We start from the raw sequence: 144,179 nt of genomic DNA, 5'->3' as shown, positions 1-144,179 counted from the left end.
CCAGAAAATCAAGCTGGTTCCCACAGTGGCTTGGCTTATGGGAGACCAGGCATTAGCCAGTAGGGACTCTCTCTTAACTTTGCTTCTCTGTGTTAAGTTAAGGTCTTCCCGGAGCTGTATTCCAATTGACTCAGAAATCCTGCTCTCATTTGAAGAAGCTGGCTGGTGTCACTGCAATTACTTGCTGAGGTGCACTGATCTCTGGAGAGGGTGAAAGCCTTCGAATACGAGTCAGTCTCAGTGGGACTTATCAGGAAGAGCTCATGGTGAGCAGCAGGAATGCTGGAGCTTAGGAGGCATTGAGATTGTGAAGGCTATCCTTGGGGACGAGTGGGATCCTTTGGTGGGTCTGGTGCATTGAAGGGGTACCTCCAAGGGACTGTTTAAAAGCTGGGGCATAGCACAGAGCCTCTGCGTCTGTGACCGTCCCTGCATGAGACACCTTCAACAGTGAAAACCTTGCTGATCTTAAACACAAAAAAGAAGCTTACAAGAAGTGGAAGATTGGACAAATGACCAGGGAGGAGTATAAAAATTTTGCTCAGGCATGCAGGAGTGAAATCAGGAAGGCCAAATCACACTTGGAGTTGCAGCTAGCAAGAGATGTTAAGAGTAACAAGAAGGATTTCTTCAGGTATGTTAGTGTCAAGAAGAAAGTCAAGGAAAGTGTGGGCCCCTTACTGAACGAGGGAGGCAACCTAGTGACAGAGGATGTGGAAAAAGCTAATGTACTCAATGCTTTTTTTGCCTCTGTCTTCATGAACAAGGTCAGCTCCCAGACTACTGCACTGGGCAGCACAGCATGGGGAGGAGGTGACCAGCCCTCTGTGGAGAAAGAAGTGGTTCAGGACTATTTAGAAAAGCTGGAGGGGCACAAGTCCATGGGGCCAGATGCGTTGCATCCGAGAGTGCTAAAGGAGTTGGTGGATGTGATTGCAGAGCCATTGGCCATTATCTTTGAAAACTCATGGCAATCCGGGGAAGTCCCGGACAACTGGAAAAAGGCTAATGTAGTGCCCATCTTTAAAAAAGGGAAGGAGGAGGATCCGGGGAACTTCAGGCCAGTCAGCCTCACCTCAGTCCCTGGAAAAATCATGGAGCAGGTCCTCAAGGAATCAGTTCTGAAGCACTTAGAGGAGAGGAAAGTGATCAGGAACAGTCAGCATGGATTCACCAAGGGCAAGTCATGCCTGACTAAGCTAATTGCCTTCTATGACAAGATAACTGGCTCTGTGGATGAGGGGAAAGCGGTGGACGTGTTATTCCTTGACTTTAGCAAAGCTTTTGACACTGTCTCCCACAGTATTCTTGCCAGCAAGTTAAAGAAGTACGGATTGAATGGAAGGACTGTAAGGTGGATAGAAAGCTGGCTAGATCATCAGGCTCAACGGGTAGTGATCAATGGCTCCATGTCTAGTTGGCAGCTGGTATCAAGCAGAGTGCCCCAAGGGTCAGTCCTGGGGCCGGTTTTGTTCAATATCTTCATTAATGATCTGGAGGATGGCGTGGATTGCACCCTCAGCAAGTTTGCAGATGACACTAAACTGAGAGGAGTGGTAGATACACTGGAGGGTAGAGATAGGATATAAAGCGACCTAGACAAATTGGAGGATTGGGCCAAAAGAAATCTGATGAGGTTCAACAAGGACAAGGGCAGAGTCCTGCAATTAGAACGGAAAAATCCCAAGCACCTCTACAGACTAGAGACCGAATGGCTCGGCAGCAGTTCTGCAGAAAAGGACCTAGGGGTTACAGTGGACGAGAAGCTGGATATGAGTCAACAGCATGCCCTTGTTGCCAAGAATGCTAAAGGCATTTTGGGCTGTATAAGTAGGGGCATTGCCAGCAGATCGAGGGACGTGATCGTTCCCCTCTATTCAACGACATTGGTGAGGCCTCATCTGGAGTACTGTGTCCAGTGTTGGGCCCCACGCTATAAGAAGGATGTGGGAAAATTGGAAAGCATCCAGGGGAGGGCAACAAAAATGATTAGGGGACTGTAACATGTGACTTATGAGGAGAGGCTGAGGGAACTGGGATGTTTAGTCTGCAGAAGAGAAGAATGAGGGGGGATTTGGTAGCTGCTTTCAACTACCTGAAAGGGGGTTCCAAAGAGGATGGATCTAGACTGTTCTCAGTGGTAGCGGATGACAGAAGAAGCAGCAATGGTCTCAAGTCTAGGTTGGATATTAGGAAACACTATTTCACTAGGAGGGTGGTGAAGCACTGGAATGGGTTACCTAGGGAGGCGGTGGAATCTCCATCTTTAGAGGTTTTTAAGGCCTGGCTTGACAAAGCCCTGGCTGGGATGATTTAGTCGGGATTGGTCCTGCTTTGAGCAGGGGGTTGGACTAGATGACCTCCTGAGGTCCCTTCCAACCCTGAGATTCTATGATTCAGGTGTCCTTCACTTGGGGTCTGTGTCACACACTGTGTCCCAAATCTGGGCCATGGCAAGTAGAGACATGTGCCTCTCAATATTTTCAACTGTGCTGTCGTAAAGTCATTCAGCTCCAAAAGGGAGCCCATTTCTTGCTTCAGTATTAAACATCTTGCTTGGTTGTGGTCTGAGCTCAGGATTGAAAGCCCAGTGCGTTGGTGGTTCCCACCCCTGTCCTGCTATTTGTGTTGTAAGAAAGTAGGCAAACAAAAGTATACTCAAAATGGGCATACAGATTGTGATAAATGAAGGGTGGGAAGTAGCTATGTTTTATGGATACCTAGCCAGCCAGCCAGCTATAAAGTCCCTGTTAGTAGCTGTTCTCTTCTTGCTCTACCTGTAAAGGGTTAAAAAGTCCATAGGTAAAAGGAAGGGAGTGGGCATCTGACCAAAAGAGCCAATGGGAAGGCTAGAACTTTTTAAAATTGAAACAAGACTCCCCTTTTGTCTGTCTGGGTTGTTTTCCTACAGAGCAGGGACAGGGCTGGAACTATGCTGTAAGAGCTTGCACCAGGTATGAAAAATCATCAAATCATACCTAGAAACTACTCCTTTGAAACCCCAGATATGTAAGTAGATTAGGAAATGTCTAGGAGACGCGATTAGGTTTATCTCTTATTTCTGTAAGGCTTGTGGACTCCTCTGTGCTAACCCCCAAATGCTTTTGTTTCACTTGTAACCATTAATCTGGACCTCAAGAAAACCATTCTTGATGCTTTATTGTATTTAGTCTTTTAAAATCTAGCAATAGACTATGTTTCAGATGTATTTTCTTTCTTTTTGTTTTTAATAAAATTTACCTTTAAGAACAGGATTGGATTTTTGTGTCCTAAGATGTTTGTGCAGATGTTGTTGAATTAGCTGGTGGCAACAGCTGATTTCTTTTGTTTTTCTTTCTCCGCTCTTCCCCAGAGGGGGGGTGAAAGGGCTTGAGGGTACCTCACAGGGTGGAATTCCCAAGTGCGCCTTCCTGGGTTCCAAAAGGGTTTTTTCACTTGGGTGGTGGCAGCATCTACCCATCCAAGGTCAAAGAGAAACTGTAACCTTGGGAGTTTAATACCAGTCTGGAGTGGCCAGTATTAATTTTTAGAATCCTTGTGGGCCCCCACCTTCTGCACTCGAAGTGCCAGAGTGGGGAATCAACCTTGACGCAGGTCAACCTGCATGGTCACAGAAAGATAAATGTTACCAGTGGGTAAATTCACTGTCTGGAGACTATTGTAGTCACATACCATTTGGTGTACAGAATTGGTGCATTGTTGTTATATCCAGGGAGACTCATGTGGCACAATTATAATTACAGTAGCACCTACAAGCCTCAACATAGATTGGGGTTCCACTCTGCTAGGCACAGATACAAAGCCCCTGCCTCAGACAGCTTACAAATTAAATAGACAAGACAGACAAAGGGTGGGAGGAGAAACAGAGGTGAAGTGATGTGCCTGAGGTCATGTTGCAAGTCTGTAGCAGAGCTGGGAACAGAAGCCTGCTCACCTGATCCCAGTCCAGTACCTTATTCTCTAGACTATGCTGACTTCCTAGAGCTAGAGAAATCAAGCAAAACATGCTCTATGAATATGCCTTTGCATTTATAAATGACTTTGCTTCAGCCATTACCCTTTTGTATTTGTTTTCCATGTACTTTGCAAGATTTTGATTCAGCATTTGGATCTAAAGTGGAGCCAAACTGCCTTCAGGGATCACTTACAAACCAGAATGCCTCATTTTTAAATGAGACAGGATCCATATTTGATTTGGCTCCAAATCCCTCCCCCTGGGTCCAGTTAGAGTGGGCAGCTGAGTCATAACGGATCTCAATATGGTATTTAATATACGGCAAAAACCAAGATCAGGTGTCTTGTAACACTTAGCTGAACTTGATAATTAGCATGTGTGAATGTGAAAAACTGCTCCATCATGAACTACTGCATACATTCATAGGAGCTTGGTCTCCAAGTATTATCATAATAAGGTAGGGGCTGACAGACCGTTATTTAACCAGCATGAGGTGGAAGATAATATGCATGCAGACACAAATGTGTGTGGGTGCATGGATATAAATAAACACAGAGAGACAACAAATGGTAAACACGGAGCAGTGCAAACTTGCTATCTTTGTCTCTATTCCATTATAATTCACATACTGATTAAGTAGTAGCATGTATAAATCACTGTGCACAGAATTTGAAATATATGTAAATAAACGGAATTGAAATATTAATTGCTCCAATCTTTCCAGTAATCACACCCCACTTTGGCTCTGACCCATGTTTGAATAGGGCCGCTTGAGGAGAGGAACCGTTAATTCAGTGGTTCTTAACCTAGTTACCATTGTGGGCCGCATCCAGTGCTACCTGTATGGCCCTGAGGATGTCACGTGGGCTGCGGCTCTGGGCTGATTGGGCTGCAGGTTGAAAACCACAGCATTACTTGTCTGCTTTACTACTGTGTTCTTTTTTGTTTGTTTGTTTTAATACATTGGGTCAAAATCCTGAGGTCCTCAGGGTGCGCTCATACATCCCCCCTCCCACTCCCAGGTCCACGCATGTTGGAAAACCCTCTCCAAGCTCCATGGCGGATCCAGGGGCCACGTGGGCAGAGGGGGCTTGAAGGGCCAATGGGAGGAAGGAGGATGCATCTTGTTCTCCTCTGTCTTCAGGGAGCTCAGGCCTGGGCCTTTATTATTTTTTCCACTGAGCTCACTTCTCCCAGCTCCTCCCGGGAGCTGCTGCTGCCAGGAGGAGATTGTGTTCCCCTAAGTCCGGGGCAGCCTAAGGGCAAAAGGCATGGGGCCTCCATCTAGCCTTGGCTTCCCAGGAATCTCTGGAAACACGTGGGGTTTGTGAGGGCAGAGCCCATGGCCTGTTCGTGAGGTCAGGGAACACATCACACCTTCTGGAGGAATGAACTCTGTGAGAAAATCCTCATGGATAATTCCTTCCCCAGAGCCCCAACCCACAGGACTTTGTGGGAGGAGTTTGTCCAGCCTCACTTCTCATCCAGGCCTTGCATTAACTTTTTAGCTGAGCTGGCCTGAAAACAAAACTAAAGGGAGTGGGGGCGGGGAAGAGATATCTGACATTTTCTGACAGAAGAATTTTCATTTAACTTCATAGCTCTGGTTAAATATTTCAACTTCTCTGCAGGAACCATGCCACAGTGTTGTATTTGCCAGAGTGCTTTTCTGTAGCCATTGTTCCCAAAATGTAGTCTTCTTATTTACTATTTATATTATCATAGCCATTAGAAGCCTCAACCAAGCTCAAGGTCCCATTGTGCTAGGTGCTGTACATACAAACATCAAGAGACAGTTCCTGCCCTGGACACTAAGGGTCAAATTCAAAAAAGCACTTTACATACATACATATATCATCCATATTCAGGCCAGCACTCAAGTACACGCTTAGAGCTTGTAGTTTACCGATAAAGCACCTCCTATTAAAAAAATGGTGTTTATCCAACAAATACTGGAAAAACACCTGAAATGATTACGTGTGTTTATGGGCTTGTCTACACAGCGCAGTGATGCGGGGGTGCGAGTTCTGATGTGCTGTGCGTTAATTGGTCTGTGTAACCCTGCTGGTGCACACAAAAGGTTCCCACTTTAACTAACATTGGTTGTGCCAGTACTACGTTAAAGGGCACATAACAAAGAGATTACACATTACTATATACACTACTGTAATGAATAATGTATGTAATATACGTTATTTATGACCATGTGTACAAAGCAAAAGCACCGAAAGAACCCCAGATTTTGGACTTCTACATAAAACTCAAAAACAAGACCCCCAAATTAATACACTCCCAAAACAGAAGCCCTACACAGACTTTACTTAGGTGCATGCTTAAGGTCAATGGATTTCAACGGAACTTACACACACCCCTAAGGCTCAGCACATCCTTAAGTGGTGTCCTGAGTAGGGATGCCTTTCTGAATTGGGACCTCAATAGATCAGACACAGAACTAGAAGGAGAAACAAAGTATGGTCAGCCCCATGTTACAGCTGGGGACTTGAGGCCCAGGGAGATTAAGGGAGCTGTTTAAAAGGCCTAACTCTGATCCAACAGAAGCCAATGGCTCCCGTGATTTCAGTGGCAAGTGCTTTAGAAAATCCAAAAAAAAGAAAAGGAGGACTTGTGGCACCTTAGACACGAAAATTTATTAGAGCATAAGCTTTCGTGAGCTACAGCTCACTTCATCGGATGTATACACTGTCTGTGACTTGCCCAAGGTCCAACAGAAAAACCTTTGGCCAGGCTGGCAATCACGCGCAGATCTCCTGTATCACAAGCTACTGGCTTAATCCTAAAACCACCACCCTGCTTCTCCTGCTAAGGACAAACTGTAACTGCAAGACATTCTTTCACTAGGGCCTGGAGAGTCCTCCATATGCTTCCTCCCAACTCTGGAAAGATGCTTTGATTTATTTAATGCACTGTGATGGGACTTCCCAAGAAAACACATCCCAAGTGCTCAGTGTGGAACGGGGAGGCCATTGCGGGGTGCATCACAGTGCAGAACAATGCTGAAGTGACAGCAGCTGCAGTCACGTCAATTAACAAAACCTAGCCTCCCCTTCCGTTTTTGAAACGAGACTGGAGGGATGCTCTAGTTGTCAAACTGCGGCTCCGTCACACCAGTTCATGGTGATGTTGCAGTGAAAGGACTTGATTCTCCATTCACACTAGTGCAAAAGAGGAATAATTCCATTGAATTCAGTGGAGTTATACTGGTGTAAAAACTGGTATAAGGGAGAAGAAAATCAGGCCAAGTGTGTCTGAATGAAGCTCCAAGATGTAGCCTCAAGTGCCACAATGGTCACTTAGGACAGAAGTATAAAGAGCTTCACATTCTTATTGGTTTGATGATAGGTTGTTTTACATAGCACCTTTCATAAACAACTAGCAAAGCATGTTATAAACATTAATTAATGTCCCAACACTCCTATCACGTGGGCACGTATTACTGTGACCAGTTTTACAGACGGGAGACACCAGCAAAGACTACGCTGCGGAAAAAGACTGAAGAATCATAGATCAGCCCAATGACCGACGTAGACCATTTTCTTGTCTCCCACAGTGGTTTGCATCTCACATGGGGAGTTATGAAATAACCTATTTATAGAAGCAGCTTCTGCCTAACCCCCATTAATCAGTCTGGCTTGTACTACAAAGCATGAAAGTTTACATTCCTGCCATATTTCCATGGGGCTTGGGGGTATTTTTTATAATCAAATGTAATGTAACTGTGGATGTCTTATCTATATGAATGGCCAGTGAATATATGAATCTTACTAAATTCTTGGCTTCAGGGATATCTTGTGGCAGTGAGTTCCACATGTTAATTATGCAGTGTGGGAGGGAGAGGGTGTATTTCCTTGCAGCAATTGTAAATTTGGTGCCTCCTAGCCCCCTAGTGTAACAACTCAATCACACTTACTCCCCTTAAAAGTTCTTTAAAGAGGATAAAATACAGGGTACTAAAGGGCTTTTCAATATAGCAGCAAAGCATAAGCACGCATGGCTGACAGCAAACGTCAGACACATTCAGATTAGAAACAAGGCACATATTTTTAATGTGGAGGGTGATTAAACATTGAAACAAACTACTAAGGGAAGTTATGGATTCTCCATCTCTTTATGTCTTCCAATCAAGACTAGATGCCTTTCTGGAACAGATGCTTTAGTCGAACACAAGTACTGGGAAATTTTTGTGATAGACAGAAAGTCAGAATAGAGGATCTAATGGTTCCTCTGGCCTTAAAAATCTAAGAAGCTATAAAAAAAAAAGCATTCAAGTTCAATGCACATAATCTCCCCCCACCCCTGAATGCTAAATCTATGGCCTAGCAGAGACTGTATACAGACACTACAGCTTTTATACCTACCTGGCACTGCTTATGCTGCATTTCCTTGTAGGACACAAGCCGGGAAAGCTGAATGCCCAGGTCCCAGGCCAGTTTGTGTTCTCGTGCGGGTCTCGGGTGTTGGAAATTGTTACACTTGGCGTACACAACGCACATAAAACTGCTGCAATCCAGTCGGAGGCAACAAACCCTATATGGAAAGGTAGGATGTGTTTTAAGTTACCCTTTGGCAGCTTTGTACTACAAAGCAAGCATGTAAAAACCTTACCAACCCCAGAAGAATTTATCTGGGGTGAACTCTCAGCAACAAAATGATGGAAAGAAAAAAAATGTTTAAGTAGAGCTGATGTCCCTGTGCCCCTCAAATTAAATCATAGAATACCAGGGTTGGAAGGGACCTCAGGAGGTCATCTAGTCCAACCCCCTGCTCAAAGCAGGACCCATCCCCAACTAAATCATCCAAGCCAGGGCTTTGTCAAGCTGGGCCTTAAAAAGCTCTAAGGATGGAGATTCCACCGCCTCCCTAGGTAACCCATTCCAGTGCTTCACCACCCTCCTAGTGAAATAGTGTTTCCTAATATCCAGCCTAGACCTCCCCCACTGCAACTTGAGACCATTGCTCCTTGTTCTGTCATCTGCCACCACTGAGAACAGCCGAGCTCCATCCTTTTTGGAACCCCCCTTCAGGTAGTTGAAAGCAGCTATCAAATCCCCCCTCATTCTTCTCTTCCGCAGACTAAACAATCCTAGTTCCCGCAGCCTCTCCTCATAAGTCATGAATTCCAGCCCCCTAATCATTTTTGTTGCCCTCCGCTGGATGCTTTCCAATTTTTCCACATCCTTCTTGTAGTGTGGGGCCCAAAACTGGACACAGTACTACAGATGAGGTCTCACCAATGCCGAATAGAGGGGAACGATCACGTCCCTCTATCTGCTGGCAATGCCCCTGCTTATACAGCCCAAAATGCCGTTAGCCTTCTTGGCAACAAGGGCACACTGCTGACTCATATCCAGCTTCTCGTCCACTGTAACCCGTAGGTCCTTTTCTGCAGAACTGCTGCCGAGCCATTCAGTCCCTAGTCTGTAGCGGTGCATGGGATTCTTCCGTCCTAAGTGCAGGACTCGGCACTTGTCCTTGTTGAACCTCATCAGATTTCTTTTGACCCAATCCTCTAATTTGTCTAGGTCCCTCTGTATCCTATCCCTACCCTCCAGCGTATCTACCTCTCTTCCCAGTTTAGTGTCATCTGCAAACTTGCTGAGGTTGCAATCCACACCATCCTCCAGATCATTTATGAAGATATTGGACAAAACCAGCCCCAGGACTGACCCTTGGGGGAACTCCACTTTATACCGGCTGCCAACTGGACATGGAGCCATTGATCACTACCCGTTGAGCCCGACAATCTAGCCAGCTTTCTATCCACATTATAGTCCATTCATCCAGCCCATACTTAGAATCATAGAATATCAGGGTTGGAAGGGACCCCAGAAGGTCATCTAGTCCAACTCCCTGCTCGAAGCAGGACCAATTCCCAGTTAAATCATCCCAGCCAGAGCTTTGTCAAGCCTGACCTTAAAAACCTCTAAGGAAGGGGATTCTACCACCTCCCTAGGTAACACATTCCAGTGTTTCACCACCCTCTTAGTGAAAAAGTTTTTCCTAATATCCAATCTAAACCTCCCCCATTGCAACTTGAGACCATTACTCCTCATTCTGTCATCTGCTACCATTGAGAACAGTCTAGAGCCATCCTCTTTGGAACCCCCTTTCAGGTAGTTGAAAGCAGCTAACAAATCCCCCCTCATTCTTCTCTTCTGCAGACTAAACAATCCCAGCTCCCTCAGCCTCTCCTCAGAAGTCGTGTGCTCTAGACCCCTAATCATTTTTGTTGCCCTTCGCTGGACTCTCTCCAATTTATCCACATCCTTCTTGTAGTGTGGGGCCCAAAACTGGACACAGTACTCCAGATGAGGCCTCACCAGTGTCGAATAGAGGGGAACGATCACGTCCCTCGATCTGCTCGCTATGCCCCTACTTATACATCCCAAAATGCCATTGGCCTTCTTGGCAACAAGGGCACACTGCTGACTCATATCCAGCTTCTCGTCCACTGTCACCCCTAGGTCCTTTTCCGCAGAACTGCTGCCTAGCCATTCGGTCCCTAGTCTGTAGCGGTGCATTGGATTCTTCCATCCTAAGTGCAGGACCCTGCACTTATCCTTATTGAACATCATCAGATTTCTTTTGGCCCAATCCTCCAATTTGTCTAGGTCCTTCTGTATCCTATCCCTCCCCTCCAGCGTATCTACCACTCCTCCCAGTTTAGTATCATCCGCAAATTTGCTGAGAGTGCAATCCACACCATCCTCCAGATCATTTATGAAGATATTGAACAAAACCGGCCCCAGGACCGACCCCTGGGGCACTCCACTTGACACCGGCTGCCAACTAGACATGGAGCCATTGATCACTACCCATTGAGCCCGACAATCTAGCCAGCTTTCTACCCACCTTATAGTGCATTCATCCAGCCCATACTTCCTTAACTTGCTGACAAGAATACTGTGGGAGACCGTGTCAAAAGCTTTGCTAAAGTCAAGAAACAATACATCCACTGCTTTCCCTTCATCCACAGAACCAGTAATCTCATCATAAAAGGCGATTAGATTCTTTAACTCAGACACAAGAAGATGGTTATTGAGTTTTCCAGATGTGGTCAGTGGCATGTGTTCTGACCTTTGGGGGCCAAATTATCTGATGGTGTAATTGTGCACAGCTCCACGAACATGAATGGAGTTTCATGTATTTGCACCAACAGGGAATTTGGCCTGTTGACATCGTTTTTGCTCTTCACTGTAACAGCATTTCTCATTTGCTTGCAATCTCCACACCATGAAATAAGCAGCTTTCCTTTCCCTGTAGCTGCTTCTCAGCAATCTCTAGTCCATCTTAACTTCAAACTGGCAGCTAGCCAACATGTCACCCAGCAAAGCAAGTTACCAAGCACATGCAGATCAGCAGATGACAGCTGCCAGGGGCTGCCTTTGTGCTATTGAAGAATGAAGATTTTTGGAGAGTCTGGAACCAACAACTTCCCTCCGAGACCGGAAAATGCCCGTAGTAGGGAGGGGGCATCAGGGAACATGAAGATCATATTACAAAACTTCCATAGAAACAGCACAATGACATGGATGCACCATGTATCTTGTTCTGTAGCTTTTGGCACAGAGGCTTAAGGAGTTCTCTCCCTTCATGACTGTCTATTGGAAACCATGTTGGGGTACTTGGGCATTAGAGGAATTGCAAAGCTAATATGTCAAGCAAATTAGCTGACTTGAATTGACGAGCAAGGGATTATAGGCCTCAGTTCAGCTGTGAGCTGAATAATCAGGCATCTTTCTCCAGCTCTGCCACTGTTCTTCTGTTTGCCCTGATGCAAGACATAACCTCTGTTGTCTCCTCAACCATGTCTGTCATCTCTACTTGGATTGCAAGCTCTTTGGGGCAGGCACTGTCTATGACTATGGGTATGAGCAGTCCTTGGGCCCTGATCGTGATGCGGTTCTCTAGCTGCACTGTAATACAAACAATAGATTTTGTTTTAAGGGATGACTTTTTATGGGCTTTGAGCTTATTCGGTGTTGAGCAATGTGGCTGCTCCGCACATTGTCTGGGTTATTAACAGCCACAGGGCTTGTGACCGAACATTTCCTGCTCAGCAGCATTTGTGATGGCCAGTAATAATGGCAACGTGCACAAGGTGGCTTTTTAGCCCAACGTGGAAAGCAGCTTATTAGAAGCAGACTAGCATTGCGTTCCTTCCTTACTCATTCGGTTTGCTACCACCGATCAAGGACAGATGGGTGTCCCAGCCAGAAGAAGCACACTGCTCAACTAAAATACTTGCCTTCTCTCACAGCTGGTGGAGGGTAGTTGCAATCAAAACAAAAGAGAAGCTTGTTTGCTGGGGTTCCTTAACCAAAGCCCATTCTGAAACATGCCTGAAAAGATATGCTAAATAAAATCAGCACGACATTTAAAAGGGGGTAAGAATGGTCATTTGGTTGAGCATTCAGGAGATGAGAGTTCATTACCTGACTTCGCCACAGGCTTCATGTGTGACCTTGGGCAAGTCACTTAATTTCTCTGGGCCTCAATTCCCCATCTGCATAATGGCAACCATACTTCCTTTCTCCCACCCTTTGTCTGCCTTGTGCGTTTACACTGTAAGCTCGTAGATGCTGAGGCTCTCTCTCTCTCACTGTGTGTTGTACAGCACCTAGCACAGTGCCCTAATCTTGGCTGAGCCCCTAGATGCTGCTATCAGAGAAATAACAATAGTAGCAATGTGCTAATTCTGGGCGCAGTGACTGCATCTAGCTGACCTGATTCTAATGTCTCTAAATAGAGAGACATAAGAACATTCAGATCAACAGTAATGCGTTTTATTTTGGGAACTGGGATAAGCTGGTGTTAGGTTTACAGACAGCATATGAAAGACGCAACATTTAGTTGCCTTCCAGCTTTTGGATCGTCACAGAAGCAAGATTCAAGCTACCATCCCTGAGACTAACCTGCCAGACGCTCTTCAGATAATGCCCCCAGTTTCTAGCATTAGCAAACATTTGCAGAACACAGTAGAAATGTCTCGTTATTGTTTCCAAAGCTGATTTGTTGCTTGAGTGTGCAAAATGGTGCTTTGAACATTGCAAAGTAATAGGTGCAGGTGTTGTACCAAAGCAATGGCATGATATTTTGAGTGTGAGAGAGCAAAGCGACAGAAGCAAATCTCAAGCTAATGTATCAGATAACAATACAGGGGCCATAATGGAGCCCTTATATACTGCATCATTAAGGCCAAGAGCTTAACAGGGTTTTAAAAAAGTCAGACTTTATATAGCTGGATGATGAGAACATCTGGAGTTATAATAGTAAGGATTCAAAAATATTATGAGTTTTGGAAGGGCTATAAACCCTTGTGCATCAAGGAATTAGACATTTTCCCTGGGAGCAGGTTATCCAATCACTGCCTACTACAGGAGTTCTTGTATCTTCCTCTGAAGCAACTGGTACTGCCCTCTGTTGGAGGCAGGATACGGGACAAGACAGACCCCTGCTCTGCCCTAGTCTGACAATTCCTCTCTGTACCAAGTCCCTGCGGCTACGGTCCGAGAGCTGCTAGGTGCCAGAGACTTGATGGAGATAGTCATATATTACCACCATTTCATAACTGTCATACATAAACAGGTTTCAGAGTAGCAGCCATGTTAGTCTGTATCCGCAAAAAGAAATTTGTTAATCTCTAAGGTGCCACAAGTCCTCCTTTTCCTTTTACTTCATAACCAGTTTCACACAGCAAGTTAGTAACAGGTTTGGGAACAGAAAGCACTCAGGTCGCCTAATTCCTCATCTCTTCCCTGACTATAGAAAATGTTGCTGACCTGTGGTTTTATGCACGAGAGCAGATCCCGACTTTCAGTCACACGAGTGTGTCCATACTTACAGTGGGTGCGACCGAGAAGAAACTAGCCTGCCCCTAGAGTAAGAATATTTCCATCATAACAGTCATCTTAAATGGTAAGCCATGGTATGGCATGGTAAGCTATCCCTTCTGATGTCTGCACATTACACCCCAGTCTCAGGTAAGTGAATGGGAGTTTGAACACGCAGCCTGGGCGGAATTCCAACACGGCTGTCACAGTGCGAGTAAAGGGGTGGCATGTACACCGAATAACTAACTTTCAGTGCAATCCTTGAACTCCAATGACACCAAACTGCGTCCCAGGACGGGAGAGCCACTGTATGCCGTAGTAGTAGTATTTATACTGAGGTAACACATAGAAGCCCCAGTCATGGACCCCATTGCGCTAGGTGCTGTACAAACAGAACAACATATGGTCCCTGCTCCAAAGGGCTTCCTTTATATATTTTTCTGAACAACAGAACTTGTTTCAATGAAGGTTGGAGACACTGCTTCAGGTTACTGTTTCACCTATTTCCGGGTCAATTGTGCATATTGAGAAGGGGCCCCACATATTTTAACCCACTTTCTGATATGTGAGAGGTTTAACATGTTGTTATGGTTTATCATAGGTATTTCTAAGGCACCAATTACTGTAAGCCAGTGTTTTCAAAGACGAGTGAGCCCCTGAATAAGGAGCCCGATTGTCAAAAGGGCTGGGCTCCTAGCAGTTCCTGTCCACGGCAGCAACTAATACGAATCAATGGATAATTTCTTCAGATTTGTGATTATACTCAAGATTTTGAAATGGCCAGGGGTTTAGCTGGATTTTAAGGGCAGGATCTGGCAAAGCACTCAGTGTTGGCCTAACTCTGCTCCCACTGAAGACAACGGTAAAGCGCCTATTGAGACTTCAATATGTGTGGAGCTGGGCCAGTAATGACCGCTTTTGAAAAATCCCACCTAAAAGTTATCTACACCAGAGAAAAGCAGAACAAAGACAATAACAGAAGGAGAAGCACACACAAGGTTGGAGCTTTAGGTCAGGGACTCATCCATGAACAGAACAGTCTCTTCTGACCTTGAATTGACCCATCTATGAATGATTCAACAGTTGAATGCTATATTGGGATCAGATCTGAGACACTGGTCCACGTTCTCCTTTCAGATACACTGATGTAACTCCATTGAAGTCAATGAGAGAGCACCAACAATAGTGAGAGAAGAGTTTGGTGCCGTGTGGTATAAAGCATCCTTAAACTAAAGGCTAGGTTCTGATCTCAGCTGAAGATTAGAAGTCATAGAAGTTTCTCCAGAATTATACCAGTATAACTGAATTGGGATCTAGGACTTGAACTTCTCCACCAACCTGTTCCCTTAAATAATATTATTTATTATTGTAGCACCTAGCAATCCCAGGCAGGGACTAGGCACTGTAGAACCACAAAACAAAGAGACAGCGCCTGCCCCAAACAGCTTCCAGACTAAGTGCTGAATTACTTGGGACTATGTGTCTGTTTCCTAATGTATCCTTGACTGCTGGAAATATTACTAGTAAGGAATTCTATATACAGTGTTAGCTTATATTATGCATAATCTTCCCTCTGTAGTCTGTCTTATTCTATGCATGGTACTTATATATATATATATAAGTGTGTGTGTGTGTGTGTGTGTGTGTGTGTATGTTAATAGTAGGGGATGAGTGACATTTAACTATTTTTATTCTATTCTAGAAGGAAAAAGTGAATACTAGTCTCTGAGAAGAAACAGAAAATAACTAATAGTAATCTACATTTTTGCCATAAGCATACAAAGTCTGTGTTTCCAATGCTGGTTTAAAACCTGGTGGCACCTGCAGTGTCTAGGCAGCAAAACTGTAACACAACGGTGAGAACCCCTGCGATTCTTCATAATTATGGGCTGACTCTTCAGCTGCACCCTAAAATTACCCACACGACCCTGCCAGCCATCCCCAGGACCCAGAGTGGAGCACTTCAGAGCTGTGGAATGTTTAAATGGTGATCCTAAAAAAGGAGGAACTCCCTTTCACAGAAGTGGAACCACCAAGAAACACACTTAAGGAACAGCTGATGGTGTATCTGAATGAATCCCCTTCGTTGGAATCTCCCGCTGTGCTGCTGGATTAACAGAGGGACTAGCTTTAGTAGTTGATTCGAGGACATTTGCAACATAAGGGATATCCTGGCATAAGAATATTTGGTGTTTGCAAGGCATTTACAAACATTTTCTAATCATGGCAGGATTTTCACACAGCCAGCATGTGAAGAAGTGCTGTGTCATTCGCTGTACATTTGAGATTCAGACTCCAATGCCCAAGTAACAGGTGCTGTCTCTCAGCGCCTGAAAGTTTCCACCACTTACAACTGTTCAGCATAATTAAGATCTTTGTAGCAGGGTCTGAGCTACTAGAAAATTCACAGCAGGCCTAGGGAAATAAAAAAATTAAAAAGCCCCCCTCCAACAAAAAAAACCTCAAATACCACATTTTCAGTGATTTTCTCTGTGTTTACTGAAATCAAAGCTTCAAAACAAAACCCAGAAATTACAGTCACAATGAGAATGACAAAAGGAAGCCATTCAAACCCTCCCACCTGAGACTCTATCCTGAAAACTAGAAGGCCAGTACAGTATCTTAGGCCCCCGTTCTGCCAAATTCATTCGTTTTTTCTCCACCATTGCCAGCAAGCAATAACTGCACAAATAGCATCTAATAGCAAATAGAGTTTCGGGTTTCTTGTTCTGTGCTGGAACCAGGCCAAGCAGGGGCTCTGCCATAGGTCGTATAAAACCACTGCGTTCACAACTGCCAAAGTCTCAAGAAATAATAAAAATAAATGGCAAATCTTTGTCCTTCCTTAGGGAGGCAGATGAGGAGTCCTCTGGTGCCTGCAAAAGTTCAAAAGCCAATTGTCCATAAGTCTCACCACATAACAGTAATGGGAGTAATACAAAGTGTTTCATAGTCTCCTCTGATTCAGAGCAGGGTTCCTGGGGACAGCCTTTATCTTCCTTTGCAGGTTACCTCTGACATACAGTTTACCATGAAATACTCACCACCGTATACCTCTGTACTTGAAGGAAACGCTGTGATTTCAATGGTACAGCAATGCCCCAATGAGACAATCTTCTGAGCAATTCAGTACTGCTAAATGGTGCTCTGAAAAATATTCCTTACGCACTCTCTGGTGTAGCACTCTCGTAAACTGTGAGCCACCATGCCAGAATGCTGTTGCTTGAATTTGCCAATGGGAAATGGTCCTTCTTCAGGGGGTTGGTCCTTCTTCAGGGGGTTGGACTAGATGACCTCCTGAGGTCTCTTCCAACCCTAATCTTCTATGATTCTATGAAAAACAATACAGCAATGGACTCCAGGGAAAACCTTGTCTTACCCCAGAATGCATCTGTACAGCCTCTCCCCTTCACTCATTTATTAGTGGAACGCATACTGAATGAACGTAGAAAAGGTGCAGCCAGCTAATAAACTGTGGAGAAATACCATACTGAGAAAGGACCAACCATAAGTAAGGCAGGTTCACTCTATCAAAATTTTGGCCTGATCCAATGCCACAACATAACCCTCCCGATTTGCCCAATTGCAAATATTTCCTGCAAACTACACAAATGAGTCTGTCTTTAAGTGCATTAGATTGACTAAGATGCAATCATTTCCCTGTTATTTTCCCCAGTCTCTTGGCTCAAATGGAAGCCAAAATTTGTAATCTGTGTTCCAAAGGGCAATTCACCTCCAACTCCTGATATCTTACAAATCTCCCGCTAGTCAAGGCATCATTGAAAGAACATGAGTGCCCCGCAGAGACAGGAACTACCAAGATCTAATGAAAGGCTGCGGTCAAGCCATCTGCCCCCAGGGAAGTTCCCTCCTTCAGTGATAAGATAGTTGCACTAACCTCCATCTCCTCGATTGACCTCTTCACAAGCAAATCCTGCCAGTGCTGGAAAACCTGCGTTACTACCCAAAAACTGCAGCTGGAGAAGAAGAATGTTTTGTCCCTTGAAACACTCATCATAATATTCCTGCACTATCCTCAACATACCAGCAAGACCCCTGTGGACCAGGCCTGTGCTAGGATCCCATAATCCCACTGTAGTGTCTTTTCCTTACATCTTGCAAATATATCAGAGGTGGCTGTCCCACCTTTTGTCCTAAAGTCCTTTGCAAAAGTAGCAGTTTCCAGCTTTCCCTTTTGGTGCTGAACCATTTGCTTCTTAACATCCTCTAAGACCCTTATTTCTCTCTGTCCCCCAGTTTGCAGTTGACTGTAAAGCTCTCTCAAACAGCTCTGCAATGCTGCAGAACACGTTTAATCAGATGTATACAGATGTCCTGAAAAGGTACAGGAAGCAGTCACCGAACTCCTTTTTCAGTTCCCTCCATTCCATCTGGGTTGCATAAAACTCCACAAGCGTTTCTCATGCCATAAACATGCCTTTAAACTTTCTAATCGCTACTGCATTATCAAGTGAATAAGTATTTAATTTCCAGTAACTGCGGCCAAAGGTCACTGTTCCATACTCCTCAAGCTAAACTTCGACCACGCAATGGTCAGAAACCTGCAGGCGGCACTCCATATCTCGGCCAATCACTGACGTAGCTCTCATATACACCTTGCCCAATCAACTATCCAATTCCCCCTCCCCCCCAAAACAAAACTGCAAACATCCCCTCTTTCCTTAAATCAGGATGGCCAAAAACATCTTTTAACCCAGCAGCATCACACGCTGCTTGTAAGTTTCATCAGCTCATAACCATTGAGGTTTCTTTGTTCTGTCATCCCTCAGCCACACAATTAAAATCCCCCATAAAAAAACAACTGCAATAAAAAGGAGCAACCTCCAGAAAAAAAATCTTTTCTTGGCTTCTTGAGGCTTTGAGCCACAGATGGTGACAAAACAATACCTCACAGCCAAACAACAGACATCAACCAACAAACCCCTTCCTGTCTGCAGTTCTGCTACCCTCCACACTGATGCCACACAAGTATAAAACTGCACCCCCATACCACCATAAACGTCAGGCCCTGTGGACCAAAAAGATTGGCCCCCTCTGCCAGTCCCTCAGTGTCACGCCTAGAACCTAGTCTTGCTTCCTGGATTCCTGCTAATCCAAATCCCGCCTTAAACGGAGAGGTCCTCTGCCTCCAGCACACGCTCAGGGTGGAATGCACGTTCCACCTTGCGATGTCTAGAACCTTCTAGACAAAGACTCACGCCTGCACAGGTACTAGCGAACAGCATCTAGTTAACTGCTTTGTCGCTGCTACTAAACTGCTTGATTTATCCTTCTCTCTAGCCACTTTTTCTTTGTTAACTGGTTCATTACTCACAACTGGGGGCCTCCTGAGTCCCCAGCTCCCAATCCCAACTCTCATAGGTCTTTCTGAAGTTGTTCCAGCCCACTAACCTCTGAGCCCCCCCTTTCCCCCAAAGAAGGTGCTTGTAACCATCCAAAGGGTCCTCCCTCTGCTCTCCCTTGTCCGCAACAGCCCCTAACACAGGATGCCTGTTATCCATTTGAACTGTGACAATGCTGTGTGGTTCGGAGAGTTACTCTATCTTCAGTTATCATCACCCCAGCAGGCTGCTTGGCTCCTCTCTTCCCCTGTCCAAGCTCTAGAAACTCTTCTCTTCCTGTAGTTAAGCACACCAAAACCTGCTCCCCAGTGATAGGGTCTGCCATATCCCTTGCCTGCCAATTCCACGCTGATGATTGGGATTCCTGCATGACTAAGTGTGTTTGCAGATGTTCCTTCCCCAGTTTCTCTTTTCCCTCCTCCCCATCTCCAATAGTCTCCCCCGCATTACCAGAGATCATGTCCCTATCTGCATCATCCTCACTCTCATTGGTTCCCACGCCCTCCCCCTGACACCTTCCCAATCCTGGATCAGTTACGGCCAAGGTCTGTCCTTCCCTCAGAAGGAGAGAGGCCCTAGAACTCAAAATGGACTTCCATCAATCCTTGCAGGGCTGCTTGGAATTACTGACCCACTGACTCTCAGCAGGAGAAAGGGTTCCGGTGAGGCTGGGAATCCCTGTTGCACCGCTACCTATAAACAGGTCCACTTTCCCCACCCAGGTTGTGCCGATGAAGTCCCTGCAGTCCTCAGGCTTGCGTGCATTGGAGCCGCAGCACGTGCCCTTCCTCACCCCACAGCGGACAGTCAAATGTTCTCGAGTCACACATAAAACAAGCGTGTGGCTGGCCAGGCTACCGACAACAACCCCGCTCAGAACCGAAGTAAAATACGGTGGGGAGACGTTACACTGGATATTTACCTGGAAGAGTTCACGGGCGCCTTGACAGGCACCGTTCCAAACCCCAAATCGATCACAGACTTTAACTGGAGGCGGTGACACTTTGGCGTAACGTGAAACCCAACGCACAACGTCCGCTTCGGGTACGTTTTCATTGCGGAAGGAAATAGCCGGTTGGAATAAAGAAATGGCTACCCCCAATCCCTAGTCCCCTCCCTAAACCCCCACCACTGCCAGAAAAATTCCACTTCACCATGAAAGCTGACGCTGAATTCCCTGCTGCCTGGCAGGTGCGTTACAGCTTCCAGCTGTGCAGGAGAGAATCCTAAAGATTTTAACAGAAGAGTCCCAACAACATAACCCCTAGTGCAGTGGGACACTTGTCCAGGTCCCCTGGGTCGTGCAGTCGAATCACACATCTCTGCTGAGGCACCCTACGGCAATGCTTCCATTGTGGGGAGACTGGCCCAGCAGCCTGATCCTGAGCCCCTGTCACTGCTGCTAGGATTTCTTCCTAGGCAGACCCTCAGGAGACCCAGGGCTGGAAACAGACACCTCAGGTCCTTCCTTATTGCCACTGTTCCTCAGCTGCTCACTCATGACAGCCCTTTGTGCTCCCTCCTCGGCTCCTGGGTCAGCCCTTTGTGCTGCTGGGATCCTCGGGGGCAAAAGAACCAAAAGACCCCACTTCAGAGTCTAAAAAATGCCTCTTTTGGCCATTTCTCCTTCTGGTCAAATCCTGCCCTGAGGGGAGTCCCGTAAAGTGACTGGAGCCCCTGCAACAGAGGAGAGCCCAGTACTATCACAGGGCCGGCTGCTAACCTGCCTTTTACCCCTACCTTATTGATACAGCCCAACTGTTACAAAGCACCACAGTGGTCCTGCCCCTCCTTGAGACCCCATGCTAAGCTTGAACTGGGGAACAGGCCCTCCAAAGCATTTCCCAGTGCGAGGGGGGCCTAGCCCCATGCCCTCCACCACAGGGGCTCCCTCTGGCAGCTGCAGGGGGAAAGTGAAACTCTTTTTCCTTTTGAACACGTACTCCTCTTGCCTGTCCCTTCCCCCCAGATCCTTCCCCCATCTCCAGTAGAGTTCTCAAGTCAGCTTCCCCACAAGTGCCTTTGTCCTAAGGGGCTCAACCCCCAACCCACCACAGGAACAAGGCTCAAACTCAGCGGACAGTGCCACAGGATCTACCAGCCCGTGCACCATTCACCGAACAAACAGACTCTTCCACCGTCACATCCAAAGAACTTACTGGAGGGAAAAGCTTCCCTCAGCCCTACCATCTGAGGCTGCAGCCAGCGTGGCAGAAAAAGGAAGTAAGAACAAAATAAGCCAGTTAAATTTGGGCTTTATGTGGAATAACTGTCAGTAACCCCTTCCTAAATCCCTAAACCAGCCCTGAGCATAGGTGTGTGACAATATTGAAAAGGAACTGGCTAGGAGGTGGGGAAAAAAATGATTTGCCAACTCATCCCAGATAGCTATGGCCAGCCCTAGTTGTATACATAAAGGTATCACATCATGGAGCAGTCAAGCAGTGGTCCTCCTGGAATGTTGCATTCAAGTCTGGAAACTGCACAACCAGAAAAAACATCCAGTTTAGAGAAGAACAAGAATGGCACAGGGGCTAGGGCACTGCCTTGGGATTTCAAAGATTTTTAAGGCCAGAAGGGACCAATGTGAATAACACAAGCCACAGAACTTCCCCAGAATAATTCCTGGATTTACTCAGTCAGGGCCAGATTTGTACTGGGATTTAGGTACCTAAAGATGCAGATAGGTGCCTAGATTCTTTTGAAAATTCCAATAGCATTAATTTCTAAGGACTTGTCTACACTGGCGGTGGCATGTAGGGTACAAGTAGCTACGCACTGCGATGAAAAGCAGGTTGCGTCCACACTGCCGAGTGTAGCTACACATAGCAGTGAGAAGCTCTGGCCGGGGGCAGGCAGTGAAAGGCTCCAGCAGGACACTACACTGTTAACAGGGGAGGCACTGCTGAGGAGAGTAGACACACCCCTAAGGGTTCATTCATGTCTTTACTCACCTATGTAGCACCTCACCATCTACACTGCTATTTATACCTGTGCTGGGGGGAGAGGGGTGCAGTGTACGTACACTACGTGCCACTGTAAGTGTAGGCAGAGCCTAAGATGCAAAAGGGGCTGATCCAACTTCCACTGAAGTCAATGGAAAGAGTCCCATTGACTTTAATGGGAGTTGGATCAAGCCAGGAGCTCAGATGTTTAATCTGGCTAAGCAACAAATGAGGCTGATGTAAATCCATGAACATATTGTCAGCACCGTGAATAAAGAGGGATTTATTAGGGTGGTAAATGTCTGTGTGTGGGTGGGGGGTGTATTAACTATAATAGGATGAATACGAACAATGGGAAATTATAGACTGAAGAAAAAAACATCCCTACAATTAAACGTATTAATTTGTGTCTGAGTCTCCCACGGGAAGTCACGGAACCCTCATCTATTTTGTGGCTTTCTACAGAGCCTATTGCTGTAGAATCTAAGAGCTGAAAACGTAAAAAACAGTAACTAACCTTTCACAACTGTTCTTCGAGATGTTGGTGTGGAAAAGATGGCCCGTCCAAGGTAGGAGAAAGGCGTCTGTGAGCGACCTCGGGCTATGACCCAGGAAGGAGCAGAACAGGAGACACTTCCCGTTGTGCTTCATTGTGAATGGATCTATCTGGGGAGTCCCCCGTTTCTGGAAAATGCCTTTCGTGATATCTGGATGGATGGACCACTTGTGGTGGGTGGAGAAGGATCTGCTGAGATGATCTGCTCTCTTGTTCTGTGACCCCAGAGATAGGAGGCTTTGAGGTGGATTGAGTAGGCGATGTAGAAGTCCCACAAGAGAAGTACTTCCTGGCACTCCAGGTAGAATCATAGAATATCAGGGTTGAAAGGACCTCAGGAGGTCATCTAGTGCAGGCCCCTGCTCAAAGCAGGACCAATCCCCAACTAAATCATCGCAGCCAGGGCTTTGTCAAGCCTGACCTTAAAAATATCTAAGGAACGAGATTCCACCACCTCCCTAGGTAACCCATTCCAGTGTTTCACCACCCTCCTAGTGAAAAGGTTTTTCCTAATATCCAACCTAAACCTCCCCCACTGCAACTTGAGACCATTACTCCTTGTTCTGTCATCTACTACCACTGAGAACAGTCTAGATCCATCCTCTTTGGAACCCCCTTTCAGGTAGTTGAAAGCAGCTATCAAATCCCCCCTCATTCTTCTCTTCCGCAGACTAAACAATCCCAGTTCCCTCAGCCTCTCCTCAGAAGTCATGTGTTCCAGTCCCCTAATAATTTTTGTTGCCCTCCGCTGGACGTTTTCCAATTTTTCCACATCCTTCTTGTAGTGTGGGGCCCAAAACTGGACACACTACTCCAGATGAGGCCTCACCAATGTCGAATAGAGGGGAACGATCACGTCCCTCAATCTGCTGGCAATGCCCCTACTTATACAGCCCAAAATGCCATTGGCCTTCTTGGCAACAAGGGCACACTGTTGACTCATATCCAGCTTCTCGTCCACTGTCACCCCTAGGTCCTTTCTGCAGAACTGCTGCCGAGCCATTCGGTCCCTCGTCTGTAGTAGTGCATGGGATTCTTCCATCCTAAGTACAGGACTCTGCACTTGTCCTTGTTGAACCTAATTGGATTTCTTTTGGCCCAATCCTCTAATTTGTCTAGGGCCCTCTGTATCCTATCCCTACCCTCCAGTGCATCTACCTCTCCTCCCAGTTTAGTGTCATTTGCAAACTTGCTGAGGGTGCAATCCACACCATCCTCCAGATCATTTATGAAGATATTGAACAAAACCAGCCCCAGGACCGACCCTTGGGGCATTCCACTTGATACCGCCTGCCAACTAGACATGGAGCCATTGATCACTATCCGTTGAGCCTGACAGTCTAGCCAACTTTCTATCCACCTTATAGTCCATTCATCCAACCCATACTTCTTTAACTTCCTGGCAAGAATACTGTGGGAGACCGTGTCAAAAGCTTTCCTAAGTCAAGGAACAACACGTCCACCACTTTCCCCTCATCCACAGAGCAGTTATCTCGTCATAGGTACCTCTAGCGCACTCCACCCTGCCCTGTTATAGAACATCGCTGTTGTATTGTCTGTGAGAACTGACATGCACTTGCCCGCCATGTGGGGTTGGAACAGCCAGGTGAACCGCCCTGACCTCCTTGATGTTGATGTGTAGCAAGAGCTCTTCCGGAGACCAAAGGCCCTGAGTTTGGAGGGACCCTAAGTGAGCTCCCCAGCCCATTGCGGAAGCGTCTGTGATGAGAGACACTGATGGTTGGGGTCTTGAAAAATGGGACCCCTGCACACACCAGCAGTGGGTCCAACCACCAAAGAAGGGAGGAGATGACTGACAGGGGAAATGTGATTACTGTATCTAAGTGGTGTTGGCCCAGTGCATATGCAAACTCCAGCTACACCTGTAGATGCATGATGCCAGGGGGCCGCGGAGCTTTAGGCAGTTTCTCGCTGTGGTGATGGGGTGATTTCTGAGGCTCTCTATAAGCATCCCTATTGCTTGGAACCAAGCTTCCCGGAGAAGGCTCTGGTCTGGACTGAGTCAAGGATTGCCCCGATGAATTCTATCCTTTAAATTGAGGAGAGGGCAGACTTCTGCGCATTTATTAGCAGACCTATGTCCTGGAAAGTTGACTATTAAATTTATATCAGGCTCCACTTGGGCCTTGGTCCGACTGCTGATCAGACAGTCATTGAGGTAAGGGTAGACCTAAACCCCTTGTTTCCTCAGGAAAGCTGCGACAACTGCCATGCATTTTGCAAACTCTCAAGGGGCCGCTGATGGGCCAGACTGGAGCACTGCGAATTGGTAGTGCACATGGCTCATGATGAATCTGATGAACCTTCTGCGTCCCTGAAAGATTGAAATGTGAAAGTAAGCATCCTTCAAATCGAGGGCAGTGTACCAGTCTCCTGGATCCAGGGAGAGGATGATGGAAACCAAAGAGACCAGGCAGAATTTCAGCTTCTTCATGAATCTGTTGTGGTTTCACAGGTCCAGAATCAGTCTGAGACCGCCATTGGCTTTTGGGATTAGGAAATAATGGGAGTAGAACCCCTGACCCCTTAACTCCTGTTAAGGAGGAGGAATGGGAAGGAGAGGACCTGAACTGAAGGGTGTATCCCAGTGCTATTGTGCACAGGACCCAGAGATCTGAGGTAATTTGTCCCCAAGTTTCCCATCAAAAGGCCTGCTCAGACCCTGCCAAGTGTCTGGGGGGCAGGCATGGACACAGATGAGGATTGGGATGGAGGACTTCTCCTGTAGCCCCTGCTCCTCCTTTTACTATAGTCTTGCCAGGCAGGTGCCGGGAAGAAACGAGTAGCTGATTGGGGCTTGAAGTGTTTCCTAGAGGGAGTCGGTGCCTGCAGACCTAGGGACTTCAGGGCAGCTCTCGAGTCCTTCAGGCTGTACAGTTCGGAGTCTGCTCTGACAGGAGCGCTGTACCCTCGACAGGGAGGTCCTGCAATGTCTGCTGCACCTCATGAGGTAGGCACGAGGATTGAAGCCAGGAGCTTCTCCACATTGCCACCATTGAGGCCATGGATTGTGCTGCAGAGTCCACCGCTTCCAAGGCTGCCAGCAGGGATGCCCTGACCACAGATTTTCGCTCCTCTATGGGGGCTGCAAATCCACATCTAGACTCCTGTGGTAATAATTCTTTACATTTTATCAGTGTCCCAGGAATTAAAATCATAGCAGCTCAGGAGTGCTTGCTGATCTGCACTCCTGAGCTAGAGGCTGCCAGTTGAATAGACATTTCTGCCAAAAAAAAAAAGTCTAGTTTTTTGGCATCCTTGGCTTTGGGGGTTGGACCATGCTGACCCTGTTGCTCCCACTCTTTGGCAGCTGATACTACCAATGAGCCCAGTGGTGGATGAGTGTACAGGAATTCAAACCCTTTAACTAAAACAAAGTACTTTTTCTCCATCCTTTTTGCTGTCGGCTGAAGGGATGCTGAGGTCTGCCATAAGACCCTGATGGGGTCCATAATAGAATCATAGAATCATAGAATATCAGGGTTGGAAGGGACCTCAGGAGGTATCTAGTCCAACCCCCTGCTCAAAGCAGGACCAATCCCCAATTAAATCATCCCAGCCAGGGCTTTGTCAAGCCTGACCTTAAAAACTTCTAAGGAAGGAGATTCTACCACCTCCCTAGGTAACGCATTCCAGTGTTTCACCACCCTCCTAGTGAAAAAGTTTTTCCTAATATCCAACCTAAACCTCCCCCACTGCAGCTTGAGACCATTACTCCTTGTCCTGTCATCTGCTACCACTGAGAACAGTCTAGAGCCATCCTCTTTGGAACCGCCTCTTAGGTAGTTGAAAGCAGCTATCAAATCCCCCCTCATTCTTCTCTTCTGCAGACTAAACAATCCCAGTTCCCTCAGCCTCTCCTCAGAAGTCATGTGTTCCAGACCCCTAATCATTTTTGTTGCCCTTCGCTGGACTCTCTCCAATTTATCCACATCCTTCTTGTAGTGTGGGGCCCAAAACTGGACACAGTACTCCAGATGAGGCCTCACCAATGTCGAATAGAGGGGAACGATCACGTCCCTCAATCTGCTCGCTATGCCCCTACTTATACATCCCAAAATGCCATTGGCCTTCTTGGCAACAAGGGCACACTGCTGACTTATATCCAGCTTCTCGTCCACTGTAACCCCTAGGTCCTTGTCCGCAGAACTGCTGCCTAGCCATTCGGTCCCTAGTCTGTAGCTGTGCATTGGGTTCTTCCGTCCTAAGTGCAGGACCCTGCACTTATCCTTATTGAACCTCATCAGGTTTCTTTTGGCCCAATCCTCCAATTTGTCTAGGTCCCTCTGTATCCTATCTCTGCCCTCCAACGTATCTACCACTCTTCCCAGTTTAGTATCATCCGCAAATTTGCTAAGAGTGCAATCCACACCATCCTCCAGATCATTTATGAAGATATTGAACAAAACCGGCCCCAGGACCGACCACTGGGGCACTCCACTTGACACCGGCTGCCAACTAGACATGGAGCCATTGATCACTACCCGTTGAGCCCGACAATCTAGCCAACTTTCTACCCACCTTATAGTGCATTCATCCAGCCCATACTTCTTTAACTTGCTGACAAGAATACTGTGGGAGACCGTGTCAAAAGCTTTGCTAAAGTCAAGAAACAATACATCCACTGCTTTCCCTTCATCCACAGAATCAGTAATCTCATCATAGAAGGCAATTAGATTAGTCAGGCATGACCTTCCCTTGGTGAATCCATGCTGACTGTTCCTGATCACTTTACTCTCGTGTAAGTGCTTCAGGATTGATTCCTTGAGGACCTGCTCCATGATTTTTCCGGGGACTGAGGTGAGGCTGACTGGCCTGTAGTTCCCAGGATCCTCCTTCTTCCCTTTTTTAAAGATTGGCACTACATTAGCCTTTTTCCAGTCATCTGGGACTTCCCCCGTTCGCCACGAGTTTTCAAAGATAATGGCCAATGGCTCTGCAATCACATCCGCCAATTCCTTTAGCACTCTCGGATGCAACTCGTCCGGCCCCATGGACTTGTGCACGTCCAGCTTTTCTAAATAGTCCCTAACCACCTCTTTCTCCACAGAGGGCTGGCCATCTACTCCCCATGTTGCGATGCCCAGCGCAGCAGTCTGGGAGCTGTCCTTGTTAGTGAAGACAGAGGCAAAAAAAGCATTGAGCACATTAGCTTTTTCCACATCCTCTGTCACTAGGTTGCCTCCCTCATTCAGTAAGGGGCCCACACTTCCCTTGGCTTTCTTCTTGTTGCCAACATACCTGAAGAAACCCTTCTTGTTACTCTTGACATCTCTTGCTAGCTGCAGCTCCAGGTGCGATTTGGCCCTCCTGATTTCATTCCTACATGCCCGAGCAATATTTTTATACTCTTCCCTGGTCATATGTCCAACCTTCCACTTCTTGTAAGCTTCTTTTTTATGTTTAAGATCCGCTAGGATTTCACCATTAAGCCAAGCTGGTCGCCTGCCATATTTACTATTCTTTCGACTCATCGGGATGGTTTGTCCCTGTAACCTCAACAGGGATTCCTTGAAATACAGCCAGCTCTCCTGGACTCCTTTCCCCTTCATGTTAGTCCCCCAGGGGATCCTACCCATCCGCTCCCTAAGGGAGTCGAAGTCTGCTTTCCTGAAGTCCAGGGTCTGTATCCTGCTGCTTACCTTTCTTCCCTGTGTCAGGATCCTGAACTCGACCATCTCATGGTCACTGCCTCCCAGATTCCCATCCACTTTTGCTTCCCCCACTAATTCTTCCCTGTTTGTGAGCAGGAGGTCAAGAAAAGCTCCCCCCCTAGTTGGCTCGTCTAGCACTTGCACCAGGAAATTGTCCCCTACGCTTTCCAAAAACTTCCTGGATTGTCTATGCACCGCTGTATTGCTCTCCCAGCAAAGATCAGGAAAGTTAAAGTCACCCATGAGAACCAGGGCGTGCGATCTAGTAGCTTCTGCGAGTTGCTGGAAGAAAGCCTCATCCACCTCATCCCCCTGATCCGGTGGTCTATAGCAGACTCCCACCACTACATCACTCTTGTTGCTCACACTTCTAAACTTAATCCAGAGACACTCAGGTTTTTCTGCAGTTTCGTACCGGAGCTCTGAGCAGTCATACTGCTCCCTTACATACAGTGCTACCCCCCCACCTTTTCTGCCCTGCCTGTCCTTCCTGAACAGTTTATAACCATCCATGACAGTACTCCAGTCATGTGAGTTATCCCACCAAGTCTCTGTTATTCCAATCACATCATAATTCCCTGACATCACCAGGACCTCCAGTTCTCCCTGCTTGTTTCCAAGGCTTTGTGCATTCGTACATAAGCACTTGAGAGAACCTGTGATCGCCCCTCATTCTCAGTATGAGGCAGGAGCCCTCCCATCACAGACGTTCCTGCCTGTGCTTCCTCCCGGTATCCCGCTTTCCCACTTACCTCAGGGCTTTGGTCTCCTTCCCCCGGTGAACCTAGTTTAAAGCCCTCCTTACTAGGTTAGCCAGCCTGCTCGCAAAGATGCTCTTCCCTCTCTTCGTAAGATGGAGCCCGTCTCTGCCCAGCACTCCTCCTTCATGGAACACCATCCCATGGTCAAAGAATCCAAAGCCTTCTCTCCGACACCACCTGCATAGCCATTCGTTGACTTCCACGATTCGACGGTCCCTGCCCTGGCCTTTTCCTTCCACGGGGACGATGGACGAGAACACCACTTGCGCCTCAAACTTCTTTATCTTTCTTCCCAGAGCCACGTAGTCCGCAGTGATCTGCTCAAGGTCATTCTTGGCAGTATCATTGGTGCCCACGTGGAGAAGCAGGAAGGGGTAGCGATCCGAGGGCTTGATGAGTCTCGGCAGTCTCTCCGTCACATCGCGAATCTTAGCCCCTGGCAAGCAGCAGACTTCTCGGTTTTCCCGGTCAGGGCAGCAGATAGATGACTCAGTCCCCCGGAGGAGAGAGTCCCCGACCACCACCACCCGCCTCCTTCTCTTGGGAGTGGTGGTCGTGGAACCCCCAACCTCAGGACATCGCATCTCATGCCTTCCAACCAGCGGAGTCTCCTTCTGCTTTCTCTCCCCAGACGTATCGTCTGGTCCACTCTCCGCAATGGTACCTGTGGAGAGAACATGAAAGCGGTTAGTTACCTGTGTCTGCGTTGCTGGAACCCGGACATTCCCCCTTCTTCTTCTGGAGGTCACATGTTGCCAAGCTTCTTCACTGGCCTCTTGGCTCCGCTGTGCAACCTGCTCTAAATCTTTAGAGCTTTGCGCCCGTAGAAGCATATCCTGACTTTTGTCCAGAAAATCCTCAGATTCTCGTATGCAACGCAGGGTCGTTATCTGTTGCTCCAGACCGTCAATCTTCTCTTCCAATATGGAGACCAGCTTGCACTTTGTACAGACAAAGTCGCTTCTGTCCTGTGGAAGAAAGACAATCATTGCACATCCAGTGCAGGTCACAACAGCTGAACCCCCCCCTTCCATATCACTTTCCTACTATGAGCTTCCTCAGAATAATAGCCTCATTTAAGGGCAAAGCCACTCTTGAAGGGCCCAATGCAGCAGAATATCCATCAGGACATGGGAGGACTCCTTTATCTGGATCCCCAGGATTTGAGATACTCTTTTGAAGTTCTCCTGATGTGCCCCATAATCGTCCTGGGAGGGTACTGTGTCCATTCCCATCACCACCTCATCTGGAGAGGAGGAAGAGGATGTTGCACAGGCAGGGGGCACTACTCTTCGCCCTCAGCACTGGGCTGATCTCAAGGTGCTGGGTCCTGCTCGGAGAGGAGCGGTGGAGGCATTCTAGACTCCTATACAATGGACTAAGACCTTCTGGACTGTGACCCCTGAGCTGGAGAAAAACCCCAGGGGTTCCATAATGGCCATTGGAGTGTCATCTACCACTGTGCTGGTGGCCAAACCGATGGTGGGATGCATCACCTCGGTCTGCCATCGGGTGATGTCAGCTGGAGTGTTGGTGCCAGCTCCTGCAGGAGACGTATGACTCTCTTCTGAGTCCATCCCCAAGGCTTCCCTTCCAGGCAACCAGGGTGGTGTGGTGCCGAAGGGTGCTGTCAAACAGTGCTGGGAGAGAGGAGACCGGGGCTGGGCCTTCATGGATGGTTTCCCTTTAGACATCTCCTGGGGCCTCAGTGCCATGGGAGCTCTTGCCACCGCTGACACCTCCCATACAGCGGGGGATGGTGGTACCGGGAGAGATAGTAAATCTCTCATGGCCTCAAGTGCCTTTGATATAGATGGTATTGCCAGGGTAGCAGAGCTCCAACGGCTGTAGTATGATGGAGGGTCCATTTGTGCCAGACTCAACAGTGGCCAGGGCCGGAGTCAATGGCACTAGACAAGTTGCAGGGGTCTGAGAGTGGCCCCGCTCTGCTAGCGTCTCTACTGCACACAGCCTTGGAGTTGGGGATTGCCCCCATCCATCGTCTTCTGCTTCTTTCTCGGCACCGGCGATGGAGAGCGGTGCCGAGAGTCCCTTGCTGGAGTGATCTTCTTTGGCAACAGGGATGACAGACGATGCCGGGAGTCCCGCGATGCAGAAGCAGCATCCTTTTTCATCGCCGGAGATATGGAACGGCACTGAGTCTCCCAAAGAGAAGCCGGGTCACTTCTTATCTAGGCTGAAGTACTTGGTGCCAAATCAGAGCGACTTGGCTGCAAGGGAGGGCGAAGAGCTGCCTCCATGAGAAGGAACCTAAGTCTGGTGTCCTTGTTTTTTTGGTCCAGGGCCTGAACTCTCGCAGATTTTGCAGCGCTCCTGCATGTGAGCTTCCCCCAGGCATTTAAAGGAGATGGAGCGGAGGTCACTGACAGGCATAGGCTTGTGGAACGAAGTGCCAGGCTTTAAGCCCAGAGACTGGGGCATGTCCCAGTGCCAGGAGAGACTAGCCCCGCGGAATGGGGTTCGCTAATCTAACTAAAACTTCACTACTACAAATGAAGATAATGACATACAATTAAAGAATCAAAGTCCATTGAGAGGAGTATGTGCAGAAAACACAAGGACAAGCTGAAGTTCTAGCAACCGTCACAGGCGATAAGAAGGGGGCTGCAGGTCGGCGGCAGGTGCAACTCCAGGGGGCAGCAGAGCTGACCCGACCCAACGGATACCATGGAGGGGAAAACTTTCCGGCAGCAGTGTCTGGGATGAGCACACCCCTACTTTGGAATGGGCAAGCACTTGAAGTAATTAAATTACTTGGGATTTTTAAATGGAGACCATACAGAGTGCTAGGCAACCATCCTGCACTAGCAGAAAGATAGCCTGGATGAACGAAATGTGTCTTTTCCAGCTCAAATATCTATGACTTATGACTGGCTGGAAGGACATACTGTCCTGAAGATGCAGCCAAAAACTATTAACTCCAACCATTCATTAATCCCCAGGAAATGCCCCATACGAAAGTCTATAATAACTTGAAAAGAAAGGATGTTTATTAGCAGATGACGCAATTTTACACTTGGAGTATGCAGGTCATTTCTAGTGAATTGAGGCCTGCTTTTCAAAAGTAGGCACCTGCAATTACAGGCTACGACTCCAATCCAGAAAACACGCTCCTGCTTAATGTTCCATAGGTGAGTAACCCCTTTGAAGTCAGTAGACCTACTCACATGCACAAAGTTAAGCACATGCATAAGTGTTGGTAGGATCAAGGCCCTAATTTGAATACGCGGTTATCATAATTACATACACAAAGCCACTAACTGCAGAGACAAATGCCCACTTACATATTTAACTGGCCCATTTGCATGCATAATTACCCCCATTTGCATGTGCAATCACTAATTCCACATGTAAATTAGCCACATAATGTGCATGCCTAAGTTTTAAAATCAAGCCTATAATGCCTTGTATTTACCTAAGTAGATGCTTTAATGTTCTGTTTGTATTCCTCTGTGCTAAATTGATGCCACAAAATTCAAGTTAAGGTTTCAGAGCTAGAGCCTCCACTGGTATGAAATGACATAGTTCTACGGAAATCAGTGGAGTTACGTCTATTTACACCGGTTGAGGGTTGGGCCGGGCCCTTTCAATGACCTTCATTGGCCTGTCATGAAAGGAAAATGAGTGGCTCCATACATACATAAGCAATCCACTCTGAGTCTCATTTACACTAAGGCCCCTTTACATCACTCAGAAAACAAAGGTGCCTTAAACATGTACAGTATCAGGACTCTTTACATGCCCACAGTGGTGGAAAGGGATCATAATGTAAATGAGAAGCTGGCTCCACTGTATGAAGTGTTTGCACTAAGCAGGAAGCTAAGTGGACCCCGAGCAGTGGAATCTCCAAAGTCTTTTTGCCTTTCCTTGTTTATTTTTCTCATGTTCTGAGGAGAATCTGGAAAAAATCAAGAGCGTCTGGAACTCTTGCAGCATCCAGCATTCCATTGTGAAGAATATTGGAACAGATGTAACACAAAGATTTTATAGTGTGCTAAGAAAAGCTCTGAAAAGTTAATGTGAGATCTGGAAAAATGAAAAATGTAATTACGTTACCCAGGTCTTTCCATGCTTTATCTTGAAAGGCACTGGATCACTTTAGCAAACACTTAAAAAAATAAATGTAAAATGTAAAGCTTTTAAAATGATTTGGATGGCAAGCTGGGAGCTCTGGAAAAGTAGCTCTCTCAGGTAAGGTACATTGCCAAATACAGCATGTCTCATTAATGCCTACCTGGCAGAAAGATACCTCTGAGCAGGTCAGCTTGTGGGGATCAGTTAATGGTTGAAATACTAACAAACAGTAAGTGGTGGAAATTGATTCAGTTCTGTCAGAGGGTTGGTGATTTATGTTTGTTTTTAAATCATAGCACCCAGCTATTTCCACACCTTGGCATTTTGTTTCAGCTAATACTTGCATCTTATCAATTCAGTAAGAAAGAGGCTACCAGGTCCACCTAGTCCAGCATCCGGTCTGCGGCATTTGTCACCACCAGATGCTTCAGAGGAAGGCATAAGAACCACACAGGAGCCAGTTGTGGGATAATCTGCCTGAGCTCTAACAACTCTCTAACTACGCCCTTTCCATAACTATTGTTATAATTACTTAGGTTGTGAGCTCTCAGGGCAGGGACTGGCTTTTTGTCCTGGGTTTGTACAGTGCCTAGCACAATCGGTTGCTGGTCCATGACTAGGGCTCCTAGGTACTATGGCAATACAAATCATAAAAAAATAAATAAAATAAGAACAACTCTGGATATTGATATCCCTAGACAGGGATGCGTGAAGGACCGCAGCTATGTCGATTGAAAGCCAATGGGAGTTGGGCCCCTTAACTGTGATTTGTGCCTTTGAAAATCTCCCCCTTATTCTTTTAGGATGAGACTAAGCCATAAAGCTGCAGCCGGAGTTTGAACTGGTGCCTAGCTCAGCTGCTGCAGGAGGAGTACTGGGAAGGAATTGTAACTGTGACACACCAGGGCACAATCTAGCCCTTATGAATGAATGATTAGTATATCAAGTATTCCCACAGGAGGGGAGGGGGGAATTTCTTGCTAGCACCCTAAAATAATGGTCAGGAACATTGTCCTAATATTAGAGTAAGCTGTAGTATTTGGCACGGAAAAGTATTTTGAAATGAGCTAATAAGTAAACTGATAGAAATCAACAATTTATTCTTTTACAACAGGGGACCTCAGATATCAGAGGGGTAGCCGGGTTAGTCTGGATCTATAAAAGCGGCAAAGAGTCCTGTGGCACCTTATAGACTAACGTACGTATTGGAGCATAAGCTTTAGTGGGTGAATCCCCACTTTGTCAGATGCCAGGGGATCTCAGACTTTTTCTTAGGGTACAACTTAACCGAGAAATTGTCTCATGGGCACCTTGTTCATGGACCCTCCCCTCTCAGTCATGAGCATATTACATCCATGGAGTAACTACAACAATTACGTATGTGGGAAAGCAGTATCGGGCCTGCAAAGACCTACGTTCAATTTCCGCTTCTGCAACTGGCTTGCTGAGTGACCTTGGGCAAGTCCCTTCTTGCCCCCTGCCTGTGTCCCCATCATCTGTTAAATAGAGATAATACACCAACCTTCTTTGTAAAGTGCTTGGGCCCAGATCCTCAAGAACTACCATTGATTTCAATGGTAAGTACCTTTGAGCATCTGGACCAGGGGTCGGCAACCTTTCAGAAGTGGTGTGCCGAGTCCACATTTATTCACTCTAATTTAAGGTTTCGCGTGCCAGTCATACATTTTAATGTTTTTAGAAGGTCTCTTTCTGTAAGTCTATAATATATTACCTAAACTATTGTTGTATGTAAAGTAAATAAGGTTTTTAAAAGGTTTAATAAGCTTATTTAAAATTCAATTAAAATGCAGAGCCCCCAGAGCGGTGGCCAGGACCCAGACAGTGTGAGTGCCCCTGACAATCAGCTCGCGAGCCGCCTTTGGCAGACATGCCATCGGTTGCCTACCCCTGCTCTGGACCTTTGAGATCGACTGATGACAAGAGCTAGGAAAGGGGCTAGCGCATCGGTAGCTACCTGTTAATGCAATTGAGCATGGACCCCACATTTGTGTGGGTTGTCGGTAATTTTGGGGCTAAAATGAGTGAGGTCCTTTGAACTGAGACACATTGGAGAGGCATGTTTCACTATTTAATTGCTGTTTATAGTTTCTTTTGCCTTTGTGTTTGGTTCCAACATTTGGATTTTTTTCCCAGGCTGTTCTTAATTAATAGGAGATTGTCAGTTAATGTTTTGTTTCTTTAATAACTCTCTTAGAAGCTTCCAAATGAAATTCCTTTCCCTACTGTCATTTTCCATTTAACAAAGATTAATTGCTAAGTGCTTTAATGGTGTTGAAAAGAATGCAATTCAGCATATGCTTAAAGGGGCAGGACACACTCGTTAAATGTTATATAGAACTTTACCAAACAACAATCACACTTCTCATCTGGTTGAAGACAGACTTCGGCTTTCTGCCTGCTAACAACGCTGAAGTATTCATCATATCCATACACTTTCTCACGAGTTATGGGCTCGTGGCCTGCTTTTCAAAGGTGTGGAGCACCTGCATTTCTGAGTGAAGGCAGCGAGAGCTGTGGGAGATCAGCATCTCAAAGTCAAGCCATAAGGAACTAGGGAAAGGATGTGCACGGGGGCAGGTGGTGATTAGGTTTCTATGTGTTGGAAGGAGGGATGCGGGAAAGATTGCTTTAGTCTCTTGACTTAACAGCCTCAACAGGGTCACTGTTACAAGTAGAGCTGGTCAGAATTCCTTATTCCCCCTGAACATTTTGACTTTTCCACAAAGAAACAAACCAACATGGAAATATTTTGATTCAGAAATGTTGCGGCAGTGCTTCATAGGACTTGTAATATAGGTGCCTCATGATCCCAGACTGTTCAATAGGCCGAGCTCCCTGGTTGCACTACATGTCCCATGATGCACCATGGCCACCTCTGGTCCTGAGTGGAGGGAGTGCATCATGGGAGACTCATGGCTACGGAGTACTCTGGGAAATAAAATTTCGCTGGGGGGACCCTGGCCGCGAGAGGAGAGGAGAGCATGAGACACCACAACAGAGTATCTGAATTGAAGTGTTTTCAGGCAACTTTTCCTGGAAAGCAGACACATTTCATGAACAATTTTAGTCAAAAACCCAAATTGCTGTCAAAAAGTTTTGACAGAAAATGTTCAACCTGCCCTAGTTATAGTCTAGAGCAACCCTGTTCTGTGACTCCTTCCATCTTTATAAGACTTCATAGAGGGGCTCAACTGGTTTCCTGCACCAGGCAAACCCAGAGCTACTCTACTGGAATTTGTGTCACATCTTAAGGGGAAAAATTATCTAAATATATTGATCCATGCCCAACAGGGAGGAAAAAAACCATTACATAGCTTAGCCAGTCAAAAATAGTAAACAGTTTAGGCCATTTCATTTCACGGGTTTAGAAAATGAAAATTTTTCACTTACCTGATTTTATTTTCACATTCCCGCCCTTCTTTTCTTTCCCCAGCTCCCTTTTCTTTTTTTCCCCATTTCCTCCTTTCCCCTTTTCCATTTTGTCAGTGAAAAATGCCCAGGGAGAAGGAAGAACAAAGAAAAACCAAAAAATTATTTCATTAAGAAAACAGAATTTTTTCACACAAAAATATATATTAGGAAAAGAGGACCTTTCTGTCCAAAACATTTTTCAAAAGGAACAATGTATATGCTTTCTATGAAATATGCTGCTTATGTTAAGGGGAGATCAGGGAAGGTGAGGCTGTGAAAAATGCATGGAGGGAGCGTGGAAACTGTTTCGGTCTTAAGGTTAAGAAACTGTGTCGGTCTTAAGGTTAAGAAAAATGGAGATCATTTTAGAACCGATGGTCCTTAGCACTCCAGTTCCCCAACAGTTCTGAATAGGTTTCAGAGTAGCAGCCGTGTTAGTCTGTATCCGCAAAAAGAACAGGAGTGCTTGTGGCACTTTAGAGACTAACAAATTTATTTGAGCATAAGCTTTCGTGAGCTACAGTTCACTTCATCGGATGCATAGAATGGAACATATAGTAAGATATATATATTATATTTATAAATTATATATACATACACACACAGGGAAGGTGGAAGTTGCCATACAAACTGTGAGAGGCTAATTAGTTAAGATGAGCTATTATCAGCAGGAGAAAAAAACTTCTGTAGTGATAATCAAGATGGCCCATTTAGACAGTTGACAAGAAGGTGTGAGGATACCTAACTTAGGGAAATAGTTTCAATATGTGTAATGACCCAGCCACTCCCAGTCTCTGTTCAAACTCAAGTTAATGGTATCTAGTTTGCATATTAATTCAAACTCAGCAGTTTTTCGTTCGAGTCTGTTTTTGAAGCTTTTCTGTTGCAAAATTGCCACCCTTAAATCTTTTACTGAGAGGTCAGAGAGGTTGAAGTGTTCTCCTACCGGGTTCTCCTACCTATGATTCCTGATGTCAGATTTGTGTCCATTTATTCTTTTACGTAGAGACTGTCTGGTTTGGTCAATGTACATGGCAGAGGGGCATTGCTGGCACATGGCGGCATATATCACATTGGTAGATGTGCAGGTGAACGAGCCTCTGATAGTGTGGCTGATGTGATTAGGCCCTATGATGGTGTCCCCTGAATAGATATGTGGACACAGTTGGCATCAGGCTTTGTTGCAAGGATAGGTTCCTGGGTTAGTGTTTTTGTTGTGTGGTTGCTGGTGAGTATTTGCTTCAGGTTGGGAGGCTGTCTGTAGGCAAGGACTGGCCTGTCTCCCAAGATCTGTGAGAGTGAGGGACCATTTATCAGGATAGGTTGTAGATCCTTGATGATGCGCTGGAGAGGTTTTAGTTGGGGGCTGAAGGTGACGGCTAGTGGCGTTCTGTTATTTTCTTTGTTAGGCCTGTCCTGTAGTAGGTGACTTCTGGGAACTCTTCTGGCTCTATCAATCTGTTTCTTCACTTCAGCAGGTGGGTATTGTAGTTGTAAGAAGGCTTGATAGAGATCTTGTAGGTGTTTGTCTCTGTCTGAGGGGTTGGAGCAAATGCGGTTGTATCGCAGAGCTTGGCTGTAGACGATGGATCGTGTGGTAGTATCACATCCACACTTCAGTAGGTTATCCAAGTTCTTCCAGAGCCTTACAGTAGAACAGCTTGCTGTGCTGTGGAAGAGTTGCCAAACCATTTGGGGCCTGATTCTGCTACCTTTCCTCACAATGGTACATTATCCTACAATCAGGACTCAATCCAATTTGAACACACATCAGCTGGAGGGAGGGGTCTTTCTATATTCAATGGGAGTTGAATACAGTTTCGTTATTTTCTGCAGGCCTTCTGAAGAGCAAGGTGATTCTTAGCACAGGGCTTTAGTGCATACTAGTCAGTCTTGTTCCCTGGCAAAATCAAGATATATGAAAAGTTAGGATGACCCTCTACATAAATTACACACAACACACTATGTCAATAGAGCCATACGGTTGCAAAGTCAAGCACTCAACAGTTAGGAAACACCAGTTTTAATGTCTGTGCAACATTAATTCAGCCCCCCCGGGCATAGACATTATAGTGCACTGTTTAATTACAGAATCATGTTTTTCCACTGCAAACTGAAACCAAGATTCCATCATGTGGAGTCACATTGGCCCCTATGTGGCTCATCAGCAAGCTTTCACAGAATCACAGGGTTGGAAGGGACCTCAGGAGATCATCTAGTCCAACCCCCTGCTCAAAACAGGACCAATCCCCATTTTTTGCCCCAGATCAACTAAACGGCCCCCTCAAGGATTGAACTGACAACCCTGGGTTTAGCAGGCCAATGCACAAACCACTGAGGTATCCCACCCCACAGCCTTTAGCTTTCCCAGACAGACTCTGCCATTTGAGGGAAGGGAGTAAACTGATGGCAGCAGTAGGTTGTCTCCTCTGTGGGGGCCAGCCCCTGGAGGAGAATGAGACACTCACTTTGCAAGTGGGGGTCACAGACATTTGCTGACCGCTGAGGAACGGTGTGACGAAGGCAGCCTTGGTTCAGCCCAGGTTCTGAAGTGGAGTGTACACTTGTGACCACAGAGCTTTCCGTCCCGGTTGCCTCCCCCAAAGCCTGACCCCCTCTGCCCTACCCACTCCAGCCTGCCCTTGTGCCAGTCCGGTCTCTTCTCCCTAGCTCCATACTACCATCTCCCAACCTCCAGCTCGCCATCGCAGTCCCAGTCTCCATCCCAGATTCCTTGGTCAAGTCCCAGTCTCTCCTTGCTCCCTGGACTGCACGTGCAATCTCAGGTCCCCCCCGACCCTCCTCCCCAACTCCTCACCCAACATCCCCATGGCTTCCAGCTCTAGTCTTCTCCCCCAAAACTCCTTGCCCAGTCAACCCCTCTGCCTGTCCAGCTCTTTTCTCCTCTGCATTTCAATCAGGTTGTTTTCTCCTCCTCTTCTGTGCTAAGAACCAGGAGCAGCACTGAGAACATCGGAGAGTCTTCCTGCTCTCGGCTCCTGTGCTGAGTCCCACAGCAGCAGCTGACTGTGGGGAGCAGTACCCGTAGGGAAAATCCCATTCAGCCCCTGGATGGAGCATGCCTTGTCGGGGATGGGGCATGTGCCGTCTTGTCAGCGCTAGGAACCGTGAGGGGAGGAGCGTGGTCAGAGCAGATGGAACCTTCAGCGAATGTAGCTCCCCAACTCTCTAGGGCATGTGTAGAGATTTTCAGAGGCCAAACTTGGGCAGTTTTTCAGGGGAACAGCAAAAGTCATATCTCAGCCACCACATTTCAAAACCGTGGATGTGCTAGAGCCTCTCAACAAAACGGTTATTAAAAAAAACTAACTTGGAAAAATGGTTTTCCCCTAATCTCATTCGGAAATGGCCAAACTGTTTTAGCGGAAAATTTCCTCAAAAATTCAGTCAAAGGCCAATGGTTTAAATTTGCAAAGTTATAAGCAACTGAAAACAAGAATCTCATAAAGGGAAGTGTCAGGCAAACAACGATATACGTGGCGCTCTGCCTTTAACATCATAGTTACAAATATATTCCAATAATCAAGTCATGCGAACATCACTTATCACCACTTCTCATGTGAATGGAAGTTAATTAGAATTGTAGTAATCTTTAGCCTGTTCAGATCTGTTAAATAACATTCATATTTCCTTTGCTCAAGCTGGAAATAAAATATTCTCTCTTTCACCCAGATGTGAAATGCTGCATTCCCAGTTCCAGGCTGTCCCCCAGGAAATCCCATGTGGGGTTTTATTTGTACTTAGATTTACACTCTCATATTTGGAATAACATTACAGCCTACACAATTACATACTAAAATTGCATTCAGACTATTGGCTCAATACAGCCAACTGCAAACATATGTAACTTTTAATAGACAAGGAAGCGAGTCCAACTCAGATGCTTTTAAAATGCATGAACACCCACACCCCACATATGTTGAGGTAATTGCCATGTGATAAATAAGTATGTTGTATGATTCTGCAATTTATCATCCACCTCTGACCACCTCACCTGCACTCCTCCTACTAATCTATTCACCCTAGGACACGTGAAACATTCCAAACCCTGAGCAACTTCAAGCTGCAACTTTAAAAAAAAAAAAAATCAACCCGACAAATTAACATGCATCTTTAATTTCCTTCATTTTAAATTGAAATACACAGAGGATGGAAGTAATCCCACCCCTACCGCCCCCCATCCCAACTTGATGATGCACCTAGTCTTACCGTATTTGATCCTGCTCACAAGATGTTGCTCATCCTGCACTCCTTTTTTCCAAAGATCCTGTTTTCTCCTAGACAGCATCAATGCTCATTCCGCACTCTGCAAGGCAGGCAAGCAGCCTTCTCTGAGGCTAGAGCTGTGCACCATGCAGAAGCACCCAAACTCGGCCTTGTTTTGTGTATCCCCCTTGGATCGTGAAACTGCTTTTCCCAAACAAGGTTAGAAAATATGGGGTCACATCCACTCATCTAGTAAATCTCCCAACCCCCTTGTTTGCATCCTTAGCTCCCTCCCAACCAGCCCTCCCCTCCCATAAGTGGTGTAGGGAGGTGGCTCTTGAGAGATTTTTGATGGCAGCAGGAGAGACTTTTGCACGGACCTGACTTGAACCTCTAAGCAAGCTTGCAGGCAACAGCTCAGAAGCAAGCTGCTTTGCTGACTGCACCCTGGAATGTTCACCCAACCCCGCCCGACGTCAGGGCCAGCGTGTCATACACCCAAGAGATTGCTTTCTTCTTCCATGGAGGGAGTCACGTCATCCTCCTCAGCTCTAGCAGTTTGTAAACAGAGTAACTTGCACTCTCCTAGGCTATAGGACGCAATGCAGTAACAAAGTCACGGCATTGGCCCACTGCAAAGGAAAAGTATTTTGGGAATGCCAATCAGCTAATTTGATTCTGAACAGCAATCTAGGCCCTATATCCTATGGAACGAGGCACGTTTAAGTTAAACAGGTGCACAGAATAGCCAGTCTTCTCTCTGTATATTGCAATCCCTTCATATTTAGGTTCACATTTCCTCCAATGTGTGAGAACTGTCACATTACCTGGGCCACTGGAAACATGTGGCATGGGGGGAAAAAAACTTGCATGCTGCAGATTTCTATGCCCTCACTTGGCACTGAGTCATATCATACAGGGATTGCAAAAATTAGCTTATTTAGCACTGCATTTCATGCATTTTGATAACTTCCTATCTCAACCCCGCTGCTCTTCTGAGATTAAGTACTTCCAGCAATTTCCTTGGCACTGTTCTGTAGGTCACAATTATTTAGAATTCAAGACAAGTGCCAACAGGTCATGAATTAAAGATATGCCAGTATCCCATAATCCTGACAGAATGAATTGTCAAAATGAACTCCACATTACCAGCCCCTCGATAGTACCCATGACCCTCTGAATTGTCAAGGGGGGAATTGAACGACTTTAAATTAGCCGTAGGTACAAATAAAACAAGCAGTAGCATGACCACGAAATGTGCTGTTTAGCCAGGTTCTCCCTCTCCAATCAGCTCAAATAGGAAAGGGGGGGAATTGTAAAGAAGCCGAAAAAGCAGCTAAAAAGATGCGTGTGGATGGAAGTGCGGCAAGTAAAAAAATTTCTGACCACTACATTCACATAGTGAAAGAAAGTTTTACCTGTCAGCTTCCTTTTCTCCAAGCAGGGTCACACTGGCAGACAAGCAGCCCAGGTGAAATTATATTGAGAGGACCTCAGAAGACCGTCTGTGTATAGTAACATATGGCTTTTATCCTTCTGTGACCCCTTTATTGTTCTCTCCCTGCCACCTCTCCTCCTGTCTCCCTCCTCACGCAGATACCACCATTTCACCCACACTCCCATTCGTTAGTGGACTCCATTTGCCCCTGCACTCAAGCTTGCCAAACTGACCTGTGCCTTGGCTGAGTTGGCAACTCCTCAGGCCCCCTGAGCTCCCCAAACCTCTAACTCCTCAGAGACCCTTCCCTTCACATCATTAATGCCCCAGACCCCTCTTTCTACTTAATCTTTACCGCTCAGAACCAACCCCCTCAGCTCAGAAACCTCTGCCATCCAACAGACTCTGAGCATCGCTCCCATCCAACTTCCTCTCCACTCCTCAACCCTCCAGCCTGAGTACTCTTCTTACCAAACACACACCCCACCCCCCTTATCCTTCGTTTTCAAATGATAACAGTAGAAAATTCAAGACAATTAGAATAATTCAACTTTTGCAACATTCCTACTGGGTCTAGAAAAGCAGGAGCAGGAGCAGTGAGCACATGCTCTGAAATAGCTCCCCAGAACACTGTTCTCAGGGCTTCATCCCTCTGCTGGGGGAGGAGAGAGAGGTGAGGAGAGGGGAGAGAGACACGACCAAACAAACAAAAAGTTTTCAGGGGATTTCCATTCAACGTTTTTCATTGAAAAAAAAAATCAGAACTTGAGAAGTGATGACTAGCTCTAAAAATTCTCTCATGTATGAACTACAGATTAATTCACCTGTTTTCTTAGCCAAGGCTGCAGTCTTTAAAACACAAATGAATGAACAAACAGCAATGAATCCATCACCGAGGAGGCCACAACAAACCACTGAAAGACTTACTTGGTACAGGACTATCCCTCACGTAGCATGTCTGAGTCCTTGTCATCTCAGCCAAGAGGAATTCCAAAGATGCTCCCCCACGAGGGCACTGAGGATTTGCTCACACATTATTACCTTTAAGTTAGAGGCTTAAAGCTTTTTATGATCTACTTCTAAGCACTGCTGCATGGGCGGAGGTGCAGGAAACACCAGGCCCTGAACACCAACAGTTGCTGCTGGATTTCCTAGTACCAATAATGTTTGATTGTTATTCTGCAGATGGCGGGGGGGGGGGGGGGGTGAACAGCAGTAACATGACGTTAGATGGTCCTATTTATTGACAACTAAAACCACTCAAGATTGAGCGATCTGCATGGAGAAGATTGATCCTAACGAAATTTGTGGACAATAGACTTCCCGGATACCAGTTTCTTTTCTAAAGTGCATTTTGAGTTAAAAGCAGCATTAAATTGCTTATTATTCATGTTTTAATCTTGCCCAACCAATGTTCATTTCTTATTTCAGGAGGGGGAAGCTATTCAGAGCAACCCTGATATTTTATCTATAGTACAAGCTCAAGGTTCTTGTCACAGTGAACATCCCGATTCCTGACTGAGCTAGTACTAAGAAAAGACTCATGCATGTAACACACTAATTGGACAAATTAGAAACTAGCTAACAGCACTAGACTCACAGCGATTACAAAGGTGGCACTTCACTACCCATTTAAACTTTTCTTTCACTGGCCACTTCCATGCATCTTGCAAAATGGGCATCAATAGGGCGAAGTGGAATAGGATCCATTTTGTTTGCACTCAGCATTCCAGCATCTCTGCAAACCACATTTAGTAACCACTCTCTCCCTTGGCAAGTCCTCTCGTTTGTCTGCTATTTACAGTCTTCAAGCATGAGCAACAGAGCCTGACCACGGTTGTAACAGCTTAGTTCAGTAACCATTTTGTACAATGTCCCCTCAGGGATTATGACTAGGGCTAATGAAAAAAAACAGTTTGGATAGATCAGAAAATTCAAAGGCATTGTCCGTTATTTTATTTCATAACAATCCAACTTTTCATTTTCCAAATGGACAATTTCATTTCAAAACTCTTAGTCACACCCTTCGACTAAGCTTCAGGAGTGACACTGGCCACACATTTGCCTACCTAACCTCCCAAAAGGGGGAGGGGGAGTACCTCATGGACCAGGAGGTCACGCTAAACTGGGGGTAGCCAAACTTACTGAGTCAATAACCTTCAGCAGTTCGAGAAGCATGGTGCACACACCAGGGCTCGGGGCTTCAGCCCTGCCAGGCACCTCCTGTCCCTGCTGGGAAGAAACCAGAGGTGATGCGTGAGGGGGACATGTGGGGTCACATCCCCCGCACCGGTTTTTGCCAGCCCACCTCGGTCACATGGTGCTGCCGGGCTCCCTCCCTGCGTGGTGGCCGCTGGAGCTGGCAAGCTGGGAGCTGCGCCCTGGGTGGAGGCCGTGGCAAACAGCTGGGAGCTGCAGGAAGAGCAGTTGCTTTTGCTACTGCCTCTCCCCAAGGAGCTAAAGCAGAGGCCCCACCCTGCAGCTCCCAGCTGTTTGCCCCTGCCTCTCCACACAGAGTTAACTTCGGGGAGCTGCACAGAGGGGTCACTGAGGGTGTGACACTTAAGCTACTGGGGGGAGGGCAGAACCACAAACCTTTACATTGTGCCCCCCTACTCTCAGCAGGCACCAGTCATCTGTCAGAAGCCCCTAGCTGCCGCTGTTGCCCCTCCCCGGGGCCTGGTGGGCAGAGAATGGAGAGGGTACCACACAAACCGCAGTTTGGCCACCCCTGCTCTAAACTCTTCAGCTACAGTTAGGTCCAGGAGAGGATTTGTGATTGGGGCAAGAATAACCACCCCTGCTCTTTGAAAGGGGAAGCATAGAGGACTAGGGACATAAATAGCAGAGCTGAGACTTTAAGTGAACCTTTTTCATCCGAGAAGCCCAGCACACCTAGCAAGGTGCGAAAGCAGAACAGCCGATCTCCACATAAACAGTTCCTGGCCCTGGGACCTTTACTTGAAGGAAGACTGGAGATAATAAGAGGGTGACTTGTTTAGGTCATATTCCTACCTACTTAAAAACTTGACTTCTACAAGATGTGCCTTTCCAGCTACTGCCAAGGAGTGGCTGGGATTTGTCTCAGCCTGCATCCAGGATGAAAGTTTTACTCATTTTCCCAGCACTAGTTCAGGTGCACAGTATTACCAGTCTATAGTCACTGTATCTAGTAGTGACGCTTATGTTGAATATAACAATGTTCTACAGGTAAAAGGGGCTAATCTTGACCAACTTTTTGTGAAACCATGCTTACGGGACTGATGCTCATGCTTAAATTATCTGAAGTGTATTTGAAGTTCTTTTGTTTTTGTTTTTTGAAGTCCTGAAGTTAAATTTTGTAAAACTGCAAAGGTTAAAAGATCAGTGTGGAACTATTTACTGGTCTCTACAGCTGGCTATGATACCACTGCCATATTGTTGCAGTGTTAGCACTCACGGGTATTATGTAACCATGAAAGACGCTAAGGAGTTGCAATGAAAGTTTAATGAATAAGAGAAACATCAGAAAACTAAAACACAATTGAAGGCTACAGAGGAGCAGAGAACTCTGCTTAGTTAAGCCACAGGGCACAGTGAAGCTCATTATTCTAGGCACTGAAAGTTTTTGTACAGAGTAGCTAGTCAATGCAAAGATGAAATCCCAGCCTGGGAGCTATGTATTTGTTTTACTCTCCCCCACCTCATCCCCTTTTCCAAGGTACATGACTCATTGTAGACAGTGAACAATAAGATCAGTCAGCATACTGACTACATATTCCATGTATAAAATCCCTCATCCAGTCAGAATTGTGCCATTAAAGACAGAGATGAATAAGGATGAAGAGATCAAAAGTTAAACACAGAGTTTAGAGAGTTATTGCTTTATGGCCAAAAAGTTATGACTTCTCTTCAGCCCATGTTCAGGAAATGTTGTACAAGAGATTTTTGAAGAAAGCAAAATTAATTTTCCTCCTCAGCACTGCACCAGAGTTAAAGTTGTCTCTGCCAAGCCAAAATGTATTTAACAGCGAGGTTCACTGAATTAGCCACTCAGCACTCAAAATAACTGACAACGGGGCACCAAGAAATAAGACTCAGAACTCTACAATTAGAGCTTACTTTTAATAGAAGGAAAAGTAGATGTGCATAATCTTTTGGGATGCAATAACTTGATTGTTCGCCTAATTCTCAGGTTCTGAATTCCCCCACACAGCAATTTATAGACACAATGTCCTTCCTGAAAAGAAGTTCCTGGAACATTACAATCCTTTCAAGAGCAATACAATGCCAATAGCCTTAAAGTGGTCCTACATTCTCACAGAAGATGAAAAAAATAAAGCAAAGGTATTACAAACATTAGATACCTGGTTTTGAAATACTTCCAGCTGTATTGGTGAAACAACTTTAATAAAACAGGAAGTACGGTGGAATCTGACTGAATAAATAATATTTCCCTATGATGGAGAGAAGTGAAGTTTAAATTTTTTTTTTTGCTGACCAAAGAAAGTGCTCAATTCACAAAAAGGGATACATCAAAACCAAACATGCAACGGTTGTTTTTAAAACCTTTACTGCAACATAACATTGAAGTAAACAGTAATTAGATAGCTATCCTTTTTTCCCCAAAAAGAAAAGACGTAAACAGGAAAATAAGTTTGCCTGTAGTATACAACTTCCCAGATCATGTTAGAAGGGAGTTTAATTCAATGATCAACAAATTTTAACAACAGTAATGAGTTTTCATTTGAAGGCATTCTTCTTTTAAATCCAGCATTTAACATGAAATCATGGGCTTCTTGCACTAAATTTAATACATCTGAAGCAGCAAAATAACCACCTATATTTTGGCATGTAGGTTTACAGTTGCTCAATTCTTTTAGATTTCACAAAGCCATTATCCAGTGTTGCCATGAAATACAGATTGTAGATTCTAGGTAGCAAAAGCTATTTTCCAATACCAATGTTAAGTAAAAAGAAACATGAAGCAGGGCATTACACTAAGTTTCTGGAACTAGTACAGTAAAAGTGAAACCCTAGAAAAAAGGTAACCTACAGTGTACAGAAGGAACTAAATACCTGCAGAAGCTGATTTTTGGTTGTATAGTATTTTACACTGTGTGATTTGCTGCATCTGCCACTTTAAAGCAGACATGCTTTATTTATTCTTGCTTCGTTTCCTATGTTTTCTTCTCCCTCCCCCCATGCCATACACCAAGTATTGTGGATATGAGCCCAAATACCCCCAAACAATCCAGTGAACAAAGTTAGTGTAATGCACTGGTGTGAAGCGTGAGATAAAAAAAGTCTCTCCCTTTCAATCTTCATCGAAGTTCTGTTGTAGAAGAAAATTGGCAGCCAAGTTTTCATTCTTCTCGCAAGCAAAATATGCTTGTATCACAAGTCCTTCAGGAAATCCTAATGCCTTTAACTAAAGAAGAGACATGCATTTAGAAACCACTACATTTAAGTATATTAAAGCTCCTGGAATGTTTACTACATTAGGATTTCACCATTTAAGCCATTTGTTCAAATAAACATTGTGACCACAGTTAGGCTTCTCTTCCTATCCCTTATTTACTACAGATTTTTTATTTGAATTGGTTTCTTGTGGTAAGATTAAATTAAGTTCTCATTTAAAATGTGGCTGTGTCAGTCTGACTGAGTACATTAAGACACATCTCTGCTTTCACTGCTGTAATAAGTTATAAAACGGGCACCAGGAAATAGCATCTGAATGTTGCACTGCTGTAACTAAAATTCATTCAACACAAAGCACATTTTAAATATGAATAGTATGATAGTTCGGTGCCTTTAGTAACAAGTATAGATTGTAGCAAACAGGGTCTAGCATGCAATGACACTGGGGAACCTGACTATAGCAAAAAGAGTGTTTAATTTCAACTGAGCAAGCAGGCAAGTGCAATTGCTGCTGTGAAGACCATTAACCTCTGACCATTTGATTAGGTTTGGGTGGATAAAAATGAGTGCTGGATTTATCCACTTTACGCTTCTGCTTGTGTCTTCATTTTAGCTAACTACATGTCAGTCAGGTTAAGGAATTTGTGTTTTCTGTCACAAGATTTTCTTAAAAGCCTCAGAGCAACCTGCACATATTCTAAATTAATACAAAACCAATGCTTAGTCTGAGACACTGGGTGCTCTTAACTAGGAGAGGATATCAATCCCTAATTAACTCTAGAGACTTATCATGATGCATCTCTATGGAGCGTGCAGCGGTAACACCACATAAGGCATTGGAGCTCTGCAGTGTGCTGAGCATCTGCTAGGAAAAGATGTTACACTCTTTATGAGGTTTTGAAGCTGTTTTAGAGTTAATCCTTTACTGCATAAAAACAAATTTAGAAGAGAAAACAGCAGGTTGAGGCAACCCTAGATAGAGACAGGAGTCTTATTGTGCAGGCTGCATGAGGAAAATAAGCTATTTTAGTGCATACCAATTTTCCTTCACCAACCTTGTCTGACCTACCCCACCTTTCTTATGGTTATTCCAAAAGCTGCTGCAGAATCAGGGAGCTCCATTGGAAGAATTCAAAATTTTAGTGAAATATACAAAGGTTTCCACAATTTTGGGGGGAATTATTAGGGCTGTCAATCGCAGTTAACTCACATGATTAACTAAAAAAATTAATTGCGATTAATCACAATGTTAAACAGAATACCAACTGAAATTTATTAAATATTTTAGGATGTTTTTCTTCATTTTTAAATATATCGATTTCAATTACAACACAGAATACCAAGTGTACAATGCTCACTTTATATTATTTTTTATTACAAATATTTGCTCTGTAAAAATGATAAACAAAAGATAGTATTTTTCAATTCACCTCATACAAGTACTGTAGTGCAATCTCTATCATTTAAGGGCAACTTACAAATGTAGGGTATTTTTGTTAAACAAAACAATGAAACAATGCACTTAAAACAATGGAAAACTTTAGAGCCTACAAGTCCACTCAATTGTACTTCTTGTTCAGCCAATCGCTCAGAGAAACAAGTTTGTTTACATTTGCAGAAGATAATGCTGCCCACTTCTTAATTACATCACCTGAAAGTGAGAACAGGCATTTGCATGGCACTTTTGTAGCTGGCATTGCAAGGTATTTACGTGCCAGATATGCTAAATATTCGTATGCTCCTTTGTGCTTCTGCCACCATTCCAGAGGACATGCTACCATGCTGATGACACTCATTAAAAAAATAATGTTAATTACATTTGTGACTGAACTCCTTAGGTGAGAATTGTAGGTGGTCTGCTCTGTTTTACCCACATTCTGCCATATATTTCATGTTATTGCAGTCTCAAATGACGACCCAACACATTGTTTGTTTTAAGAACACTTTCATTGCAAATTTGACAAAATGCAAAGAAGATAGCAATATGAAATTTCTAAAAAGAGCAACAGCACTCAACTCAAAATTTAAGAATCTGAAGTGTCTTCCCAAATCTGAGAGGGATGAGGTGTGGAACATGCTTTCAGAAGTCTTAAAAAAGCAACACTGATGTAGAAACAACAGAAGCCAAACCGTCAAAAAAGAAAATTAGCTTTCTGTTAGTGGCATCTGACTCAGATGATGAAAATGGAATGCGTCGTCTGCACTGCTTTGGATCGTTATCGAGCAGATATTCCTCTGGAATAGTGGTTGAAGCATCAAGGGACATATGAATCTTTAGCGCACCTGGCATGTAAATATTTTGCTGACATTTGCTACAACAGTGCCATGCAAACGCCCGTTCTCACTTTCAAGTGACACTGTAAACCTGTAAACAAGAAGTGGGCAGCATTATCTTCTGCAAATGTAAACAAACTTGTTTGTCTGAGTGATTGGCTGAACAAGGACTTGTAGGCTCTGAAGTTTTACATTGTTTTATATTTGAATGTGGGTTTTTATTGTACATAATTCTACATTTGTAAGTTCAACTTTCATGATAAAGAGACTGCCCTACAGTACCTGTAGTAGGTGAACTGAAATACACGATTTCTTTTGTTTTTACAGTGCAAATATTTGTAATCAAAAATAAATATAAAGTGAACACCTGTACACTTTGTATTCGGTGTTGTAATTGAAATCAATATATTTGAAAATGTAGAAAACATCCAAAAATATTTAAATAAATGGTATTCTATTAATTTTTTTAATCGCTTGACAGCCCTAGGAATTATTCCTTTACAACTATTTATAGAAAAAAAACTGAGTTTTAAAAGAACTGCATGGAAGCATCCCCTTGACATACAAATCCAGATTTAGATACTTAACTATTTCCTTAGTGTTGGTACGTAGAGGTAAAAATAGTTGTGCATTTTACTGGATTGGAGCATTCAAGTGTAACTACTTCAAAATTCCACAGCTACGCTTCTAGTTAGCAAAATAATGCAGCCTCAGTCTATTCTACAAATTGTCGTCCCAACTGTTCAAGTTTCATTTGGTTCCAAATTACTGCATGTGTATGTGTGTCACCTTTATTGAGCAGCAAATGGAACTTAATGCATTCACTGCATTAGGTTTCCAGGGCTTGCAGATCTGCAAGTTTATATAGATGTTTACTAGTATTTTTAGCAACCTACAGAGCAAAAACTCAAACAGTGACTTTCATCTACTTCCTATGAAAGTTCAGAGCCAGTCTGAATACTTTAGGAATCAATTTTAAAGGTACAAAAGCACTCCCCCTGCACATTACTAAAACCACCATTACACTTCTGGCATTGGTATCTGAAGCTTTCGCAAAAAGAACGGCTACTCACCTTCTTGTAACTGTTGTTCTTTGAGATGTGTTGCTCATCTCCATTCCAATTAGGTGGGTGCGCGCCGCAAACACAGTTGTCAGAAAGTTTTCTCCCCTAGCAGCACCCGTCGGGTTGGCTGTGGAGCCCCCTGGAGCGGCGCCTCCATAGCGCTCCACATATAACCTGCCGACCTGGCGCCGCCTCAGTTCCTTCTTGACGGCTACTCTGACAGAGAGGAAGGCAGGTGGGTTTGGAATGGAGATGAGCAACACACCTAGTAGAACAGTTACAAGAAGGTGAGTAACCATTCTTTCTTCAAGTGATTGCTCATATCAATTCTAATTAGCTTACTCCCAAGCCTGACCTAGGTGGTGGGGTCGGAGTTATGGAATTGCTGATTGGAACAGTGCTCTGCCGAATGCTGCTTCATCTCTAGCATGCTGGACGATGGCGTAATGAGAGGTGAACATATGCACCGAGGACCAAGTCGCTGCCCAGAAGATTTCTTGGACTGGGACTTGGGCCAGGAAAGCCACTGATGAGGCCTGTGCCCTTGTAGAGTGTGCTGTAAGCGCTGGAGCAAGGATTTTGGCTAACTCGTACGTGCTGATGCCACCGCTATGAAAGCTGGTTCGACTTTCTGAATGGTTTAGTGGAAGACCGTGTAAGGTGGGTCAGAGGTGAGGGCCTTCAACTCAGACACCCTTCATGCTGAGGTAACGGCGACCAGAAAAGCTACCTTGTACGACAGATAGAGGAAGGAGCAAGTCGCCACCAATTCAAACAGGGGCCCCATTAGATTGGAGAGGACCAAGTTCAGGTCCCACGCAAGAACTGGCTGTCTAATCTGGGGATGGAGGTGTTCCAGGCCCCCTTGAGAAAACATCCCACCATGGGGTTGGCAAATATGGAGTGTTCAGATACTCTTGGGTGGAAGGCTAAAATAGCGAGGTGTACCTTAATGGACAACGCTGCCAGGCCTTTTTGTTTTAGGTGTAGGAGGTACTCTAGGATGAGTGGTATAGGCACCTGGATTGGAGGTGTGTGATGCTGGGCACACCAGCAGGTGAACCTTTTCCACTTGGCTAGATAAGTGGCCTTGGTAGATGGTTTCCTGCTGCAAAGTAGCACCTCCTGTTACCGGTTCCAAGCACAGAAGTTCCATGGGGTTTAACCTTGAAGCTTCCAAGCCATGAGATGGAGGGACTTGAGGTCTGGGTGGAGCAGGCGACTGTGGTCCTGAATGATCAGGTCGGGGTGGAGTGGCAACGAAATCGGGGTGTCCACTGACAGTTCCAAGAGCGCGATGTACCAGTGTTGTCAAGGCCATGTCGGGGCCACCAGGATTACCTCTGCTCTGTCCCTGCGGACCTTGAGAAGAACCTTGTGCACCAGAGGGAATGGGGAAAAGGCGTACAACAGGCAGCCTCGCCAGGATAGCAGAAACACGTCCGTGACCAAGCCCAGGCTGTAATTCTGTAAGGAGCAGAACATCGGGCACTTCCTGGTGCTGTGCGTGAAAAACAGGTTGACTTGGGGAAACCTCCACCTTTGGAAGATGGAGTATATTGACATCCAGAGCACTTGTGATTACGGAACCATCTGCTGAGATGGTCTGCCAGGTAGTTCTGAGCCCCTGGGAGATAGGACGCTTCCAGGTGAATGGAGTGGGCTATGCAGAACTCCCAGAGCCTGAGGGCTTCTCAACACGGGGGGAGGAACAGGTTCCACCCTGTTTGTTGATGTAAAACATGGTAGCGATGTTGGTCTGTCCTCATTGCCATGCACTGGCCTTGCAGCCAGGCCCAAAAAGTTCGGCATGCTAGGCGTACCACCCTGAGCTCCTTGATGTTGATATGAAGGGAGAGCTCGTCCCAAGACCATAGGCCCTGCGTTTGTAGATCTCCCAAATGCGCACCCCAACCCAGAGTCAATGCATCCGTTACCAGGGACAAGGAGGGCTGTAGAAGGGGACTCCTTCGCACACCATCTGAGGGTCAAGCCACCACTGGAGGGACTTGAGTTCATGTGCTCTGGTACCATCACTACTAATTCCAGGTTCTCGTGTCTCGGGCGATAGGCCGACGCAAGCCACGCTTGCAGAAGTCTGAGCCTCAGCCTGGCATGACGGACCACATTAGTGCAGGCTGCCATGTGGCCAAGGAGATGTAGTCAACCCCTAACAGTAGTGGTGGGAATTGCCTGAGGCCTGGAATGATGTTTTACATGGCTTGGAATTATGTCTCCTGCAGAAATGCTCTTGCCTGCACTGAGTCCACCACTGCCCCGATGAACTCTATTCTCTGGGTCAGAGACAAGGTTGACTTGTTCACATTAAGGAGGAGGCCCAGTCTCTCGAGAGTGGACAAAGCCCTGGCTGGGATGATTTAACTGGGAATTGGTCCTGCTTCGAGCAGGGGGTTGGACTAGATGACCTTCTGGGGTCCCTTCCAACCCTGATATTCTATGATTCTATGATCTGATGAACCGGACCCGAGATTCCACCTGCTCTCTGGTGCGCCCCCTGAGCAGCCAGCCGTTGAGGTAGGGGTATACCAGCACCTGTCTCTTGTGAAGGAAGGCTGCTACGATGGACATGCACTTGGTAAAAACTCAGGGGGCTGTCGAGAGACCGAATGGAAGGACCTTGAACTGATAGTGTTTGTGGTCGACCACAAACTTTAGAAATCGCCTGTGCGTGAAGCAAATGGTTATGTGAAAGTACACGTCTTTCATGTTGAGGGTGGCGTATCAGTCTCCCGGATCCAGGGAAGGGGTAATCATGTTCAGGGAGACCATACTGAACTTCAACTTCACCATGAATTCGTTGAGTCCTCACAGGTCTAGAATGGATCAGACACCCCCCCCCCCCTTGCCTTGGGGATTAGGACTCTGAGCAGTGTTGGGACTCAGAGTGGTGTCTTGTCCCTGGTGGCGCCGAGGGGCGGAGCATTGCAGGCTTTCTGCGGGATGGTATCACACGCTGTGGCATTGGGGGCTTGGTGCGAAGGGCCGGGGACTGCGGTGCCATCATGTCTATGAGGTCTCTCGTGGACTCAAATGTGTCTGGGGTGGAAGGCAGTTGTACCTCCTCCACTACCTGACATAGTGAGTACAATTGCACCGAACTCAACGACGCCCCTTGCGGGACTGAAGTCGACAGTGCTGGCTCCGAAGTTTTCGGCACTGGGGGCTCCTCCCTGGGAAACGCCCCACTGGCCGGTTCCGAGGGGTTCAGTCCCGAAGTCAGGGAACCACTCCTCCCTTGTTTCCGGTGCAGCTTCTGACCCAGAGAATGGGACCAGTGCCAAGTCGTCTCCGATGGTTTCCGCACCAGAGAGCGGCGATGCTGCAGGTCTCTTCCAGAGCCCTTCCGCAGAGCCATCTCCGCTGCTGCCGGGACACTACGCACCAATGCACTCAGTGCCGGGTCCTGCCGCGCCGATGCTGGTTGCGGTCTAAGTGCTGCCTCCATGAGGAGCTGCGTCAGTCTGAAGTCCCGCTCCTTCTTCGTTCTCAGGTGAAACCCTTTGCAAATCCTGCGCTTATCCACCTGATGTGTTTTCCCCAGACACATCGAGCAAGCGTCATGGGGGTTGCCCGTTGGTATAAGCTTGTTGCAGGACTTGCAGGGTTTGAATCCTGGGACTTAGGCATGCCCTGAGTCCCCAAGGAGAGTGCAGTCGGGTTGAAGGAGAACCCCCACTCCCGACAGCGAACTATTAACACTACACTAATAACTAAACAAACTAAGGAACACAAACACTAAGTAAATAGAACTAGGGAAACGTAGAGAGCTTGCTGAGCAAGACGACACAGTTCCAACGACCGTCACTGGCAGTAAGAAGGAACAGAGGCGGCGCCGGGTCGGCAGGGTCTGTATAGAGCACTATGGAGGCGCCACTCCAGGGGACTCCACAGCCGACCTGACGGGTGCTGCTAGGGGAAAAAACTTTCAGATGACTCTGCACATGGCATGCACACACCTAATTGGAATAAGTATGAGCAATCACTCGAAGAAAAACTTTTGTTTTATCCTCTTCCTGAATAGGGCTCAGTTATGCATGGGCACAGTGGACCTTTGGCCACTTCAAATCGCAGTGTTGTGATTGCAATTGCATGGCCTTTTACAAGCTTCTCTTCTAAAAAGGCAAGTTCCAGAAGAGGTTGGGAAGCAATGGCCTTACAGCAAAGACATGATTTCCAGCAGGCCAAGACTATAACAGATTGCAAATCGGACACTGGAAAATTAACATGATTCATAGCAGTAAGGTATCAACTTCACATACAGCTTTAGTGCATGTTTTAACCTGCACAATGTCTAATCTTGGGAGAAAAAAAGATAGCAAGAGCATTAAAGTATTTTAAACCCAAAAAAGGCAGCTTACCCTCTCTATAGCTTCTTTCTCCTGAGGTGTTACTTGAATGTAGTTCATCTGACCACTTCCAGCTTCTGCTACTCCTCCACTCCCACCACCACCACCTCCTCCTTGGCCACCAGACTCTTGAACTGGCTCATTTAACATCTGAATAAAATGCTCCTGATGTTGGCTGATTTGCTGTGGTGCATGGGAGAACAAAAGGAAGCAATACACTGAAATAAAGCATGTTCAGTCCTGCAAACAGGCAACTAAAAGTGGTCTAGAGAAATATTACGGAAGCCTGGTTAATTTTGAGAATAATGCTTGGCAGGTTCTGACTGAGAAGAGAAGCTGTTATGGTTACCGTAAGTCAAGCTGCAGCTACCTCTTTACTCCCTTACACACTCTGCACCCCATGTAAAGGAAATAAGCTGTCATGCATTCTGTGCAGGAACTAAGGCGGTTTCTCCATTATTCTCACTGGCCAAAAAGACAGTTACTGAGGAAGCTTAGCTTGTCACAGGTATTACTAAAGGAATACCTACCTTCTATTGCTAACATTTAATCCTAATTCAGTTGAGTCTCAATAGCTCCCCTTTTCGGAAAAAAGCTTCTGACTTCTTCCTTCCCAACCCACTCACCATTCTTATAATTTGAGAGATGGTACTTCTAAAGAAAATGAAAACTAGGAGAATTTACAAGAGTATCTTAAGGATTTAAGGACAGTGACTCAGCATATTGAGCTGCATTAGTCAGAGCATTGCCAGCAGATCAAGGGAAGTGATTATTCCCCTCTATTCGGCACTGGTGAGGCCACACCTGGAGTATTGCATCCAGTTTTGAAAGGATGGGGACAAATTGGAGAGAGTCCAGCGGAGAACAACGAAAATGATCAGGGGGCTGGGGCACATGACTTATGAGGAGAGGCTAAGGGCTTGTTTAGTCTGCAGAAGAGAAGAGTGAGGGGGGATTTGATAGCAGCCTTCAACTATCTGAAGGGGGGTTCCAAAGAGGATGGAGCTCGGCTGTTCTCAGTAGTGGCAGATGACAGAACAAGGAGCAATGGTCTCAAGTTGCAGTGGGGGAGGTCTAGGCTGGATATTAGGAAACACTATTTCACTAGGAGGGTGGTGAAGCACTGGAATGGGTTACCTAGGGAGATGGTGGAATCTCCATCCTTAGACGTTTTTAAGGCCTGGCTTGACAAAGCCCTGGCTGGGATGATATAGTTGGTATTGGTCCTGCTTTGGGCAGGGGGTTGGACTAGAAGACCTCCTGAGGTCTCTTCCAACCCTAATCTTCTAGGATTCTATGAACTCTTAGACAGTATCTAGTACTTCAGTTTGTGGCCAAATTGGGTGAGGTGCAGAAAGAAAGCCTCCATTCCAGTACTTTCCAGTCATGAAATTGTTTCACACCCCAAAAATAAGAGGGCACATTGCTAGTACTGATGTATTAAAGCGCCCTTGCCTGATCTAGACACGTTATCCCATGGTGCTTAAGTCACCTGCAGTAGCTGGGGGTTTTCCCGTCCTATTTGCTGTAGCAATGCTGGCAGCAAATTAGGATTCTGCTGAATAATTTGTCTCATCTGCTGGAACTGAGGTTGATTTCGTAAAAATTCAAGTGGATGTCCTGCAATATAAAGAGTTATACATTTAAGTAAAAAGCAAGCAAGTTACTAAATAGGCTTCTGTAAATTAGACCAACAATATATATTGGAAGGAAAAAACTGAATTAGCTGAAGTTTCAGAGTTGGAGGGTAATGTAAAATTCCTTTCAAGGTGACTCAAGTCTTTGAAGCGTACAGTATTCATAATGGCCTTCTTACGGACAGGCTCAGAAGAAGGAATGGGCTTGGCAGCAGGACCTGTCTCACCCATGAAAGTGGCTCCTCTCTTAGGGAGGAGGTGCACTAGTGAAATGGCAGCAAAGCTTGCCTCACCAATAACCACACTGCTCCTGTTCTGTGGCTTTATACAGAGAACTTCAGTTTAAGAGAATGTCAACCAACATGGCTCAAGAATTTAGAAAATGACTAAAAAAATAAAAGCAGACTTTGGTCTCTTAAGGCCTAAGGTGGGGCTGTGTTGGGGACTAACATTTCACACTGTTCAGTTTAAAAAGTAAAATGTAATACAAAGGGATAAAGCAAAATATACGAGTTCAAAGGATCTTGTGGCTTTACAAGAGGTGTCTCCAACCCCAATGAGATGGTGACTAGAGATCTAATCTGAAGACCACTGCAGCTGAATTGCCGAGATCAAGTAAAAGTGGACAAATGTTCAGCCTCTTTGGGACCAGCATTTACTGGTAAAAAGTCAGCTTTTAAGAGGCTTTTTTCCCCCCTCTTCACAGATTGAACTGTTTCTGCGAGTTACTTGCCAACCACCCATGAACAGTAATGAGAATATATCACCTCAAATAAAGACTAACATCTAACCTTTTAAAGAACAGAACATAAATTCCAAGGGTGGTTTTCCATTCTATATAATTTATAGAGGAATTAATTCCAACAAGCATACAGTATTTTATTTTGCTTTTTAGATAAAGAGAAGGATGATTCAACATACTGGAAAAACAAAGGTTTCTGCTAACCGAGGGGAGATCAAAAATTGGTGTCTGTGAACCATATAGCTAGGAGACCACCATACAACTCCCTCCCAAATATACACATCTGAAAGATAAAAATGCAAAGCAGCAGCATTATAATATGCAGCACGGGTGTAGTTTTATTCTGGTACACACAAAAAAAGGCAGAACTTAAAGCAAACTTGTCATTACAATGACAAAAATGTAGCAGACAATTTGGTTTATTTTTAGTATATGAAGTATGAAGGACTAACAATAGCAATGAACTGACATGCTCACTGACCCTCTCCACCTCCTCACACTAGATTTCATTTTGGGAGTGCCAATTCCAAGTGTTACTCCTTTTGCCACCTTCCCAATGATGCACGTGCACTCCCTTAAGTGTCTCCAAACACCACCTCAAACTTTTAAAACTATGCAGAAGAAACTATAGGGGCTCCTTTGAAAAGTAATGTTTGAAGCTTTATACTTTGTAGTGTAACTCAGCAACCACACTGCATTTAATAAACAGGATAGGTACTTGTTAAATGCTTACGTTAAGGCAAGTTTGAGTCCTCTGAACTTAGTAGCTGAACTGGTGGGTCCCCTGCAGAAAAATGAAAAGCTCTCTGCTGCTGTGAGGTACTATATTTGAGGGGGGTATGATGTTGATGAACAGGTCCTCTTCCCAAGCACCCTCAAAGGCTTACCCAAAAGACTGATCTACGTACAGCAGAGCCCAAACTGAGATGGCCCACAGAGCATTTCATGGCAGCGGATTAAGAGCTGGGTGGACATGTAGTGCTAGCTTTCTTTCCAGCTACTTCTATAGGCCTCTTTGAAAACAGCTGGAGGCATGGAGAAGCCAGAAATAGTGGAGCCAGTCTATCTGCTTCAATTAGGGTTGGATACACAGGAGGATTAACTGGAGTCACCAGCTAGAAAGGCACATCACTGGAAGCAAAGCAACCAAGGGTCAAGTAACATATGCAGAACAGGTGGAAAGGGGACAATAAAAAGGAAAACACAGTGAAACAGTGATGAAGATTGAAAAGTGAGTTGCACTGAGGACATTTACTACATTAAAAAAAACGGGAAATAATTAATTTTATTTTGTCAACATTGCTTTTCCATGTACCATTGTTGTGGTTGCAAGAGAGGGGAGGCTCTCATGGACCACCTACTTAACAGTATTTGTCACATTTTGAGAACCCTGATTATTATTTATATTACAGTAGTGCCTAGGAGCCCTAGTCATGGACCTGGTCCCCGTTGTAGCTAGGCACTATATAAACACAGAACAAAAAGTCAGTCCCTGCCCCAAAGAGCTTACTAGTAAGTTTAAAAATTTCGGTGGCCACAAGGAGGGTTGCCTATTATTGTAGGCAATATAAAAATGGACACCTTTATAAATTAAACCTAATTCTCTGTGGTTACAAGTGGGGAAGTTTTGAAGTGATGTATTGCTACAACTCTAATCCTAGACAATAAGAAGCCAGAGGTGAGGTTGGGGAAATATGAAGCTGTCCATATCTGTGATCTCAGAAACTCAAAACCACACACATTGGATCACAGAGTGGGTATAAAACCAACAGTGGTATTTGGGAATTTGACCAACTATGGCCCCAACATTACAGATCTTCCCACCCACAACAAAAACAACGAGGAGTCCTTGTGGCACGATAGAGACTAACAAATTTATTTGGGCATAAGCTTTCGTGGGCTAGAACCCACTTCCTCAGATGCATGGAGTAGAAAGTACAGGAGCAGGTATAAATACATGAAAGGATGGGAGCTGCCTTACCAAGGGCGAGGTCGTTGCTTTTGCCGATACAGACTAACATGGCTACCACTCTGAAACTTGCCACCCACAACAAGTGTTTCCTCCAAGCAAGTTCTACTGCTCTTTTGTCTCTCACTTTGAAAAACCTCATGAACTTAAACCCACTGCTTCGACATCTAGTACAGAGAGGCTGCGTAACAGCTGCCCGACGCCCAAGACCGTCTTACCTCCTGAAGAGCTAGAAGTTGTAGTTGCAGTTGCAGCTGCCGCCGCCGCCACTGCTGAAGACTGAGACGCACCAGTGCTTGCTGCCTGAGGGGGATCCGCTGCGGCTTGAGTCTCTCGGTCTCCAGGGATACCCTAAATCCAGGGATCATGTTACAATTTACAGCATTTTCATGGGTAGAGATCAACGGTAATGGCTTCACTACACTTGCTTTGCCCTAGAAATAAGACTCAATACTTTCATTACAAATAGAAAGCAATTAATACACTACAAATCTGCAGACACTATTGCTAAAAAACCTACAAACAGCTCCAAATCATTCAATATAGCATTGAATAAACTAAAAAAAAAAAGGGAGAGAGGTCTCACCAATTTAGTGCTCTGCTAAAACTCAACATTTTGAACTGCACCAGAAGTTTACTGGTAGTTAATGCAGAGTCGCGCAGTGTTCTAATATGTTTTTTGCACGATGAGTGCTTCATTGTATGACTTTAATAGAGGAAATCAATACATAATTGTCATAAGGGCCACATCCAAATGGGAAGATTGCACTTGTTGCCAGTCGCGGATGGTGAAGAGCACTCTTGCCTAAAGCACTGGATAGTTCAGAAGTAGACCAGGATGTAGGACCCTTAAATAGCAAGTCTGTATTACAAGGGGCTCTGTCAGAGGTACAGATCTAGTTTCCTGAATTGCTCCCCTCAATATTCTTATTTGGGCTGAGCAATTCTTGGAACATTTCTTGAGGATAACATCTTGTTTCAGAAGGTGGAGAAATAACGATGGGGCACCCATTTTAGACTTGATTTTGACTAAAGAGAAATTGGTTGTGAATCTGACAGTGCAAGGTAATTTGGCTGAAAGTGAATCATGAAATCGACCATTTCTTGGCTAAGGAAAGAAAGGAGTGAACAGCTGAATAAGGACAATGGACTTAAAAAAGCAGACAAACTCAGAACTGGTAGATAGGGTCCCCTGGGAAGAAAATCTAAGGGTTTGGGAGTTCAGGAGAGCTGGCAGTTTCTCAAAGAGACAACATTAAAGGCTCAACTATTCTGATCCAAAGCAAAGTAGGAAGAACAGTAAGAGGACAATATGACTGCATTAGGAGTTCTTTAGTAACTTGAAAAATCAAAAGAGGAATCCTACAAAAAGTGGAAACATGGACAAATTGTTACAGGTGAATACAAAATAGCAGCACAAGCATGTTGGGACAAAATCAGAAAGGCAAAAGGCACAAAATGAGTTGCAAGTAACAAGGGGTAGAGATAAGAAGAGGTTCTATAAATCCTCTCTTGCTTCTAATGTAAAGTGTAGGTCCACTACTTAGCAGGGAAGGAGAGCTAACAACGGATGACACCAAGAAGGCCAAGGTGTTTAATGCCTATTTTGCTTCAGTCTTCACTAAAAGGGTTAATTGTGACCAGAACGGTTAACTGTTACCACAGTTAATATTTACAACAAGGAAGAAGGAACACAAGCCAGAATAGGGAAAGAACATGTTAAAGAACATTCAAGTAAGTTAGATGTATTCAAGGCAGCAGGGCCTAACGAAATTCATGCTAGTGTATTTAAGGAACTAGCCGAAGCAATCTTGGAACCATTGGCAATTATCTTTGAGAACTCATGGAAGACGGATGTGGTACAAGAGGGAAGGGAAAATACAGTACCTCTATCTTTAAAAAGAGAACATAGGACCTGGGGAATTATAGGTCCGTCAGCTTAACTTTAACACCTAGAAAAATACTGGAACAAAATTATTAAACAATATGTAAGCATCTAGAGGATAAGTAGTAATAGCCAACATGAATTTATCAAGAACAAATCATGCCAAACCAACCCTAATTTTCTTCTTTGACAGGCTTACTGGTCTCCTGGAATTGGGCGGGGGGGGGGGGGGGGGAGGGGAAAGAGACTTGACATTTTGATTTTAGTAAGGCTTTTGACAAATATTCTCATAAGCAATCTAGGGAAATGTGATTTAGATTTAAATTACCTAATGATGGGTTCACAACTGGTTGAAAAACTAATCAAAAGAATAATTAGCAATGGTTTGGCATCAAACTGGGATCTAGTGGGGTCCCAACAGGGTTCTGTCCTGGGTCTGGTATTATTCAACATTTTCATTAATGACTCAGACAATGGAGTGGAAAGTGTGCTAATAAAGTTTGCGGATGACACCAAGCTGGGAGGAGTTGCAAGCACTTTGGAGGACAGGACTAAAATTCAAAATTACCTTGACAAATTGAAGAATTGGTCTGAAATCAACAAGATGAAATTCAATAAAGACAAGTGCAAAGTACTACACTTAGGAAGGAAAAAAAATCAAATGCACAAATACAAAATAAGGAATAAATGGCTAGGTGGTAGTACTGCAGAAACGGATTTGGGGTTACAGTGGATCACAAATTTAATAAGTCAATATGATGTAGTTGTAAAAAAGGCTAATATTTTGGGGAGTATTAACAGGAGCATTGTATGTGAAACACAGGAAGTAGCTGTCCTGTTTTGGGTGCCACAGTTTAAGAACAATGTGGATAAACTGGAGTGAACCCAGAGGAGAGCAACAAAAATTGTAAAAGGTTTAGAAAACCTGATCTACAAGGAAACATTACAAAACTGGGCATGTTTAGTCTTGAGAAAAGACAACTTAGGAGGGACCCGATAAGTCAATGGTGATCAACTGTTCTCCATATCCACTAAAGGCAGGACAAACAAGTAATCAGCTTAATCTGCATCTAGGCAGATTTAGGTTGGAAACTGGGAAAAATTTCTAACTATAAGGCTAATTAAGCATTGGAATAGGTTACCAAGGAAGGCTGTGCAATCCCCATCACTGGAGGTTTTGAAGAACAGTCTAGACAGACACCTGTCTAGGTGCAGTTAGTTGGTTCAACCTCAGTGGTGGCACAGGGTGAGGGGGATTGAATTAGTGTTTCTCAATGACTCAAACATGGCAACCTCCTTGCCGGTCCCTGAGATTTCCCTGACACAGTTTAGGAAGGCAGCAAGCTGGTCCCTGGTATCAAAAAGGTCGAGAAACACTGGAGAGGACGATGCCTCAAGGTCCCTTCCAGCCCTACATTTCTATGATTAGCCAGCTCTCTCTCATCAAGTCCCAATCCCAGACATACAGGAACTATGCGGAAGTTTACATCATTAAAAAAATTCTCTTACTGCTGGCTTACTAAACAGCTATGTAAAGAAATTTCTCTATTATAGACCAACACTGTGAAACCTAGAACATTAATGGGGAGGACTGAGATCTCTTTACATCTGTTATGTAGTGCAATGTTTAGTCCTCACAGTTGAAAGCTTGAAGTCAGTTTCATAAGCGGTTATACACAATTTATGCTGAAAATGAGTCATAAGTAACAAGTGCAGCATTGGCTTAAAACTGTAAGTAGTAACGTGAAGGATTTACATATGAACGATGCCTACGAAAAACTGTTACCAATTTGAAAGCTTCCCAGAAAGTTTGAGTTTTTTTCCTTCCTCAGTCTATAGGAAGTCCTGTTCACACACAATCTGAATATCTCAGCTTCAAAATAAGCCAGAAATTAAGTTCATTAAGCATGAATGGGGAATAGCAAAGGGAAACTGATCTCTGGGATGTGACAGTTTCAAATGAACTCAAATGTAGCCAAAGCTAGAGACACTGGAAATATGCATTAAATAACCAGCTGTCCCACTGAGCTTCCATACCCATTTTCATATTTTTCTTAGTTTCCAGAGCTGCTTGTAACCTATCAGGCTGAGAAACAGAACTGAACGTAACCCAATACAAAAATGGAATGAAGAAGATTTTAACATGAAGTAACATAACAAGATTCACTTGGACTTGTAGCCATTTTCCATTTCCAATCAAGCAAATAGAAGTGCACTGCATTTTTAAAGCCAGTCTTACCACAGACAGGTTGTATCTTGTTCAGCAGATTGATCAATCAACTACTATTTAAAGAAAAACACTGAAGTCCAGACCCTAAGTTATTATAATACATACAGGATATGCTCCCTAGGTTCTATAGCACGATTCGCACCAAGGATGAACCAACAGCTTTAAGGGCTTAGTCTGTTTTGTGATACTATAACTGCCAATACAAAAAAACAGTGACTATCATCCTCAATTGGTCACAATAAGAGAACCATTTTTAGTTAATTGATACAGGCAGTATCCAACTGAGACAGGTCATAGCTAATTAAACCACACCACATCAGCTTCCCAATTTTTATACACACCTAGCATACGCAGCCAAATAAATGAGTACAAAATATGGCAATCACAAAATTTAGACGCAGGTATCGCCCTTAAGGCAGTAGGCTCTTGAAAATCCATTTCTCAACCTGCCAGCCCCTCTACTTAAAGCTGCTGTTCCTTTGTGGACTTTTACTCATCTTATCTCTTTTAAGGTTATCAAATCATTCAAAGATTAAATTCTTCTCAAAAGATGGGGAGAAAGTGAAAAGATGAAAAAATAGCTCACCATTAGAAGGTATTCCACTGCTCTGTCAGGATTGTTGAAGCTGGCTCTCAGTGCTGCAATTACTTGCTCTCGCTCATAGCCCATTGACATGATCTCAGTCACCATATTCTCATAAGACTGACCTGTCACTAGAGGGGCAAAAATAACAGTTTTAAATGCAGTAAAAGGGTGCAAGCAGACTTTGAGAAATACCAAAACTGAGACATTCACTCAAGAGGAAGTGAAGGAAAGTCACACTAAACTTGCCAAATTCTGATTTCATTTTTCAGTATGTTCAAGTTTTGTATTAAGCAGTCAACAGGATGGCAGAGTTCCTGGGGACAGAGCACAATACAGGCTTCTATGGAAGATTCAGTGTGTTGGTGACACTCCTTGTACTAATAATTCCTCTTCCTCACTCTTCACTAAGGTCAAGGGCATCTTCACAGCTATCTAATATTCAGTTCCTGGCCTAATTTAAAAAGCTTCCTGCAGTTTAAGGCTGGAAATTAATCCAAATAAACCAAAATCTGTGCCAGATTGCTTTGGAAAACCAAATAATGGCTTAACACAACAGCTGGAATGGTCACCAATGGTAAGTATAGACCAACTGACAGTTGATAACCTGGTAAGGAGAAAAAAGAAAAGGAGTACTTGTGGCACCTTAGAGACTAACCAGTTTATTTGAGCATGAGCTTTCGTGAGCTACAGCTCACTTCATCGGATGCATAGCATATGGATAGGATATGCTATGCATAGGATATGGATAGCATAGGATATGCTATGCATCCGATGAAGTGAGCTGTAGCTCACGAAAGCTCATGCTCAAATAAACTGGTTAGTCTCTAAGGTGCCACAAGTACTCCTTTTCTTTTTTCTTTTTACGAATACAGACTAACACGGCTGTTACTCTGAAACCTGTCATGATGGTAAGGAGAGACAGTGAAGGCTGCCTGGACAGCACAGTAAAGCATTGGATGGATCAACCCAAGATGGCAGAGAAGGGAAGTTCTGAAAAGTAACAGAAGGCTTGAAGTGCTGTTTAGTGATGCAACTTGTTTTTTGTCCCCCGCCCCCCTCCCCAAACAGTCAGTGGATAGTGAATTGGGTCCAACAAAATTTTGAGTGTTACATATTTATGGCCCTATCAACTGACACCTTCCTAACTTAATAGATTCTAAGTCCACAAGGCATTCTGATCTTATCTGTCCTCCTGTATGATATGGGCTACAGGACTTCCCTAGTTTATTCTTGGATGAACTAGAATATCTTTTAGAAAAATATCTAATCTTGATTTAAAAATCGCAGAGATGGAAAAACCACCAAAAGTCTTGGTAAATTATCCTATTAAAATACTACACTTCATTTCTAGTCTGAGTTTGCCTAGCTTCAAACTTGCAGCCATTGGATCTTGTTTTCTCTGTCTGAGAGATTAGAGAGCAGAGATAAGATTAGTGCCCTTTATCAAATGTCTGTTTCCCATGCAGGTACATACAGACTGATCAAGTTATCCATTAATCTTCTCTTCATTAAAAACTGATTGAGCTCCTGCGGTATCACAGAAAACATAGGCAGCAGCTTGGTGTACAGCCCTCCAAGGCAGGGCTTTCTACACTAGGCTGTTGCCTCCATAGGTCCCAACACTAAGGTAAAGGGGAAGAGGTGCACACGTGCCCTGCCTCATCATATGTAGCATACTTAAAAATCTTTTAAAGGGAAAAAATTCAGTGTAAGAGCCTAGAAAGTACATTCAGAGACATTACTATTAAATGCAAAAAGCAGTCATTTTACTCTAAATGCTTTGCTTCCTTTCTTTAAGAAGAGCACGTTACACAAGTCAAGTAAAGGGCTGATTCTACCTTGAAATGTAACCTGACAACCTTCATGGTGTGGTGAGGGGTTAAGTATGGCAGAGCTGATCAGTACTAACTGACTCAATGGGACTGTGCATCACTGTTCTAGGTACCAGTGACACAGTCCGGTCACTTAAGTAAGGTTGCTAAAACAATTCACAATTGCAATTACAGCAACTAACAGTTTTGTTTTCTTGTTAGTTATCCATATTCTAAATTTGTTAATAGTACTCTAAGAGTACTAAGTAACAATGGAAAAGAATCTCATGTTTTAGGGCTGGCTCCCACTCATCTCCCTCACCAAGCACACAACCTGGGTGCCGCTGCACATGCAGCCCCAAGGAGGGCAGGGGAGGCCTGGGAGCAGGACAGCGAGCAGAGTGGGACCAAGCAACTGCCATGCAGGGACGAGAGCAGCAGAGCTCCTGGCTCAGCACAGCTGGAGGAGAGATGACCCCCAACATCCAGGTAGCCGGGAGCCGCCAGGCTGGGCTGCATGTGTTTTTCCTCTAAAACCTATATTAAATATCTAACTTAAAAACAGACAAAAATAAAAGCCAACCAAAAACACCTTCATTGAACATCCCATTTTAAAAATTACGAATTGCAAAGTTTCATGCTAATTGTTTGACAGCCCTGGAGACTGATGTCCTAATTATCCTCAGTCTAGAGCTGGAGAGCCTAATTCTTAGATTAGATGGTAGTTCAGCATCAACCTTCTCAAACTGAAGTCATTCTACTGCAACAGTCACCAAAGGAGCTAATTATGCAGATTATGTACTCACATGCCCCTTATGGGCACTGGAGTGCCATCAATAGCACCGCCACAGTTAGGAAACAAGGTGGGCAGTAGTTTACCTGCAGTGCATCATGTTCCTAGGGCTAGAGTGTTGACAATTGGGGGTGGGGCGCACTAGGGACTTTGGGATAGGGTTTCTCTGACTCAGATTTGTGCACAGCAGTGTGGATGCCAGAGCCCCAGGTTTGAGCATGGGTCAGAAAACTCAACGTGTTAAAATGCAAAGTAGATGTTCAATTCCAGGATTCCCTGACATGCATCAGCTGACTGGAATCCCACCAACCCTAGGCTTACACTGTTGTGTAGACATACTCTATTATCTACAATGAATTTAGGGGGTAAGTGGAGATAACATACATAAGAACCACTGGTTTATCCAAAATAACGTGGTAAACCACGTACAGAGTTGGACTCCCCATGGCATTAGTAACGTCAATTCAATATTAAACAAAAATCAGTTTAATTCTGAGTGACTACCACCTTAACTAAAATGGTCAATACAGGGTCAATAACTTTGGCCCAGGTTTAAAGAAGTCCATGCACAAGTTATTGTGGTTGTGCGTGCATCTGCAATCAGGGATTAACCATCATCTCTCCTTGGCCTTCCAAGTTTCCAGAAAGAAACTTCTTAAAATACGAACTTGTAAAGTAACTGATTTGTGTTTTGAGAAACAGTGTCAGAAAACCAGTGCAAGTACAATTATCTTAGGTGAGGTGATCTTAATCTACAAGATCAGCAATTCTTTCTACTGACACATCAATCATTTACTCATACTACAAATCACAAACTAAGACTGGCAAAAACATGCCATAGCGCAAGTGAAGAACACCATCACTTCTGGTCCCTAACCACATTAAACTGGTCACTTTTTTCAAGTGCATTTTGTGACCACCCATGTTATCCAGGTGTACACGAGACCAATACATGAATGGGGAAAACTAAAGGAAATCTGAAAGAGATAATGGTCAATTTATTCTAGCTACTGCAGTCATAGAATAATAGAATATCAGGGTTGGAAGGGACCTCAGGAAGTCATCTAGTCCAACCCCCTGCTCAAAGCAGGACCGATCCCCAATTAAATCATCCCAGCCAGGGCTTTGTCAAGCCTGACCTTAAAAACTTCTAAGGAAGGAGATTCCACCACCTCCCTAGGTAACGCATTCCAGTGTTTCACCACTCTCCTAGTGAAAAAGTTTTTCCTAATATCCAACCAAAATCTCCCCCACTGCAACTTGAGACCATTACTCCTTGTTCTGTCATCTGCTACCACTGAGAACAGTCTAGAGCCATCCTCTTTGGAACCCCCTTTCAGGTAGTTGAAAGCAGCTAACAAATCCCCCCTCATTCTTCTCTTCCGTAGACTAAACAATCCCAGTTCCCTCAGCCTCTCCTCAGAAGTCATGTGTTCCAGTCCCCTAATCATTTTTGTTGCCCTCCGCTGGACTCTTTCCAATTTTTCCACATACTTCTTGTAGTGTGGGGCCCAAAACTGGACACAGTACTCCAGATGAGGCCTCACCAATGTCGAATAGAGGGGAACGATCACGTCCCTCCATCTGCTGGCAATGCCCCTACTTATACAGCCCAAAATGCCATTGGCCTTCTTGGCAACAAGGGCACACTGTTGACTCATATCCAGCTTCTCTTCCACTGTAACCCCTAGGTCCTTTTCTGTAGAACTGCTGCTGAGCCATTCGGTCCCTAGTCTGTAGAGGTGCATGGGATTCTTCTGTCCTAAGTGCAGGACTCTGCACTTGACCTTGTTGAACTTCATCAGATTTCTTTTGGCCCAATCCTCCAATTTGTCTAGGTCCCTCTGTATCCTATCCCTACCCTCCAGCATATCTGCCTCTCCTCCCAGTTTAGAGTCACCTGCAAACTTGCTGAGGGTGCAAACCACACTATCCTCCAGATCATTTATGAAGATATTGAACAAAACCGACCCCAGGACCGACCCTTGGGGCACTCCACTTGATACCAGCTGCCAACTAGACAGAGCCATTGATCACTACCCATTGAGCCCGACAATCTAGCCAGCTTTCTATCCACCTTATAGTCCATTCATCCAGCCCATACTTCTTTAACTTGCTGGCAAGAATAGTGTGGGAGTCCGCACAGGCTAAGATGAAGGAGCAAATCTGAATATTGGCAATTTATGCATCTACAGTCAACAGCAATCCATGCACTCAAATTTGATTTCTCCAGTCACTCCTAAGTAGTGTTAAAGCAGGCTTGTGACTGGTACTCTAGGATTCACTTTTTTGTTTTAACAATCCATCAGTACCTCATTCATATTCAGTTGTGGATATTCTAACCTGCAGTGAAACTTGGACTGCTTCAGTGAAAAAGGAGTAAACAGTCAGCTAACTTACACAGTGAGAAAGACTGACAGATGTGCCATCCATCCTTGTAGCACATGACGGGGGAGCAGCAGGTTTATTCAAGTGAAGAGAGAGAAAGACCTCTCCATAGAAAGTAATCTCTTTACTGGACAGACTGTGGAACTAAAATGTCCTTCCATAAAATCCTCTCTGGGATGTACTACGGCCCAGAGGCCAAAAGTTAAAGACAAGACTGAGTCAGGATACCTGGGTTCTAGATCCAGCTCTGCTAATGTGATGTGTGATTCTTGGGCAAGTCATTTCTTTTCTAAGTCAGTTTCCACATTTAAAAAAACGTGAGTTTATGCCCACTCACCTTTGTGAAGAGTCTTATGAGTTATGGATAAAAAGCACTGCATGTGCTATAAATGAAGACCAGCAACTCACTTCACAGATCACTGCACTGTCTCTAGAGATAATTACTGCCAGAGACCATTTGTGACCAGAACTGCATTCAAACTAGTGACCCTAAATTCACTAGGTGCACACGCTATATAGTACTGTCAAAGTTGAAATGGTTGTTTCAATTATGTGAACATAATGGCTGAGGGTGGAAGTCAGAGGAGGGCATGTATACACATTGGTTGTGTTTACTGGCCACAACATAAAACAAAACACACACCAAACTCAGCATTCCATCCAAACCAATTCAAGTTGAATCATTGGGAAAGAGTAAAAGAAATCTGGAAAAACCAGAAAGGCTGTTATAAGTTTGTTTTCCCATCTTTATACAACACATCTTTGTATATAAGTTAAAATAACCTCTGTACTAAAGGGAGAAGAATGCTTACTTGAGGCTGATTTTACCACATTTACTTCTGTTCTTTGGGAACAGTGTTTTGATTATAATCCTGAGGATAAAAGGTATAGTAGAGGAGAGAAGGCAAACAACTTATCTGTTAACCCACCATTTATTTTGGCTGCAATGAAACAAGGTTTAAGTGCAAGCTAAAGTTTAGATAAACACTTACCAAGTGCACTTGTAGCATCCTCAAAAAGGTTGGATCGAGAAGTATCACCTGATGTACTGCAAGATAAAACAAGATCTCAAATATACGAGTTTGGAACACATAATTGGTAAGTAGAAGCAGCATCTGTAACTCTATGTTATTTCCTAAAGGAGTTAAGGGTGTTTAAGACCTGGTATGAAGCCAGAATTTACATACTTCTGTACTCTACGTAAATGCTACTGTTTTTAACCCTTACTCTTGCTGACTCCCATCAAGAATATCTACATTTGGAATACCGTTTATCCATTCAAGAGCTGACACCTGCTTACCTAAGCAATGCCTTCAGGGCTGGGAGAAAAGTAAGGGTAAAACGGGATTTTCGTAAGTGCTCAGTGTTTGCCTAACTGCTCCCACAGAAGTCAACAGTAAAACTGACATTGAATTCAGTGGGAGCCGAGTTGGGCCAAGGCAGAGCACTTTTTAAAATCTCTCAGTATTGCCCCTTGAAGGACAACTGATCGAAGTTTACCCATTCCCTTTAAAATTCCTGTGACAGATGAAGACCTTTGTTCCCACAGTTTGTCTGAATCCACTTCCAAAAGGCAACCATTCAGAAAACACTGTTTAAATGGATGTGAATTTTTCTACATATAAAGAAAAATGTTCTGGAAAGAGTACCACACTATCATTTGACACGGACAAGATTTACCAGAGCTAGAAATGCTACGAAGCGAGGGGAGGTCTGTTTTTACTAGCCAATGCCAGGGAAATCCACATCCATACTCCAGAGGACAGTTATTTAAGAAACAGTTTGAGCTATTTGGGTTGATGGTAAAACCTCCTTCCACGATCTAGCAAGATTTTAAAAAGAAGATTCTATTTCCATTACTACACTCTTCCTATCTCTAATTCAGAGTTGGCATTTACACCAAGACTTATTTTATATTCAGCCTGAAGTTTTATTTGTGGCCTTCCTCTTTTCTCTCCAACAGTTTCTATGCCATCTTTGAATCACCTGCTCCCCTACCAGTCCACAACATCACTTGAGTGAATTTTAATATTTACAATCCAGAAGTGTATTTAACTAAGTGCATTTTTCTCACTTGTATCAGTCCATATATGAAGTCATTCAATAACCAAGAACTCTCTCTCTTCAGACCCGTTTGTGTGTTTGAGGTATTTGTTAACTACCATCTTCAAAATGAATAGGGAAGGGCAAACAAGAGCTAGACAAGAGGTTCTCAACCTCTGAACTCCCCAGAACGCAAATGTCAAATGCAATTTGTCACAACCCACCCAACTCCCATAGACCTTCGCAGCTGGGTCAAGGATTGCTTTTATTATGAATATTTTCCAATAGCGGTAAGATGCAGCTCATTTATTAACCCTTTGGGAGAATAAGTCAATCTTTTGGAATCTGTTTAGCAAAGGTTAGAATGATAGATTCCTTATAAAATTATTCTTTCCAGAAACTATGTGAGATTCTGGTCAGAGTAAGAACTTAACAACAGGTCTAGTGCATCTGACTAAGATGTTTCAAAACATGGTTTTGACCTTCTGGAGGGCAATTCATTTAAGTCCAGAATGGCTTTACAGACATTAATTCACTATGGATCACAATACCCCAGGAAACAGGAAAGTATGCTGAGCTTAGATGGGAAAACAGAGTCACAGTAATTCTGTGACACACACAAGGTCAGAGATGTCTGTGACAAAGCCAGAAATAGAACCTGGATTTCTCAAACCCACAGGCTGGGATTCAATCGTAAGACCGTCCTTTCCCTGAAAAAAGGGTAGTGCACGCTGCAAAGCTTCACACCGGCCAGACAGCCATATACACACTATTGTAATGGAGAAAAATAATTAGCCATTCATTTCATTCCGCGTCCCACTTTACTGGCAGATTCAATTTAAATCAAAGCTAAACGAAAGAATAATGGCCAATTTCACATAGAATGGTTTCAACAGTTTCCAAGTGGCCCATTCATACCTGTCAGTTGATGTTGGGCTGATAGCAGCTGTTGCCTCAATGGGCTTCTCTGCTGGTTTCTCTTCTTTAGTGGCACTTACAGGTGCAGGTTCACAAGCCACTGCAGCTGGTGTTGGAGGGGCAGGGGCAGGGGCTGGGGCTGGGGCTGGGGCAGGGGCAGGGACTGGCAGAGAGGCTGGTGCAGGGGCTGCAGCAGCCGTTGTAGTAGAACTAACAGTAGCAGTGGGAGCATTTGATTGCTGCGTTGTAGCTGGTGACGGTGTTGGAGCAGCTGCTGCTTTGGGCTACAAAAACAATGGAACAGAAGTAAGAGAGCACATTCCTGCCCTAGGTATGCTCTGCAAGGACCACTTACGCTTCAGATAGTAACTTGCAAACTCAAACTCTCCATTTAGTGGATTTTATAAAAGACACTTAAAAATATGAAGGTGAATAACTGAAAAACCTAAATTTACAACAGCTTAAGTGTCTAAAGATACACATTTTTAAAGGCCAGAATTTTGCAATCAGAACTGATTTATTGAATACATAATTACAACATCCAGTACTATGTTAGACGCTTCATGTTTGCTTCATAACCAAGTACATTCAAATCCAATTAAAAGAATGCCTACTCATTTTTATAAGATGTACATTTCATAAATATTCTATACGCAAAAATGTTTATAGTGGAAATTCTTTAAGATAATCATCAGCAAATTCTTGATGAGTGTAGAGAGTGCAAGGTCTGACCACACAAATTTGAAAAAAGGTGATAAAATGAAAATATGACATTTAACTGTTAATTTGTTGGAAGGTAAGGTACCAAGAGTTAAGATTAGACGTGAATCCTTAATATTAACCTTAACCCACTGCCAGTATGCCTAGGTACTAGAGCACCATTTTCAAAATAGTGCAGAGCATTTTAGCTATGTAGTTATCACTGAAGTCCATAGAAGTCATGCAGTGTCTTCAATATAAATTAGTTAGCAATATGTGACAGGTTTGCTATTACAAACACGATGGTTTCTACAATTCTCTCTTCCCTACCACTCACCACTTGAAACATGTAAAAAACTTATTTACATTCATTAAGTCCTCATATATGGTCCCCTCTAATTTGCCACAGCTGTCAAAATTCACAGCTCATGTCACAAATCATGTTTTTTCCTGGTTTAAACTGTTGAAGTTGACACAAAGGACCACAGGTCATGAGTTCTGAAAGGCAGCCACTAGAAACTTTGGAAGTTCTGAACCTGAGGATTTAATACTGGTCTTCCTTCTTTGGTGAATGAACTCATGAACAGGAGGACAAGAATGTAATCCAAGTAGGCAGAATGAAACAAGGGGAGATTGTAAGAAAGGGTGAACGGTAAAATTCAGACTCCACTTATCAGCCAGGAGCCATCAAAATTTTGTTGGAGATTTTTGCATTCTAGTATTGGTGTTCATTATTACATACTGCAACATTTACGCACAGTGGAGTGGATAAAGGACAAAGTTTCAACTCTGAATCTCTCTCACGCGCGCTCACACACTCTTCATGAACAACATAACTCTCAGATAACTTAAACAGACTTTAGTGGTTCTGTAATACTGAGAACCACAGTAAGAACTCTTTACAAAATGGATGTGATTTTGATGAGAAAATTGCAACTTACTTTTGTTACCATAACCACCACAAAGTTCTTCTCATCGATTTTGTATTCTTTAAGAGCAGTATCATCATTAAGGATTTTACCTAGCAAGTTCAATATGAAAGTTATCGAGCAGTCATTTAACAGTTTGTTAGCTCATCTTAATATTCCATTAGTGCAAACAGCATCAAGTACCTAAAAAATAGCTTTATGCAGACACTTGAATATGCATAAGCCAAAGAAGAATGTTTTACCCCTAAGCTCCGTCTGCAGAGCTCCCAAATAAAATCTTCCTGCTGTGTCCTTCTATAGCACAAGTTATTTGAAGCCAGTTCTGACTATTCCGACAGAACATTTTCAGCACAACACCAGCAGTGTCAAATATGCTCCATAATATTGAAAACAGGATCATCATCTCAAGGAAAAGGTTTTGTTCACCCTTTCTCAAAATTCATCTTTTCAAACAGTAGAAGAAAGACTTCTGTGTATCAATAATTAATTTCAATCAAATAATTTAAATTTGCCTATAGTGCTTAAGAGAAAGGAAAAAATTTCAATATCCTCCATGCTTTATATCCCTACTGCATGATTGTGACTTGGTTAGCCTTTCAGAGCCAGCAACTGATCAGCATAAATGTTTCTGCATGAGGCAAGCTTGTGACTCCGCAATTTTGCCAATTTAAACTTAGGAGACTCAAATACTGGCTTTATGTGAAACAGGCTTAACCTTTTTTCCATCCTGTCTTGCAAAAAGATGAAGGTAGAGACAAGACAAAAAACAGTCGTGCCTTTCTAACGTGCACCACCATTGTTGATTAGCATCTTTTGTTATTAAGCAGAAGATGGTCAAGTATACTTAAGTTCACCTATACCAGTTTGGTTTAAAACTTCATTATCCAAAACAAATATCCTGTAAAAGTAGTCTCAGTTATACCATCACTATAGAACTCTAGTCTGAGAAATTAGGTGAGAGAAGGTTAGAGAATACTATCCTACTATAAAACTGAGCAATAGTCTCAGTTCTAACAGTCAGGTTTCCTGCAAAGGCAGCAAGTCTTGAGAAAGGGTTGGGACTAACATACATATGCACTTTTACAACTGATCCCATTCCCACATTAGTGGGGTTTAAAACAATATGCTGCCTCAGCTGTAGTTAATAGGATATTTCCTTGGCCCTGTGGTGTAGGAAGTCTGGGCAACCGAGGATATGAACAGAAGTGTCTCACACTCAGATGGCTCCACCTGGGAGTTGAAGGTAGACTTGAGTCCTAAATGGTTTGGTCATTTGAACACCAAAGGTGAAATGTGGATGCAGTGTCTGAATGGCCAACGTTTGCATTGGTCTATTTGCCCACTGAAGATCCCTTAAGGCTTGCCTACATTACCCACAGGATCGATGGGCAGCGATCGATCCAGCTGGGGGAGTCGATTTATTGGGTCTAGTCTAGACACAATAAATCAACCGCCGAGCGCTCTCCTGTCGACTCCAGTACTCCACCGGAGTGAGAGGCACAGGCAGAGTCAATGGGGGAGCATCAGCTGTCGACTCACCGCAGTGAAGACACTGCGGTGAGTAGATCTAAGTACGTCGACTTCAGTTATGTTATTCACGTAGCTGAAGTTGTGTAACTTAGATCGATCCCCCCCCGCAGTGTAGACTGGGCCTTATGTATCTTGTAAGCTGTGTGGGAAAGGAACTACCACCGTGTGTATGCACCGGACTCTGCACCACACCCCCAAAAATACTGTGTTAAAGTCTCCAGGGACTACTGTAGTATAAATACAAAACAACAAAGTTATCCTCACCTTTGAGCAGTTTACTGTTTAAAGCAAACCACAACAATTCCACCAGGTTGAACCAAAGCCTAGCACAGTGCTTTTAAAAAAAAAAAAGCCAAAATAGGCCCTCCCCATTCACCTTCCTGAGAAAGGATTTTATGCCATGCTTGACATAACCAATGACACCAATACCTTACTTTAAATTTAAAAATAAAAAAATCTTTGAGCAATAATGGTGCAAGCTAGGATTATGGAAACACGAGTCTTGACTCCTTAGTTTAGACTTTAAATCTGTATCTTATTCCCCATCGTCCCTATACAATTTTATTTGGATTAGACAATTTGCACAGTGCTGCCAAAGAGGCATAAGAATTCGAGAATTTCAAAAGTGGTGCTACTTGTGTTAAGTTTAACTTGTGTTAAATCTTGCACCCTGCTTTAGCAGGATTTTTCAGCCCCATAACCAACAGAAGCTTCAGAATTTCATGCCATTTTAAATACATGCATAAGACATTTTATGAAGAAAGTTTTCTAGTTAATATATTTAGAAATCCATCTTTATGGACTGAAGTCAGTAAGAACGAATCAGGCAAGACAAGTCCATTTCACTATCCTGGGGACTTTCCTGCCTGTTTGTTATTGGTCTGCCTGACTTAAACCCTCCAGGACCAGAGATGTGAAGAGAATCCAGAATAGCTGCCTTAACTGTCTCTCCACTTATTTCAAATGTGGGGTTTCCAAGTTTAATCTTAATTTTCTATTTCCTTTTTTATTTATGCTAAACTTGTGTTTTTTCTCTTAAATTACTGACATGTGCACTCAGCCTTAACTCCAATTTAAGGACTTTTTTTGCCTCTGAAGGAGAACAGTTGTTCTGAGTTCCAGAAATCCCACCTTGATGTGTTGGGGAGAGGTCAAGACAGCTGCTTCCCATATGTTAAGGATATCAATAAGGCTTTTTTGGGGGAAGAAGGAATCTGTGGGAATATTTTGGTCCTTGAGATAAGTGTCCTCTGAACTCAGAAATGAAACTACGAGGAGAGTGGATTCAGACATTTTAAAGCCAAAAGGGACCATTATGCAAGAGGTCAGAAGATGGCTGTTACACAGCCATTGGATTTCACCAAGCGATTCTGGCATCAAGTATTAAGAATATGATTTTAAGCCTTAATGTCTATCTGCCATGGCCAGTTTCTCATTGGTATATACTTATTGTTTCTACGGGATTGTTTGTGATGCACCAGGAAAACTACTACTGAGAGCTGATCCCAAAATACCAAGAACTCCCTCTACTGATGAGACAGCTTGTTTTGGTTTTTAGTACTTCTAAGGGCTAAACAAAATCCTAATTCTTGGAATAGGGGGATATTGATTAAGAGATCAATGAAAAGCAGAAAGTTTGTCAGTTTCAGACGTAATCGTTACTTTAGAAGATGTTACCTGCATAAATTAGTTTTTGGCCAGCTACTGGAAAAGCATCCTTCCCTTTTTCTGATTCAATCTTCTCTTTCAGCGCCTTCACCTAAAGCACATAATTCTTGTTAGAGGAAAACAGATTCACACTTCAAATCCTGCTAACACTGTGTTTGTTTCAACAGAACAGCAGATACAAATAGATAAAGTGTATTTCAATCCCACATTTGGAACATTATGTCACAAAAGTCAAACTCCCAAAGAGCTTTCCTTCCAGGCCCCGATTGGAGAAATATTGTTCAAGGAATTTTCTACGAAATCAAATTAGAGTTACAATCCAGTGTCACATTACAATTACTCCCCTGACAAATATGAAATACAGATCTAGAATTCAGTGAAAAGTGAAGATGAGATTTGACACAAAGTGCTCATTAAAGAAATGAGGTATCAAGCCTAGTGGCCCTTCCTTAAAGCACTTGCTCAGAATACATGGGGCAAGCACAGAGTAGATAAGAGGGGTTTTTTTTTTTTTTAAGTTTTTTTCAACAGAATCATGATCTCTATCTATAAATTCAGTTGCACAGTCTTTAACCACTGTAGTCAAAAGTGATCTGCTAGAGCAGGGGTTCTCAAACTTCACAGCACCGCAATCCCCTTCTGACAACAAAAATTACTACATGACCCCAGGAGGAAGGACCAAAGCCTGAGCCCACCCAAGCCCAGGATGGGGGGCCAAAGGCAAAGCCCCAGTTGGGGGACCTGTAACCTGAACACCACCGCCCTGGGCAGTGGGGCTTGGGCTTTGGCCCAGCATGGTAGGGTTCAGGCTTGGGCCCTGGGCCCCAGCAAGTCTAACTCCAGCTCTGGCAACCCCATTAAAATGGGGTTGCAACAAACTTTGGGGTCCTGACCCACAGTTTGGAAACTGCTGTGCTAGACCACTGTGGGGGGCAAGTTATCCAGTTTTGCTGCTGAAGTTAGATGACTGCTATCCAAAGGGACTATATTCTGGTAGTAATGTGCAAAAGGATCACTAAAGACTGTTCAGAATACATAATTAAAGAAATGCTTTTACACTAATGCACTTAGAATGTTAAATATAAACACTCAAATGAAGTGTACTGGAAGCATTTTACATTTGTTGTATTTATCCCTTGACAGTTCACAAGAACCGTGACAGCTTTCAAACAGACAATCTGAAAGTCACATGCATGCATCCACAAACTAACCTATCTTCTAGAGGATTTCCATACCTGTTTTTCAAAAGTATACAACACAAGCTAGTGCATGGTCAGTAAAACAGACACTGAGGTTGAAAAGTGCATGACACACTTAACCCAGAAGACTGTGCTTACTAACCAAAGCAAAAGATAAATTGTGATATTAGGATACAAGTCAGTCAATACTACTTGTGCCCTGTGTAGCTGCTACATGATCAATGTTGTTCAATGTTAAAATGCAGCTTACTAAGGCGAGCCCAATAGCAGAAATATACTCAAATGCTTGCTATTCAATATCTGATAGATTTGTTAACTTGGGTATTACAAAAAGCTGTCAAGTTATGTCACTTAACACTGGTGAAATTGGTCAAATATTTGCCCTTACACATTTCTTATCTCTCTCCTGGCATCACTTTGTTATGTAGTTCATCCTTCTCCCTCTCCAGTTCCCTACCCCGCACCTAACGACTTTGCTTCTTCCATCTTTTTTCCGCTACATTATACATTTTACACACTTACAGTATTTTAACTTTCTCCCATCAGCCTCTCCCCACAGTGCTTAGAAATGAGAACCCACTGTCCAAAGGAAACTCAAATGAGGAGTCACATCATCTTCCTTTTCCAGCAGCTGGGGAGAAGACTGTGCTGATATTCCCATTAGATATGCTGCCCTGGGACCTATCAGCAGCTCTCTCATATCAGCCTCCTAGCTAATCAGTTGTATTTCTATTGGAAAACTAGCCAGGCTCTTGAGTTTGGATCTGTTACAACTCCATGACCTCTACATGGCTTTACCATGGACAGGATTTTCTTTGTTTATAAAGGGTACTCTATTCCCCTCTGAATTTTTCCTACAATGCTACTGACTTGCTGGCAAGATGCATTATATTTACTTTAAATAATAAAATGCCAGTTTTATCCAGTGTTTACTCCAAAAAGACTTTACATGGAGTCTACAAAACTATGACTGTTCAGATGTGAATTCTTCCTGTACTACTTCTTGAGGTTGAAGGTCATTCACCTTGCTTTTTGAAATGTTAACTTAGGCTGTGTCTAAGCTATGTCCATACTGCCACTTTTGGCACTAAAACTTTAGTCATTCAGGGGTGTGAAAAAACACCCCCAAGCGACAAAAGTTTTAGTATAGACAGCGCATTATCGCCCCCCTAGTTCAGGGTGGTTATTTTTTTATTTCCGGGAGATCTCTCCCCGGCCATAAAGCATGACTACAATGGCCACGTTGCAACGCTGTAACATGGGCAGTTTAGTCATACCCTAAGTCTGTGTCATTTGTTACCACAACAAACAAACCTGTAAATGTGATCTGTAAGCAAGTTTGATAAAGTTTTAGGGACTTCACTGGCTAAGACTAAAAGCTGTCATTAACAGCTGAACTAATCAGAACTTGGCTGATCGTTGTCACTCTCAAACTCAGCCACCACATTCAGTTGCCCTGTCATTTGACCATGCTATTTCATCTTTAGGGCTTGTCTACACTGACAATTAACAGCGCTGCAATTTTCTCGCTTGGGGGAGTGAAAGAACACCCCCCTGAGCGCAGCAAGTTGCGGCGCTGTAAAGCGCCAGTGTAAACAGTGCCTCAGCACTGTGAGCCACACTCCCAGCGCTGAGAGCTACGCCCCTTGTTGAGGTGGGTTTTTTAGCGCACCGGGAGAGCTCTCTCCCAGCGCTGCGCCACGACCACACAAGGCACATTAAAGTGCTGCCGTGGCAGTGCTTTAGTGTTGCCAGCATACACTAGCCCTTACATGTTTAACACCCTTTTGTAAGGGTGTTGTAGATTTTGTTCCCTTCCTCTGGGAGACTAAGGGCATGGCTACACTTGCAGATGTAGAGCGCTGAGAGTTAACCCAGCCCTCAGAGAGCGCAGCAGGGAAAGCGCTGCAGTGTGTCCACATCTGTCTTGTCAGTTCAGACAGCAGCAGACCCCCCTCCTTCTCTCACACTCACAGCAGCAGCATTCCACAGTAATGGTTTGCTTTGTCCCAGAGCAGATAAGCAGCCGGCTGTCAGAAATGGAGCTTTGAAAGGGCATAGCTGCATTCCTACAGCCGATTACAAAACAATGACAAGAGTGGCCACTTGATTTAAGGGGATTATGGGAGGTTTCCAGAGGCTGATCAGAGTGCAGTAACGCAACACCTCGTTCACACAGACGCTGGGGCATTTCAGCCGAGGCGCAGCAAGTGTTATGCTTCTGATGGAGGTGGATTATCAGGAGCGCTCCAGCTGCAGAGTCCAGGCACCTTGCCAGTGTGGACGGGTCCAAGTGCCTTGCCGGTGTGGACGGGTCATGTGTTAGGGCACCCGGGACTGCTTTAATGCGCTCTAACTTGCAAGTGTAGCCAAGCCTTAAGACTAAGGCTAAGTCTACAATGGTAAGGCTGTTGTAAGGTGCACAGTGCAGATGCTCTGCCACTGGGAGACAGCTCTCCCGGTGACAAAATGAAACCACCCCCACTGAGGGACGGTTGCTTTGTTGATGGGAGAATGGCTCCTGCTGATGAAGCACTATCCACACCCACCGGTTTTCCGTCATTAAAACTTTTGTCATTCAGTGGGGGTGGGGGGTTTCCACACCCCTGAGCAACAAAAGTTTTAACAATGGAAGTTCAAGCGTGGTCAAAGCCTAGATCAATGTGCTAATTGTGGTCACCAATAAGAGCAATAGATAGGGTTGTTTTCCTACTAAAATTTCAGCTAATGACTTGAAGAATACTGAGTTGAAAATAATCTACTAGAGTTCAGAAAGGTGGTGTTTAAAAAAATATTGGAGATACCTAAAAAACTACCTACCTAACAAAACCACATAGGATGCAGGGCCAAACCACACTCTTCTACACCAGATCACTGATATACTTTTGACTAGACTGAGCCAGAAGATATAAAATTAAAGTGTTCCACAACTGGTTTATAAGAAGTAAACTGACGGTAAATTGAAAAAAGCTGTAAGAGATGTGTCATTAAAGTACAATACCAGTCTTGATCTGCTCTTCCAAACGGTCTCAAACTTAGGACTTGTCTACACAGGGAAATCTAGGAAGAAGTTCAAAGTTAACTAGAAGCGTGAATTTGAAGTGGATTAGTTAAACTGCATTAAATACATCTGAACACCCTCATTCAGAATAAAATTGGCCTTAATTTGGTTTAGCTGAATTTACTTCCGAAGACAAATTAAGGCCACTAATTCTGAACTATTTAATGCAGTTTAACTAATCCACTTTAAATTCACACCTTCAAATTCAGATTAATCTTCCAGAACACCCGTGTGTAGACAAGCCTATAGTTGTCCATCAGTTTAAAAACAAGGCACATACTAATTTCATAGAATATCAGGGTTTGAAGGGACCTCAGGAGGTTATCTAGTCCAACCCCCTGCTCAAAGCAGGACCAACACCAACTAAATCATCCCAGCCAGGGCTTTGTCAAGCCTGACCTTAAAAACTTCTAAGGAAGGAGATTCCACCACCTCCCTAGGTAACTCATTCCAGTGCTTCACCACCCTCCTAGTGAAAAAGTTTTTCCTAATATCCAACCTAAACCTCCCCCACTGCAACTTGAGACCATTACTCCTTGTTCTATCATCACTAAGAACAGTTCCACTGAGAACAGTCTAGATCCATCCTCTTTGGAACATTTCTGACATTGTGGGCCAGATTATCCTCAATCATGCTTGTGCAACTCCACTGATGTCAATGGGGATGCATGGGTGTAACTGAAGGTCAAATTAAGTAATAAATTAAGAGAATTTCTATTGACCAGTTGAATTTATTACCGTTTTATGCAATACTCAAGTTGCTTCCAAAACAGCAATTTCTAAAAATATACATTTATTTTTGATAAACCTAAAGAATCTCAATCACACCCTAAAGAAACACATTTACTTAAAAAGAAAAGGAGTACTTGTGGCACCTTAGAGACTAACCAATTTATTTGAGCATAAGCTTTCGTGAGCTACAGGTCATTTCATCGGCTGTTACTCTGAAACATTTACTTAAGTTTAAAGTGGTTGTTTCTCAGAAAAATAATCAGAATGAGAAGTTTTTCTGCTGTTACCAAGTCAGTACAGGTGTAATCTGTCACAAAAAGCATTCAGAACAGATACCAACAGACTTCTGCTACTAGAAACAGAAGACATTCAAGCTATAATTAGTTTCTGCAACTGTAAACTCCTCTGGTCTTTTGGACTATCCAGCCAAGACTCTCCTCACCTGCAGACGGTTTATGAGTAATGCTAGACCTGTGTTATGGTTGCCACTGATTCTATAATAATGTTTAATTATTTATGACTCAATTTTATATTAAGCCATTTGATCACAAAAATATTAAGCAACTCAAGTTTCACTAAGAGCTACAAAGTTAAATCTTTGAGTAGAGATGAGGCAAACAGACCAGTTGCTCAGCAGTACCACCAGATTAGGGGACAAAGTGAAAACCTGTACATTTGAAAAAGCAAGCAATGTTAAAGAGGCAGAAGGACAACTAAAGAAACATCCATAACCTTATGACCACTGTTCTCAAAGCACACACCAACCAGGCAGACATCCAACCTGCTGAGTAAGCATTCTATATAACCCCTTTTCAAAGAGCAAAGCTTGACTCCACCCAACCTAGCAGTCAAATAAAGCTATCAACTCTTGAGGACTAGGAAGTGTTGGGGGGGGGGGGGGGGGGAAGTGACTTTTTCACATCCATGAATGCAGTAGCTGTGTCAACTTAACTTTTAAGTGTAGGGCAGGCCTTACGCAAGTTATATCATAGCTAACTGATTTCATTCAACTAGGGAAGTTTAAAAGGGACTGTAGCAAGATAGCTATTGGCCTCTTCTACAGCTGATAGCTCTTACGATTAGACAGAAGAGTCATGCAGACTGAGGGGGTTCCCCTCACACATACCACTGATTAAGATAGAACCTATAGCATAAAGAAAAGGAGGACTTGTGGCACCTTAGACACTAACCAATTTATTTGAGCATAAGCTTTCGTGAGCTACATCCGATGAAGTGAGCTGTAGCTCAGGAAAGCTTATGCTCAAATAAATTGGTTAGTCTCTAAGGTGCCACAAGTCCTCCTTTTCTTTTTGCGAATATAGACTAACACGGCTGTTACTCTGAAACCTATAGCACGTAATAGCCCTTGAATCCATCCCCAACTGGGGATGAAGTAATAGTATGGGAATTCTTCCAATCAGCAAATTTAAACATCCTGAGAAACTGGATTTTGACGCTTTGAAAGAAGCGCCTCACCCGTTTACCACTGTAATAGTTTGCAACCAATCTTATATTTAGTGCATGGCTGGCTTTTCCTCAGCTCTAATGGTCTAGTAACTTCATTATAGAGTAAGCAAAGGATTCTCCACATTAGCTCCACAGCCTCTGCTTAAACCAAAACCCATCAGAGAAAAAAAACTTGCAGAGAGCAGTGAATGGCGTTGGGAGACACACCCAGACCCCTCCTGACAAGGGTGATAAGATTAAGACATCTCCATTAGCATACAGAATGAAGAACAGAGACAACTCCCCTAGCCTCATCTGCATGAAAGATGGGAGAGGGATTAGCATAAAGAATGAACAGAGAACCGCACTGAACTCTGGGACCAGAAAAACAGGGACACACTGCATCGTAGATACTAAGGTCAGAAGGGACTATTATGATCATCTAGTCTGACCTCCTGCACAATGCAGGCCACAGAATCTCACCCACCCACTCCTGCGAAAAACCTCTCACCTATGTCTGAGCTACTGAAGTCCTCAAATCGTGGTTTAAAGACTTCAAGGAGCAAAGAATCCTACAGCAAGTGACCCATGCCCCATGCTACAGAGGAATGCGAAAAACCTCCAGGGCCTCTTCCACTCTGCCCTGGAGTAAAATTCCTTCCCGACCCCAAATATGATTCTATGATAAGGGGAGGGCAGCTGAAAGTGCTGCTCAGCCCAGTCTATTGAGACCAGGGGCACATAAGGGCGAGAGCTTGAAAGTGCTGCTTAACCCATCCCAGTGAGTACAGCGACATATAAGGGAGAGTGTTGATTCGAATCATAGAATATCAGGGTTGGAAGGGACCTCAGGAGGTCATCTAGTCCAACCCCCTGCTCAAAGCAGTACCGATCCCCAATTAAATCATCCCAGCCAGGGATTTGTCAAGCCTGACCTTAAAAAATTCTAAGGAAGGAGATTCCACCAACTCCCTAGGTAACGCATTCCGGTGTTTCACCACCCTCCTAGTGAAAAAGTTTTTCCTAATATCCAACCTAAACCTCCCCCACTGCAGCTTGAGACCATTACTCCTTGTTCTGTCATCTGCTACCACTGAGAACAGTCTAGAGCCATCCTCTTTGGAACCCCCTTTCAGGTAGTTGAAAGCAGCTATCAAATCCCCCCTCATTCTTCTCTTCCGCAGACTAAACAATCCCAGTTCCCTCAGCCTCTCCTCAGAAGTCATGTGTTCCCAGTCCCCTAATCATTTTTGTTGCCCTCTGCTGGACTCTTCCCAATTTTTCCACATCCTTCTTGTAGTGCGGGACCCAAAACTGGACACAGTACTCCAGATGAAGACTCACCAATGTCGAATAGAAGGGAACGATCACGTTCCTCAGTCTGCTGGCAATGCCCCTACTTATACAGCCCAAAATGCCATTGGCCTTCTTGGCAACAAGGGCACACTGTTGACTCATATCCAGCTTCTCATCCACTGTCACCCCTGGGTCCTTTTCTGCAGAACTGCTGCCAAGCCATTCGGTCCCTAGTCTGTAGCGGTGCATGGGATTCTTCCGTCCTAAGTGCAGGACTCTGCACTTGTCCTTGTTGAACCTCATCAGATTGCTTTTGGCCCAATCCTCTAATTTGTCCAGGGCCCTCTGTATCCTATCCCTATCCTCCAGCTATCTACCTCTCCTCCCAGTTTAGTGTCATCTGCAAACTTGCTGAGGGTGCAATCCACACCATCCTCCAGATCATTAATGAAGATATTGAACAAAACCGGCCCCAAGACCGACCCAAGGCCGATACCGGCTGCCGACTAGACATGGAGCCATTGATCACTACCCGTTGAGCCCGACAATCTAGCCAGCTTTCTATCCACCTTATAGTCCATTCATCCAGCCCATACTTCTTTAACTTGCTGGCAAGAATACTGTGGGAGACCGTGTCAAAAGCTTTGCTAAAGTCAAGGAACAACACGTCCACTGCTTTCCCCTCATCCACAGAGCCAGTTATCTCGTCATAGAAGGTAATTAGATTAGTCAGGCATGACTTGCCCTTGGTGAATCCATGCTGACTGTTCCTGATCACTTTCCTCTCCTCTAAGTGCTTCAAAATTGATTCCTTGAGGACCTGCTCTATGATTTTTCCAGGGACTGAGGTGAGGCTGACTGGCCTGTAGTTCCCAGGATCCTCCTCCTTCCCTTTTTAAAAGATGGGCACTACATTAGCCTTTTAGCAGTCATCTGGGACCTCCCACAATCGCCATGAGTTTTGAAAGATAATGGCCAATGGCTCTGCAATCACATCCGCCAACTCCTTTAGCGCTCTCGGACGCAGCGCATCGGCCCCATGGACTTGTGCTCGTCCAGCTTTTCTAAATAGTCCCGAACCACTTCTTTCTCCACAGAGGGCTGGTCACCTCCTCCCCATGCTGTGCTGCCCAGTGCAGTAGTCTGAAAGCTGACCTTGTTCGTGAAGACAAAGCCAAAAAAAGCATTGAGTACATTAGCTTTTTCCACATCCTCTGTCACTAGGTTGCCTCCCTCATTCAGTAATGGGCTCACACTTTCCTTGACTTTCTTCTTGATGCTAACATACCTGAAGAAACCCTTCTTGTTACTCTTAATATCTCTTGCTAGCTGAAACTCCAGATTTGACCCAGTCCGCTTAGACTTGCTCTGTTAGTGTGTGCGCGCGCGCATGTTCATCTAATTCTAGCCCTGGAGGAACCCAGTCCTGGGGAACCTAGGTCTTGCAGGATAGCTCCATTGGGAGGGGACTTGCAGAAGGAAGGAGTAGAGCTCCATATGGACACACAAGTGACATAAGCACTACATTAATAGAATTACAGAACCCCTCCCCCCGCAGAAGAGTAACCCTAATAAATGAGCATACCCCAAAGTAACAGGCATATCTGGTAACAAATGATAAGCCAACTACTGATTTTAAAATTGCATTTTACAGTGCTGCTACAAAGTTCAGTGAGAGTCCCAGGAAACCATCTATTTTCAAACTAAGATTTTGATTACACTGAGTTTTTACTTTGCAACTAAATAAGTGCAAGATACCCAGTGTGGACAAAAATTACATTAATGGCCTGTCTGACTCTAGCTCTTAAGTGGGGCTGGTAGACTGTTTTGAAGTAATCATTACTCTCACTATTACAAATGTTAAATTATTTAAAAGGGATGTCTGGTTTTATTTAATTCCATATGCGGGGAGTATTCACTTCATTTGTTTTTTCTACCACCATTTGATCCACAGTTACTGCAGCAGGGGAAGCGATGGATGGATCAGCGTTTACGACACACTCCCCATCAGTACCCGGCCTGGTCCAGCTAATGATCAACCAGCGAACCAAATTTGGTGGTGAATCCTGGCCATGTACTACCCAAGGCACATTGTGCACAAGCTAAGACGACGACTGAAGCAGCAGCTTCCACTTCAAATGGATTGTTAAGTACAGTATTAGTGGATTCATCAAAGCATATACAAAGTTCTTACCCATCTTATAAGTTCTACAGGTTGCTTAGAAAACATTTAAACCAAAGCATCTTATACTTTTTTTTGTATTTCACTTTGAACACAAACTAGTGGACTAGCGTCCAGTTTTTGGTTCTCAAGCATTGCAGTCTACCCTTTGAAAGGGATATTTGCATTGTGATGATTGCTATATAGTGTGTGTTCAAAGTCAGCCCATGCTATCACTGCTAGATCAAGAAACAAACTGACTGATAGCCTGAAGTGGTAAACTGACCAATATGACAGGTTTTATTCCCCTACACCCTCCTCCAATACTACTAAGAGACAAAGGACCAACACCTCAGTGACCACTAAAATAATCAGTGTATTAGTGTAAGGTCAGGTCTATGCTAAAAAGTTAAGTCAATCCAGCTACATCACTCAAGGGTGTGAAAAATCTATGCTCCTGAGACACACAGTTAAGCCAACCTTACCCCTAGTGTAGACAGCGTTAGGTCAATGGAAGAATTCATCAGACAACCTAACTACCGCCTCTTGGGGAGGTGAGTTAACTACAAAAAATGGGAGAACCCCTCTCATCACTGTAACAAGCACTACAGAGGAGCAGCTGCAGCATTTCTCATGAAGATAGCTTAAGACAACTTCACTGATAAGGGGATACCTAGCTCCAACTTTTAGTAGAAATATCAAAAACCGTCTTGGTTGACATGAGCCTACTTTACAGTACGGCCTTTTACATGGGACGCACGGTTTTATTTATCCTCAATTTATATTATTCCTCTGGACCAGGAGTAGAATAGCAACTTGCATTACAAACAGGGCAATTTAGTGAGACAGAGAACAAAAGTCTGATTAACCCAACGTGGTTCACTAGTTTTATTGGTTAGTTTTGATGTTTCTGCCATGCTCTCATACCACTAATACTGAGACAATACCAGGACTTTAAAGTCCATTTGCCAGTAGCAAATGGGATTCTGTCCCTGATAAGCATATTGGGGGGGAGGGGGGCTAACCCAAATCGTTTTCTTTAAAAAGCTTCTAGACTTATGTTTGTGAAGCTATGCTTTTGCAGGTGTACCAAATTTAAACTAATGCATTTCTCCCCTCACAGTTTGCAGAGAGGCAGCCGCAGTGATATTGCTGTCCGTAGATTTCTCAAGCAGTATCAAGGGGAGATTAACACTTAAATTTCAATCCTCATTTTCAAAAACCCTATGGGCAGGAATGAAGCCACACAAGAGTCACATCAACTTCACTCTGCTGCTGACTGGAGAAAGCTTTGAGCAGTACAGGCAAGCACTGGAGTTATTTGAGAGAGAAAAGGCTAAAAACCACTAGAACCCAGGAAATTGGGTAGAACAGAGGTCTATTTGCCCAGTAGTCAAGACTACAGCGGGTGTAAGATTTCTATTTCAGCAGAAAGAACCAGGGGTAGATTTGATATTTCAGACACCTGCTAGCCAAAAGCTGATACACGAGACAAAAATTCCTGTCAAGATTCTATTTGCCTTCCCAATACCTGAAAGTTTTTGGGGGAGTGGCATAGCAGGACAGAAAAAAAACAGAGAAATGCAACTGGATTTCTCACTGCTACACCTTCAGCGTATCTGACAGTTTAGACCTCTCACAGGTAGGTCTGGTACACTTTTCAAAGCACTGGTCTACATTCCCAAGAGTTCCACCTTAACAAAATCAACAGTAATGGGCCAGCAAGCTCCTCAGCCAGCTCTTCTAAACTCCTGGATAAAATTTATCTGGACCTGCTGATTTATAAATATCTAACTTTAGTAGCAGCTCTTTAACATCCTCATGAATTACTACTGGAATAGAAAGCGTCATCACCTGGACTTTTCCCCAACTAACAAACAGAAATATTCATTGAACATTTCTGTGTTATCTGTTAACACACAGCCCCCAAAAGTCTTTAGTAAAGTTAGCTTGATAGTTAATTGCCCATGCTCTGAACTCTATCCAAGGAAAGGTGTGATCATTGAAAGGAGTAAAATATAAAATACAATTTTTTTTAAAAAAATCCACATGGATAGTTTAATAAATTAGGGTAGGTATACAAAAATTATTAGAGAGGGTGTAAACATGCATGGTTATAAAATAGCTGAGAGTCCCCAGTACTTCAGATATTATAATCAATCCTTTATGGCCACCCTGTAATGTATCTGAACAAAATTAGTTGTGAGCACACCTGACATTTCATGCAGTCTTAGCATTCCCTTAAAGAAGGCTTATAGAATACAATATATTTATATTAAGAAATGCCACAGAATACTGAAGAGGATTAGAAAACCAAAGAATTGGATTTTACCCTTCTCTAGCCTAAAAACTCAAACTGTGGCTACAAGATTGGATGCAAACAGAATTTCCAAAGATGAGCAAAATGTGCTTTACAGAAAAATACCAGTTTGACTTCTCAAAAGGACGTCTCACCTTGCCCAGATCTTAATTTGGAGGAACGCACGACAAATTATGAAACAAAAAAGGTGCCACAAGTACTCCTTTCAGAGTAGCAGCCGTGTTAGTCTGTATTTGCAGAAAACGGAGGACTTGTGGCACCTTAGAGACTAACCAATTTATTTGAGCATAAGCTTTCGTGAGCTACAGCTCACTTCATCGGATGCATTCAGTGGAAAATACAGTGGGGTACGAGTTTTTTCATGAAGTTGATAGATTTCCACTCCATACAGCTAAATTCAGCGCCTGTTCTTTTTGCGGATACATACTACTAAATGTTTGTTCTGACAGCATAGAATTTTGAAGTTACTATTTTTACAGAGTCATCCACTGAGTATCAAGAAGCAAAGTACAGGCCCTTATACTTCACAGCTTCCCCAACTATTTATGCAGTAGCAGTTAAAGGAGAAATGTAACTAGCCTTTAGAGGGGAAACAAACTGCCATATCAGGGCGGATAAAAATCGTTCGTGAAGACAGAGGCAAAAAAAGCACTGAGGTTAAATCCCAAAGCAGTAAAGTCAAAAACAACATATGGCTTAAAACTAATGACTAGTCTGCCAATCCATATGAATTTATATTACCTAAAGATTCAGAACTTAGGTAACTCAGGGCCTAGTGGCTCCTGCTGGTATTAGAAAATGAAATTAAGTAATTGAAACGAGAAGGTATGTTGCAGACTTAGTTGTAGTGATCCACTTAGATAAGAACATAAGAATGGCCACACTGGGTCAGACCAATGGTCCATCTAGCCCAGTATCCCGACTTCCACTGACAGTGGCCAGTGCCAGATGCTTCAGAGGGAATCAAATAAAACAGGGAAATTATGGAGTGATCCATGCCCTGTCCTCCAGCTTCCGGGAGTCACAGGTCATGGGACACCCAGGACAGGGGCTTCCATCCTTGACTATCTTGGCTAATAGCCATTGATAGACCTATCCTCCATGAACCCTTCTAATTTTTTTTTAACCCAGTTATAATTTTGGCCTTCACGAGTTCCACAGATGTGTGAAGTAGTACTTCCGTACTTTAAATCTGCTGCATATTAATTTCATTGGTGACCCCTGGTTCTTGTGTTATATGAAGGGATCAATAACTTTCTTATTCACTTTCTCCACACTGTTTGTGATTGAATAGACCTCTATCATCTCCCTCCTTAGTCCTCTTTTCTAAACTGAAGAGTCCCAGTCTTTTTAACCTTTCTATGGAAGCTGTTCCATACTCTTAATCACTTTAATTGCCCTTCTCTGTACCTTTTCCAATTCTAATATCTTTTTTGAGAGGAGAGATGACCAGAACTGCAAACAGTACTCAAGGTGTAAGCGTACCATAGATTTATACAGTGGCATGGTGATATTTTCTGTCTTATGTATCCCTTTTCTAAAGGTTTCTAACCTTATCTTTTTTGACTGCTGTTACATATTGAGCCGATATTTTCAGAGAACTATCCACAATGACTCCAAGATCTCTTTCTTGAGTGGTAACCACCAATTTAGATATCATTTTGTATATATAGTTGGGATTATGTTTTCCAATATGCACAACTGTGCATATATCAACATTGAATTTTACCTGCCATTTTGTCATCCAGTTTAGTAAAATCCCTTTGTAACTCTCTGCAGTCAGCTTTGGATCTATCTTGAGTAATTTTGTGTCACCTGCAAAGTTTGCCACCTGTTTACCCACTTCAAGATTATTGTTGAATAGCACAGGTCCCTGCCCAGCTCTTTGGAGGACTCCGCTATTTAACTCTCCCCATTGTTTAAACTGACCATTTATTCCTACCCTTTGATTACTATCTTTTTAATCTGTTACTGATCCATGAGTGGACCTTCCCTCTTATCCCATGACTGCTTACTTTGCTTAAGAGTCTTTAGTGTGGGATCCTGTCAAAGGCTTTCTGAAAGTCCAGGTACACTATATGCACTAGATAACCCTTGTCCACACGCTTGTTGATACCCTCAAAGACTTCTAACAGATTGGTGAGGCATGATTTCTCTTTGCAAATACCATGTTGACTCTTCCTCAGAGCATTGTGTTTATCTAGGTGCCTGACAATTTTGTTCTCTACTATAGTTTAAACCAATTTACCTGGTAATGAAGTTAGGCTTCTTAGCCTGTAATTGCCAAGATAGCCTCTGAAGTCTTTTTTAAAAATTGGCATTACATTAGATTGGTCGCATAAGGAAATCGAGGCTCAGGTGATCTTTAGTGGGATTCTGCCTGTTCCTAGAGAAGGGCAACAAAGGTGTGACAAGATTATGATGCTCAACAGATGGAAAGGCACTTGTGCTATAAGGAGGGCTTTGGAATGCGTGGCCACTGGGAAGCATTCATGGACAGAGGACTGTTCTCTCGGGATGGACTTCACCTGAGTAAGGAGGGAAATAGACTTCTAGGATGGCACAACTGATCAAGAGAGCTTTAAACTAGGAATCTGGGGGAGATGGTTGGGAGATATCAGGTAATCTCCATGCCGAAGTTTAACATTGAGAGGGAAGAAAACTAAGTAAGAAAGGATGCAGCCGTGGGTAGGAGAATGGACATAAGGAGGAAGGGTAGTGTATATACCAGTCTAATAGGTGATACTGGAGGTAGAATGTCTGTTCCTAATCGGGTAAAGAATGTGAGCGAGGCCAAACAGCAAAAATTAAGATGTTTGTACACTAATTCAAGGAGCCTAGATAACAAAATGGAGGAACTAGAGCTACTGGTACAGGAAGTGAAATCAGATATTACGGGGATAACAGAAACATGGTGGAATAGTACTCATGACTGGACTACATGAAGGGTATGTGCTGTTTAGGAAAGACAGAAATAAAGGCAAAGGTGGTGGAGTAGCACTGTATATCAATGATGAGATAGAATGTAAAGAAATAAGAAGTGATGGAATGGATAAGACAGAGTCTATCTGGGAAAAAATCACTTTGGCGAAGAGAGCTACTAGAGCCTCCCCTGGGATAGTGGCTGGGGTGTGCTATAGACTGCCAGGATCCGATCTGGATATGGATAGAGACCTCTTTAATGCTTTTAATGAAGTAAATACTAATGGGAATTGTGTGATCATGGGAGACTAACTTCCCAGATATAGACTGGAGGACAAGTGTTAGTAATAATAATAGGGCTCAGATTTTCCTGGATGCGATAACTGATGGATTCCTTCATCAAGTAGTTGCTGAACCAACAAGAGAGGATACCATTTTAGATTTGATTTTGGTGAGTAGTGAGGACCTCATAGAAGAAATGGTTGTAAGGGGACAACCTTGGTTCAAGCGATCATGAGCTAATTCAGTTCAAACTAAATGGAAGGATAAACAAAAATAGACCTGTGACTAGGGTTTTTGATTTCAAAAGGGCTAACTTTAAAAAATTAAAGAAATTAGGTAGGGAAGTGGATTGGACTGGACTGAAGAACTTGTGGATCTAAAGGCAGAGGAGGCCTGGAATTACTTCAAGTCAAAGTTGCAGAAACTATCAGAAGCCTGCATCCCAAGAAAGGGGAAAAAATTCTTCGGCAGGAGTTGTAGACCAAGCTGGATGAGCAAGCACCTTAGAGAGGTGATTAAGAAAAAGCAGACAGCCTACAAGGCGTAGAAGATGGGAGGGATCAGCAAGGAAAGCTACCTTATTGAGGTCAGGACAGGTAGGGATAAAGTGAGAAAGGCCAAAAGCCATGTAGAGTTGGACCTTGCAAAGGGAATTAAAAGCGATAGTAAAAGGTTCTATAGCCATATAAATAAGAAAAGAAAAAAAAAAGAAGAAGAAGTGGGACCCCTAAACAGTGGAGGATGGCATGGAGGTTAAGGTAAATCTACGCATGGCCCAATATCTAAATACTTTGCCTCAGTCTTTAATGAGGAGCTTAGGGATAATGATAGGACGACAAATAGGAATTAGGATATGGAGGTAGATATTACCACATCCGAGGTAGATGCCAAACTTGAACAGCTTAACGGGACTAAATCGGGGGGCCCGGATAATCTTCATCCAAGAAGATTAAAGGAACTGGTACATGAAATTGCAAGCCCATTAGCAAAAAATGTCAATGAATCTGTAAACTTAGGGGCTGTACCGTATGACTGGAGAATCGCTAACAGTTCCTATTTTTAAGAAAGGGGGAAAAAATGTGATCTGGGTAACTACAGACCAGTTTGACATCTGTAGCATGCAAGGTCTTCGAAAAAATTTTGAAGGAGAAAGTAGTTAAGGACATAGTGGTAACTGGGACAAAGTACAACATGGTTTTACAAAAAGTAGACTGTGTCAAACCAACCTGATCTCCTTCTTTGAGAAGGTAACAGATTTTTTAGACAAAGGAAACCTAGTGGATCTAATTTACCTTGATTTCAGTAAGGCATCTGATAAGGTTCCACATTGGGAATTATTAGCTAAATTGGAAAAGATGGGGATCAATATGAAAACTGAAAGGTGGATAAGGAACTGGTTAAAGGGGAGACAACAACAGGTCATACTGAAAGGTGAACTGCCAGGCTGGAAGGAGGTTACTAGTGGAGTTCCTCAGGGATCGATTTTGGGACCAATCTTTATTACTGACCTTGGCACAAAAAGTGGGAGTGTGCTAATAAAGTCTGTGGATGACACAAAGCTGGGAGGTACTGCCAATACAGAGAAGGACCGGGATATCATACAGGAAGATCTGGATGACCTTGTAAACTGGAGTAACAGTAATAGGATGAAATGCAATAGTGAAAAGTGCAAGGTCACGCATTTAGGGATTAACAACAAGAATTTTTGTTATAAACTGGGGACACGTCACTTGGAAGTAACAGAGGAGGAGAAGGACCTTAGAGTATTGGTTGATCACAGGATGATTACGAGTCGCCAATGTGATACGGCCGTGAAAAAACCTAATGCAGCCTTGGGATGCATCAGGCAAGGTATTTCCGGTAGAGATAAGGAGGTTTTAGTACCGTTATACAAGGCACTGGTGAGACCTCATCTGGAATATTGTGTGCGGCTCTGGTCTCCCATGTTTAAGAAGGATGAATTCAAACTGGAACAGGTACAGAGAAGGGCTACTAGGATGATCCTTGGAATGGAAAACCTGTCTTATGAAAGGAGACTCAAAGAGCTTGGCTTGTTTAGCCTAACCAAAAGAAGACAGAGGAGATATGATTGCTCTCTATAAATATATCAGAGGGATAAATACCACGGAGGGAGAAGAATTATCTAAGCTCAGTACCAATGTGGACACAAGAACAAATAGATATAAACTGGCCATCAGAAAATTTAGACTTGAAATTAGATGAAGGTTTCTAACCATCAGAGGAGTGAAGTTCTGGAACAGCCTTCCAAGGGAAGCAGTGGGGACAAAAGACCTATCTGGCTTTAAGACGAAGCTTGGTAAGTTTATGGAAAGGATGATATAATGGGATAGCCTAATTTTGGCAATTAATTGATCAACTATTAGCGGTAGATATGCCCAATGGCCTGTGATGGGATGTTAGATGGGGTAGGATCTGAGTTACTACAGAGAATTCTTTCCTGGGTGTCTGGCTGGTGAGTTTTGCCCACATGCTTAGGGTTTAGCTGATGGCCATATATGGGGTCGGGAAGGAATTTTCCTCCAGGGCAGATTGGCAGAGGCCCTAGCGGTTTTTCGCCTTCCTCTGCAGCATGGGGCATGAGTCACTTGCTAGAGGATTCGCTGCACCTCAAAGTCTTTAAACCACGATTTGAGGACTTCAATAGCTCAGACATAGGTTAGAGGTTTGTTACAGGAGTGGGTGGGTGAGATTCTGTGGCCTGCACTGCGCAGGAGGTCAGACTAGACAATCATAATGGTCCCTTCTGACCTTAAAGTTTATGATTCTAAGATTCTATAAGAGGCTCTATTCAGAAGCACAGCTTCAGTTTCAGCATGCCACATTATATTCCCTTTTGGTTTAAAATTGCCAACTTTTCCCTTTGAAGATTTATTGGACTGGAAAGAAAATACTTGATTTTTCTACCACACCATAGGAAATAAAAGTAGCAGAACTGCAGTATTTACTTTTATATCATAACACCACAACTTGGTTGTTGAGTCAAGAAGCATGCCCTTCCACGCTAGCAAGCATAAAGCATACTATGGCATTGGCAGCTGATGACAATGTTTAGGAAAGAGCTAATGACAAGTTACAGTAGATGAATGGAAGAATAGGGATACTTCCAAACCTTAGGTTTGGCCTAAACCTAAAATTTAGATCAACCTAGCTAACACCTTCTGTCGCTAAGTGTCTACACCAGAGGTCGGCAACCTTTCAGAAGTGATGTGCCAAGTCTTCATTTATTCCCTCTAATTTAAGGTTTCGCATGCCAGTAATACATTTTAACATTTTTAAAAGGTCTCTTTCTATAAGTCTATAATATATAACTAAACTATCATACGTAAAGTAAATAAGGTTTAAATGTTTAAGAAGCTTCATTTAAAATTAAATTAAAATGCAGATCTTATAAATTTGGTGTGATCCTTGCCTTTGCTTTTCCTTGCTGAGTTTTCCAATGTCTGGCATGTATTTGGATACTTCAAGCTGCACACAGGCTTCTCAGTGATCATTTGTTAACTGGCTCTGGGAGGGACAGAGGACAGATTTCATGTGTGAAAAATACCTGTTCACACAGGTATGTGGATCCAAATGCTGAAAGCACTGCAAACGCAGTTTTCTTCAAACAGTTAAATTTCAGTGGCAGGGATGTCCAGCAGGTCAGAATAGCGGCCCCATGATCTCTCTTCGTAGCTTCAAGTGCACTCTGCAGATCTCCAAACTTCGATGCCCACAAATCTGAGCTTTTTTTTATTGAATGAGCTGCATTTTGAAATCTTCAACACCCATCCACTGAAATACAGACAAATCCAAGTTGCTTTCATCGAACTTTTCAGGTTTAATTAGAAAAAAAACCATTGGGCCAAATCGCTGGAACTGTTGAAATCTGTCAGAAAATTCTGATTCCAGTTCTTGCATGTACGTTCTAATCTCAACGTCAAACGCAGTGCGCTGTTCCACGTGGCGTGAGAGTGATATAAGCAGCAAATCAGGACTTAAAAATATCCCAGTACAGTGGCGCTGGAACAATTTTTAAGGTGGGGGTGCTGAGCTGTGCCCCCTCTTGCCCCTGCCTGCACCCCTCACTGCCCCAGGCTGGGGCCAGTGGGCCACAGCTGGGGGCAGCTGCAGAGCCCTGGGCCAGCGGCCAGGACCCCAGGCTAGCAGCACAGCCTCCAGACAGGTGGCCGGGACTCGGGGCTGAGGGGGACTGGCAGACGAAACACCAGCTGGCAGGCGACCGGCGGCCAGTACCCCAGGCCAGCAGCGGAGCCCCCAGGACCGATGGCCAGGACCCGGGCAGTGTGAGTGCCACTGAAAATCAGCTCGTGTGCCACCTTTGGCACGCATGCCATCGGTTGCCTACAGTGGTGATCTGTGTCACTGCAGTGCTTGTAGTTGTAGATCTGCTCACAAGCTGATCTGTTAAAACTAAGGGCAAGTCTAAAATGTAGACAAGTAAAGCAGATTATTTTGGGGTATTTATTACTCACTTTATTCTTGAATATTGAGCAAATGCAAAGTCCTATCTGCCATAAAAATCAAGTGTTTAGGGCTAGATGCCACTCCTGTTGATTTCAATGGCAAAACTACCACTGACTTCAGTTAGGGCAGGATTGTGCTTTTAAGCGCTGTGGCCTTCCCACTTCATTAACTGCTTTTAAACAGTCTTTAGCAAAACTTCTGAAGTACTGAAGAGATTAGAAACTGATGGGACCAATTTGTCTTTCAGTCTCAAACTTGCATATAAATCCATTTGTAAAGTTTCAACCACCCAAAAGACTATCTGGTTTAGTAACATGATCTGATTCACAAATTTGACCTTACCACTACAAGTAGGACCACAGAAAAGAACCAGAGTTAAGTTTTGGGATTTCCCCCATATATATGTTTGTGATTACATCACCAGAAAAAGCATTTCAGATTTGTCAGATTTTACCTAGGCTCTGTGCTCCTCTGACTGACAGGTTTTTACCCATATCCTTTATTGTAAGCCTGCTGCCTTACTCCCCACCCCTCAAAGTCTCCCTTACCTTCCCTGCTAGAGTAGTCACCTCTTCCTATCGCCCTCCAAGACCCGTGTATCATTTTTGATGGAGCACTAAGAACGCTGACTCAATGAAGCCCCACATGCAACACCACCATCCCCACTGTAGCTTTTCCCCCTTCCTCCTCCCATTGCAGCTTCAATGGAACCTGCTTCATGTCCAGGATTCCTTTTGTTAGACCCCACCCTCCAAGCAGATTCCATAATGCTAAAATTTGAGAGGCTGATACTTTCATCACCACCACAGATATCTGCTATGAACAGGGCTTTTTGATGTGTACATACTAGTTATATTTATATTTTACTGTTAAAATTAACATGAACACAAAATTCATCCAAAAGTTGTTTTTAAAATAGCTTCCACAACTTTCTAAAAAAAAAAAAAAGACATTTCTCAAACAGGAATTCCCTAAAGAGTGCTAGCACAGGAGAATTCAGGCAATGTTAACTAGACACTGTTGGAAGAAGAGTGACATTTTTAGCATTTCTCTCAGCTTGGAAAGAGAGATTTACTTCAATAGCCTCGTAAAATATAAGTTAAACATAACTTAACCAGGTTGAATTATTGAGATCAGTATTCAACATATTAGGGAAGCTTAAAAACATTTTACCCAGCACTGCTGTATATTTAGCAGCATGCTATTCCTGGGCCACATCAACTGCACCTTGGTATAAGCATTCCCAACAACATAACACCTTTCGAAGTCTACAACTCTGGATTGCCATAACTGTCTTTCAGCCACAGGCAAGAACTCCTTTGCTAGACACTATTGCTAAAGTCTCAGGTAGTGGGAATTATTTCAGCCTGTGGTCCTCTACTGCATTCACCATTTCAATCAAACATTGTCAGTAAACAGGAGTACCAACTATTATGCCAGGACTCCTTGTTTTTGTGGATACAGACTAACACGGCTACCCCCTGATATTATGTAAACAGGTGCTTTTATTCATCCTGAACCAAACAGAATGCATTACAAGTATTCAGCCAGCAAAACTTAAAACACTCCAACTGCTCCAACTGGCAAAACAATTTTCCATTGAGAATGAGGGGTGTAAATATGATCTCTACACACTTGTTCCAAAAGTTGACTGCCCAAAATTCAGAGGCCAGAACAAAGTTTGGCAAGTATTTTCCCCCCCAATGCAGACCCCACAGAACTTCTCCAACCATGAGGCCTTTAGCCAAGACTTTCTTAAACCAAGTATTATACCAGATGACATGTTCTACAGTTTCTACCTGATAAATTTAGAAGGATACTTCCATGGACACAAGACAGGTCCTGCTTCAAGTCTAGTAATTAGAAAGGGGAAGTTCAGACCATGCTAGTACTTAAAATAAATAAATAAATAAAAGCAACACCAACATCTAACTTAGGACCATAGCAACAACATTCAATAACTTGGTTATGTGAGCCTGTTCTTTGATTAAGGGAGATATAGTCAGAAGTTTATGCAAAATGCTGAAATTGTTACTAAATTTGTGGTTATTTTAATATAAAATGAAAATTAAGTGTGTTCTTTCATGGTCTTAGTGGAAAGTATAGTTAAATATTTTCCTGACTTCTGATGGTTGAATACTTCTAATGACAATCTGTAGTGTTTCTTACTTTGCACTCAAGATCAGTTGTTATTTCTTTGTTCTTTTAAGCTTGACTTATATAAAGAAAGGTAAAGAAGTGGTCAGAAATTGCTAGAATAGTAGGAGGTTTAAAACATAAATTTCCTGAGCCTATCTTAACTAGATAATTTTGGCCATGTCACAGTACAGGGCAGTGCTCCAGGTAATCAAACCTACCTTTGGCATTGAGCACATAGAAACAGTGAATTGACTAAACGTAACGTTTCAAAAACTCCCAGGAGTTAACACGTTTTGATTCAACACAAGTCTAACATTTGGTTTGGGCACTAGTACACTTCACTATAAAGGGCCATTTTCAAAATTAGACTGAAAGGGAACATCCAACCAATAAAACAGCTTTGAAACCTAAATTAACAAGGCTATTTTAAAGGATTTGGTGATTTAAACTGATTTTGGTTTTTAACACAGGCCTCATGAGCATGTTTTTTATAAAGCTGGCATTACAACTGTATCATCAGCTGTTCTAATGTTTGGCATACTTTTTCCAACTAGTTTCTCCTGAATTTGCTAGTTTAATACTTCAACCCTATTGCTGCAGAGTTACCAAGATCATGGCTTCATGATATATAATTTGACATAAGATACCCAAAAAATCTTCTCATATTTTTAGCCAGAATTCTGCTGAAACATTGTGTGTATGCAAAGCCCCTAATTTACTGGAGCAAGTTCTTTGCTCAGGTACACCTACACAGTGATCAAATGTTTATTAATTGGAGAAACCATTCTACTTCCCCATCCTCCAACACCTAGCCCAGGGGTGGGGAACCTACGGCCCATGGGCCAGATCCAGCCCGCTGCTTCATTTTAGCTGGCAGCTTTCCGTGGAGTGGGCCAGAAGCTCTGAGTCCCCCCACCCCCCAAACTCCATGCCCTAAGTCAGAACCCCCTCCCTCACACCCTAACTCCCTCCCAGATCCTGCACCCCCACCCAACTGGCTGCTCCAGCCCTGAGCCCCCTCCCACACACAAACTCCCTCCCTGAGCCGGCACCCCAAACCTCCTCCCACACCCCAATCCCCTACCCCAGCAATGAGCTTGCTCCCGCACTCCAGACTCCTTGGCCCCAGCTCAGAGCCCCCATCCTATACCCCAAAGCCCTCATCCCCAGCCCCACCCCAGAGCCTGCACCCACCAGCCAAAGCCCTCACCCCCTCCCGCACCCAAACTCCCTGTCAGAGCCTAGAGCCCTGTACCGCACCCTGAAACCCTCATATCTGGCCCCAACCCAGAGCCTAAGGAAAGCCCCGAGCCTCTGCAGGCCCCTGCAGGGCTGTGTGTGGCCTGTGGCTGATTTTTTTATGTGGGTCAGTGCCCTTGATAGAAAAAAGGTTCCCCACCCCTGACCTAGCCAATACTTTTTGCAGTCTCACATGCATGGCTTGTGTGGCTGGCAAACCTCCCCCTTAATCCCCTCCTTTTGCTGAGGTTTCCTAGGACCTCAGAGCTGCTCCAATTCACTCAATATGATGAGAAGGGGAATAAAAAGAGAGAAAGCGACTCCCCGGGTAGGGATTAATTATAAAGGCTAGTGTTTTAAGCCTGTGAAGGACTCCGCTGTGTATATTTCAATTAGACATTCACAATCTCTCTCAGCCAACTTGTCTAGACCCAAGCACCCCTGTGAGCAAGCTGCAGCTACCCTTCACAACACTCAATTATGTTTTCTTTTTGGGGGTGGAGGGAGAAGAGGAGAGCAGGGGTGTTTAAACAATCAAACCTAGGGAAATGATGAGGCACAGAGGTCTTTTGACAGTTTCACTGCCGAGCCCTAATGAGCAAGGCCTGGGGAAGATCCACTGAAATCCCAGTGGGGTGTTAGAAGATGGCAGCACATATGGGTGTAACATGGGGGAACTAGCTGTAAGAGGTTGCACCCACATTCCTCTCTGAGTTTAAAGAGCACCCTAGTGAACTTCCAAAGCTGGACAGGGTATAAGTACCTAACCCTCATTTTAGTTACACACACAACCCCCCCCACCGCCCCAAGATCAATATTTTTGCAGTAACACCCGTCCCCCACCACCTTGCAGAGTTAGTCTCTAAGGTGCCACAAGTCCTCCTTTTCTTTTTGTGGATACAGAGTAACAGGGCGGCTACTCTGAAACCACTCACTGGGACTGCCAGTGGAGTCACCCCACGCATGCACCCCCACTACAGAGCAGTCACTGCAACCGAAACTCTAAAGGAACTACTAGAATCCCACCCCCCAAACACACACACACAAAAGCCTCTGGGGTCTCTCAATTCACACCCAGCACAGCCAGCCCCCCTCAAATGCTCTCCCCCCCCCTCGAGAAGTGCAGTCACGGCAACCTGCACCCCAGGCCAGGCCATGAGTCTCCCCACATACACCAACCCCACCAGACACACACAGGCCCCACCCAGAAGAGACGCACCAGTCCTCCCCCCCCCCCCCCACCTAACGAGACACATGCCCTGCAAAACGGGTCTCCACTATTCACAAACTGGAACAGATGCTAGCCACCCACCCCGGCCTCCCCACCTCTCTCACCCCAACCCCCCCCGCGCCACTCCCCCAACCCCCCCAGCCTCCCCACCTCTCTCACCCCAACCCCCCCCGCGCCACTCCCCCAACCCCCAGCCTCCCCACCTCTCTCACCCCAAACCCCCCGTGCCACTCCCCCAACCCCCCACAGCCTCCCCACCTCTCTCACCCCAACCCCCCCGCGCCACTCCCCCAACCCCCCACAGCCTCCCCACCTCTCACCCCAACCCCCCCGTGCCACTCCCCCAACCCCCCCCACCTCTCTCACCCCAACCCCCCCCCGCGCCACTCCCCCAACCCCCCCAACCCTCCCCACCTCTCTCACCCCCACAGCCTCCCCACCTCTCTCACCCCAAGCCCCCCCGCGCCACTCCCCCAACCCCCCAAAGCCTCCCCACCTCTCTCACCCCTACCCCCCCTCGCGCCACTCCCCCAACCCCCCACAGCCTCCCCACCTCTCTCACCCCAACCCCCCCGCGCCACTCCCCCAACCCCCCCAGCCTCCCCACCCCGGCCCGCCCCCCCCGCGCACCGTCTCCTCGGGGTCGATGTCGATCTTGAAGGTCTGCTGCTGCAGGGTTTTCAGGGTGATCTGCATGGCGAGGGCGCCGCCCCGGGGCTCGGCCGCCCCGCGCTCGCGGCCTGCGCCTCCCGGACCCGCTGCCGCCGCCGCCGGGGCCCCGGGGGCCGCTCCCGCCGCTCGGCGCGCGGGCAGGGCAGCGGAGGGGAGGGGGCGTCGGGGGAGGGGCGGGGGCGCGCGGGCGGGCGGGCGGGGGAGAGTCTCTCGCGGCTCACAGCCTGGCCGCCGCCATCATGACTCGCCTCCGCAGCCCCCTGCACAAGCGAGGAGGAGGGGGAGGGGAGCGGGGCAGGGACGCTCCGTGCGCAGGCGCGGGAGGGGGCGGCCGGCGCGCATGTGCCGGGAGGGCTTCGGCTGGGGCGGGAGAAGCTGCTGGGCAGGAAGGGGATTGAAGGAGGGGGAGGGGCTAAATTGGGCTGGGGCGGGCAGGGTCCACCTGGGGGCTGGGATTGGGGGCAGGAGCTGCGCGGGGGCTGGGTTAGGGCTGCTGGGGGGCTGGGATTGGGGGAAGGGGGTGCGGGGGGGCTGGGTTCGGGTTACTGGGGGGAAGGGGCTGCTGGGGGGCTGGGATTGGGGGAAGGGGCTGCTGAGGGCTAAGTTCGGGTTGCTGGGGGGAAGGGGCTGCTGGGGGGCTGGGATTGGGGGAAGGAGCTGCTGGGGGGCTGGGATTGGGGGAAGGGGCTGCTGGGGGGCTGGGTTCGGGTTGCTGGGGGGAAGGGGCTGCTGGGGGGCTGGGATTGGGGGAAGGGGCTGCTGGGGGGCTGGGTTCGGGTTACTGGGGGGAAGGGGCTGCTGGGGGGCTGGGATTGGGGGAAGGGGCTGCTGAGGGCTAAGTTCGGGTTGCTGGGGGGAAGGGGCTGCTGGGGGGCTGGGATTGGGGGAAGGGGCTGCTGGGGGGCTGGGTTCGGGTTGCTGGGGGGAAGGGGCTGCTGGGGGGCTGGGATTGGGGGAAGGGGCTGCTGGGGGGCTGGGTTCGGGTTACTGGGGGGAAGGGCTGCTAGGGGGCTGGGATTGGGGGAAGGGGCTGCTGGGGGGCTGGGTTAGGGTTGCTGGGGGGAAGGGGCTGCTGGGGGGCTGGGATTGGGGGAAGGGGCTGCTGGGGGGCTGGGTTCGGGTTGCTGGGGGGAAGGGGCTGCTGGGGGGCTGGGATTGGGGGAAGGGGCTGCTGGGGGGCTGGGTTCGGGTTGCTGGGGGAAGGGGCTGCTAGGGGGCTGGGATTGGGGGAAGGGGCTGCTGGGGGGCTGGGTTCGGGTTACTGGGGGGAAGGGCTGCTAGGGGGCTGGGATTGGGGGAAGGGGCTGCTGAGTGGTAGGTTGGGGTTGTTGGGGGGAAAGGGCTGCTGGGGCTGGGTTAGGGTTGCTGGGGGGAAGGGGGAGCTGGGATTGGGGGAAGGGGCTGCTGAGGCTAAGTTCGGGTTGTTGGGGGGAAGGGACTGCGGGGGCTGGGTTAGGGTTGCTGGGGGGGGAAGGAGCTGCTGGGGGCTGGGATTGGGGGAAGGGGCTGCTGAGGGATAGGTTTGGGTTGCTGGGTAAGGGGTTGCTGGGGGCTGGGTTAGGGTTGCTGGGGGGAAGGGCTGCTAGGGGGCTAGGATTGGGGAGAAGGGGCTGCTGGGGGGCTGGGTTAGGGTTGCTGGGGGAAGGGGTTGGGATTGGGGGTAGGGGCTGCTGAGGGACTGGGTTACGGCTGCTGGGGGGGAAGGGGCTGCTGGGGGGCTGGGTTTGGGTTGCTGGGGGGCAGGGGCGGCGGGGGGCTGGGTTCTGGTTGTTGGGGGAGGGGCGGTGGGGGGCTGGGTTAGGGTTGCTGGGGGGAAGGGGCTGCTGGGGGCTGGGATTGGGAGAAGGGGCTGCTGAGGGCTGGGTTCGGGTTGCTGGGGGGAAGGGGCTGCTGAGGGCTGGGTTCGGGTTGCTGGGGGGGAAGGAGGTGCGGGGGGTAAGGATTGGGGAGAAGGGGCTGCTGGGGGGCTGGGTTAGGGTTGCTGGGGGGAAGGGAGGGCTGGGATTGGGAGAAGGGGCTGCTGAGGGCTAGGTTCGGGTTGCTGGGCGGGAAGGGGCTGCTGGGGGGCTGGGTTAGTGTTGCTAGGGGGGAAGGGGCTGCGGGGGGCTGGGATTGGGGAGAAGGAGCTGTGGAGGGCTGGGTTAGGGCTGCTGGGTGGCTGGGATTGGGGGAAGGGGCTGCTGAGGGCTAGGTTCGGGTTGCTGGGGGGAAGGGGCTGCTGGGGGCTGGGTTAGGGTTGCTGGGGGAGGGGGTGCGGGGGGCTGGGATTGGGGGAAGGGGCTGCTGGGGGGCTGGGTTAGGGCTGCTGGGGGAGGGGCTGTGGGGGGCTGGGATTGGGAGAAGGGGCTGCTGAGGGCTGGGTTCGGGTTGCTGGGGGGAAGGGGCTGCTGAGGGCTGGGTTCGGGTTGCTGGGGGGGAAGGAGGTGCGGGGGGTAAGGATTGGGGAGAAGGGGCTGCTGGGGGGCTGGGTTAGGGTTGCTGGGGGGAAGGGAGGGCTGGGATTGGGAGAAGGGGCTGCTGAGGGCTAGGTTCGGGTTGCTGGGCGGGAAGGGGCTGCTGGGGGGCTGGGTTAGTGTTGCTAGGGGGGAAGGGGCTGCGGGGGGCTGGGATTGGGGAGAAGGAGCTGTGGAGGGCTGGGTTAGGGCTGCTGGGTGGCTGGGATTGGGGGAAGGGGCTGCTGAGGGCTAGGTTCGGGTTGCTGGGGGGAAGGGGTTGCTGGGGGCTGGGTTAGGGTTGCTGGGGGAGGGGGTGCGGGGGGCTGGGATTGGGGGAAGGGGCTGCTGGGGGGCTGGGTTAGGGCTGCTGGGGGAGGGGCTGTGGGGGGCTGGGATTGGGGGAAGGAGCTGCTGGGGGCCGGGTTCGGGTTGCTGGGGGGAAGGGGCTGCTGGGGGCTGGGTTAGGGTTGCTGGGGGAGGGGGTGCGGGGGGCTGGGATTGGGGGAAGGGGCTGCTGGGGGGCTGGGTTAGGGTTGCTGGGGGAGGGGCTGTGGGGGGCTGGGATTGGGGGAAGGAGCTGCTGGGGGCTGGGTTCGGGTTGCTGGGGGGAAGGGGCTGCTGGGGGCTGGGTTAGGGTTGCTGGGGGAGGGGGTGCGGGGGGCTGGGATTGGGGGAAGGGGCTGCTGGGGGGCTGGGTTAGGGTTGCTGGGGGAGGGGCTGTGGGGGGCTGGGATTGGGGGAAGGAGCTGCTGGGGGCTGGGTTCGGGTTGCTGGGGAGGGAAGGGGCTGCTGGGGGGCTGGGTTAGGGTTGCTGGGGGGAAGGGGGGGCTGGGATTGGGAGAAGGGGCTGCTGAGGGCTGGGTTCGGGTTGCTGGGGGGAAGGGGCTGCTGGGGGCTGGGTTAGGGCTGCTGGGGGGAAGGGGCTGTTGGAAGGAGCTAGGATTGAGGAGGGAAGGGGCAGTCCAGGGGCTGTCAGGGATTGGGCGTGAGTGAAGAGCCTTGAGACTGGAGGCGGAGCTGGGATCCAGGGTCCTCTGCCAGGCTGCTACCCCTGTAGAGTGTTGTTCAGTATAATACACAGGAGCTTGAGCACACGGGGGTTGTGATGAGCATTACACATGATGGCACCTCTCCCCCATATTTTAGCAAAAGTGTTATACTCTTTTTATGATGCCCCTATAAAAAAAATCCTGTCTCACTATACTTCTGTGGAGCTTAATGATGTCTGTCTGTCTGTCTCTCTGTAACCCGTTAACCCCCACCCTTTTTTTGCCCTATGACTAGAGGGTTGTTAATGGGCCACTTCACTTTTAATGGTCCCTTGGTGTATATTCTGTCTGTTGGATCTCCTATTTAGCTGTGACACACTAAGGCTATGTCTACACTGGCAATTGAATGACAAAACTTGTCTTTCAGAGGTGTCAGCCTCCTCCCCCCGCCCCCCAAAGGCGCAAGTTTTGCGGTGACAGGTCTCCTGCCAACAACACAAATGCTGCTCGTTTGTGGGGGGTGGAAGTTTTTTGTCAGACATTGGCTACGCTGCCCGACTTTTAGTAGCACGGCTGTAGCGACACAGCCGTGTCACTAAAAGCTGTGTAGTGTGGACAAGCCCTAAGGCCAGGTTTACTCTACAGTAAACCTGTACAACTATGTTGCTCAGAGGTGTGACAAATCCACACACCTAAGTGACCTACTTATACCAGCCTAATCCCCCCACTCCCCATGTAAACAGCGCTATGTTGATGGGAGAGCTTCTCCCATGAACATAGCTACTGCCTCTTGGGGAGGTGGATTAACTAGTATCATCTTCACATACAGTGATACAGTGGCGTAGCTGCACTGGTGCAGATACCCCACTATAGTGCTGTAGGTGAAGACAAGCCCAAAGTACCTGTCCCAGACCTGATGAAGAGCTCTGAGTAGCTTGAAAGCTTGTCTCTCTCACCAACAGAAGTTGTTCCAATAAAATATATTACCTCACCGACCTTGTCTCACTCACACACACAGACACACCTAAAATCCCCATTAAATATCAATGTTAACATCATTTAGATGTCAACATATATGAATGCTCCAACTACAACACTATTATACTATAAATAATAACAAAATCCTTCCTCCTTCTTATCCCAGGATGCCTTGCAAAGTTCTATTCACTCTCTTTATGCAGGGTGAGTAGAACTTTGTAATGACCAAGTAAAATATTTGGATCATTATCATCATTAGCATGGTAAATTGGAGGATTAGATTTTGTGCTTAAACTGATGAATGTCTCTGATAATTTTGCAAGGTTCCCAAGCAGCACTGAGGATCAGAAATTGGAGGATTTCTCTGTAGTCCAGGGGAGACTTAGGAGGAGCCTCATAGTGAGAATGAATGTGTGAGTGGCATTGCTGTCTGCATCCACTGCACCTTGGGCTCTGGCACACACTTTTACCAGACAGCCAAAGAAACTGCTGACTGTTGCTAATAGGAATCCAGCAATCTTGACAGCAGAGAATAACTTGGTGGCTTTGTATTCAGGTTTCGGAGTAACAGCCGTGTTAGTCTGTATTCGCAAAAAGAAAAGGAGTACTTGTGGCACCTTAGAGACTAACCAATTTATTTGAGCATGAGCTTTCGTGAGCTACAGCTCACTTCATCGGATGCATACTTTCCACGGTATGCATCCGATGAAGTGAGCTGTAGCTCACGAAAGCTTGCGCTCAAATAAATTGGTTAGTCTCTAAGGTGCCACAAGGACTCCTTTTCTTTTTGTATTCAGGGTCATTCAAAAAGAGAGTGATGTTCAAGCACATCTAATATCACTTGTTTTTGTACTGGTTGTTTATTTACAAGTTAAAACATCATTTACCCTCTTTTACTACTCCTGCATGCTACTGTATCTAATTTTTTGTTTTGCAGCTAAAACCTTTAATTGTACTTTAGCGTTTCATTTAGCAGTGTTTGAATTAAAAGCAATCAAACCTCCTTAAATGCTGATTTCAACATGTAAATATAGATGTTTTGTAGTTAATAGGTGAGCACAAATGTAGATATTTTGTAGTGAATAGTTCAATTTCCATCAATTGCACTACCCTTCACCACTGAAATCAAATAGAACCAGTTAAACATAAACAATCCATTTTATCATTTGTGTATGGTTGCAATTTATACATTGCAAACTTCTCCTCCCAAATATAGGATCTGATCCTCATTTACGCTGAGGCTGTTTTGCACCTCTCTGCCAGCGTACATGGGCTTTAAAGATGGCTTAAATAAAACTAATGCCCACTTTAAGGCCCTTTTACCTTGGCAGAGTAGTATAAAATGGCATCAGTGTAAATGCGAATCAAGTCCAGAGCTAATTTCCCAGACCTGAAGAAGAGCTTTGTGTAAACCCCAACTTTTGTCTCTCCCCAACAGAAGTTGGTCCAATTCCTCACCCACCTTGTCTCTTTCTAATCCAAAGACATTTAATTTCTTAGGATGAAATTATCAAAGCCTGTTACTTGGGCTTTAAGTGAGGAATCAACAGTGGATGAAAAAGAGCATAATCCTCCCCTAGTGTAGTGGGCAAGGCCCTGGGGCAACTTTACCATCTGCTTCTCCTTTGCAGGGTTTGGAACCAGTGGATCTGAACAAGACAGACACCCAGTAGTCACACTCTTGACAATCGTACGGCCCATACATAACCTCTTCATTTCCATAAAGCAGGTCACTGCAGATGTTGGCTGTTGGAGATGTGGCATCTCCCCCGCCCACCCCACCACCACCTGCATGCTCTTTCTGCAGCCCGGTTCCTACAGGTAGTAGAATTGTGGTGCTTCCACTGTGTTTGGTCCTTCAACAGCAGAGAAATATTTTCTGCTATGGAATCTGTTTATTTTCTTCTCTTTTCATTCTACAACATTTGGAACAATTATTGCTCTGTGAGCATAACAAGGCTCACAACTGTACACTTTGGTAACAATTTTTTTTTGTTGACTCTGTAAGGGCACAACCCTGCTTCCATTCAAAGTCAATGCCAAAATTCCTGTTTGCTTCACTGGCAGTAAAGTTGAACCTAAGATTTCACTACTTTCAGTTAAGGTCTGGATTGCAAACCTAAATGGCCCCAGTGATTATTATCTGTTCAAAAGACCTGATCTTTCTTTTCTAAATATTTGTCCCCATCAGTTCGCCCATGTCTTTCCTCCATTATCTAAGACTCTTCTGTAGCTGATCTGACATTCATTAGCTTAAAATCAAATCACGCAAACAGAGGTTTTTGTTTTCATTTCTTTACTATTACAAAGTGAAATTATTAATTACAGAGCTGAAGGAAAACAAGCTGAAACAAAAATCATACCGAGCTGTTAACTGAAAAGATGAAAAATCTCTTGGGCCTCAGGGAGTACTGAATAGTAGTAAGGTCCCAATCTTGCAATTAGATCTATATGTTTGGGCATCTGTGCCCATGGAGGCTTTCCTTGGGCACATGGATACACTCACATTGAGCTAGTTGCAAGATCCTAAATATGTCTGGACAACAGCAATTTTCAATTGACAATTGATATTAAATGGGCATCAGTTGTACCAAATTAGTACTATGTGTTTTGGCCCAGGGGTTGCCCCCCACCCATTGGGGTGACATTCTCCACTGAGTCAATATTAAGTGACCTATGCCATGCTTGCTTATAAGCTCTGATTTCTTTGTTGGTGTTACATCCATCAGTACAATATTGCAATGGACCTTTCTGGAATGTGTTACAGCAAAATCAGTGAAACCCGCTGCAAACACAGCTCCAGAATAGGTGAATTCGTAACATATTTCCAGTTTGAAAGAGAAATCACTTCTGTGTAAATGGTTTATATTTGTCAATACTTAGCCTAATTTTAAATATTCACCGCTTTATTCATCTTTCGACAATAAAGGTATTCTTTCCTTTCAAGGTTGACAGGCCTGGTCTTTAATGTACATTAAAACTGCCATTTAAAAATAAAATTTCCTCCTGATTATGAAAAATCTATCAGCTTTGAATAATCCCACTGAATGCAATGGTGCTACTTACGTGAGTAAAGTTACTTGGGTGTGACCATTTGCATGGTCACACCCAAAAGCGAGGAAATTCACAGTCAACTCTCCAACCCCAAAATACAACAGACTGTCAGACCTGATTCTGATCTACCTCATGCAAGTGCAAATCAAGACTAATTCTACTGTAGTCAATAAATTTGCAATAGTTAATAACACTAGTAGGAGATCAGAATCAGACCCAGACTTCCTTCCAGGGAGGAGTATAAAAATATTGCTCAGGCATGCAGGAGTGAAATCAGGAAGGCCAAATCACACTTGGAGTTGCAGCTGCACTGGGCAGCACAGCATGGGGAGGAGGTGACCAGCCCTCTGGAGAAAGAAGTGGTTCGGGACTATTTAGAAAAGCTGGATGAGCACAAGTCCATGGGGCCAGATGCACCTCCAGTGAGGGCCGCTCCAAGCACCCCGGGTCACAGTTAGTTTCAGCCTGCCAGCTGTACAGGTTTTCCCTTACACTTGGCAGGGTCAGGTGGTTCTGGTGGTGCTCAGGGGGTCTGGAAACCCTTTCAAGTTCTTAGTCTCTGAGGAGTAGGTAGGGGAACCCAAGCCCGCCCACTCCACTGGGTTCCAGCTCAGGGCCCTTAAACCAGGCAGGCAGAACCAGGCCTGAAGAACTCCTCCTGCTGTGCCCTGAGCTCCTTAATGCCCCTCTTGTTTCTGCAGGCTTCTCCAGCCTGTAGATCTGGTCGTCCCTTCTCTGTGTGCTGCCTCTTGGTGGCTTTAACTTGCTTGCAGGAGTTTCCTTCTCCAGCCTGCTTGATCCCCTGGCAGCGGCCCCACCCCTCTGCTTCTCAGCTCTTTTATTCTCCCAGCTGCTGTGAAGCTGCCAATCAGCATTGGGCGGAGTTCCTGCATTAGTCCCTTGGTTGTCAGGCCAGCATGGGGTATATACAACCCATGAAACTCCAAGATAAATGAAACTTCAAGAAAATAATTTACAAAAGAATATGAAAAAGACAGTTATCACTGTTGTTAAATGTTTCAGAAAGCATTAATAGAAAACAGAACAAAAAGGCACAATTATGTTAGTATTATACATGTGAATTGACAATACCAAAAAGGAATTAAAGAATTTCAGGAAAAACTGAATCTGCACGGAAAGATTCACTTTTCTGAAGCTTAGCTGCCACCTACTGGATGGGTAAAAAGTTCAAGGACACCTCACCTCCCTAACTGATGGATTTATCACCTCTAACCTGACGTCAAGTCATTCACAAAGTTGGTGATGTCCAATGAGAAGGTGCCAAAATCAAGAAATTGATCCTTCTGGGGGATGGAACTCATCAATGCCACTGTATGGACGAATGATGCATAGACAAAGATGATTGAGCAGTACCACCTCGTCTAAAGATCAGCAGCTCCTGATGACTAGCTTATTAATGACTGAGCTAGGTCTATACGCCCAGTCTGATGCCCTACCCACTGGATCACGCTGCCCCCCAAACTGGTGGCTAGTAGCAGGAAGGAGAACAATCAACCAGCAGGCCGATGGACTTGCTGGCTGCTGGCTGCCTGTGCTCGTCATCGCCAGCCAGCTACATTTATTCAAACCCCTGCTCAGCAGCAGAGCTTGGGAAGAGCAGAGAGCTGGGAAGGGAAGAGTCACGCAAGCTGGAAACAGGGGCCTGGGTCTACGCTACAAGTTAGGCAGATGCAAGTTGCTTTGCATAGACCTATCGTATGCATGTGTCTATACTCAGATTTGTCTCCAGCTGATGTAAGAGCCCTGTTACAGTGATGCAGTAAAATCACCTGTCTTGTCTCAGTCAGGAAAAGCACTTACATGAGGAGGAAAGCAGCTGGTGAGGAAAGGAGGCAGGGAGGGCAGTGTCAGTAAATGGAAATAGCAGATGGAGCTTGGCAGCTCCATTGACTATGCTTTGCAGAGAGCAGTTTGATTATGAGTCATAATATAAGTTTTTCAATTGCTCTCGAGTTGCATTGGCTATGGAATGGGGTAGGAACTTTGATGACACTCTGTCACTTAGAAAGCTTGTTGGTCACCAAGACCTAAAAGTTAAGATTGTTTTACATAAAGTACTTAAGTAACTAGAGTAGCTACACATATGAGCAATCCCGTGAGAAGTCCAGAGGAACCACACACTCCAGCTGTCAGACGACCCATATTGTAGGACAGCAGTGTATTCTAGCAGCTCTATTGCTGCAGAACAGATGGTCTGTACAGACTGCTAATAGTGTGACCAGCCCCCTGGGCCTTACCACATTGTTCTCCTTTAGTCTACAGGCATTAAAAGCAAAATGTTGAAAAGCGTGTGCTCCTAAATATGGACACCGGGGCCTAACTTTAAACACCCAGGTTTGAAAAGTTTGGTCTATGCGTGGAACAGTGCAATGTGGGCCAACAATTGTTTAAATTAATTTTAACTGCATTTTGATTAAAATCTTCCTGATAATGACAATGATAGCTGTAATATGTTATTAATAAATCATATGATAATAAACTGTTCTAACTTTTTAATAATAGCCCAAATAAAGAGAGTTTTTCCCAAGTTAGTCCTGCAGGATTTGTCTCACAATTTTACGATACTTATTAATATGACAGGCATGCTTGGAATCAACGTTCCAGATTAATCACAGCCAATAGCTGAGGTAAGGTCCCTCTCAGAGTTCCTTGTAGCGTAGTCAGCAGTACATTCCACAATTGCCTAGTCGAGGCTTGGATTTGGGAAGACCCTTGATGGTGACACTATCAAATCACACAAATAGCACTAGGTGAAACTAAATTGACCACACACCCTCTGTGCTTTTGATGACCATCATGGTACTCAATATTGTCGTGGAGATGTTCAGATGTGTGGCCTCCTCTATAGCAGCTTTGCTCAAGTACAGCAGCCCAGTATGCAATCTCCTGCTTCCAGTTGTTCCTGTCATTATTTCACAGGGACAAAGGCAAGATAGAAGCCCAGACAAAGCATAAATATTACACAGATGGGCAAACAGAGTCAGAATCCTGATGCATTGAAAAAAAAAAAGGGCCATGGAGATTCAGCTGATGATCACTGTCCAAACTCAAAAACTATTTTTTGCCTTCTCCCCTCATAAATCACTTATACTTAAAAGAAAGCCTCTGATTTAACGACCAAACTACTATTACAGAAACCAAAGATTTTCTAGATTTTTGTTTATTTCACTTGTAGAATCTCTTGTCATATTGAATTCAATACACTGCCCCCTTAAAAATAACTAAACTTTATGCATACAAAAACTTACAAAGATTAATCCCTGTGACCAATCAATATTCTCTAGTGGGCATGCATAATGAGAGGCTAAGCTTCCAGAACTGTCAGTCATGATAATTACAAGCTTGGAAAATGATCTTTACTTTTAAATGTTTGGGGAATCATGTAGTGTGCAGTGTGGTGTTCAGTTACAAACTCCCTTTCTTGGCAAGCCTCACCTGCAGAAGTGACAGGGACACTGATACGACTTGAAGAGAGACTTATGACCAAATTATATAAAAAAAAAAAAAATAGAAACTAGCCCTTTGTATATAATAACTTGAGGTGCAGCCCTGATACAAGGAGAGGGGCAGAAGCTGCACCACCCCAGTAGTAGCAGCAGGAGGAACTGTGTCTCAAACACCCCTCAAGTCACAATTGCTCCCTTTAGTCCTCCTTGCATAAACTGGATTAGACAAACTGGACTAGACTATTTAGAAAAGCTGGACATGCACAAGTCCATGGGTCCAGATCTAACACATCCAAGGGTGCTGAGGGAGTTGGCTGAAGTGATTGCAGAGCCACTGGCCATTATCTTTGAAAATTCGTGGCAATCGGGGGAGGTCCTGGACGATTCGAAAAAGGCAAATATAGAGCCCATATTTTAAAAAGAGAACGCGGGGAACTACAGACCGTTCAGCCTCACCTCAGTCCCTGACAAAACCATGGAACAAGTCCTCAAGGAATCCATTTTGAAGCACTCGGAGGATAGGAAGGTGAACAGTTAACATGGATTCAACAAGGGCAACTCATGCCTGACCAACATGATTACCGCCTATGATGAAAAGAAAAGGAGTACTTGTAGCACCTTAGAGACTAACCAATTTATTTGAGCATAAGCTTTCGTGAGCTACAGTATGCATCCGATGAAGTGAGCTGTAGCTCACGAAAGCTTATGCTCAAATAAACTGGTTAGTCTCTAAGGTGCCACAAGTCCTCCTTTTCTTTTTGCGAATACAGACTAACACGGCTGTTACTCTGAAACCCGTCTATGATGAGACAGTTGGTTCTGTGGTATGTGGAAAGAGGTGGATGTGATATAGCTTGACTTTAGCAAAGCTTTTGATACAGTCTCCCACAGTATTCTTGACAGCAAGATAAAGAAGTACGGGCCGGATGAATGGACTATAAGGTGGATAGAAAGCTGGCTAGATCGTCGGGCTCAACGGGTAGGGATCAATGGCTCCATGTCTAGTTGGCAGCCAGTATCAAGCGGAGTGCCCCAAGGGTCGGTCCTGGGGCCAGTTTTGTTCAATATCTTCATTAATGATCTGGAGGATGGCATGGATTGCACCCTCAGCAAGCAGGACCAACACCAACTAAATCATCCCAGGCAAGGCTGTGTCAAGCTGGGCCTTAAAAACCTCAAAGGAAGGAGATTCCACCACCTCCCTAGGTAACCCATTCCAGTGCTTCACCACCCTCCTAGTGAAAAAGTTTTTCCTAATATCCAACCTAAACCTCCCCCACTGCAACCTGAGACCATTATTCCGTGTTCTATCATCTGCCACTACTGAGAACAGTCTAGATCCATCCTCTTTGGAACCCCCTTTCAGGTAACTGAAGGCTGCTATCAAATCCTCCCTCTTCTCTTCTGCAGACTAAATAACACCAGTTCCCTCAGCCTCTCCTCGTAAATCATGTGCCCCAGCCCCCTAATCTTTTTCGTTGCTCTCCGCTGGACTCTTCCCAATTTTTTCACATCCTTCTTGTAGTGTGGGGCTCAAAACTGGACACAATACTTCAGAGGAGGCCTCACCAATGTTGAATAGAGGGGAATGATCACGTCCCTCGATCTGCTGGCAATGCCCCTACTTATACAACCCAAAATGCCATTGGCCTTCTTGGCAACAAGGGCACACTGCTGACTCATATCCAGCTTCTCGTCCACTGTAACCCCTAGGTCCTTTTCTGCAGAACTGCTGCCGAGCCATTTGGTCCCTAGTCTGTAGCGGTGCATGGGATTCTTCCATCCTAAGTGCAGGACTCTGCACTTGTCCTTGTTGAACCTCATCAGATTGCTTTTGGCCCAAGTCTCTAATTTGTCTAGGGCCCTCTGTATCCTATCCCTACCCTCCAGCGTATCTACCTCTCCTCCCAGTTTAGTGCCATCTGCAAACTTGCTGAGGGTGCAATCCACGCCATCCTCCAGATCATTAATGAAGATATTGAACAAAACCAGCCCCAGGACCGACCCTTGGTGCACTCCGCTTGATACCGGCTGCCAACTAGACATGGAGCCATTGATCACTACCCATTGAGCCTGACGATCTAGCCAGCTTTCTATCCACCTTATAGTCCACTCATCCAGCCCATAGTTCTTTAAGTTGCTGGCAAGAATACTGTGGGAGACCGTGTCAAAAGCTTTGCAAAAGTCAAGGAATAACATGTCCACTGCTTTCCCCTCATCCACAGAGCCAGTTATCTCATCATAGAAGGCAGTCAGTCAGGCATGACTTGCCCTTGGTGAAACCATGCTGACTGTTCCTGATCACTTTCCTCTCCTCTAAGTGCTTCAGAACTGATTCCTTAAGGACCTGCTCCATGATTTTTCCAGGGACTGAGGTGAGGCTGACTGGCCTGTAGTTCCCAGGATCCTCCTTCTTCCCTTTTTAAAAGATGGGCACTACATTAGCCTTTTTCCAGTTGTCCGAGACTTCCCCCGATCGCCATGAGTTTTCAAAGATAATGGCCAATGGCTCTGCAATCACATCCGCCAACTCCTTTAGCCAGTCCTTTAGTATCTAAAACTAAAGGTTTATTATAAAGAAAAAAGAAAAAACAAGAAGAGAGATGTTAAATGGTAAAACAGGCACATACATAAAAAGACTTCAAAGTCCATCAGGTTCCTAGCAGTACTGGTGAGTTTGCTGGCTTGAAAGTCTCTCTAGAACAATCCACAGCTTGGATGGGTCATTCAGTCCTTTGTTCAGAGCTTCGTTTGTAGAAAGATTACTCCAGTGATAAGAAGCAGGAATGAAGACAAAATGGAGACGAGCAGCCGCCTTTTATAGTCTTTTGCCAGGCAGCTTGATTTCCTTTGGTCCAAACACAAGCCACCCAGCACATGTCATGGAAGCCTTAGAGTTCAGTCCATAGGCATGCCCCTGCACGCCTTCCTGAGTCATAAGGTATAATCCTTACCTTCTCTCAATGAGTCAGTTGTATAGCTGATGGCCCTTGATGGGCCGTCAAGCAGGCTAGGCAGTACTAATGCCAATCTGCCTGGGGATGTCATCCAGATGCTTGGAACTACAGACATACCATACATATAACTTACAATACAAAGGTGATACAAACACATAAATGAGATTATCATACCTGGCAAATTATAACATTTTAGCAAATTCTTTACATGGCACATTTGGCATAACTCATTGCAATTTTATAATATTGGTTTTCATAATATCCTAAAGTGTTTCCCAAATTGCATACAGCATCACGCTAACATCCTACATAGCCCAGAATGGGACTGCCATAGAGACTCAGGCCTGGTCTACACTTAATACACTGCAGCTGGGCTGTGTCCGTGTCCGTGAAAGACATTACCTATGCTGACGGGAAAGCTTCTCCCATAGGCGTAGGTACTCCACCTCCCCAAGAGGTGGTCTACACCGGGGGTTAGGTCAGATTAACTGTGTCACTCAGGGGTGTGGGTTTTTCACACTCCTGAGCAATGTAGTTATACCAACCTAATTTCCTAACATAGACCAGGCCTCAGGCAAGAGGAGCTGCCTGATCTCCCTGTCAAATTGAGTGAAGTCTGCGCAATGCCCTGCCTGACCAAAGCATCAGCACACCAGCTTACATGGAGTTTAAAGTTTATTCTTCATACTTCCTTCAATTAGCTTTAATTTGAGGACAATTTATCCTGCCTTCAAGAATAGGAAAGTCTTATTTCCCAGTTTGATTCTAATTTCAAACTACTTTGGGGGTTCATTATGAAATCAATATCCTAACTCCTAATTTTTAGAATCCTGTGGCTATTCTAAGCATTATCCCAGATAAGTTCTAACTAATATATCCTAATGTTAAATTCACAGTTGTTACTCTTAAACTCTGTATAACATTCCTATAGTCCATAATATGTGAATATGCATTTCAATACCAACAATCCCTTATAGTAGTAGCTTAATTATTAGTCCTAAACTAATACCTACAGACAAATATACAGTTTGTAACAAACCTAGTTAGACATTCTTGCTTTTAGTATATTTAATTCAAAGCTCCATGCCTTGTTACAAGACAGGAATTTGTAATTGTTATACTGATTGTTAACAGAACCACCATATAATCCATTTGGTCGACTGATTCTTTGATTTCCTAGCTGGCAAAAAACACTTGATTGTGTCCTAAAATCTGGTAACCTTCATAAGAAAACTCCTATGCTAATTTATTTCCTAGCATGTGTTTCTCAGCTTTTGTCTATGGAGGGGAGCAAGGGCACGAGGAACATGGAGGGTTAAACCGGGTTGATTTGATGCACATCATTTAACTCACAATACATAACCTGCAGTAATAGCATGCACATGGTTTAGCTGTGTCTTCTTTTTATTCACATAATTGTGTACTCATGGCAGTGACTTGTTGTGTACTAAGCATGTGGTATTCTCAGCAGGTATCCCATGGTCCTTTGCTTTGCTGCTGAGCAGTGTGCAGTCTGAGATATTTTCACTATGCAATGTGGGATCCATAGCAGAAGCCAGGCGGGTTCAAATTTTTAAAAAATAATCCCGTGTTTCTTCTGTCTCCACCTCCCGCTTTCTTTCTGGGCAGGCTCGGCTGCCCGCATGGATCCAACAACACTCCACGCCATTATGCCACCAACCACACATATGCAGGAGCTGCTTGGGTGTCGTTCAGTGCCTAAAGCCAGGTAAATTCAGCATTGGCCTTTGCCCGCCGCACCACCGAGCAGATGCTATGGCAGCAGCGTATTTTTCACCTGGTGATACGTGTCTAATCTTGGAATCAAATAATGTCCCAGGGCTTGTTCTTGACAGGTAACAAAGAGGTCTTTCCAACTCCCAACATCTAAGATGGCGTGCAGCTTGTATATGTTGTTCAATTCCATATACTGTATATTCAGTGAAAAGGCAATTTCTGATCATTCAGAGTTTATGTGGATGGCCATGGCACTTCTGAGATAGTAGGCAAGATGTATCTGTATGTCTTCTACAGGTGTAGAAGCAGCTTTGGTTAACATGTCTTTCACCAGTTCTTGGGGTACAGAGTACAAAGGAATTTATCCTCTTATGAGGTCACTGACACTGGCATGTATTTTTTCTCTGTAGTTCCTGTCTATTGTTCTTTGTTAGCTGCTTTTATTTATCTTCTAGTTTTGTTCATTTTATTAATTCTGAAAATTCACGCCCAGCACTTTCAGTCATTTCAGATTGAGTGTTCAACACAACAACATTGTCTTCTACAGTTTTACCAACTTTTATCAGGTTTGCTTGTTGTTTTTCAGCTTGGATACTGGCAGTGTCAAGATCTTGTTGTAATGCTCGAATATTCTGTTGTCTCTTATTTGTAGTAAAAGAAGGAGCAATACAGGATGTAGTGGAAAATAAAGTAAAAGCTATCACCACTTTAAGGTGGCAAGGAATCTCTTCTGGCAATGACAGTTTACTTGTCCTTGGTAACACAGAATTTTCTCGAGCTGGACCAGGATACTGGATGTCTCTTAAACTTAACATAGTTTGCATTCCACTTAAGGTAGTCTGGATCTCAGCTTAGTATTTTCTTTTTAACAACTTCTCTGGGATCCAGAAGTAGACAAATTCTTTGGCTGAGAAGATAAGTTACTTTTCTTTGTAACTGGAGGTTCTTTAAGATGTGTGGTCCCTATCTGTATTTTACTGTGAAAATGCATGGGCTCCCTGCACCGGAGCTAGAGAACTTTGAAAGTAATGTCCGTTGGTCCATGCATGCACCCTCGGTCTCCTTGTGCCTCCAACTGAAGAGATAAAGGGTGGGATGGAACCACGTCTCCATTTCCTTCTCTACCACCAATCAAAAGATGATTCGAAGCAGAGGAGAAAGAGGGTGGGTAGTGGAAAACAGATAGGGACCACACATTTCAAAGAACCTCCAGTTACGAAAGTAAGTAACTTCCTCTTCTTCTTTGAGTGCTTATTCCTATGGATTTTCCCCTGTAGGTGACTGATGAGCAAGGGAGGAAGTAGGAAGAGGGTGTGAGGGGTACAGCTGAATGAAGGACTGCCATTCCAAAGGATGCATCAGTGGAGGAGACCTGTATTAACATAATGCCTCACAAACACGTGGATGGAACTCCACACAGCTGCTTTGCAAATATCAAGTAGAGGTACTTCTTGAAGCAGTGACATAGAGGTCGCTTGTGCTCTTGTGGAATGACCCCTCTCCCCGTGAGGGGGTAGGGAGATTAGATAGCTGACAGCAGAACAAAATACAGCCTGTGGTCCAATTCAAGATTCCTTGAGAAGATATAGCTTGACCCTGAACGATATAGCTTGACTTTCCACTATGGTGATACAGTCTGGCAGATTTTCTTACTGTTTTTTTTTTCTTTCCAGATAAAAGGCTAAAATGCATCATACATCAAGCCTTCTTTCTTCTGAGGATGCGTGTGGTTTCAGAAAGAACACTGGTAAGTGAATTGACAGGTTCGGGTGAATTTAGGGCATAGACACAATGAAACCTTGTCTCTATGGAATACGGTATAAGGAGGATTCACTATCAGTGCTCCAAGTTCATGCACTCTCCTGGCTGAGGTGATGGCTACCAGGAATACAACCTTCATGGATAGGAGGGACATAGAATATGCACCTAATGGTTCGAAGGAAGGCTTAGTGAGCATGGAAAGAACAAAGTTCAAGTCCCATTGAGGAGTAGGTTTTTTTCTTGGCTGAAAGGTTCTGATTAGGCCTTTCCAGAATCTGTTACTCTGCAGGTGCCCAAAGATGGAATAACCTGTGAAGGTGGATGTTATATACTGGCTCCAGGATGATATTTGTAACAGGAAGTGCTATTCAGCTGGAAGTGGAAGACTGAAGGATGTCCCAAGGCTTATGTTGACGATTCTGAACTTCCTCAAAAGAAATCTGAAATTCCCCTGCAATTCTACTTAACAGTTCATGGAACTACTCATGGTCCATAGGGTTAGGAGAGACAGGAGCCATTGCTTCATCCAGAGAAGAAGGTAACAATCTTGTCGGTACCAGTGGAACCGCTGGATCCAGTGCATACTCCTCCTCTTCAATAGGGTCAGAAGGAAGTTCCAGTTGTCCTTTTGGGGGGGAGCACGGGGGAAAGGACTGATTCTCTAGCACATCAAATAGGATGGTACAGGACCCACAATCTGGGGTATGGCCAGTAAAATGTGCCAAAGGGAGGTTGTGGAGATCCCCATGGCATGGGATACCAACGGCTCTGAGGTAGGTGTTGAGATGGAAGTTGGCTCCAAACTGATTGAGATCCCGTGTCCAGGAAGGGATGCTCTGAGGAGGAAACATCAGTTCATTGGGTGGTTCAGATTCCCCTGATGAAGAAAAAGCCAACTCTGGATCCAGGGGGGGCACCAACAGTTCCACTGGAGGGAAGTCCTAGCTGGAGGATGCAATGGGAGACAGGCTTTCTCCCATAAGTCACATCTCACAGTGGAGTCCTTGTGAGGGAAGGACCTGATGGAGAAGGAAACATCTGCCCCAGGAGGGTAAAAATTGTCCTCAGGAGGAGTGTAAATCTTGGCTCTTCCCAGAGTGCGAGGTATCCTGTCTGCTTGAACCAATGGGGCCAGAGCAGTGACAGTCTGTGCCACAGTCAAACAAGACAGAGTTGGTACCATTGCTAGTGATGCTCTCGATGGTTATCCTTTATTGGTGCCATCAGAGTCCAGATTTTATGCTTGAATGGCACCAGAGGCCAGGTTGTTGCTGGATCGTGGTCTGATTCCGATGGAGCCCTCGATTTGTGGGCTTTATCATCCTGCCCCTGTTACCAGATTTGCCCATTACTTTGGGGCATGCCTATTTATTAGGATTACTCTTCTGCGGGGGTGGGTGTTTCTGTAATTCTATCAGCGTACTGCTTGTGTCACTTGTGTTCACATATGGAGCTCTACTTCTGCAAGTTCCCTCCCAATGGAGCCATCCTGCAGGACCTGGGTTCTCCGGGGCTGGGTTCTTCCAGCCCCAGAATCAGACAAACACACACACATTAACAGGGCGCGTCTGAGAGGACCGGGTTAATCAGCACTCCCAAGCTGACCCCTTCTATGTCCCTGGACTCAGCAGGCTGGGTCAAACAGCACCTCCATGCTGTCACCCTCCTATGCCATGGGCACCGCACCGGATTAGAGCCCGCCTGAGCAGGCCGGGTCGAGCAGCACTTCCAAGCTGCCACCCTCGTATGCCCCAGGTTCAGCGCGTCCCTATCCCCACTTTCACGTTACCATTGTTCTGGTCGTAACCCACTAGATGAGCAAACCCCACAGGATTTTTGGGTGCTGCAGGGATCTTTAGCTTAAGTACGAGGAACGTTGCTGCAGAGTGAATGAGGAAGCCAAAAAGCACCCAGAGGGGGCAGGAGGAGGTGGGGGAGAGAGAGAGAGAAAAGCAACCAGCTTAACCATGACAGTTATTTATTGCCATGTAATAACCATAAGGGAGCCAAACAAATAAAACAGTGATAATATTAAATCTAACTTAAATTTGATTATAAAAGTCAAGTTTAGAAAACTATAACTGATCACAGAAGTCAGGGTCAGAAGGCTATACCTAGAGAGAGAGAGAGCTGGGTTCTCGCCACTCCGTGAAGCTTGAACCGGTCGGGGTTCCCAGGTGCTGGTGGTAGCTGCAGGTCCGGAGTGCTGGAGTCAGGCAGAGCCCACAGCACGATCAGTCAGGAGAAGATGAAGTCCCAAAGGAACTGATGCAGATTTTGCATCCAGGCATGAGAACACTTACTTGAGTGTGGGTAGAGGGTTTTGTAGGGAAAGAACAATGGTTCAAGGGAGAACACTAGATTTGTTTATGAGTAAACTGATGGCTCAAGAGAGTATACCAAAGTTGTTTTGTTCAGGCTAGACAATAGAAACTGATCATTCCTGGCTATGGGCGGTGTTCCTTCGAGGGAGCCCACAATGCAATTAGGGAGTTTCACTGTTTTGGATACCAATAAAGGACTTATTACTAGAATTGGTCTGATAACTACTGAGCATTCATGTTCCTCCAATGCTTGGTCTTCACAGATATAGCCCAAACCTTCTTTTCTCCTATACCCCTTTACATTTACTGTGTTCCACACATTATCTTTCTGCCAGGTCCAAGTGTTAGGATCTCTGGAGTATATTACTGAGTTATCATTAACCTGTAATCCCAGTGGGACTACTGCGTGGATTACTCTAATTTCTTTGCCTGCCACAGTTATCAGGAATAACTGCAAACTTTGCTGATGGTGATTGTACGAAGCGTTAAAGTCTCCACCAGGGACAGAGGACTAATTCTTCCTCTGTTACATGGGACCGAATCAAGTTGATTGCCTCCATGGGAATTTGTCCTGCTATGGCTTGCCAAATCATTCCCATGTTTACGTTCTGGGTGACAGCCTGAGCTCGCTCACACTCTGAGGTCAATGAGACGTTATTCTGGAAGGACTGTACACCAGACATCATTACCTCTTCATCTTTTTCTGTGAGTCTTTCCCACCCAGGAAATACCTTACTTATTAACTGCTGTTCCTCACTTAACTGTTTCAAAGATGCTATTAATGGGGTTCCCATCTTTCCTATATTTTCGGTGGCATATGATAATTTATAAGCCAGAACTTCTATGTTTGTGGCATCAACTAAAGAGATTCCTGTTCCTACAGGTGCAATCCAATCACTTAATTCCCTTTTTACTCTATTTATATGGTTGGCCCCTTGTCACATTCTTACCCATTCATCCCAACCCTTATGGCTAGTTCCAATCAAGGGAGTACATATAGATGCTATGTGAGAGAGATACTCATGCCTTTTAAGTGGATTTGAACCTCCTTCAGTAAAGTCTGAGGTTGAAGAACCAAATGTTCTTGTTGATCCAATTTCAACCAATGGGGTCCTGAAATTGGGGCTCTTAAACGTCGGAGGGGAGCGAGGTTTGTGAGCAGAGGGTCAAAATTTAAAACTATTTTTTGTTGTTGGCCCAGTTCCATTCTGTGTTATCTGGGCTCATGGAATCCCTCCAAAATGGTAATGTGTGAATAGAATTTAAACCAAATTGTTGGCATGAGCTTGTCACAATGTGTGCCCTTTAATGGAACTTCCTGGGCTGGGGGACTTTGCTGAATCAGGTCATGTCCAGCTAAAGTCCAGTTCAGCAGTTCCCAGTTTATGAGGAATTGTGTGATATTCTTGCCTGCTGGCATGATAAGAGACAGCTGCAGTTCTTCTCTGGGTAACGGAGGTGTCTGGGTTCCAACGACAGTGATGACATGGGGCATGGTTGCTCCCCAAACAGCGGAGGAAACCAGGACTATCCTGCACCTTCCGCCACGCGGGAAGCTGTCACTGCTTGCATTTGATGGTGTATGTCCCTTTCGAGACCACACAGCTTACAGAAGAATGGGATAGAGTCTGGGGTGGTCTTAGTTTCATAACAAAACTTGAGTGACTCCCCAGTGGCACTCTGCATGCAATTGGCAACGCTTTCCCAGGGGCAACCCGAGGAGTTGCCGACAGCGGAGAACTGGCCGCGATGCTGCAGGGCCAAGGGGTTGCTCCCATTCCCATAGATGTGCATGCATGTCCATGCATGTGGCACAGTAGCAATTTTACTTCCTGGGGTGCAGCTGGCCAGCACCTCCAGAGGCTCAGAGGGATCACAGGTCCAGCATAGGGCCTGGACCGCATCAGACTCCAGACACTTATGAACAGCAGGGGCTGGTGCAATGCTGGGATGCCATGGCTCATGTTCGGGACCTGTGAGAGGGCAGAGAAGAGAGAACAAACTCCCACACTCCCCCCTGTATATACTGGGAGAATCTGGGACCAGTATTGCAGGGTGAACATGAAGCAGTGACCTACGTGAGGGTGGCCATAATAAGTTGAGGACTTCTCTGGCCTTTTCCTGCCTCAACATCGGGCTGGGCACTGACAAGCCCACCCGACGCATATTTTTCCAATGGCCCCACGCCATTTCTTCTTGCTAGCCAAGAAGGGTGGCTGGCAGGATGGAGAAGACAGTTATACTATCCCTTGAGGGTCAGGTGGTTTACCCTTCCACTCTTTGAGCTGTGAGGAATGAAACCATTTCTGCCAGAGTTTCCCATTTTGTCCACTCAGGATTTCTACCTGATAAACGCTGGGGCTGGCCCGATTCACAGTAAAGCAGGGGCCATCCCAGGGGTGTGTCAGAGAATGCTCCTTCGCTGAAAGCCTTCTGTCCCATCACTGGTTGGCTTAATTCCCAGATCAAAGGAGGTTTTCCCCAGCCTAGTTTTTTGTCGATGTTTTGCTGTACGATGCCGGGCTGTGCTGCCACTCGCTTGTGTAAAGCAGCGATCGTCTCTGCTCAGGGTTGTACCCGTTCATCTGTTCCCACCTTCCCTTCCCAGGCACTAGGCAGCTCCACTCCCAACCGCCAACTTTCAGGTATGCGCATTTGCCTTCCAGTCATAACTTCAAAGGGAGTGTACCCATGGATCACCGTGGAGCCTCTTAGAGCCATTAAGATGATTGGTAGCTTTTTATCCCCATCCCTCCCTGAGCTCTTTACTTGTTTTTTCAAAGCTTTCTTTAATGTGCGATTGGTTTGTTCAACTTGTCCAGAGGACTCAGGGTGTCCAGCTATGTGGAAACGGTGCTTAATGCCTAAAGCCTTACGTAGCTCTTTCATAACATCTCCCACAAAATGGGATCCCAAATCTGAATCAGTTACTCTGGGAATTCCCATTCTTGAGAAAACTATGTTAAAGAGCTGCTCAGCAGTGACCGAGGCAGTGTTGGTTTTAGTAGGGATGGCTTCCACCCATTTGGAGAAGGGATCTACTATTACCAGGCAGTATTTATTCCCTCTACTGGTGGTGGGTAAAGGGCCTATGTAATCTATCTGAATCCAGAACCAGGGTACTTAAGTCCAAGGTATCTATTCTTTTGCCTCAAGTTTTTCCCCAGGCCACTAGCAATTGGGCAAATATCCCTGGGTTCCCACTGTAGCCCTCACAGTGGGTCTCCCCCATACGTCGCACTGAAGTCTTGAGATCAGCGTGGGAGGCCCGCGGGGAACCAGGCACCCCTACTGATCGTCAGACTCCCCAAGCCTCCACACAGAAGAGGGGGCAGGGATCTGGTTTTGACAGGGAGTGGGCATGGGGGACTCACGCTGTACCGGGGCAGTGGGCTGAGGGGGGGCTCCCTGCATTGACTCTGTTCTCCGCAAGACCTGAGAAAGCATTAATCAGGATGCTGAGGAGCTGACGATCGTATTTTCCCATATCCTCCCCTAACTTCACCAGCTCCTTCCAAATCATGTTCCTACAGGTCTGCTTGGGTCGGCGCTGCCCAGGGTTGTGGGAGGTAGGGGGATTAGAATTGGGAGGGCGACTGGCAGGGTGAGGACCATTATTCACAAATGTGATAGCCTGCACTGGCTCTGAGTCTTTCTGCTGATTTGCCTTTTTAAGATGCCCGTCTCTCGCAGCAAATCCCCTGCCCGTTTGATTTTTGCCACTAGTTCATTCCAGGTGAGGTGCTCTAGACCCACAGCCCCCATGGCCATTTCTGTCTGAGAATTTAGTCCTGCCTAAGTGCTCTGTACTAATCCGGGTACCTGGTAATGGGAAGTGATAATCTCATTCTCTTCTGTCTGGGATAATGAATCAGAGAGAGCTGCCAGCATCTTTTTTCAAATTAGGTAAGCTTCGGGGGCCTCTCCTAGTTTCTGTTCTTCCATTATATATAGTTTCTTGAGGGAAGAAGCAGGCAGTAATATTTTGAGAGCACTTATCATCCATTCCTGGGGTCCAGGAACAACTCGCTCCCAAGAAGCTATGCCTATATCCAGAACATCTGCATCACAAGGAGAGGTGCATAACTGAGCCACTTGGGTTAAGTCCATGCTGTCAGCAGAGGGGTACATTTGCCAAATGCGAGCCAGCCATGCCACGGCAGTGTCACAGTTCACTGGTGCTAGTCTCTCGGCAATAGCTTTGGCCTGACTAGGAGACCATCTTACTATGTTCGTGACCAGCTCCATTGTGGGAAGATCGGCTCCTGCAACTATGTGTTTAACGTCCCTTGTGGAAACAGGGGCAACATTATGCATGTGTGGCCAATCGGGGTTGAATGGGTTTTTGGGGTCAGCACCAGGGGGTATCTCTTATTTCCCAGGGGGCTCCAAATCACAATCATCTCTCAACCTTACAGTCACTACCACCCCCTTATGGGTACTAAATTGGGCACGCAATTTACTAATCTCTGCCTCACACTTCTCATGGCCTGCTGCTTATTGCCTGCCTTATTCTCATCTACAAGGAAGCGAGTTGCTACTCTCACTTCTTCTAACAAAATTTTCATGTGTGTGTTAACTCTTTCCTATACTGTTCTACATCCCTGCTGGCCTTGTCGCTCTCCTCTTGCATATTTCTAAGTACAGTCCCCATTTTAAGCTTTTCTGCTATAAATACACACCCGTCTGTCTCACATTTGTTCAATCAGTCAATCTGCCTCACCCTTTATCTCTGCAGCTGGAGGCACAGGAAGAGCCAGTGTGCATGCACGGACCAACAGACACTACTGCCAAGTTCTCCGGCTCTGAGCGCATGCAGACCCACAGTGGCATATACATAGGGACCAGCACTAGAAGAATAATTCTGGACTCAGTGACGAGAAAATCAGAGGTCTTACAGCATCACTCGTGCAGGAGAACCTGGAATAGCAAACTCCTGAGATGGTTTCAGATCTGCCAGGGTGACAAGGATCAAGGTGAAAGCCAAGCACAACTGATGAACAGCCATTCCTAGATCTATCTATACCAGGAGATTGATAGGTTCAGAATGGGGATTATCCACTGGGAGATAAACTGTTCTACCTGCAAAGGCAAGAAGATGGCTTTCCTCAGGGTAGTGTAATGTTAAACCAGATTCAAGGGACAATCTTGTGGGATAAAAAAGGGCTCTTTTAGATGACATAATACGTCCTTCCTTAAGGTTTATCCTCAGGGGAAAGCCTCGAGTCATACTAGGAATTACCTGATTCTTATTGATTACTTGGCAAACGTGCAAAATGGTTTTGCTCAGCTCGCATTTGTACTTTAGTATTTGCTTAGGGGGCACTGTTTGTCCCTCCAGGTGGGTCTTTTAATATCCAGATTTTCTGTGTCAGCATACAGCCGCCCAGAGACATAGACACATTGTAAATTGTTGAGGTGTTCTCTGGGATCCTCACTGGGGTTATGGTCAATAGCAGCAGCCACAGCTCTGGCTTCTCAGGGATCTTTATACTGTGTGTATTGTTTTCTGAGGCCATTACAAAATTATTCAAAACATCTGGAGAAAGACAATGAAGCCATCCATTCAATCGCAAGTAGTCTCACAATGTCAATTTAGTCAAGATCAGACAAACCTCGGGCACTGTTGCCTCCTAGCTGTGAAATCACTTGCTGCAAATAGGAATCAGTGTCATGGTCTTATGAAGTCCAGATCACCTCTCTTCAAAGACTGAATGATGATATCCATCTTCCTGTGTGGGAATTTCTTTGTCTCTCTTCCACTAGTTCACTAACCTTCTCATTGACTAATTCCAATCCAGTGGCATGGAGTTTGTTCATTCAAAATCACTAGGTAGCAAGGTTGGCACAAAAGCCGTTAGCTACAGCAACTTTCCTTGTTTTATCTTTTAACCTTTTACAGTTATTGTGAGATTTCCCTACTACTCCTTGGATTTTGGCCAGAGGGTGTGTACTAGATTCTTTAATCCAATTAATTGTGGGATTACATTCTCTAAAATGTTATGAGTTATGCCCAGAATATTTAATTTCAATTCACTTAGACCTTCCATTCTAGTGCTAAAATGCAAGCAGTGTCTTACAGTGTAAATTATCACTCTGCTAGCCACCAAATACTGTGTCAAATATGAATAAAATTCCTTTCTCTCAATGTGAGTTAGTGATAGTCTCTGTGATAGAATCTGGCTGGGCAGGTATAAGAGAGTAGTGAAAGGCAGGTGGATTAGTTCTAGAATGATAATAGCCCTTTTCCCTAGAAGATGAAAAGAGATTACCTCAGGTGAACTAGAGACTCCTGAGTCCAATTAAGGGCTGCCTGAGACTTTAAAAACCCCTCCTCTGGTGAGCAAGGAGGAGACGAGACAAGCTGCTGCAGGGCTGGAGGCAGCAGGGAGAAAGGCTACTCCAGGGTGGAGGGCTGATCTCTGCCCAACAGGGGAACGAACCTCCCTCCCTCCCTCCCTGTCTGTCGGTCGGTCGGTCGGTCGGAAGGACTTGCACCTTGGGGCCAATAACAAAGCCACAACCCCTCAGTGTGGGTGTTAGGAAGAGGTATTCCCCTTTGTTTTGTGTTGAGAACTGGTTTCTTTTTTCGTTTGGTGGAGGAGCACTCCTTGGGCCTTCCCTGAGGCCCACCTGGAAAATATTGGGAAACAAACCCCAAGTGAGAGAATAAGCACCATCCAGAGTGGGGCTGATTTACTCCAGGCCCCCACCGCCAGAGGAGATGCCGTGGAGGAGGAGGTGCCTTGCCACATCACAGAGTTGTCTTCTGTCTTCTTCACTGATGAGAAGAGGACTTCTTAATACATGTCTTAAATAAATAAAGTGCACTTCTTAAAGCTTTAACATTTCAAGTTGATTTTGCTATGAATGCTTTTAGCTTTCCTCCAGTTAGGATCACACCTGAAATGTATCAAATACACTTATAGAAAACAGAAAAAAAATGGTAGTTAGTGTTACATATGAATGTTAGCTTTGTTAAGTGTAGCAACTTTGATCCCATGACTGAGACTAAATGCAGTTTGAAATCACCAAAGGTGTCAATTTCTGAACAAGTTACATTTTGAGAGAAAAAAATATTATTGGGTCAGAGTCATGCCTTAGCTATCAAGCAAAAAATAAGTTCAAGCCATACAGTGGGTAGGGAAAATTAATCGTTTTCGGGAGGCACTGTACTTAACAGGGCAAATTCTTGACACGCTTTGGAAACTAAACAACCCAGCCTTTGTCTGACTTGTCTGTTTAGATTGTAAACTCTTTGGGGTTGGGATTATCTCTTGCTCTGTGTTTATATAGTGCCTTGTATGATGGGGCATGGATCTCAGTGGAGGTTTTTAGCTGCTACTGTAACATATATAATAGGTTCACCTGCAGGAGTCCTGCTCCAATTAATCTGCGAAAGTTCTCCTGCCCAGTGAACTGTAAGTTTGTTATACACACACTGTCTTCTCCTTGCAGAAGAGCAGGCTGAATTTGTTCGCAGAGTTTGGCTCTGACTCCCCCTCTGTTATTAGGGGCTGTGAAACAGCAGGAAAGGTCAGGCAGAGGTGAGACTTGCAGCCAATTCTGCTAACGTTCCCAGCTTCCTCCTCCATGAAGGAGGAGGGCCAAAGCTCCTATGGCTTGATTCAGTCAGTTTCTATTGTCTTAGGCAGCTCTTAGTCACTAATTGTAATTTATGTTGGAAAGACTCCATACTTTCCTCCATTTTACTATTTTGGATTCTGGCATCTCCAGCTTGCCCACATTCATTTTAATATTTCTCAAAGAAATTCCAGATTTCTCTCATCCCTGGTACATTACTTACACTGGTGCAAAGTCCAGGGCATTCATTCACATCCAGGGCTCCGGTTTAGGTCCATGCCCCATGTGAACCGCTCAGTTCTCAAAACCATCTGACTAGCTCTTTGTTCCTGCTGCTCAGCTCATGAGAGAAACAGCATTCAGACTCTGGCAGATCATTCTGCAACCTCATTCAGGGCAGGCTCCATTCCAGTTCCCTTTGCTTGAACATCCCACCATCAGCAGATCACCCCAATGGGACGATATTAAAAAACACAGGAAAAAACGTCAAAGGAAAAAGCACTTCAATTTGCTCAGCTAATACCCAAGGGCAAAACATATTATGAAAAAAGGTACAGGGCTAGGGTAGTGGAACCAGTTCTCATCTCTTCGGCCCCAAGTAAGGAAAGCATCCCTATTTAGGATAATCTCCAATAAGATTTAAACAAATACTTGAAGTTAAGCATGGTGGGTATGTGTGTTCCTGAATCAGGGCCCCAAGGCTGAAAACATTTGTCTAGCTGTGTATTTTTAAATTACCACCAACAACAAAAATAATAATCCGTAAAACCCAGATTTGTTTGGTATTCATTTATAGTTGTTAACAACAGAAAAGATCTAATTGACAATTTGGAGCTATTAAAACCCAGAAGTGGTTTTTGGCTCCTGAACTAAAATTTTGCATGAGACGATTGAATACTCGGACTCAGTGTGAATGCACAGCATCAGCAGTGACGTGATGGACTGTTACAGCTCCAGGGGCACTGGTGTGCTCTATCAAATCAATAATGTGCATGTGAAATAGCCCCTCCAGCACTCCTGGATCCTGGTGCTATGACTTATCAGATAAGAGGGCTGAATAATTATGAGCTACTAAGTTAAAAACAATGTGTTTTAAAAGAAGGAAAGAAGGCATGATTGTTATTCATTTGTATTGTGCTAACACCCACAACATGAGGTGCTACACACACACACACACACACACACTCACTCTCCTTGCCCTGAAGAGCTCACAATCTAAAGGCCAGATTCTGCCACCTGTACTCATGTTGAATAATAAGTTAGACTAGATCCTGCAAAGTTCATCTTAGTGGTCCATTTTCAGGCTGTAACCTTTTCATTCACAAGTTACCCCTTGAACTCAGTGGGACTATTTGTAGAGTCAGGTACTACTCAGGGTAGGATAAGGCTGTAAGAGGATAAACAATATATGTAGGGTAAGGGATAAAACACAATCAAAATACATACTTTAAAAATGAGTGGATAGCTGTGGGACGTCTGCCTTGTAGCACCCCCTGCTGAGCTAGTGTGGCACTGCAGGCACTCCCTGACTCACTTTCCCTTCGCTCAGGGCCCCTTAAAAATTCCACCAAGTCCAAATTTGCAATACAAAATCCCCCTACTGGGGGGATTTTGTATTGCAAATTTGAGCTTATGCTCAAATAAATTTGTTAGTCTTTAAGGTGCCACAAGTCCTCCTTTCCTCTCTTTTAAGAGAGCCTTTTTCTCTGAGCACATCCCTGCACCTAAACCCTTAAGGCTTTTATCAGGCTCAAGTGCTCATTATTCAATTAATTGCCTAGACAGGCTTGTTCCCCTTAGATTATCTCATGGTACCCTGGGCCCATGTGCCTCTTAAAGGGGCCAGCAGCTCTCTGACATGGATACAAACAAATACTAACTCAAACTGACCTTAAAGAAGGAGAAAGGTAAATGATCAAACATAGTGCAATGGGCGAACTTGTAAAAAATCCATGCGTTTTCACTGCATCCACAAACGCCTTTATGTGCATGCACAAATGACCATGCAAATCATTTAAATGCAGATGCAAACAGGCAGAGGTGAAATGACCAGTTATGTCCGTAAAGATGTTGCTTTGTGGATTTCAGAGGTATGCACTGATTTTTATGCAGCCATTTGTTCCACTTACATTTAAAAAGGTGGTCCCAAGTCCATATCTACATAGCAATAATGATTTGCATTAGAAAATGTTTTGGCATCCATTTCAACTTGGAGTCAATTTCTGTTCCTATTCTTCTTTCATTATTATTCTCATTGGCATTGGAGACTTTCATCAGTCCAGTGGGGAGGGCATTGCACTGAGAATCAGACGACTTAGATTCTAATCCCCATTCTGCCACTGACCAGCTGTGTGACCTTGAGTAAGTCACTTCACCTCTCTGCTCCTCAGTTTCCCCTCCAAAACATTGACTGTCTCATCTCTTTCAATTGTAATCTCTTCAGCCCAGGGACTGTCTCTCACTCTGTTTATACAGGGCCTCCATCTCTGTTGGGGCCTTTATATGCTATAATATTACTGATAACAACAACATTATTGTAGTTCCATTTTAGGATCAGTTCTGAGCAATAAGAAGAATGTAAAACTCTGGGCATTATAAATAAACTTTAAATTATGTAGCTACTGACCATGCTATAGTAATGATTAGAGAAAATTACATTTTTTCATAATTACAGAAATACATCGGTCAAAGATAAATTAAAGGGTTCACATACCTGATTCACAATGCCCTGCTTTCCTTTCTTCCATCCAGTGTAATGAAACCAACTGAAAAGTCTGGCAGATGGCATACATTTGCCAGAATACACAAAATATGCTATTATTTTTCTGTACGGGCTTTTCCTGGATTTTTTTCATCACGGTATTTGAGAGGCTCACCAACATTAATGGATGCAATCTCACACCACCATTATGAGATAGATAAATATTATTATCATCCCTATTTTATTCATGGGAGACTGAGGCATAGAGAGCTCAAGCGAGTTACAGAGTCACACAGGAAGTACATTATCAGAGCTAGGAATTGAACTCCTACGTCCCTATCTAATGCCTTATCCTTTTCTTATGTAAGCAGGGTCAGTTGAAAGAGCCTCGTTAAGTCAGGGGCTTGAATGTCAGCATCTTGTGGAAGGGGCGGGGGTGGGGGGGAGGAGGCACAAATATCCCCAGGTAAAAGGCTACTCACCTGCAAGGGTTCTTTCTACAGTGGTTTAACTTGTTTCTCCCCATTGTTCAAAGAATAGAGCTAAATAGGCTTTATTAGGAGTCTCTTTATCACGCTAAATGCCCAATCAGAGTTGAAATCAGTTGTGGTAGAACTGTGTTCTGCCCAGCCTGTGAAGAGCTAACAGTCACTGAGCACTGCCATCAGTTAACATGAGCTAGTGTTTCTGCCCAGCGTGCAAAGAGCTGAAAAGTACTAAGAGACGGATGTGCATAGGTCACAGCAGAAGGCGACGGACAGTCAGCTGGTGAATTAGTGGCCAGCAGGGTGGCTTGTGGAGAGGCACGGTGAGCAGGTGGCCAGCAGGGTGGCGGTAGAGAGGTGTGATGAGCAGCCCGCAGGGTGGCTGGTGGAGAGGTGTGGCAAGAGCGGTGAGCAGTGGCTGGTGTGAGCGGCTGGCAGAGTGGGATGGTGAGTGAGTGCCCGAGCAGTGGCGTGAGTCAGGTACCTCTTTACCCCACTTGGGGAGTGGGGAGGTGAGCAACTGTGAGTGGGGTGCAGAGAAGGGTCGGGCATGTGAAAGGGACTTTTGGGTTGCTGGACTTAAAAACCTGAGGGGAAAAGGACACTGCCCAACCTATGTGGGGGTGGGTCTTTTACTCATGATTTACGTTTATGAGCCCTGTTTCGGTGTTTTCCCAAATTAATGCCGAGTTACTTCTCTCCTTTCATTCAAAGTTTATTTTGTGCACTCAGACTCTGTGCTTGCGAGTGAGGAAGAGTTAACTCTCAGAGGTGCCTGGGGGTGGTGTGTAAATTTCCCAGGTTAGTGGGTGGGGGCTCAAGCAGGTTCTGTGTTGTATCAATGGAAAGGAACCCCTAGATATTGAACCCAGCCCTGGTTGCTGCTGGCTCTACCTGGCAGAAGGGTTACACTTACTCTATATCGTTTTATTGTGAGCCCTGCAGAAATTCTCATAAGACCTCTCCTGTCTCATCAGTATATGGAAACTGTACAAGTGGTACAATTACTGCTCAGAGCAATATTTTAAAAAGTTGGCAAAAGACTTGTTGCTTCAATTTAATTAATGGAACTGTGTCTGGTTTTCACCTACTTTGCTTCTCTTTGTGTGGGCAACAAGCAGGCTTTGAGAAAGTGTAGTTTCTTTTACAATATTCATTTATTTCCCTTCCTGACACTGCTTCTTGTAGATAAAAGCAGAGATACACGACAGGCAGAATGATTGCTACACGACAGCTTAATAGAAAGAGATAGCTCTGTCTCTTGATAGGATAACAGCTGCAACATCATCACAGGCTCTAAGAAGACAGAAATATGTGTTTGGCCATTGTTCAGCCTTGGCAAGCAACTGTGGCGATTTTGTGCTGGTAGCCATTGATACCAAGGGTAAGTCTCTCACTGCTTTTGTGAGAATTCACTTCACATTACCCATGGTGCTCTGCAGTTTTGCTTTTGAAGCATGCACTACTGACAAGTCACCTTAACCTAGATAAAGACAGCAGCGCCTGCTATGCGGAACAGCATTTCCAAAGGCAGCCACCCATTTGCCAGTGCCCCAATTGTGCACTGAGTTTCTTCCATGATATGAGTCTCTGTTTTAGAAATAGTTTTGCCAATGAGGATAGAAATCCAGACGCCAGGGTTTGAAAGTGAAATTCTATGAGAATCTAGCATGAAACTTTTGCTAGCAACATTCCTGCTGAAGAACTAAGAAAAAAAATAACTGGCTCTAATGTATATGTATGTATTTTGTATTTTGGCAGTTTTCTTCCAGTTATAAAAAAAATATAAACAAAAATGCATCCTGCTCCCTTCTTGGAAGGGGTCCAAGTTACACAAATTGGCAGCATGCAAATTGGTGTTTAAAGTCCCCCAACTCTTTTCTCCAAAACTTGGATCATTCAGAAAAAGACAGTTTATTTTCCCCCTTTACCATCCTGAAACAAACAGTAGTACTTAAAAGTGTGACTGTAGGATATTTTGGTGTGCAAAGGTAGTGATTCTGGAAAACAGCATAAAACTACAAAGACTTTTATGCCCATGATTCTGATCTCACTTACATCAGTTTATACCAGTGTAACTCCATTAATTTCAATGGAGATTAAAACTGATGTGAGATCAGAATCAGGCCCTGTATTGTTTCTAGGTCTACATTTTCCCCACATATAATGGAGCCACAAACAAATTTTGAAGGGGCTTTTAAAAGCACAAAGGTTTGGGGCTTTGATTTATACACCTAAGCACAAACACACACACACTTTTAAAGTTGTACACGCTGTATTTTAGCACTCGCCATAATGAGATTTGCAAATAAAACCATGGGGAAAATATGATTTGAGATAAACGGAAAACTTTTTTTTTTCATAAAAAATATTCATCTGCTAAACAAAACAAAAACGTTTGGTTCACTGGTTCCAACAAATCCCAATTGCTCTTGCAGTTAGTAGTTCCTCCTTGCAATTGCAAGAATCGTTATGGAAAAGATTAGCTTAAGATTAGCTTACCGATTTCTGAGGTTGTTTATTGCTATGCAAATGGAGGGCCTTCAGACTGGAACTCTCTTACTTGGAGTGTGAAAAACAATATGATTTGGGCACAAACTCCTTCATATTTTCAAGGTAGATAGAATTTTCTGCATTTCCCAATTTAAGGCAATTTAACCATGAACAATGGCATTTTTTACCGAGCTGGCTACAAATAACTCTGCCTCCTCTACCCCCAAACCATTACAGCAGTAGTAACATTTCTTAGTTACATTGCAGTAGCACCTAGAGGCCCCAGTCAGGATCAGGTCCCCATTGTGCTAGGTGCTGTACAAACTCCTAGAGAGCCGTGGTATTTGTCTCCGCTGTACAGTCTAAGGCACAAATCCTGCAAAGACTTAGACTATGTCAAAACTAGAAATGCTACAGCAGCACAGGTGCAGCACTGTAGTGCAGACCCTACGGCAACGGAAGGGGTTCTTCTGTCCCTACAGTAAATCCATCTCTCCGACAGGCAGTAGCTTGGCCACCAGTAGAGTTCTTCCATTGACCTCTATGCTGTCTACACTGGGACTTAGGTCTGCTTAACTACATCTCTCAGGGGTGTGGATTTTCACACCCCTGAATGACATAGAGGAGTCAACATAACTTTCTAGTGTTGTCTAATCATTGCTCCTGGGCTTAACTTTAAGATTTGAGTAGTTCCATAACTATTCACGCACTTAAAGTTAAGTCTGTGCAGAAGTGTTGGCAGGACTATGGCCTAATAGAATATAACCAATCCTACCATCCCAGTTGGAATTCCCTGTGGCTACAGGTTAGCATCCTTTGCAGATCAGTCCTGCAGGATATGGGTCTGAGTGGTACAGCACCTTGGAAGATAAGGCCCTAAGTCAATAGTGGTTTGTGTTCTTCCGAACAGTTATATAGAAAACGTGTGGAAATATGCAATTAGAGAAATTTAAACAATGTTTTTACAGCCGTTAAACAGTAAAGGTGCGAAAGTGTCCCTGCCCCCCTCACCCACCCACTAATTCAGTAATCATCATTAATTTTCACAGTCAATTCACTACTAAAGGGTTCATGCTTTCCTCATGCATGGTTTTGGGAGGATTGGTCCTTATGTGAACTACCCACTAAAAAACTAATGCCGTTACCACTAGAAATGGGTCTGAACCACAGCCCCGGAGATCTGTCCAGCCCCAAACTTTTGGGATGGTTGACTCCTAATCCAGCTCAGAATATCACTGCTGGTTCTTGACCCCAAACCAAAACACCAAGTCACGTGAATCTTGGGGACTGTTAGCTTAGGATTCAGATCTGAATTTTGCAGCATTATTTCATTGATGAAGGACTGTGAAGTAGGGAGCCTGTAACAAAAATCCTATATTTGTTTTTTGAAGCACCTGCTTCCATGTTTTGCAGAGCTAGTTTCCCTGAAAGCAGTACCGATAGGCAGTCTGCTTATTCCTGAGGAAAGTCTGAACAATTACATACTTCTCTCCAAAGCTAGAGAATTTTCTTCATCACTGTTTTTTTTTTTATGAAAATTAGGTTTTTGGTCACAATGAAAAAGTCAGTTAATAAGTGTAGTCCAGTGGTTTTCAAACTTTTTGTATTAGTGACCCCGTCACACAGCAAGCCTCTGAGTGTGGCCCCCCCTTATAAAGTAAAACCAGGCAGGCTTAATTTAATGTAATGGGGTCTCAGGGCTGGCTCATGACGCCCATGTAACCACCTTGCGACCCCCTGAGGAGTCACGGCCCCCAGTTTGAAAACCCTTGGTGTAGTCTATAATTTGACTGCAGTAGTAACACCTGGTAAGTAACAGTTTCAATAGTGCTTAAGGCCCAGATCTTCAAAGGCATTTGGTGGCTAACTCCCACTGAATGGGAGCGAGGTACTTAAATACCTTTTAAGGCTTTGGGCCTAAATCCCATTAGCTTTCAATGAGACTTAGGCTCCTAAATCACTTAGGCACTTAAAAATTATTCCATGAACTCAAATGCTAATGTCAGATCCCATCAGTTTAAAACGGCTGTGGTTAAGAAGGGCTGCACAATGCACTGAATTGACAGACTAGCATTTCAGCACCGGGAGTCTTAGTTCACACATGATCATGACCTAATGCTTAAAGATCATTTCTTCACCTTGCTAAACCACCCTACTGTTTTTCACAATCATTCTTCTCTACTGAGGGAAAACCGGGAACTGAATAGCAGGAATTCTGCAAGTCAGAGTTGAGTTTTTGGCAAAATCTGCCAGGTTCTCACTGGTGCTAAAAGAACAGGAGGACTTGTGGCCCCTGAGAGACTAACCCATTTATTTGATCATAAGCTTTCGTGAGCTACTGCTCACTGCACCGGATGCATGGAGTGGTGCTAAGATTCTCTTCCCTTCCTGGATTCCAAGACCACACGTGACCACTGTGATCGTCTGGTCTGACCTGTACAATATGGGCTGTAGCACTTCCAATAAATTCCCAGAGCAGATCTTTTGGAAAATCATCCAACCTCGATTTTAAAATTGCCAGTGACCGAGAATCCACCATGAGCCTTGGTAAATTGTTCCAACGATTAAATTACTCTTAGTTAGAAATTTACACCTTCTTCCCAGTCTGAATTTGTCTAGCTTCAGCTTCCAGCCATTGGATTGTTTGTCTGTTAGATTGAAGAGCCATTATCAAATATCTGTTCCCCATGTAGATCCTTATAAACTCTGTCTTTTGCAAGGATTAATTCACAAACCAATAACTGTTTATTCTGAGTGCTATATCAAGGAGGTCAATTAAGACTATGAACAACTTTCCAAGGCAATTTTACTTTCAATCTTAATGCACCTGAGCAGAGCTATTTGTCAGGGCAATAATTTGTACATGAACAACAAATGACACAGTTTATTGGTTGAAATTACAATTAAGCACATGAGTAATCTCATTGAAATAAAGGGATTACTCACATGCTTAAAGTTAAGCACATTCTTAAGTGTTCTGCTGGGCCCAGGGCTGGAGCACCCATAGAGTTGGTGCCTATGGCCCAGTCCTCTGTCCAGTGACCAGCAGATCAGACTCTGAATGCAGGCTGGGGGATTGAACTTGACACCCTTTCAAAGCATGGCACAGCAGCTGCATGCCTCCTATCCTTAAGGGGGCTGTGTTCACAATACCTCACAATGCTCCTACTGGCACACTCCCTATGCCACTGCTGAAGTGTTCTTCTGCGGGTTGTGACTTAGAACAACCTGAAGGTCCCAGCAACTTCATACACTTACCCTAAACATGCAGGCTTCCTTTCTTGGTGTCTCCTTCCTCAGTTACATTTTGCTTCCTCCAGTTTTGATTAAGTTGTGCATGTTTCCTTTAGTTGTTTTCTTGGTGGGAGTTATTGCATTAAAGGGGGTTTGCACATCACTGATGGTAAACTGATCCTACTTCGAGCAAGCATCCCCCCACATGCTCTGACTCCTTGTGGTTGAACTCATCTGAAATGGTCACTGACGCCTCTGGCTAATGGCTCCGATGCCTTCAGTGCTTAGATCAGTGAAAGAACAATTGAGCGTGTCAAACTGATGATGGTGTGAATGAGCCAAGCTGTAATCACAGTCTCTTTGAGCTTCCACTGGGACTAAGTAAATAGGTTGATTCTAAGATTTTCAGGCCAAGAGACAGCGAGAGTCTGTTTATATTCCAGCAGGTGTCTAGGCAAGTTGTAAATGAAATGAACACTGTTTATGACATTTTGATTCAGCAAGAGAGAGTAGCCAGTCTTAAATCTCTGTGCATGCTGTGCAGTTTGGAGATGGAAGAGGAATGAACGAAATGGCCCACCAAATTCTGTAGGACCACAATCATATTCCTCGTGCAGGGTTATTCTGATAAGGCCTGGTTCAAAACCTATTGACATCACCATATGCATCCTTTCCTTTAAAAAATACTACACCATTCCACAGTGGCAGCCCGAAAGACTGCAGAGCTACAGCTGTTAAATTGCAGGGCCCGTTTCTCCTCTCACCCCATATTTGCTATTTTTTGGCAATCGGCCTGGTCTACACTGGGGGGCGAGGGGAGAAATCGATCTAAGATACACAACTTCAGCTACGAGAATGCGTAGCTGAAGTCGATGTCTCTTAGATCGACTTAGAATCACTTACTTCGCATCCTCGCGGCGCGGGATCGACGGCCGCCGCTCCCCCGTCGACTCCGCTTCTGCCTCTCGCCGTGGTGGAGTTCCGGAGTCGACGGCAAAGCAATCGGGGAATCGATTTATCGTGTCTACACTAGACGAGATAAATTGATCCCCGATAGATTGATCACTACCCGCCGACCCGGTGGGTAGTGTAGACATGGCCTTAGAGTGGTTCCTCCCCGTGAGCCTCGGAGGGAGGCCACTCCACCTCGTTGCGCCACTTAGTTGCTGATACCATGCAAATCTCCTGTCGAATGGCTAAGCGTCAGGAAAGAGTCTAGGGCCCTTGGGGCAGGACAGGGCATTTGGCAGCTTTTAGCCCAGCTTCCTGACTGGGGCAGACAGCAAACACAGTCAGGCTCAAGCCCCCAGGTTGGGCAGAGCAGGAGCAGTCTATAGCCCAGCTTTCTGGCTGGAGCAGTCAGCAAACACACACATCCAGCCTAAGGTGAGGCTGGCAGCCACCCTCTCCACTGAGTCCCAGCCCAGGACCCTAACTGTCATGAGTGTCCCATGAAGAAACAGCGGTGAGCCTACTGCAACACGCTGACTCTGGTTCCAACAGCACAATGGGACGAATGTCTGGTTTCTCTGGGCTACTTCCTACCCCTTCCTGTTTGTAGCGCTCCGTTGCTCGTGGGTCCTCAGTCTCTGCAGGGTACTCGGCAGCCGACAGTCCCAGCATCTCCTCGAGGTAGTCGTCTAGAACCAGAACGAGACTGTGACTCTGGGGATGCCCACATTGCAATAACAGACCCACAGCAGTGAGTCTCAGAGCCCAGGTCAGTTGACTTGGGCTCGCAGGGCTGGAGGTGTGGGGGTAAAAACAGCAGTGTAGACATTCCCCATAGGGCAGGACCCCAGACTCTGAAACTCAGTATGGGGGGTGGGGGGCTGCAAGCCCGGGCTCCAGCCTGAGCCCAAACGTCCATGCTGCTATTTTTAGCCCCACAGCCCGAGTCTATTGACCAGGCTCTCAGACTTGGTGCTGCGGGTTTTTCTTTACAATGCAGACATACCGTCTAGTGGTGGTCCCAGCAGCTCCTCGGGATATTCGGTTGATGGCCACCTCAGCAGATCCCCTCCCTTAGGGTCCTCCTCCAGAGGCAGGGATTGGCACAGCTCGGTCCCTGGCCCAGGGCCCAGCAGCAAGGCAGAGGTGTCTGACTCCTTTCCTGGCTCTCGCTCAACTGAGCTGAGGGCCCTGCCTCTTATACTGCCTGTTCCACCCCTCCACTTCCAGCGCGAGAGGCGGGCCTGGCCTGGCACAGCACTGCTCACCAGCGGGCAGGGAGTGGTTCCTTCCTGTCAGCTTCAGAGGAAGGCCGCTCCACCTCCTGCACTGCCATTTAACAAAAATGGACAGCACTGCACTGACGTAGTGGTTTTGGTGTGTTTGCTGCTGAAAGTCTCACAATGCAGCACAACTATTCCTGTGAACTCCTTGGACCAAACTCTGCTTTCAGTGCCACAGATGCAACTCTGGAAAGTTGCACCTGTCCAGCTGAGAACAAAATTTGGCCCCTGTAACGATGCTGGCTCTGGTGGGACCCAACGGAGAGTGCCAATTCAGGACAAATTGCTTCAAGCAGGGCAGTCACAGCCCCAGGCTGGGGTTTCTGCGCACACCAAGGCAAAGCAAACCAGCCAGCCAGACAGAGAAGACTTTGGTTTTACCCCACTGGCTAACCACAAGTCACACAAGCAATTCCCACAGACACTCCAGTTTCCCAGTATCACCACCAGTGCCACTCGTTATGGGGACAGATGGTTATGAAAACCAATACCCTAATAAAAGAAAAAAGGTTCTCTCGATCCCAAAGGACCAAGCCCCAGACCCAGGTCAATAGACAAATCAGATCTTACCCACAAATCACGCTGTTGCCAAACCTTTAGAATCTAAAACCTAAAGGTTTATTCATAAAAGGAAGAAGATAGAGATGAGAGCTAGAATGGGTTCAATGGAATCAATGACATACAGTCATGGCCAAGGTCTTGGTTCAGGCTTGTAGCAGTGACAGAATAAAGTGCAGGTTCAAATCAAGTCTCTGGAGAACATCCCCAGCTGGGGTGGGTCTTTCAGTCCTTGGTTCAAAGCTTCAGTGTAGCAAAGTCCCTCCAGAGGTCAGAAGCAGGATTGAAGACCAGATGGAGGAGCTGCAGCAGCTTTTTATAGTCTCTTGCCATGTGGTCTCTGCTTTCTTTGTCCCAAAGACAAGCTGCCCATCACATGGCCTGGAAACACCTCGGAGTTCTGCCCATAGGCATGTCCCTGCACACCTTGCTGAGTCCCAAGGTGTATCTGCCTTCTCTCAATGGGTCAGTTGTATCACTGATGGTCCTTAATGGGCCATCAAGCAGGCTAGGCAGTGCTGACACCAACTTGTTTGGGGTGTCCCCCAGAAGCATAGCACAAGTTTGAAATACAGACAGTATAGAGCCAATATTCATAACTTGAACTACAAAAATGATACACGTATATAGACAGCATAACCATAATCAGCAAACCATCACCTTGTCTTAGACACCTCATTTGACCCCCTTTATATAAGATTTGATGCCACTACAGGACCTTGGTTGCAACGATGATCTATACAGTCCCAGATTATGTCAATAATGTCACACCTGTCTAGTGGAGAACAAAATTTGGCCCCATGTCTATCCAAGGTGCCCCAGAATAGACTGTGTGGTATTGCTTTGCAACCACAGGTCTATGGTAAATGGGTAGCATTTCATGGCTTTTATCAGAATTATCATTTGCAGCAAAAATATTAATAAATCTCAGGGATTACAGCAGTGGTCACCAACCGGTGGATTGCAATCGAGTGGTTGATCCTGGAGCCTCTGACAGTCGATCGCGATCTCCAGACGCTAAAAGTCCGGCGGCAGAGTGGGGCTAAGGCAGGCTCCCTGCCTGCCCTGGCCCCGTGTCACTCCTGGAAGCGGCCATCACGCCCCTGAGGCCCCAGGGAATAGGGGGGCAGGGGTCTCCATGTACATCTCCTGCCTGCAAGCACCACCCCCGCAGCTCCCATTGGCCGGGAATGGGGAACTGCAGCCACTGGGAGCTGCGGGGGCAGTGCCTGCCGAGAGGGGCAGCACGCGGAACCATGTGCCCCTGCCCCAGGAGCCGCAGGGGCATGATGGCCGCTTCCAGGAGTGACACGGGGCCAAGGGCAGGCAGGGAGCCTGCCTTAGCCCCACTGTGCCATTGCCCGGGAGCCGCCCAAGGTAAGTGCTGCCCGGCGGGAGCCTGAACCCCCTCCTGCACCCCAATTCCTAGCCCTGAGCCCTCTCCTGGAGCCAGCACCTGGTACCCCTTCCTGCACCCCAACACTGCTCCAGCCTGGTGAAAGTAAGTGAGGGTGGGGGACAGCGAGTGATGGAGGGAGGGAGGAGGGATGGAGTGAGCGGGGCAGGGCTGTGCGGAAGGGGGCAGGGTAGATCCTGGGTTGCACTTAAATTCAAAAAGCGATCTTGTGTGCATAAAAAGGCTGGAAACCACTGGATTACACTGTGAGCAAAGCACTTCTAAACACCTGACCACGAGTGCAAATCAGGGAGTTAGAAGTGCTAGCATTCTGATTCACACCTGCAGGTCAACTGAAGGGCACAGACTGCAACTGCACAAAGGGAGGTCTGGTTGATGGGCCAAACCCAAAGATTTATTATTATTTGTATTAAATTAGAACCTAGAGGCCCCATTAGATATGGGCCCAGTTGTGCCAGGTATTGTACATAGTGAGAGAAGGACTGCCCTGGAGAACTAACAACCTAAACAGACAGTAGATGAAAGTGGAAACAGAGACACAGAGAGGTGAAGTGACTTGCCTGAAGTTTCAAAGTAGGTCAGAGGTAGAGACAGGAACAGAACTGGATCTCCTATCCACTAGACCGTGTTTCCTCCAGTCAGATTCTTCTTTGAATTCCAGAGGAGTTCAGACATTAATCATTCGGTCTGAGGGTGCCCATATGATTTTCATTCCCGTTCAGATCCAGTACTGGACATGACCTATTTTCTGGTTTTGGTTTGGATGCTGTCACTGCAACCTTGTGAAAAGAGCTGTTGAAGAGAGGGAAAATCTGTTCTTGCAATGTTTTGATCAGAATTTTGAAGTATGAAAAATTCTGACTAGCTGTACTATTCACATTTCATGTATTTTAAACACCTCCTTATTTTGGGCCAAATGGTTACCCGTCCTACTTGTCTGCACTAGGGATTTAAAAGGTATAAGGCTCATCTCTTACTCTTGTACGTGGGCTATCTGGATGATGGGTTACAGTGCAGGAAGAGAGCAATCTCTTCGGGGCACGGCACTGCATCCAGTGCAGGTGGGTGGAGCTGAGCCTCCACTGTCCCCAACACTCTGGGACGCTCACAGAGCCAGCTTGGAGGAGGAAGCACCTGCACCAAGGACAAGACGAACACTGATCACTGGGGAACCAGAACAAGACTGTGACTCTGGGGATGCCCACATTGCGATAACAGGCCCACAGCAGTGAGTCTCAGAGCCCAGGTCAGTTGACTTGGGCTCGCAGGGCTGGAGGAGTGGGGGTAAAAACAGCAGTGTAGACATTCCCCATAGAGCAGGACCCCGGACTCTGAAACTCAGCAAGGGGGAGGGT

The 144,179-nt window shown here is 45.1% G+C and overlaps 1 protein-coding gene across 3 annotated transcripts; it reads right to left on the bottom strand.

Moving 5' to 3' along the window:
• Window positions 1–46,388: 46,388 nt before the first annotated feature.
• On the bottom strand, window positions 46,389–102,557 carry RAD23B (RAD23 homolog B, nucleotide excision repair protein). 3 transcript variants are annotated; one of them, XM_074953683.1, is made up of 11 exons: window positions 102,543–102,557; window positions 102,375–102,454; window positions 77,241–77,322; window positions 74,046–74,125; window positions 72,406–72,689; window positions 70,437–70,492; window positions 64,453–64,580; window positions 59,970–60,102; window positions 56,897–57,023; window positions 55,416–55,605; window positions 46,389–47,708 (listed from the first exon to the last, which is right to left on the bottom strand). In XM_074953683.1, the coding sequence occupies exons 2-11, from the start codon at window positions 102,438–102,440 to the stop codon at window positions 47,595–47,597; spliced, it is 1,260 nt and encodes a 419-aa protein (XP_074809784.1). In that variant the 5' UTR covers window positions 102,441–102,454; window positions 102,543–102,557; the 3' UTR covers window positions 46,389–47,594. The 3 variants fall into 3 exon arrangements, with proteins under 3 accessions (XP_074809784.1, XP_074809785.1, XP_074809783.1); XM_074953684.1 differs by lacking the exon at window positions 102,543–102,557 and having other exon boundaries at window positions 55,416–55,586; window positions 56,896–57,023; window positions 102,375–102,502; XM_074953682.1 differs by lacking the exon at window positions 102,543–102,557 and having other exon boundaries at window positions 102,375–102,502.
• Window positions 102,558–144,179: the final 41,622 nt, after the last annotated feature.

This window comes from Natator depressus, chromosome 5, assembly GCF_965152275.1.
Source record: "Natator depressus isolate rNatDep1 chromosome 5, rNatDep2.hap1, whole genome shotgun sequence".
Classification (NCBI taxonomy): Eukaryota; Metazoa; Chordata; order Testudines; family Cheloniidae; genus Natator; species Natator depressus.
Note: the sequence above shows the minus strand (reverse complement) of the source record. Positions and strands in the feature narration are given on the sequence as shown.

Coding starts and splice junctions, on each gene's coding strand:
- RAD23B (XM_074953683.1), bottom strand. CDS start 102,440: ATGCAGATCACCCTGAAAACCCTGCAGCAGCAGACCTTCAAGATCGAC. Junction 74,126..77,240: donor CCAAAAACTAATTTATGCAG/GTAACATCTTCT, acceptor TGAACTTGCTAG/GTAAAATCCTTAATGATGAT. Junction 55,606..56,896: donor GAAAACCCCCAGCTACTGCA/GGTGACTTAAGC, acceptor TTGCTTCCTTTT/GTTCTCCCATGCACCACAGC.